The following is a 144179-nucleotide window of genomic DNA, read 5'->3' as shown; positions in this document are numbered from 1 at the left end:
CAGGGAATCTGAAAGTCCTTTGAGTCATCACACCTATGGTGAATGCTTCAAACATTAATTTCTCTTTTTCAAATTGCTTTGTGTAGAAGTGACATGGAAGAATCCTCTGGAGTAGCCAAAAAAAATAGAGCTGAGAAAAATAAGTTTGAAAAGAACTTTCTTACAAAATAAGACATAAAACAAGATTGTGTTAAGGGACACACCTTTGAGAAGTGTCAAAAAAGGCAGAAGATGCAAGGGAAAGAAATTAGCTTTTATTTAGAAAATAAAGGAAACTACCTGAGAGCACTAAACACACAAGAAAGGGCAAAGGACTACCTTCAGGTAAAAACATGGCAGAGAGAAAAGACAGCAGAAATACTGCATCAACTTCATCATTCCAAACTTAACTGAAACTTTATTATAAATTCTAAAAATAACCGAGCAAGGAATAAAGAATTTGCATTTATGCAGTACCTTCATCACCTCAGGACGTCTCAAAACACTTCCCAGCCAATTAAGTACTTTTGAAGTGTAGTAACTGCCATAATGTAAGCAGATGTGGCAAACAATTTGCGCACAGCAAGGTCCCCAAACAGCAATGAGATTAAAAAAGATAGCGTGTTTTTGATGGTGTTGGTTGAGGGGTACACATTGTCCGGGACACCACCCCTGCTCTTCTTCAGATCACGCCATGGGATCTTTTATGTCCAGCTGAAAGGGCAGATGGGGTATCAGTTCAACATCTCATCTGCTCTGAAAGATGACACCTCTAACAGTGCAGAATTCTATAATTACTGTACCGAAGTCCATAAGTAGGACTTGTACCTACCAACATCCAACTAAGAGGTGAGAGTGCTATCAGTGACACAAGACTGACCCCTGAAGAATTGTTGCTTAATGAAACATGAGTGTAATACTAACAGGAAGCTGCATCTGAATTATTTCACTGATTAGTATGAACGGACATAGTTATCCCATTGCAGAAACCCACACTGAACACATACATGATCTCGAAATGCATGATGTTGGATATGGATAGTGGGAAAAAGTGTTCCTTTCCCAACACTGATGTCCCAATTATAAACCTTCCCCTCACTCCAAAAAAATTCCTTCCTTTTTGAGTAAGTTTTTTTCATTATAAATTGTCTAAGTTAATTTTCATTCATTGAAGCAACTACTGAAACGTTCGTTGGAGCATATTGATCTAAAAATGATGCTGAGGGGGCTGATGGCTCTGATGAGATCTCGGGTAGCAAGAGAAAGAAAAGTGAGCGAGAAACACAGTGATGTTACTCAAAAGTGTTTTTGAATCTGGAAAGTTTGTTGCCTCTGACTGGTTGGTAAATGGAATTCTGAACATCTGGCATAAGCCCACATGAGCTGAAGTTGACTAACCTCAATACTGCACGTTGCTAGACAGAGCAGCTGACAAACAGAATTGGTCTCGGTATTGCATCGAACAACTCTTTCATGGGTTTACAGCAAGGGCATTGAATTTCCCCTCTTTTTAGAACGGATACACCTGCTTCCCCCACCCACCCTCCACTTTGCTGATTCTCTTTAAGTGCTGGGCACGCTGTCATTTGACCTTCAATATCGAAGAAGCCAGCCAGAATATCATTGCATTTTTTGCAGTGAGTTCTTTGATGACTGATGAGACCTATTTTTTATACCATATCATATCATATATAATATATGATATAGTACTACATCAGAGACTGCAACAGCCATCTGGCTGCTCTCAAATTGGATGGCACCTGGTTCTGATGCTATCCCAGCTGAGATACACAAAGCTGGTGGTGACTACTTAATCAAACACCTCAATGAACGACCTCAATCTATGTGGCGCTCTGGAAAGATACCCTCGGAGTTCAAAGATACTTCAGTTGTCCACCCATACAAGGGAAAGGGAAACCATTTTATCTGTGATAATCACCGGGAAATCTCTTTACTTATCATTGCTGGAAAGATCCTTGCAAGAGTGATGCTCGATGGCTTTATTCAGCACATTGCTGAAAAAAATCCTACCAGACAGTCAATATAGGTTCAGAAGGGGAAGAGGCAAGTGCTAGGGTTAAATTAGCAACAAAAGCACTTTAGCAGCAGAAGCTGTGCATCAATGAGTCGCAGGAAAGGTTAACAATTGTGGATTTAAGAGAAGGACATGGGTAAACATCAGAACTGGTGGTGGTTTGAACTGACTCAATCCCAAACGACAGCTGTTCTCTCCATCCAAAGTTGTCACTGTGTTCACACTATGTAGTATTTGCATCCACAACAGTCTCCACGGCACTCAATTCTTGTGTGATAGCGATCTCCAGAGAATGGATCCAACACAAAGCAAAACTTTAATCAATGTTAAATTTAATAATATTCCACCTAATAAATTACTCTTAGCTTTTTTTCAGCTTCATTCCATTTCCGATTAACATCTGAAATCAGTGAATTGACTTTAACATGTCTATCCAAAAAAATATATTTTCTGCCCTGAGTTCGGTCTATTTAGCCAACGTCTGATGTTAATATCCTTGAAATGGAATAAAATCACCATTTGTTTCAGGATTACCTTGTCAGGATTGGTACTATCAAATGTTATATTTATTATAATATTGATTGACTTGTGAAACGACACGGTTTTGATACTAAAATTCTTTGATGTGGCATTAATATCCTAGATTTCATAACCTTTCTCCAGCCAAGTCGTTTCAGCTCAATTTTATATATAAATTGACTTTTCGCATGTAAATATGATTTGTTTGTTCATTGGCTTTATTGACCATGCAGAATTTGCATATGACAGTGTGAATGGATTACTGAGTTACATTTGTGTAGTGAAGTGTAACCATAGGAGTGCTTAACTGACAAAGCAAATTGGAATTATGATGGCATAGTCATCTCAAAACTGTTAGATAGGATTAGCTTCATTTAGAGAGTATAATAGTGTAATGACTCCAACCGCATTGCGCAATCAGACTGCCCTATCACACGTCCTACCACACTGACTGCAGACACTAGCCCATATCACTGGACTTTTCCATTACATATCTCACGGCACTGACCCATCACAGTGCCCTATAGTAATAGACTGATCCATTTTACATCCCACTATACTGACCGATCGCAGTGCCCCATATTAATGGACTGATCCATTATACATCCCACTCTACTGACCCATCACAATGCCCCATCCATCACACATCCTACTGCACGGAGTCGCTACAATGATCCATCACACTAACCCATTTCGCTGTCGCACACTGCCAGACTGACTGACACTACCCCTCAGGTCCGATGCTTCAGGTACACCGAGAATGGTGAAATTCTCTGGCAGCTGAAGGCTGCTTCAAAACCCAAATGATTCATTTCAGATGTAACATTAAAATGCCAAGGTGGATCGGAAATAGGGCCATAACAATCTGGCCCTGATTCTCCAAACCATGCACCCTTGAGTGCAATTTCCCACTCGGTACATTGGATTTACCCTTATGCCTTTAAAAATAGAACACACAATAAATTATTTATTATTATGAATAAAATAAGACAAGATATTTATTTATAGTTATAGTTTGACCATTGCTAAAACCACAAAGGTGATTTGATTTGTAGGCCCTATATAAGTAAGGTCTATCACTGTCCTGATATATACAATGAAATGAAACAAATATCACTTCAAATCAAATGACATTTCTCATCTGTCCTCATTTTGTAAATACATTTCAATATAGTCCTAACATTAGAATTGCAGTCCTGAATTTTAAAATGTCTTCCAAGCCTAAAATTGATCCTAAGACTTCAGTTTGGTGATACTGGAGTTGGGGCATAAAACAAGTCTGAAATGTTTACTTGTGCTTTTCATCGTAACGGGGTTAAACTATGTACCATCAAAATTTAATCCAGCAGATTCAAAAATGGAAAAAAAAACAAATTACACACATACTAGCCCGATCTGTCTTAGGATTTGTGTAAACTACAATTAATTAAACTCATTGGACACAGGTGAATAATAGTACAAAAAATGGTACACAATCCTGATCTTAATTGTGCCATTGGAACAACTGCTGAGTGGAAATCATCTGGGAATATTTCCTCCGTGCACTCTGTGTAATGGAATCATAATCCTGTTTCAAAAGAAGAGCCTTCTAAGTTTATTTACACATTGTGAACAAGGGAAGTCTCCCCTTTCCCACATCTTTCCTCAGCAAGTGGGAATAACATGAGAGGACAAGTGGTTCTGGACCACACGTTTACGTTTCTCAGAAGCCTTACCCTGCCTCCTTATTGTTCCTTGCCCAGTCTTCTCTTCCAACTACAATCTACAATCTACAGACATTTAAAACTCAAGCTGAGTGTTGCTCTTACTCTTGTTCTGCTTTAGATGGTGCTTTTCATTATGGGTTTGGGCTTCACCTAGGTTTCTCAATACCTCGGCTTCTCAAAGGAGCAGCAGAGACAGAGGTCTTGGAGCATGTCACTTCCTTAATCCCTCATTAGAAAAATAGAGTCTGTTCCAGGGAAATCTAACAAATGAAGGATTAAGTAAAATAAATTAAAGCTTTGATAGACTTTGACAATGACAGTCGTAATTTTTGTGACTATGATAAATGCACACTGGTTATACCAAGGGGAACAAAGCTTCAGAAACTGAAAGGTCATGGAAGGAGATTAAGAGGAAATACCACAGCTGGCAAATAGGCACCACGTTGATGCAAAAATGGTTTGTGCAGATGCTGCAGGTTTTAACATTAAAAGCACGTATTTGAATTTGACAGCTTATGGTATTCAAACTTGTACACTGAAAGCCACTGTCCTGTACTGACACAGTTATAATTGAAGAAAGATGTCCCAGAAAGCATCCACACTGCTTCTGATAGTGTATTCCACTGAGACTTGGAATAGCTTGACCCCCATTCAAAATATAATGGCAGGTCTGCAGAGATGAGAATATTACCCTATTCAAGTTGATTCTCCCATGGGGAAAGATCCAACTGCTTCTATCCAATTGACTTCAACATGAACACTCCAGATATTAACAGGTAGTTAACACGCCCCGAACAATCTTGTTCTTTCTCCACTTTCATTATTTACATCACAGCACTTTCTATATGTGAAGAAATCATCTGTAGATGAGAATAGTGCAGTTTGCTGAAAATTTACAAAAAATACAGCATCCCTCACCGGTCTGATACTTCACCTTTTTGTAACAGTTTACACCAGAAGAAAAATATGCCCCATTGTTTGCTTAGGTGGAATAGGTCTTTATGTAAGCACTCACAGTAAAAAGGAAGAGAGAGACTTATTTTTTGCCATTGGTTTGTACTTCGAGATGTGCATAAAAAAAAACCCCTCATATCTCATTAGATAAATCCAGTGTGCTACTCAGAACATGAAGTAACCATGTTCTACCTCTGGTCTATTGAGTTAACTAATCTCAACTGGCATGGTGGTTGGGTGACCTCAAAAAGGAGAAAGAAAAATTAGCCAGCAGTCACACAGTCACAACATCCCAGCTGTAGTGCTGAAGACTTGTGCTCCAGAACTAGCCGCGCCTCCAGCCAAGCTGTTCCAGTACAGCTACAACACTGGCATCTACACGACAATGTGGAAAATTGCCCAGGTATGTCCTGTCCACAAAAAGCAGGACAAATCCAATCCGGCCAATTACCGCCCCATCAGCCTACTCTCAATCATCAGCAAAGTGATGGAAGGTGTCGTCGACAGTGCTATCAAGCGGCACTTACTCACCAATAACCTGCTCACCAATGCTCAGTTTGGGTTCCGTCAGGAACACTCGGCTCCAGACCTCATTACAGCCTTGGTCCAAACATGGACAAAAGAGCTGAATTCCAGAGGTGAGGTGAGAGTGACTGCCCTTGACATCAAGGCAGCATTTGACCAAGTGTGGCACCAGGGAGCCCTAGTAAAATTGAAGTCAATGGGAATCAGGGGGAAAGCTCTCCAGTGGCTGGAGTCATACCTAGCGCAAAGGAAGATGGTAGTGGTTGTTGGAGGCCAATCATCTCAGCCCAGGACATTGCTGCAGTAGTTCCTCAAGGCAGTGTCCTAGGCCCAACCATCTTCAGCTGCTTCATCAATGACCTTCCCACCATCATAAGGACAAAAATGGGGATGTTCGCTGATGATTGCACAGTGTTCAGTCCCATTCGCAACCCCTCAAATGATGAAGCAGTCCGAGCCCGCATGCAGCAAGACCTGGATAACATCCAGGCTTGGGCTCATAAGTGGCAAGTAACATTCGCGCCAGACAAGTGCCAGGCAATGACCATCTCCAACAAGAGAGAGTCTAACCACCTCCCCTTGACATTCAACGGCATTACCATCGCCAAATCCCCCACCATCAACATCCTGGGGGTCACCATTGACCAGAAACTTAACTGGACCAGCCATATAAATACTGTGGCTACGAGAGCAGGTCAGAGGCTGGGTATTCTGCGGCGAGTGACTCACCTCCTGACTCCCCAAAGCCTTTCCACCATCTACAAGGCACAAGGCAGGAGTGTGATGGAATACTCTCCACTTGCTTGGATGAGTGCAGCTCCAACAACACTCAAGAAGCTCGACACCATCCAAGATAAAGCAGCCCACTTGATTGGCACCCCATCCACCACCCTAAACATTCACTCCCTTCACCACCGGCGCACTGTGGCTGCAGTGTGTACCATCCACAGGATGCACTGCAGCAACTCGCCAAGGCTTCTTCGACAGCAGCTCCCAAACCAGCGACCTCTACCACCTAGAAGGACAAGAGCAGCAGGCACATGGGAACAACACCATCTGCACGTTCCCCTCCAAGTCACACACCATCCCGACTTGGAAATATATCGCCATTCCTTCATCGTCGCTGGGTCAAAATCCTGGAACTCCCTTCCTAACAGCACTGTGGGAGAACCGTCACCACACGGACTGCAGCAGTTCAAGAAGGCGGCTCACCACCACCTTCTCAAGGGCAATTAGAGATGGGCAATAAATGCCAGCCTCGCCAGCGACGCCCACATCCCGTGAACGAATAAAAAAAAACACTCTTCATAGCCATCTGATGATCCTTGCCGGAAAGTGTGTCTGACTTTTGAGGGCAAAAGTGGACTCGGCTCTTATACTCCCACAGTTCAATAGCTAGTCGATGCTCTCTGCTGATAGAGTTAAATGTGGTTACATGTGAAGTATGGTCATCTAGGCAATGTACCAAGGGCTGATGCATGTGGGGCTATACTCCAACATAAGTCAGCACTTTCAAGAGATAAAATTGGTATAGGGGAGAAATAAGAATTAACAAAAATCCAACTTAATTCAAATTAACCCATTTGTTACAAGATTACAAGTATAATCCGAATCACAACCATGGAATCAGTGAATTTTGTGCATGTTTTTGTGTAGGTCTTCCTGTCAATCCATGTTTCACACTGAGATTTAGTATTGCATTTTGAAAATGCTTAAACAAAGGAGTGGTCAGCTTGGTTTGAGGTTACACAGAATTTCATAGAATTTATAGCACAGAACCAGGCCATTCAGCCCAAATGGTCCATGCCGGTGTTTCTGCTCCACACGAGCCTCCTCCCACCTCTCTTCATCTAACTCTATCAGCGTATCCTTCTATTCCTTTCTCCCTCATGTGTTTATCTAGCTTCCCCTTAAATGCATCTATACTATTTGTCTCAACTACTCCTTGTGGGGAGTCATAACTACATCTTCTCACCACACTCTGAGAAAAGAAGTTCCTCCTGAATTCCATATTGGATTTATTGGTGACTATCTTGTATTTATGGCCCCTAGTTTTGGACTCCCTCACAGTTTAGTTGAATGTGGGGCGAGAATAACAGTAAACTGAACCACACCAGATGACGCACTCACTGCTGGTTGTATGAGAATGTGCTAACTTCACCTCAGTACATATTCCAGTCACATCTTATTTGGAAACTTGAAGCAGATTGCTTAAACGTGATCCTTGATTTAGGTTAATTGAACCTGATCGAAGACACCTGGATGATGTTTGAGTGTTAGCGTAATGTCACACTGAATCATGTAACAGGCAGTGAGGAGAGGGAGAGGAAACAGAATTTGGAACAGTCCAGAAATAAATCCATTGACATGAAGCACTGCATGGTTGTGACTGAACAGTGATGATGCGTTCTGTATGGACTGTGGCAAAATGGAAGTAATGCAACAGACTTATAGAAACATAGGAACAGGAGTAAACCATTTAGCCCCTCAAGCCTGTTCTGCCATTCAATGAGATGATGGCTGATCTGTGACTTGACTCCATATACCTGCCTTCACCCCATATCTCTTAATACCTTTGGTTAACAAAAATCTATTAATCCCAGAGTAAATTTAACAATTGAGCTAGCATCAACTGCTGTTTGTGGAAGAGAATTCCAAACTTCTACCGCCGTTAGCATGTAGAAGTGTTTCCTAACTTCACTCTTGAAAGTCCTGGCTCTAATTTTTAGGGTATGGCCCCTAGTCCTAGAATCCCCAACCAGCAGAAATAGTTTCTCTCTATCTACCTTATCAGTTCCTCTTAATATCTTGAAAACTTTGATCAAATCACCCCTTAATCTTCTAAATTCCAGGGAATACAACCCTAGTTTGTGTAATCTCGCCTCGTAATTTAACCCTTGGAGTCCAGGTATCATTCTAGTAAACCTATTCTGCATACAAGGCTACGGACCAAATGCTGGAATATGGGATTAGATTAGACTGGGCTTGATGGCCGGCGCGGACACGATGGGCCGAAGGGCCTCTATCCGTGCTGTATAACTCTATGACTAACTCTATGACTCCCCGAAGCCAATATATCCTTCCTAAGGTGTGGTGCCCAGAACTGAACACAGTACTCCTGATGTGACTTAACTTTGGATTCATCTTGTAATCCTTGTTATGTGGCACTATATAATGCATACTAATTTATTGTTATGTAAGTAGTAGATATTCAGTTAAAATCAACCAATTTGATTGGGTAACCAGAAGACATTAATTCCCAGTAGAATTATCTGATCTTCGGGTATAACTTTGATGAATTTCCCAATTAGTGCTCCTTTTAAAAAAATCAGTGACAATGAATTATGATTAAATTCAGTATCATCTGAACACTTTTTTGATCTTTTTGAATATTGGTGTTCAGCAAGTATTGATAGCCACGTTGAGTCACTGGCTTCAACTGTGTGTGGGGCACCAACAAGAAAGGGGGAGCTGAAACCATACTGTGCCATATTAGAAATGTAAACAATTTTACAACACCAAGTTATAGTCCAGCAATTTTATTTTAAATTCACAAGCTTTCGGAGATTTTCTCCTTCCTCAGGCAAACATTTGCCTGAGGAAGGAGAAAATCTCCGAAAGCTTGTGAATTTAAAATAAAATTGCTGGACTATAACTTGGTGTTGTAAAATTGTTTACAATTGTCAACCCCAGTCCATCACCGGCATCTCCACATCATATTAGAAATGAGTTGATGCCTTTGCTAAATACCCAGAGAAGAATTTCATACGAATGAGCTAACCCATTCATTATTAAACTGCAGCAGTTTCACTGGCCCCAAGGTCATTAACTAGGGGCATTGGAGAGATTGTGCAACTCCTCCAAGACCTTTCTTTAATGAAGTCTTCAGCGCTCAAGGTTTCGATCATTTTTTGAACTGATCTCTTTTCTTTCTCTGCTTATTTTACTTATTATTGTTTTTTGGTGCTGCTGGGCATAATGCAATTCTCCAGTCAAGACAATGGGCAGCTAATAAGCTCTGCCTTGGCAACTCTTCAGCATCTCCATTCAATAATAAAGCTGAGATTGGGAACTGTTTAGGTGAGGAACTATAATCATGAATTAGCAATTCACAAATTTGTGTCACAGTACCAATACGTCACCATGTGGCAGTGCCACCATGTCACCTTACTACCTTGGTTGCATATTATAAAGTGGTACTGATGGATCACTCCCTCTTGTAAATATAAAGTGCCACTCTCTATATTCTCGAGGTGGCCTTGTGCCACATCAGAAAAACAGGTACAAGTTCAGTCTGAATTAATCTAAGTGTCAGCCTTGGCTCAATGGCAACACTCCTACTTTAGAGTCAGAAGGTTGTGGATCCCAGCCCCACTCCAGAGACTTGAGCACATAATCTAGGCTCACAATTCAGCATAATATTGAGGGAGTGCTGCACTGTTGCAGGTGTCACCTTTTAGATGAGATGATAAATCAATGCCCTGTCTGCCCATTCAGGTGGGTAGAAAATATCCCATGGCACTATTTGAAGAAGAGCCGTTCCCAGGCCAATATTTATACTTCAACCAACAACACTGAAACAGATTATCTGCTTATATATCTCACTGCTGTATGTGGGACCTATGCATATGCAAATTGGACGCTACTTTTCCCTTTATCGCGAAAGTGACTACACTTCAAAAGTAACTGTGAAACATTTTGGGACATCCTGAGGATGTGAAAGGCGTTACTTAAATACTATTTTTTTCTGTGTTTAGTGTTCAAGTAGGCTGAATGCAGAAGTTTGAGCTGATGAACACTCTCACTACTAGTGCACTCTTTAGTTCTTTTTTATGCTCTAAAATCTCATCTGTTTACACTATGCACCATGTCCATGATATTAATTGAATAACAATGGCTGGAGATGTATTACTAAGTTACAAAACATTTAGGAGTTGAAATCGTGCCCTGAGGTATTAGTAGTGAATGAGTATGCAATTTCTTTGCCCACTATTTTAATCAAGGTGCTTACGAAAGGAATGCAAAAATTTCATACAAACATCGAGTTACATCGAGTCTACAGCAAAGAAACAGGCCATTCGGCCCAACTGGTCTATGCCAACATTTATGCTCCACATGAGCTTTCGCCCACCCCTCTTCATCCAACCCTATCTGCATACCCTTCTATTCCTTTCTCCGTCGTGTACTTATCTAGCTTCCCCTTATATGTATTAATGCTATTTGCCTCAACTACTCCTTGTGGTCACGCGTTCCACATTCTTACTACTCTTTGGGTAAAGAAGTTTCTCCTGAATTCCCTATTGGATTTATTAGTGGCTATTTTATATTTATGACCTCTAGTTTTGGACTCCCCCACAAGTGGAAACATTTTCTCTACGTCTACCCTATCGAACCCTTTCATTATTTTAAAGGTCTCTATCAGGTCACCCCTCAAGCCTTTTCTTTTCTAGAGAAAAGAGCCCTAGCCTGTTCAGTCTCTCCTGATAAGTATATCTTCTCAGTTCTGGTATCATCCTTGTGAATCTTTTCTGCACCTTCTCCATATCCTTTCTTCAATATGGAGACCAAAACTGTGCACAGTACTCCAAGTGTGGTCTAACCAAGATTCTATATAAGTTTAACATAACTTCTCTGCTTTTTAATTCTATCCCTCTAGAAATGAACCCTAGAACTTGGTTTGCCTTTTTAATGGCCTTATTAACCTGCATTGCTACTTTTAGTGATTTGTGTATTTGTACCCCAGATCCCTTTGCTCCTCTATCCCATTTAGACTCTTATAATCCAAGCAGTATGTGGCCTCCTTATTCTTCCTACCAAAATGCATCACCTCACACTTGTCTATATTGAAATTCATTAGCTAATGACAAGCCCATTCTGTAAGTTTATTAATGTCTTCTTGTATTTTGTCATATTCTTCCTTTGTATTAACTACACCCCCCAATTTGGTGTCGTCCAGAAATTTTGAAATTGTACTTCTGATTCCAGAGTCTAAATCACTAATGTAAATTTTGAACAACAGTGGTCCCAGCACCACTACCCACCTTTTGCCAGTCTGAGTAGCTACCCTGAACCCTTATTCTCTGTTTTCTGTTTTGTAGCCAGCTTGTTATTAATTCTGCTACATGCCCCGACTCCACACGCTCTGACCTTAGTCAGGAGTCTACTATGCGGTACCTTATCGAAGGCCTTTCGAAAATCTAAATGTATTACATCTACTATAATACCCTTGTCTACTCTTTCTGTTACCTCTTCAAAGAATTCAATAAGGCAGGTCAAGCATGACTTTCCCTTTAGAAATCCATGCCGACTACTCTTTATTATATTTTTGTTTACTAGATGTTTTGTTACGAATATCACCCAGCAGAATTTCGACACTGCACTGAAGCATCGGCCTAGATTATGGTCTTTGAGTGGGGCTAAAAATCCATGATCTTCTGACTTAGAGGCAAGAATACTACCAACAGAACCATTAATATCGGATATAAGCCCACATAGACATCCTGAAATTTTGTGTGATTTACACATAGTGATTACCTTTGCAGAAGCTTCCTTCAGGAGATTAAATGGGTTGAGTGAAGTACATGATAGTTTAGATTACATCTGATGTGTGGAAGGAAAAGGCTTGATTTGTTAAATGGCTTTTTTTCAGAATCGCTCTTTCCTTATAATATAAAGAATAAGATAGGTTGGAGGGAATTACAAATTATGGAGAGGTCCAGATGAGTCTGCTAAATTGAATGAACTTTGTTCTTATGATTTATGGTGTAATTTAAATGTTACTACTTGTAACATATTTCATATTTGTTATGTATATATTTCATACAGATTGTCATATCTTTGCATGCCGTACATTGTGTTTGAGCAAAAGCACCTCTTACTGTTAACTGATGTTATTGTATGTTCTAATCATGTATAGATGGATTTAAAAACGTTCCTGTCACGTAACTAAAGTCAGTTGGCACAATAGGTGGCAGTTCACGGAAGAAAGGAAAAATGAACAATGTTAATGGGAGATGTGAACTTCCAAGAGCTAAATGTAAAAGGAAAAGTTTAAAAACTAAAGAAAGACTTGCATCGCCTTTCATGAACTCAGGATGTCCCAAAGCGCTTTACAGCTAATTATTTACTTTTGAAATGTAGGCACTGTTGTAATGTAGGAAAAGTGGAAAGAATCAGAGAGCTACACCAATCTATTTTAAAAGATCAAAGTTGATTGGGAGTTTGTCAAATCTAATATATCCTTGGGATTTGTGTACAATTTTTTCAATTTGCTACAGTCTTGCCCTTCACTTCCAGCTACCTGCAGTTACTTCTGGTTTCAGATGTGCATCAATGCAAAAGTGCAACTAAAACTTAGCTGTCAGCTCTGGAGTTGATGCCAAGTGCACTAAAGCTGCAATGTGAGACCCTCTCAGGAAGTTTGAGTTAGGAGCAGCTGCAGAATAATTCTATTGTAGTACAGAGCTGTATGCAGTCCTTGCAGGCCTCGTGAGAAGCTTTTAAACTTTGTAGGAAATGTCTTTAATATAACAGGAGAACAGAATCTCTGGGCCTAATGTTAAAACGTAACGATGTAGGAAGCAGAGTACTGTATCTCTTTCTGACTGACTTTACTGTGACTTGGAGGGATGTGTAATTAGCTGTATAACTCCTGTCTCGTGGCTGTGCATTGCACTCCACAGTCTGAGATTGATAACAGTAGTGTGACCTCGGCCACAAGTTACTTTGAACTAGCAGTGATACGTTATTCACAACAAGTGACTCCAAAGCTCATCTAAACAGGATTTCAGCCATCGTTACCACATAGCAAACAAAATTCATTACATACTCAGTCTCCGCACCTTAAAAAAAAGATGGTTTATTACCAAAGCACAGCAATTAATCAGCCCCTGTGCAGCTCCAACTGTAGTCAATGAAATGATTCATCATTCAGCACAAACCTCTTTTAAAAACATATCAATTATAAAATAAACTCCATAATACTTTGTCTACATTGTCAGCGCACCACAGGATTCTATCATTTACATTATCAAATGATCATATTGTGAAGAGGAAACAGCCCATTATTGTGCGACTTATTTCTTAATGAATGCTTTGGTGTGTAAATTAAATAAATCACATTTGAACTTGCCAGCTCTGGTTCTTGTACACTGTCTCATCAATTCAAATATCAAGACTAGACAAAATTATTTTGCAATTTACCCCAGGAGACCGACATGTGTAATGAGATAAAGGAACACATGGCACAAGAGAGAGTACACATAATCCAGTTGAAAATAATGCACAAACTTTTTGTTCTTCAACCCTATGAAGACCACAGTAATATTTTACTGTATGGAAAAGTAACTTGCATGGGGGTGGAAAACTGGCAGCAGCAGACTGACTGTCCATCATAAACCCTGCTCAATATTACTTTCCACTGAAGTCAATGCTCCAGTGCTGATTTTCTTTTTTAAATTTAATTTAATTTTGATTTTTACACTGGTTTTACACTTGAAAAAAAGACTTGCATTTATATTGTACCTTTCATGACCTAAGGACGTCCCTATGAATTTACAGTCAATTAATTACTTTTGTAGTCAGTTTATAATGTGGGAAATGCGGCAGTCAATTTGCGCACAGCAAGCTCCCACAAACAGCAATGAAATAAATGACCAGATCATCCGTTTTTAGTGATGTTGGTTGAGGGATAAATATTGGCCAGGACACCGGGGATGACTCCCCTGCTCTTCTTCGAAATAGTGCCATGGAATCTTTTACATCCACCTGAGAGGATAGACGGGGCCTTGGTTTAATGTCTCATCTGAAAGACGGCACCTCCAACACTGCAGCACTCCCTCAGTACTGCACTGGAGGGTTAGCTTAGATTATGTGCTTAATTCTCTGGAGTGGGACTTGAACCACAACCTTCTGACTCAGAGGCGAGAGTGCTACCATTGAGCCACAGTATTGATTCAGGTGTAGTACAATTTGCACAGAAAATTTGCATTAAAGATCCGGGTAATTTTCACCTTCACCGACCGGAACAGATTTTCATCCCATTGCAGTCAAAGAAATGAAAATGTGTGGGTTCCGCAATGGGCTGGCGATCCGCTCTGCCAGATTACTGCCCAGGTGGCGAAGATGAAAATTTATCCTTTTCCATGGGACTATTGAATGAGGAGCAAAGAGTTCGGCTGGTGTCCTGGCCAACATTCCTCCCTCAACCAACACCACCAAATGCAGATGAACTAGTCATTAATCTCAGTGCTGTTTGTGGTATCTTGCCATGTTTCTCAGGGATCTGATCAGTCACTATGTAAAAGCAAGTCTTTCTTTTTCAAAACACAATGGGGTCGATTTTGACTTTTGGGTAAAGAGGCCCCCCCACGATTTTGAGGCCCTAACCTCACTTAAATTTGGCAGGTGAGCTGCGGGGCGTCAAACAGGCGTCCCGGTGCAACATGCCGGATTGAGGCTCCACAATCAGGCCGGTGTGGCCGCCAGCATGGTAAGTTGTGGGGGGGGTGGGAGTTGTAGAGGTGGGTTGGGGGCTGGTCACGATCATGGAGGGTGGAGGTCCCCGGGCGGCAGTGACCCAGATTATTTTCATGGGCCCTGGAGCAGCAATCCTGCTCCGCCATAGCTCACAAAAATAATACTTAACTTTTGCGGGGCCTCTTCAGCACCATCGCCCGTGAACTGGTCGGAGTGTGCACGTCCCAGGCTCCGACAAGTTGCAACCTAACTTGGCAATCGGGGTCCTATTTAGGTTATTCTGTCCATTAATTTCTGTATTAAAAGGGGCCTTATGGTATTGAGATAGAGGATCAGTCAAGATCATATTGAATGGCGGACCAGGCTCCAAGGGCCGAATGGCCTACTCCTGCTCCTATTTTCTATGTTTCTATGTATGTTTCTATGCCTAGTGCATGAACCAGGCAGTGGTAGGTCCCTTTCAAAATGGAGCCGGGCACATCGCTGGTGTTAACGGGGGGGATAAGGCTACCAATCCTATTTTCTGGCTGTTACTGCCCCGTTAACGCCAGGCGAAGGCAGTGAAAATCGATCCCAATGACTCTGTTGGCATAGTGAAACATCACATTACACATGTTGGGATCAAGCTGCTTTGCTGACATGGGGGCAGCAGTCAGTGATCAGGGGAACACAGGGGCTGCTCTGCCTTGGCTATATGTACCATTGGGTCAGATCACCATTCTTTTGATTAGTCTACAGCCACAGTGAATCAGAAGCCCGTTTTACATCCTGTCCGAATTTCTTTTCCATTGCCCATTTTCGACGGAAGATCATGTCATCCCCATTGTGTCACGTGGTCCTGATGAACATCCCATCAAGTCAGAGAAAGGGGCAGTGATGCAGAAAAATATTTACCAACAGCTTCCTTAAATATGATACACGAGATATATAAGGAGTAATTTTGTGCTCCCAATGCAGAACAGTACACACCAGAAATATATTTTGGAATATGAGCCACGGAGGATAGCATGCCCTTTATGTAACCTGCCTCAATTTCTGCCCATTAATTTTATCCTCCACACTTGATATGTTGTCCCAACGTGTGCTATGCAGTGCCGGGAGCACAAAAGCAGAAAATTACCCCATATATTATTTAAAAAACCTGCATCTTTGTGACAAAAATGAGGAATTCTGTCCAGTTTTGGTATGGTAGCTGATCCTTTCATTCCAGTCACAGGACATAAACAGTTTAATTAAACCAAATACAGTTCAGATTCTTTCACAAAGCATTATTTTGATTTGTTTCATTGGTTACAGACTAGAGGGATAGTTCAAATTTAGACAATGAGGTGCGATTGATTCAGTTTGTATATGACCGACAGTTGCTTTAGAAATTTGACTAGTCAGATATTCAAAATCCAGTAAGTCCTGATAACTCTTTCCTAAGATATAAAAACACCAATTCTATTCGAATCTGACAGTCAGATGGAAAATCTCATTAAAGGAGTAACCAATCAGTTTGAAAGGATCAAGAGAGAAAAGAAATGATATGAATCTCCAGAAGAAACAGTTTAAATTGATTACGCTAACACAGCAGTAAGAAAATTAAACTAATATTTAAACATTATTTACAAAATGTTAGCTAAGTTGTTAGAGTCTGTGCTTTTTTTTATTATTTTGTCCAATTGATGAGTTAGCTGGAAGGATATCTTCCGTAAATATATACCTACATCATATGTTCCTTATGTACTTGTTCATCTTTTGAAAATGATTTTATTTGATATTTTAGATTTAAAACAAGGTCCGATGTGATGTTCTACCATTTTCAAAGTCTAGAATGGGAACTTCTGGAGGTACAAGATAAGTCCTGTAGCTAAAAGCAATCACCAGACAGGGTTTGCTGTTTTTTTTTTCCAGCCATATTACCAAAAGCTTACCTCAATCTCCTGATAAGGATAGTTACTGTTGAAGATATGGGGTATCGAGACTTACCCTATCTAAAATACAAAAGCCAAACTAATCCAGGGAAAGAAGGTTAGAAAAGCCCCAGAAATCTAGCACCTTTCATTTATTCTACTGTTAAATATTCAATGTTACAAATAGAGATTTAGGTTAGCAAATACTGTCATTGATAAAAGAGTTGGGTATTTTGAAGTCTGAGATGAAAATTTAATAATAATAAAACGAACTTGCATTTATATAGCGTCTTTCACAACCTCAAGATGTCCCAAAGCAATTTACAGCCAATGAAGTACTTTCGAAGTATAGTTAGTCACTGTTGCAATGTAGAAAATGCGGCAGCCAATTTGCCACAAACAGCAATATGATAATGATTAGATAATCTGTTTTAGTAATGTTGATTTGAGGGATAAAAATTGGCCAGGACACCGGGGAAAACTCCCCTACTCTTCTTCAAAATAATGCCATGGGATCTTTTACATCCACCTGAAAAGGCGGATAGGGCCTCGGTTAAATGCATCCTCCAAATGACAGGACCTTCAATAGTGCAGCACTAAGGGAGTGTTGAACTGAAGTGTCAGTCTAGATTTTGTGTAGAGTGACTTGAACTCTCAACCAGCTGACTCAGAGGCAAAAGTTATGCCAACTGAGCCACAGATGACACCTTATTTTATTCAAACAGCAAGTGATGATGACAGTCTGAAGGAATTACTCAGCCAAATAATTGTGAAGAAGCTGAATTAGCGGCAACAGAGATACAGCTTAGAATTAAGTAGCTTTCTGATTGTGTGATTTCTAGCATGTATGTTAATTATTGTTAATTATGCTGCTGCGGCCAGAGACTTCTCCGAGTCCTCTCTCCAGGTAAAGTCATCAGCACCCCTTGCGTTAGTTTGTTACAGGTTTTAGAGCTGACAGTCAAATCACATAGATATGAAAAGCTCTAACCAGACAGGAGCCTGTGATCGCGTAGCAAGATCAAGCAGTTGCACTCCTAGAGTGAGACACTGGTTGGCACAAAACATGAGACCAGCAGTAAACTGTCACTTTGTGTGTGGTCTCATTTTCTGTTAGCACGAACAAGCCTTTAGTTTAGTTAATACTGGATTTTGTTAAAAATTTGGTACCATTTCAGGATTTAAACAGCGACAGAGTGGTACTGAATACATCAACATTAAAGACTGAGAACTTTAAACCAAGGCCATGCAACAATCATTTATTAGTCTCTAACCCTCAGTTATTAAAGAGAACTCATCAGATGTTGATAGTTTCCAAGCCAAGGTCTCAAAAGGGTTTCAAAATAAAAATAAAAATAAAAATTGTTTAATATATAATTTAAAGTTTGAGTCTCTCCAGCACTAAACCCTACTCTGATAAATGAGCCTTCACTCCCAATCTCTCGGACAGTATTTACACTGGCTCTGATATCTGGGCAAAATTTGTAGTGTGGCTGGGAAACAAACAGTGATTTTTTATTCGGATTATCTTAGCTGCTGGTTTTATCCATACTTTCATAGGATCTTTCTTGTTTTAGACATTAATTGACCACAAATTTACTAAACAGTAAAAGAACAAATGAACAATAGCATTGATATAACATATACTTTTCCAGTAATTTACAAATTCCTCGTTGTGATAGAAAGTAATAAATAGTTTGCTATTTGTACACTAAACTATATTATAATTAATTTTTATATCCAGTTTTTTGTTTCTTTTATCACTGACTATGAAGGTTATCTGCCTTAACTAAGTCTCTTCAGAGGTTCCAGACAGACTCATTGATTTGACAAAGACAAGCTGATAAATACCTTCAAAATAGTTATAGGGATTGCATCAATTTAAATAACTGTCTGTTGAATTCAAGAAGAGCTCACAATCAAATTTGAAAAAAAATATCACAGAGGGCTAGATTCCTCGCCATTTTTGACACACTGTTGCTGGGTTTTCACCAGATGGGAGGCCTCAAAATCACATGCAAGATGTTTGTATCTGACTTGAATGGCTTGGCTCCTTCCGCAGGCCTGTTTTTCAGACAAAGTAGAGCAGAGCAAGGAGAGGCAGGTCTGAATGCGAGCGACATTTCCCTGGCACCACTTACAACAGTGTGGAAGTGCCTTTATCTTGTACAAGAAGAGGAGAATCATCCTTGAAGGAAATGACAGAGGAGCTTCATGGTCGGTTAGCGACCTACCCATACCACTGCAGTATGAATGAAGAAGAACAATAGTTGTGTGCTCGTTTTCTTTTTAATAAACAAATCTCATTTCAGCCTGCAGCAGATTTCATATAATGATGTTTGTGTAGATGAAATTACATTGGGTCTAATAGATTTTAAAAAAAATTATATGTTGTAATTTAAGCTTCATTGATTTTTCTTAAAACCAGGCGTACACCATGACACGGTTGATAATTATTGTACATTTCAGCAAAAATGATGCTGAAGGGAATTGATTTCCATATAAAGTGTACACAGCAACAAAGTTTCATGTAAAGCAATACCCTGGATGTTACAGTTCTGGTTAGAGATTGTAGGTTTAATTACATTTTCTGGGATCCACACATTTTTGAGCAGTAGCCAATGCTCTTGATCTATATAAAGTGCATACCTTATGCAGATATCTTTTAAACTTCTTAACCTATAAATCAGACAGTTGCTATATGTCTGTACAACTGAGTATGCTCCTTCCGCACTGCCTCTGGGAATGGCAGAAATGACAGGTATGATACTGAGCCTCCTCAATGGGCTTCGCAAAATGGAGATCACATGTATGACTTGAACTCTGCTGCCCACCCAGCACACGCATATTTATGGGATAGTCAGAGTGCTGCTCTCATTGAACTGAATTCAAATGTACACGGGTGCTTGATATGTTGATTACTGTAAGAGACATTGGCAGCTCTCATATAAACCATCAGAGGATGGGTCTGCTGTCGTCCTGCAATGTCGTGGGCTTGTAATCTCAGTTCAAAGGTCACTGTGCTGATAGAAGCTTTTTACAAAAAAAAATTAGCACTTTTGTTCTGCATTGAAGATAATGCTGGAGAGTGGAGTGTTTTACGCTCATAAGAAATATTGAACAGAAGAAAATACATCCCTGGATTTCTAGTTAATCCGTATCTTTCTACAGCAGGGCAGATTCATGTTAGGCCTTTGCATGGACTCATCTTCTACATTATCTGAAAAGAGGAATTAAAACCTTCCAGCAGATTGTGACAAGAGTTAAAAGAACTGGGACAATTGGAACTAGCAGAGAAGCATTGTCCAAATGGAGAGAAATGCTCTGAGCAAATCTCACCAGGAAATTCCTCCCTTCTTAGTCAGACACATACTGACTGATTTACTGACTTATCCTAGCTGGGGCATGCAGTAGGGATGCTACATTGGGTCTGAGTGCCTCTTGGTTAGTTATTCCTGCTGTAACATATGGATGTGTAGGTATGATGCCCCATGTGGTGGAATAACACATCAGCCTTTACTGTCGAGACTCACACGTGAAGAATGGCTACTTAGAACTGTATCCCAGCATGAGTCAGCTCCAGAAGCAGAGATGGGAAGAAAAGCGGGGCAACAAAAAGAAAAGAAAGCTTCCACAAATAAAAATGGAAAACTTTGGAAAGGCACCCCGCATCAGTCGGCATCTGTAAGGAGAAAAGGGAAGATCATGTTTTGAGTGTAACCCGTCATTAAAAGGGAAAAAGTTGAAGTACCCCCCGTGATGAAGGATGATGTGGAATTGAGGACCAGGACAGCTACGAAAAGAAAGACTTGCATTTATATAGCGCCTTTCATGACCTCAGGATGTCCCAATGCACTTTACAGCCAATGAAGTACTTTTAAAATGTAGTCACTCTTCTAATGTAGGAAATGCGGCAGCCAAGTTTGCGCACAGCAAGATCCCACAAATTGCAATGTGATAATAACCAGATAATCTGTTTTTAGTGATGTTGGTTGAGGGATAAATATTGGTCAGGACACCGGGGAGCACTCCACTGTTCTTCTTTGAAATAGTGCTGTGGGATCTTTTACGTTCACCTGAGAGGGCAGACGGGGCCTCAATTTAACGTCTCATCCGAAAGACACAATAGAGCTTTAGCTGATGCTGTTGAAGGGAAAGGTTGAGAGAGTGCATATAGTAGTACATGGTAGAGAGTGTGGATTACATAAACACCAAGAGCAGTAGTCAGAGGATTGTTGAATATCATAAAGGCAACAATGATCATGAGTAAACCCTAAAGAGGAAGCTGGAATCCACCTGGAATGAATTCGAGATGGAGGCAGGTGCTTAGAAAGGAGATAAGGGTGTAAAATCAGGTCGTCACAAACACACAATCATAAACAAGAAGGGAAAGGCACACAACGAAGGTGAAAAGGATAAGAGAGATAAATGAAAATCACGATGAAGGCTGTAACAGAACTATATCTAGGCTGGCAGTCCTGGCAGAGAAGTGTCATTGAATCAAACAGCACAAATAAAAAAAACAATTGCGAATGCTGGAAAACCAGGCAGTACTGGAAATATACAACAGATCAGACAGCCTTTCTAAAGAGAAAAGACAAGCTAATGTTTCGAGTGTAACGCTTCATTCGAACGCTTCAAATGTTACTTAAGGTTCACAGTCATCTCCTTTAGAGTTGAAGGAACTGCAGTGTGAGATGCAAGAAGGATATTTTTGTGTGGGGACCATATAAAGCAACCTAATAATACCAGCTGCAATTTATCAAGGCGAATTTTTGGAATTTGCCTACCACAAAACAGCGACATTGGTTAAGATATGTGAAGAAGAGCATTAATTAATAACTGCATTCCGTAAATTTTCATGTCCTAAGATGATATTGTTGGAAGATGCCAAAAACCCAACAAGATTCACTAGTTCAAAGACTACTCCAGGCTGTGTTTTCAAACATCAGTAAGTTGGAACTCACTAGCTTTGCCGTGTAGTTTGCTGAGATTCCCCTTTCAATATTTGTTAGCAAGTCAAACAGTGAACAAATTACTTCAGAACTGTTTATACTTATGTAAGAAACACTTAGCAGGGAGGCACATATTTATTGCAAATTTAAAATTGCTCTATTCGGTCGACGCTCACCGTTTTGTGTCCAAGTCCATTATTTGCGGTAAGAGTATTTTCATGGGTTGGGTAACCTCTTAAAAAGTCAATGCAAACTAATCTTTCAGTACTTTGTGGGGTGCATCACATGTCGCTTGTGTCTAACTTGGGGGCCTTTACTGATTACCTGAATTATCTCCCTTCAATTGACCATTGTAATTGAAGAGGATGGGAAGCAGTTGTAAAGTGCTGATGGAATTAGGCTTCTCTTAGTTGCAGCTTCTTTCTGCAGAACAGACCTTAAATCCCTTGTTTTGTTCCAATTGATGTGATGGGTGCAGTTGTGTAAAAGCAACGCATTCCATTGTCCACAGGTTGCCTAGGCTAATGGTTATGGTAGTGGGCTCACATTCCAATAGTCTAGGGGTCAGATCCAACCATAGCAAATTGAGACAGTCAATTCAATAATTTCCAAGCTAGCTTTTGAATTGTTATGAAAACATAACTGGTTCAATGGCATCTGCCAGCACGGCCTGGTCTGGCTCCAATCCTATGATTTATGGTCGAGCCATAATGCCCTCAGGGCAACTAAGGATGGATGTTTTGCCAGTGTTACCCACATTCCAAGAACAAATAAAATTAAGTTGTTACTTAATACAGCCCAGAAGGAATATATGTAATTAGGCTTGTTTCAGCGGGCTTCATCCTCTACACAACTGAACAAGACAGTTTGAATCAAATAATTACAGAATCCATGCTAGGGTCCAAAATTATAGTTACCCTTTTTTTTTATAGCCCACAGCCAGGAGGGTAGGCCAAAATTCAAAGCTGGAGCAGAAAATACATGAGCAAGAAAGAAGAGTGTCGGTTAGATATTACGCATCCATAATTAAGCCTGTTTTTCCTCATGAGGGTATTCTGTAGGTTGTCAATCAAAGTTTCCTGACAACCCCTGTTTTAAAATGGCTGCCTCCCTCCAAAGGTCATTTTTCTAAAGTCTATAACTGTGGTAACAAGAGAGTGGCAACACAGAAGGAAACAACCTGCAGTTTTCAGACGTTTCCTTGCCAAGAAATTAGAGGAGTTAAATTGGATAATCTCCGAAAACGGGTGTGGGGATCATGGTACGTGATTAACCTGCACCTGTTCTTTACTCCGGAGGCAATACATTACATTCATGCTGCCTGCTGATTTACATGATTGCTGCGTGCAGCCAGCATGCTATCTGCACTGTTCATTGGCTGCACATATCAGCAGGGGGCCCGATATCGCGAGTGGCGAGCGCTACCTAAAGGCAGCCTGCACCTCTTAAAGGGGAGGTGCATTGTGGCTGCAAGAAATGGTGGGAGTCCTTTGTGAGCTGAATCTGTGCTGTAATATATTAAGGAATGGCTGAACATGCAAGAGAGAGTGCACCAAGGTTTTCTGATGCACTCGAGGCCTTGGTGCAAAAGGTGGAGAGAAGGAGGGACATCCTGCATCTGCAAGGGGGCAGGAAGCCCTCCAGATATATGCTCAGGAGGCAGTGGGAGGTCAATGCCAGGAACATAGCAACAAGAACATGGGTGCAGTGCAGGAAGAAGTTCAATGATCTGACATGAGTTGTCAAGGTGAGTGAATTCAAACTTCAAATGGCATATCCTACCAGCTGCACCACTAGTCTCATCTACTGCTCAATTGTATGAATCAGTACTCAAACCTTCAATTCATATATTTTACCTCACTCTCACACATCTAGCACTGTTGAAAGCTCACACCCACAACTCACAGCTCACACACACTGGCAACCATGACAGCCACATCACCCAAACATCTTGCAGGACACTTACTGACACTTCTCTCTTTCTTGCAGGAGAAGATGGTGCATAACAGGAGGCACAACTGGAGGAGGACAAGCATGCCTACATATTTTATTTCCCACGGAGGAGACAATGCTGGCCATCATGGGAAGGGGCATTGCTGAGGTGCTGGACGGATCAATGATGAGGGTCTCTGCGTAACTAATCCTCTTTCTCTATTCCTACTGCTCCCTCATCCTACAATCTCTTCTGACCCACAAGCTCAGATGGTGTAAGCATGCACATCTTATTTTCTCCTCTCCCCTCACCACAATTCAAACCGTGTCCCTTTGTCATTGCAGGTCCCAAGAACTGCAACCTTTCCCAGTCAGAGGAGGAAGAGGAAGAAGACAGCGATGATGCAGACACACCGTTACTCGATCTTACATTCGCAGCCATCAGCTCAGAGACTTACACTGTGCGTACATTAGAGGCTAAGATAGAGGAGGAATCTGCACGTGGTGAGACACTGGGCAGAAGTGCGCAGGAGACAGGGCAGGGGGAATGGATAGCGCAGGTGCCAGCTCACTGGCGGGTGAGGTCACACATGAGTTCTGCTGCAGAGGAGTCAGATGATGACTTCAATAGGCCAGACTACATAAGAAGGCTGATGGGGCGTACACCACCAAGTATTTAGTGCACTGGAATGCCTGCCAGAAAGCCTGTGCACAATGTCAAGGAGCACAGAGGCATCCAGCTCCAACTTGGCACAGAGCTTTGCGCAGAGCTTGGAGCCCATCCTTTCCAACATGGAATGGGTGGTCACCTCCATCAGCACACCTGCAGAACCCACCATGATACAACGTCTGATGACCAATGTCACAGCTTCCATTGCAGCACAGTTTCCATCAAAGATCTGACTGCTGCCTTGGAAGCTCAGACTGCTGCCATCATGGTTCTGGATATCACCGTTGAAAGGGGCTTCCAGGGCATCACAGCAGTCCAGCAATCTGTTCTCCTACAGGTCACCAGGATTGCTGAGGCGCCACCTCAGAAGTGTGGCAGTGGCTCCATGGAAGAGGAACCTGCTGTCCTTTCTCAGGATGACAGCATTCTTGCTCCCACCCCTGCCACTCTGCCAGTGCCCTTGCTGTTGCTTGTCAGCCAGCCAGCCCAGACTGCTGCAGCCCAAACCAAGATGGCGCAATCTGAAGCCGGGCCCTCCCGGCTCAGAGCTGCTTGAGGTCGTCCTCCAAGGCCATCAGCACACTCCTCAATTGAAGGTCGACAGCCTTCCACCTCCCATGCTCCAGCCACTGGGGAAGCACCTCGTAGGAACACTAGAAAAGATAAAGGTACACGAACGACAGGCACTAAGGAATGTACAAGGGTGATTAGTTTAATTTTGTATGCATTATTTAATGAGTGAATAGATAAATTTGAATTTGAATTTGGTTTTGGTGGTGGTTTTTATTTCTGTGGTGAACTGTGGGAGGAATCAATGTGTAATCATAAAGAGGACGATGTGATGGTCAGTGAGAGAGGAAAGGTAAGGAGTGTGGAACTGTTGATGATGGGGAGTTGTAATTGAAGTTACTGGTATCACTCATGAATAATCTGATCACATGTAGCCATGGTAGAAAGGACCTCGCTATGTTGTAGCCTCCCTTCCTCTTCCTTCACTTCCTCTTGCCTTTCCTCCTCCTTCTCCTTCTCCCTCTTCTAGCAGCTTGTCCTGCACTGTTTGGCCTCTCTTCTTTCTCCCAGGCATGTTCAATTCCCAGAGGCCACCCATGTCTGGAAGCAACATTTTTCCGATATATTTTAAACGATATAAAAAAGTACTGCAAGACCAGCCAGACCACTCCCAGTAGAGTACTTACTTAAACTTTAGCCAAGTATAGGAAACATCCAAAAACCCCTACAGTTGCACCAGCAGCCAGAAGAAATAATCCAGCTACTAACCTGTAAGTACTTCATGATCCCTTTAATTAGAGCTGGTGGGGGGGTCTTTCATGCTGTTTAATGTTGTGTTCTGTTGTGCAAGAGTGTGTTGGCTGGAGTGTGCAATTGCAAAATGGCAGTGGTGGGTTTAATTCAGTGTTGCCCACTGATTCGCGTCATAATCTCCGTACATTACATGCTGCCGGCGGTCATTAGGTGCGTGCCCACAAACCCCTTCAACAAGATGGCGTCCTGTGCACTTCCCGTCGGAAATGTGCGTGGGCATCTCAGACCCCATTTTCGAGTCTTAGTTGGCTGCTAACAGGCGCTAAACGGCCCAATTTAACCCCCTCGGACTCACTGGCTTCCCACGTTGCCCTTTAATTGACTGACTCTTGTAGTGTTTGCTACCTGATCTGATAGTACCTCTGAGGTCAGGTGCAGATGTTCACATTTGATGTTTCTTGAAGTATCATGTTTAAATCATAGCTTCCAGATCCAAAGAACCTGAACTGTTCAGTTGTGTAGAGGATGTTGCCTGCTGAAACAGGCCTAATTACATGTATGCACACTATCCAGCAGTCATTTTGACAACGGGAATTTGGCTGGGTAGCATTATAGATCTAATCGACAAGTAATGTACTTTAAAACTAAAGCACATATATAAGAGGGGACCTAGTAGCCTCCTTGAATTACTAATGAGCACTGTATATTGGAACTTGAACATATAGCCAAATGTATTCCTTCAAGATTTCTCTGTGTTAAACACTTGGAGGGTTATAAATTGTCTCCATTGGTTTTCTCCAAGGTAGCTGTAATTTCTTCACCAGTTCTATCTCTGTTAAGTATCATCACTCTCTGCACTGTTTGAGATGTCTTGGCAGGAGAGCCCAGAGGATTAGACAGTGGTGAGTGCTTGTCACAAGCTGCAATCTTCGTAGATTGAACTTAGAACGATTTGAGGATTCGATTTTTTGAAATATTGCTCCTGAATAAAATATAAAGCTGAAACCGTAGAAATCACAAAAATACTTTGAGGTAAACAATAAATTTTAAGAATGATTTTCAAAACCAGAGAGTGATTCAATGATCCAGCGTCTGGTGGTGGGGAGTTGAGGTGGGGGGCTCTTTGGTGAAGAGTAGCACTCACAGGGAGCATGGATCGGAGATAGGGCTACAGCATTGTATTCCCAACTCTCCACTTGTGCACTCTGTGAGCTCGGCTCATGCGTTGGGTTGTGGAATCCCGGAATTATCCCATAGATTTGGCCATGACCAAAAATCTCACAAATTCCCGCCCTTATTTTGAATTTTCTTTCCTTTGCCAATTGTTTCTCCTCCTTTTCTGACACCACTAACTTATGCTGAAGTATCGTTTCACTGACACTGAAAGGTCTCTGTTACCTTACCCTGGTGGGCCAATCTTAATGAGGGTTTTTTGCCAATTTTCTCCCTTTGTCCTGTCTTGAAGGCATTGGTTCCTGTTGGGGGACAGTTCCACAAGTGTCAGATGACCTCCAGTACTCATCCAAGTGTCCATTCTTCATGAACTTAACTAGTGAGTATTGACAGTCTATTTGACTATAATGGGCATCACAGCTGAGCCCAATCTTGATGTCACCCACTGTTCATATATGTACATCTTCCAGCAGGGGTCACTGATTCCAAGTAAGTGCGTTCCCTGGCCTGTAATCACACTAACTGCTGCATCGGCTGAGATCAGCTAACTCCACATGAACCAGCACTAGAATTTGTGACCTTCTAGTCCATTAAGCACTGACTTCACCAACTGAGCTAGTGAGGAATAAATAGTGAGTCTTGGCAGACTATTCAGTCATGGCAGATACCACAACTGAGCCTGAAACGTGTCCTCACCCCACACCCACACACGCACTTCCCAGCAGAGGTCACCGGATAGTGATCTGAAGTGGGAATGTTGGCTGATTTTGCTTCTCCCTGCCTCAGAGGCACTGAGGCCAACTGCAACACCCCTACTGTCACCTCCGTTGAGATCAAGTAGATTTGATTCAGTTGTGTTCCTCCTCTCTCATATGTCAAATGCTATTTCTAGGCAAGAGGGCAGACCTGTGACCTCCTGTCCAGCCTTTCCTAAAGCATCCTCTCAATTTCCCTCCCTTCATGTAGAGAAGCACTAGATTCAATTTGATGTGTCTTCTACCTCAGTGAGCCAGCTGAGATCGGAACTCACCTTGTGGGTGAGCTATCTAACAAGGCATTTTATATTGCAGCACCAGGCATAAGGATTTGTAGACTTTAATATCACTGTATGTTGGTCAAATATGCAGATTTATATATCGGGCCAGAATTTGCTGTAACAGGGCATCTAACGGTGTCTGCAGTGAGTTAGACTTGCTCCTTCACCCTTCAGCTCAAAACATTTTTGCCCACTGAGTTGCTGAAAGTGCGAGCTGATAATGTCGCAGTGAGGGAAACAGGGCATCTGGGACTTGAGTGAAGAGGGCAACCTCCTTCACCAAAGAGATTTAAGGATTGGGAAATAAACACAGGAAGGACTGAGAAGGAGGGTGAATTAAAGGAGGTGAATTCAATGTCAAATCAGGTACAAAAGAAAAATAAAGAAAGCTTGGATTAAGAGAGAGGAAAAAGTGTCAAAAAGGAAAAGCAAGAGAAAAAATTAAATTTAAAAGTTGACATTTTTAAAATCTCCCTGAAAAATTCAAAACCTGAAGGAATGAGACTCCATGCTTGTAATAGTTAATTTTCAGTGCCAGAGATTGGCAGTCAATTATCAAGTTGTTAAAAGGGTACTTATGACTAGACATAACTTTCTGCGGCGAGTTTAATGGGCAATTAATGGGCAAATACAGCAAGTTCCTTAAAAAAACAGGGAGGCTGAGCGTGAGATGTCGTTTTCGGGAAGCTAATGGAGAAGCAACGCAACTTGGACAACAACTTTTGGATATTCGCATCTAACCGTGCATCTGGTCCTCGCCTGAAGTTGCTGCACCATCCACCCATAAATAACGGCGAGCGCCATTAGCCTCACCGTTATTTTGACAGCAAAATCTGGCCCATTATTTCTTTCTTACCTCTATGCATTTATCATGTTTTGCTCATTGAGATAGTGTGTGCTGACAGCAGCAGAATTCTTTTATTCTGATGGAAGGAGCCTCATGGAGTGATTCCATAAATAACCTGCTGTACACAAGTAATGTTAGGCATGCTGGCCTTTCTGTGACAGTAAAGCCCTAAACAAACCTACCCTCAAAAAAAAAACAGCATTATCAGCTATCCAGTGTGACAGCTCCATTCAACTTCTATTTAACCCAAAGCCGTTCCAAAGCTGAACCTGCCAGATCTGTAGAAGCTTCATGTTTTGAGCATATGGCCATCGGTGGCTGAAATGAAATGATTGCATGACCTTCGCGGATGAATCTTCCTCAAGAATGACACATCAAGGGCATGGGAAACGCCAAGGTCCAGGGTTCCCTTTCATTCTTGTGTTGCTGATTTGTTCCCATGTCTCATAAGCGAACAGGCATCTCAAGGGACATCCGTCAAAAGGACAGGGGCTCATGATGTCACGGCCCCTTCCCCTCCGCACCCCACCCCCACCCCCGACTGTGAGCTCAACTAGACAGAACTCACTGAAGAGCTGCAGATAGCATGTTAGAAAACCCATCAGCATGGCAGTATGTGTAAAGTGTCTTTCAAAGGAATAACACACAAACAATAGGGACTAGAACGCTGACAGCCTCTTATTGTGGAGATTGCTTAGACATGCTGTTATTTTTATTTATTTTTTTACAAATTTTTCTTTGGTCTCTTGCCGCTGGCTAAGCACTGTTTATATTTTGAGCAGACGCAGCAGCCAAACAATTAACGGGATGCAACTGCAAATCAAATTGAGTTGCAAGGACTGTTGCTCCTCCAGGGGAAAGATAGATGTCAGCCAGTAATGTGGTAAAACTGAATTATTCTTCCTCTTTCAGAGGCATGCTTTGTCAGTGGACTGAATGTAATATTTCCAAAGCCAGCGCAGATAGGAATCTAAGTAGAAGTTAACCATTTGGGATCCCCTTTTGTGTGTTGCACCGTCTGTGCATGATTCACTGATCAGATAATAAGAGAAAAACCATCCAGGCAACGCTGTTTCAAATGTCTTAATGTTATGTAAGCAGGTGATTTGTACAGTGCAAGAGAGCATCCATCAGCTTCCAAATGCTAGGTTCTCCTCTATGCATTGCATTATTGCTGACAGTATATTTCTTATCACCAGATCAGAAGTCACTCTGTACGGTAAATAGTTTGGTAAATTTTACATTAGCACTGATGTTCTGCATACAATATTATATTATGGACTGAAGTTTGAACCTAGGAATAAAAAGAGCTTATCTGTAAATAGATAAGTTGCCAAAAGGATTCAGGCACATGGAGAGGAGATGGTTCCTTATATCAAGCTGAAACACAGAACAGAATTTCAGGAGTGAAAATCTTGCTCAACACTTTTGTTTTCCTAGTTTGATCATGGTTATTTCAACTTTGCAAGTTTCATTTAATGTTTAGATTCCCATTATATAGTCAGTTCTCTGAACTGAACTGTCTATAATTCAACTAAATGAGGAAGGAAGTGACAATTAGCTTTGTTTTCTACAGTTGATTATTCACGGACTGAAGACATCAACCTACCAAGTAACCACAGAAAAGCTACTTTCAAACTTTGGCAAGGTGAAAAAGTAAGGCAACTTACTCAACGGCTTACATGTGACAGGAGTAAGGCAGATCTGCCTCCATTTCCAACCTCAATCATTTTCTCTCTCTCTACCTCCTTGCTTTTCTCTTCTCCACTACATAGCTTCCTGTGTGTAACACGGGGACATTTTGTTCCAATTTAGGATCTAGTTCCTCTGGATGATATTTCAGAAACAGTTTGGGTGATTTGAAAAGCACGCTACATATTTTTGATCCTTACACATGTAAGGTTCTTCAGAAAACTATATAGACCATTGTGTTTAACTATGTGTCTACTGACCTATTCTTCAATGCTTCATTTCAACTCCATTTAGATACTTACCATTGTTTCCTTCATGCTTTGGCCCAAGCCTTGTTAAACAGGCCTTGGATAACTCAATAGCCAGTGTCAGTTCTGCTCTGCGACAACATCCTGAAGGATGCTGTGTTGGGTGTGATGGCTTCACCTTTCTGTCTTTTCTGCAATTGGAACACAGATGGCATGCATCTTCATCCCATGAATGAATAAATTATGGGAGATTGCTGGATTTGACCCAACCAAGTTGGGAATATGACCAGTCCCCTGTAATAATTCTGTCCCCTTCTGCATCCTCCAGTCCTTTCACCCCAACATCAGCGGCTGTGCCTTCAGCTATCTTGGCCTTAAGATCTGGAAATGCTTCTGTAAACCTCTCTGCCTCCCTCTCCTCATTTAAGACCCGCCTTAAAGCCCACCTCTTTGACCAAGCTTTTAATCAACCCTCCTAATATCTCTTTCTTTGGCCCGGCATCAATTTTTGCCTGATTGTGCTTCTGTGAACTGCCTTGGGACGTTTTTCTATGTTAAAGGCACTATATAAATACAAGTTTTTGTTGTTGTGGTGCTCATCCATTGGAGCTGTTGTGCCCTTTTATATTTTTTGAGTTAAATCATCATTGATTCAATCAGACCCTGAATTTAGTAAATTACTCTTTGTGGTATCCCAAGTAATTTGTGTGTCAGAAGAACATAGGTCACATTTCAGGAGATTTATCAATATTTGAGAAAGTACCTCAGCAAGAGCTTCCTGAACAAGCCAGAAATACAGATTTATTTTAGGAAACAAAATCATAACATTTTGCAATGCATTTTATTACGGAACATTTTCCTCCAATTTTTTTCTCAAAGTTTCCCCCCTCTTGAAAGCTTTGACTCTCTCAGTAGAGTTCAGTTCCACAGACACAAGGTCACCCTTTGGTGCCTTGGGTTCAAATGGTGATTATTTGCGATGAGCCTAGACAAGGAGCGATGGCAAACTTTTTGACTGTGGAGGACATCATAGCCCAGCATAATCTAACCTTACCCATTGTTTGACAGGCATTTCTGGTAAGGACTACATATAATGATCAGGAGGGGGAACCCTGGCTAATTTTCCCTTTCCTAACCCAGGGACATTGTGGCCAATCGTGACACCCTTACAACTAAATAAAGAGTTTCCTGGTCTGTATGGCTGAGAAATGAAGACTTTACCCTTAAGCCCTACAATACATTCTATTGACATTTGGGTTACATTTCAATTGATGAGAAATTGGTCTCCTGAGTAAGTTTAATTACCAAAATGTGTGAGTAATATTGATCCAAGAATACAATAAAAAAAACTCTTGACATAAATATGTCATTGTTTCTGTCTCATTGAAATCAGAGGGTGACACCAACAGGCAAAGGGCGATGTCTCTCTGGGAAACTTTCTTTCTCCCTTCAATTCTCTCCACTCTTCTCCTGAAATCTCGGGCTGATCCTGAGGTACAATCCCATGGATGGCAGATGCCTGACATCCTCCAATACCTTGTCCAGAAGGCCATTCTTCATGTGTCATCTGAGGCAGTTAGTGACTGTGGGCTATTCAAATGAGCCTGATACTATCCCCATCCAATGGCCACTCACATGCACCTTCCAGCACGAGGCATTGGAAAGCAATCAAGAGACAGAGCCCTAACTGATTTATCCCCTCCTTAGCATGAAGGTAATGAAGCCCTACTTAGCTTTCCTGTTGCCTTCTGCATTGAAATGTCAACAGCAGTTGTCAGAGGTACGGTAGTGTAGTGGTTATGTTACTGGACTATCAATCCAGTGGTCTGGACTCATAATCTAGAGTTCAAATCCCAAGGTATCAGTAGCTTGCTCATTCAGTTTAGGGAAGGAAACCTACCATCCTTACCCATATGTGTCTCACACCAATGTGGTTTTACCAAAACCACTAGCGGTTCAAGAAGAAGGCACCTTCTCATGGCAATTAGGGATGGGGCAATAAATGCCAGCCTTGCCAGTGATGCCCACATCCCGAGAATGAATATAACATAAAAAGCACAGACCAGGGAAAGAAATTGGAACCACCCAGGTAGGTATGTTACAATACTACCTCAGGAAGTGCATCAGAGCAGTTTGGGCAGTTTCGTGCACTCAGGAATATACACCACAGTCAAAGTACAAAAAATTCTCAATTTTGAAGGTGGTACCAAGTTGCCTCAAAGGAACAGCAGAAAAACCGTGAGAGGGGTTCAGACTTATAAATGAGATAGTAAAATTAATTTCAAATTTGCGCAAGGGGTAAGTCATTACTTTGAGGAACTTGTTTCACTGTCTTTCCAAGTGGCACAGTTGTGTCTGCCACATTAATATTCCAATTAAGTTTTAATGACACAATTCCTATGAGCACCATTTGTATCAGTTTAACTGGGGTGGTTTAAGTTACAACGCAAGTTTAAAAGAAGTACCATACACCACAAGTAGATAGCTTTCTACTACAAGGAGAAGAGAGTTAAGAACCATTGTTAGTGTTTTCTTTTCATTATTAATAACAACATAGGAGCAAATTTTCATCTTCAGTGCTCCTTCTGGCATGTATCTGAACTCCCGACTTGTGAAGTTCTGAGCTGGGGACATGAAAGCCAAAAATGCATCCATTGTTTTAAAGATGAGATCTAGTTTGGGTGTTTTATAAATATTTCTTAGGCTCTTATAATTACCAAGCTTCAAGTGAAAACAAAGGTTAGAAAGTACTTTATTTCCCCCTAGAGCACTGCACACATTGGCATAGAGTCCCAGATAAAGTAATTGAGCTGAAAATGCTGAACTCCATTAAAAATGTGATGGACCTTTTAGTTTAAATATTGAAAAATGGGGCTTTGGGAGATTACACTGACCTTTTACCTCTGACAACTGGATTCGAGTCCAAGCCAGACTGAGGGATGAACGTCTCCTCTGTCTGTTGACTGTAAGAACTCTACTTCAAAAAAATGTTGGTCGTCTCAATCCAGTTCCTAGTGGGCATGGGCACAGAACAATAAATTGCCCCTATTTGGCAATAGCTGGCACTAACACTATCCCTCAGAAAAGTCACTGGATGGCTGCTGTGGGAAAGGGAAAATATCTCGATGCTGCAGTTGGGGACAGGCTATTCTGAGTTTGGGACTAGTAGAGGGAGATTTATTCTGCATCTAATTGTGCTATACATGACCTGGGAATGTTTGATGCTGATGTTGGTGCCTGTAATGGGAAAATGTTCCATTTCCCGTGTTACCATCTGTCACCTTGATAACTACAAGAACCCACACACAAACATTCCATAATAGCTCGTACCATCCTATCACTGTGAGTTACCTACTGCTGAGACACTGTCAATAATTTACTATCACATCATTGTAAATTACTTATATTGTATCACTGTGAATCTTGATAAGTGAGTACAATTCTGTGGTGTACTGGGTTATTCACTGAACAGGGATTGACTGCATTAATTATTATGGCTATTTTATACCATTTTTGTGCATTTTATACAGAATAATGGCGATCTGAAGCAGCAACCTAGCATTTAGGATTCAATGACATCATTAATTGCAAGAACAGGTGAAACCACAGGCTCATAACTGTTATAAGAACCTTGAGATTACCCTGCCGACAGCTTCAGAATCTTTCCCTTAGTTTCTGCTTCATTCGGTTTTGTGTCTGTTGCTGTGCTGACATTGGCTGTCAGTGAATCCTCTATCCCTGATACATTGTCATCTTCACACAGCCAAATCAACCATAACAATACAATCACTGCAGGGTTATTCAGAAATAATCTCTCATCAATTACACTGAGAGCTACAAGTTCTCTATAATTAGAGCATTTATGTGGCTCCCTTGCACTTCTGTTCCTTACCTTTCACAGCCTCCTCTGCGTATATCTTTGTACTTATTTATGCTATTCTCCTAACTCTTTACTTTCCTTTGTTTGCTCGTCAGTATATCCACCTGCACTTCTGCTTCCAATTTTAATTACTCCTAATCTGTATCTATGCCATAGCTCGATCCCCACTGTGTAGTGTGTTGCTTCATACTTCCTCACATTTAATGGTCTTTGGTACTGTGATTGTGCTGATGAAATATTTCCTGGCATGTAAGCTCAAATTCCCATGTTTCATTTCAGGTTGCATCATTAATCATTGTTCCTACTTTCCTTTTCTTTCGTTAACCCTTTCCTTAGACAACTCTTATCCATCTGTCATCAATCCGTTTTAGTAACTGTGCATCCTACTCTATTATGATTTTGGCAGCAATTCAATATAATTCCTAATGCATACTTAATGATACAGCATCTTCCAGCCCTCCACACACACACACATACAGACACACCCCAGTATATTTACCCACATATTTACTCTTCTCAGCTTAAAACAAAATTAATAAGGAATCAAGATGAAAAACTTAGGCCACGGTTCACAGTGCAGGACACTATCAAGGTTGAAAAGAATTTTAAAAGAGTTAGACTGAAGAAGTAATGATTAGGTGATGCCTAGCTTAGGGTTTAGAAGCTTGATGATTCTATGAGGAAGGAAGAAGTGAGAGAGGTAAGGAGGGCCATATTCTTGATAAATGAATAAAGAGTATGAGACGGTGCAATGAGTCTATTTCAACATAGTGAGGATTCAGAGAGGAAAGAAACAAGAAAGAAAGAATGAACAAACAAACTTGCATTTATATGACACCTTTCATGTACTCAGAACATCCCATTGTGCTTCAAAAACATTACTTTAGAAGTGTAATCACTGATGTTATGTCAGCAAACTATAAGGAAAGCATTATACCAGCATTCTAGATTATTGTAATCCTCTTTAAGGAAAAAAACTTTATGTTACTTTTGCTGTGAACAAAGGGCTTGCTGTATATCAAATACAAGCTTTTTATGACCTTGTGAAAGAGAAGTCCTATTTGAGTCATGAGCACCTGGTGCCATCCTCATGGCCTTGTTTATCAGTTGGAGAAGGGGAGTCACCTCTGGCTGTATGAGGGAGGTGGTAAAGCCAAATGTGTATAAGGGAGTAGGACTGATAGCAGCCCCAGCTACAGAGAGAATAGAGAGCTAATAATCTCTAAAACATAGAAAGACGGGAGCTTTTTAGTATTGATTAGAACATTGTCGGAGCGAGGCTGGACCGTTCAACTAATCAAGATCTTCGAAGTCTTGGACAGTGATCAACTTTGTGTCAGGTTGTATTCATCTCATTAGCATGTTTGAATGTACTCTTGTATCTTAACATCTTTGTTACTTGTTATAACTTCTTAATAAAGCCAGTATACTTTGGAACAAACCACCCTGCGGCCTTTTTGATTAAAGACTCGAGCAGTAAAATATATTACTTACATATTGGCGCTCCAATGTGAGGAGCGAGGTGTTGTTTTGTACAAAGTATAAATATTTGGGTTGTTGGACTTGGTAAACAGGCAAAGTTGGGACCACGTAGTTTGGGTTGTGGGAGACCTGTATAATAGTCCAGGGGCAGTACCGTGGTGGGTTGGTTAACGTAGTGAGAGATTATATCCTCACATGAACACATGATTTGAGTTGTTTAACATGATGATCACACGGACTCATGGTGAGCTGGTTAACATAGTGAGTGATCCTCGCACGTGCTCACGGTTTTGAGGGGTGGGTTAGTTAACATGATGAGAGATATCCTCGCACAGGCTCACGGTTCATTTTAATATCACAAAAAAAGGCGAGTGTTTAGCCATGGCAGAGGAGAGTGGTAATTGCGCAAAGATGGAAGAACCACCAATAAAAACTCTGGTGGATGAGACAAAGAAATATATTCACGAGATGCTAGGAACTTGTGCTTTCTTAGTTACAAACTGTGGGATGTTGAGAATCGAGTGAAGGAGTTAACTAAGGAAAAAGGATCAAAGGTGATGGCTGGAAAGCAGGGATGCTGCTGTTTCAGCATCAGGAGGTGGAAAGGCTAAAGGTTGAACTGCAGGCGGTTCAGACTGAGAATAAAATGCTGAACGATAAAGTACAGGAAATGAAGGAAGAGCGTAGCAAGACTGACAATGAAAGTAGAAAATTTACAGAGATGCTGCAGGGATTGGTGGCATATATGCAAACACAGGTAGCAAGCAAAACACAAGAGGCTACTCAAAGACAGGCAGAGTCAGAAGAACTTAAATATAAGTTAGAAAAGCAAAAGCTAAAACAAATGAATTGACTGTGGCCACTAAAACTATGGCTGGCATTATGAGGAAAGAAAAAGAGCCGACCCAGAAGGGGCCTGATCACGATGGATGTAATAAAGAGACAGAAAAGCTTAAACAACAGCTGAAATCCCACAGGGGGATGGTACATGTCGTAAGTCAGTGTGGTGTAGCTGAGGGAAATGATAGTGGGAATGAAGATATCGACTGAGATAACCTCGCAGGAAGGGCAGAGCATTACTGGGAAGGGGACGACGACCAAGATCATCATCATGATAGAGGCCCGAGGGCCCCGATACCTAGAATGGCCCCCACAGGTACGGTCAAACGAGAGGTCGGGAGAATTAAGGCCCATGAGGAAGCCCAGCTACCAGATGGTGAAGCTGCAGATGCTGCCAGTGTTGCAGGGAATGTAACACAGACCATAGAGATCCCCTCGACGGGTTTGCAATTACAGGAACTAGTAAAAACTATTCCTAAAATAAAAGTCAGGGAAGATCCAGGAGCTTCAGTAGCAGCAATAGATCAAACTGTGCAATTGAACGATTGTGACGACAGTAAGAAGGTGCGACTGATACTATATGCCTGTAGCCCCGAGGTATTCAAGTGTCTGCCAGCAGGGATACGAGAAGGCAGGCAGGAATGGGTGGATGCTATAGCTGCGGTTTGGAAAGCAGTGGGGCTACGAGGCAGTGGAGGTCAGGCTGCTTTGCAAGCTCTGATAATTGTAAGCAAGAGAAAGATGGAGGAACCTTCACCACATCAGGCTTGGGTGAGGACACAAGCTGTGCGCTTGAGACTTTGAGTCAGTACAGAATGGGGTTAAGTCACAAACATCAGAAATTGAAATATGGTTTAAGTGATAAAGGGTAGTCTATGATGGAATTAAGAAGGAGAAAGGGAGAGTGTTACAAACGACACAACGGGGATTAAATTGGATAACCCCCAAATCTGGGTGTGGGGGGTCGCGGTATGTGATTAACCCACACCCGGTGGTTGAGATGCAAGCAGCACGTGAGATTCATGATGCCGGATCATCTCCATGATTTCTGTGCACAACCAGCACTACTTGCACCATCGGGGACCCGATATGGGGCGTGGCCAGGATTACATAAAGGCAGCCTGCAACTCTTAAAGGGAAGGTGCACTGTCAGCGCAATTGCTGGCGGAAGACAAGTGTAATGGCTGGACCTGCAAGAAAGCGTGCACCGAGGTTCTCCGATGATGCACTGGAGGCCTTAGTGGAGGAGACGGATGCACAGAGGGCCATCCTGTATCCGTAGGGTGGCAAGAGACCCTCCAGACACCAGCTGCTGAGGCAGTGGAAGGAAGAGGCCCTGGAAGTGAATGCCAGGAGCATTGCAATATGCAGGTGGATGCAATGCAGGAAAAAGTTCAATGATTTGACATGAGTGGTCAAGGTGAGTGAATTCAATTGTCATGTAGCACATCCTACCACTGCTCCACGCACGGTACCCCCCCCCTCCCCGGTCATGCATCCACCAAGAATTGCTTCCCATGCTGCACTTAGGATGCTACATGTCACCCTCACATAGTACCACTCTTGCAATCTATACACCCACACCTCAAAGGTCACACACACACTGGCAGCTATTCGACCATGAATGGTACATCACCCAAACATCATGCAGGACACTCACTGACACACTTCCCTCTGTCTTGCAGGAGATGGTGGCAGCTAATAGCCAGCAGCTGGAAAGATCAGATAGAGGACAGGCCCGCCTACACATCCTCACCTCCATGGAGGAGACAGTGCTGGGGATCATTGGGCAGGTCTTTGCTGCAGCTGTGGCCACTGGGGACACTGGAGGTATCGACGATGAGGGTTTCAGCATACTTAATCCTCCTTCGCGTTTCCTACATCTCCCTCATCCCACAATCTTTTCAGACTCACTCTCAGCACGCACATCTTACTTTCTCCCCTCCCCGTTCCACAACTCAACCCGTCTCCCTTTGTCATTGCAGATACCCAAGAACTGGAGCCAGCACCGTCCAAGGAGGAGGAGGAGGAGGACACTAATAATGAAGCCACACCGTCACTTGATCTGACACTCGCAGCCACCAGCACAGATACTGACACTGCGTGTAGTGTAGAGCTAGGATAGAGGAGGGATCAGCACGTGGTGAGATATTGGGCACAAGTGCGAAGGGGCCAGGTTGGCAGGAACGGTTACCACAGGTGCCAGCTTGCCGGTGGGCGAGGTCGCACACTAGTGCTGCTGCCGAGAAGTCAGATGATAACGTCAATGGGCCAGGCTACAGAAGGCGGCTGATGGGCGTACACAACCAGCTGCTTGGTGCACTGGAAAGCCTGCCAGAAAGCTTGCGCACAATGTCAAGGGGCATGGAGGAGTCCAGCTCCAACTTGGCACAGGGCTTTGCGCAGGCCTTGGAGCCCATCCTTTCCCACATGGAACGGGCGGTCACTTCTATCAGTGCACCTGAGGAACTGACCATGAGGCAATGTCTGCTCAGCTTCCATTGCAGCACAAACAGCTTCTATTGCAACACAAACAGATGGCATCAAAGGTCTGCAATGCCTCATTTGGAGCTCATACTGCTGCTTTGGAGGCTCAGACTGCTGCGTTCCAGGCTCAGACTGCTGCTATCGTGGCTCTGGGTACCAATGCAGAACGGGGCTTCCAGAGCATCACAGCAGTCCAGCAATCTGTTCTTCAGCAAGTCACCAGGATAGCTGAGGCGCCGCCTTGTGCGAGTGGCAGTGGCGCCATGGCAGTCGAATCTGCTGTTCTCTCTAGGGATGACAGTATTTTTAATCCCACCCCGGCACTCCGCCAGTGCCCTTGCTGTTGCCTGTCAGCCAGCCAGGCCAGACTTCTGCAGCCCATGCCGAGATGGTGCAGTATGAAGTCGGGCCCTCCTGGCCCAGAGCTGCTTGAGGTCATCCACCTGCATGTTCCTCAATTGAAGGTCAGCAGCCTTCCACCATCCATGCTCCAGCCATTGGGGATGCACCTTCTAGGAGCACTAGGAAAGGAAAAGGCACACGAACGACAGGCACTAAGGGAATGCACAAGGGTGAATCATGTAATGTTGTATACTTGATTTCATGTGCAAGTTTATAAATTTGTATTCGATGTCACAGTTGGTGGTGGTTTCTATTTACACGATGAGCTGCAGGAGGAAGCAATGTGTAATCATAAGGAGGACGATTGGATGGTCATGTGGGAGAGGCAGGTGAGGAGTGTGGGACTGTTGGTGACTTGGGAGGTGTCGTTGAGGTTACTGATATCGCTCATGAATAAGGTGAGCACAGAGAGCCCTGGCAGACAGGGCCTGTGCATCTTGTTACCTCCTTGCCTCTTTCTCCACTTCCTCCTACTCCTCCTCCACCTCTTCCTCCCCTTCCTCTGCCTCAGGGTCTTGCCGGGTAGGTGGTGGGAAGGGCTGTCCTCTCATAATGGCGAGGTTGTGCAGCACACAGCGACAAATCTTGACACCCACTCAGGTGAGTACTGCAGGGCTCCTCCAGAAAGGTCCAGGCAGCGAAAGTGTTGCTTTAGGATGCCTACGGTGTGCTCAGTGATGTTTCTTGTGGCCCCGTGGCTCTCATCGTAGGCCTGCTCTGCACGTGTGCAAGCGTTCCTGACCAGAGTCATGAGCCACCTCATGAGGGGGTTGTCACCCAGTAGTCAGCCTTTGACTTGCCGTGCCGATTGAAAGATAATGAAGGCGTCGTGACTGCTGCCAGGGTAGTGGGCATTGACCTGCATGATGCACTGCGTGTGGTCGCACACCAGCTACACAATGAAGGAGTGGAACCCCTTTCTGTTCATGAAGATGGGCAGGTTTAGATGTGGAGCACGCATAGCAATATCCGTGCAGTCAATGGCACCCTGCACCATGGGGAAGCCTGCAATGTGAGCAAACCCTTGTGCTCACTCATTCTGCTGCTCTCTGTCAAGCGGGAAGGTCATGAATCTGTTGCGCAGCTCGTACAGTGCCTCAGTGACCTCCCTTATGCAGCAGTGCACTACAAACTGCGAAATGTTGCACAGCTCGCCAGTAGCGGCCTGAAAGGATCCAGAGCTATAAAACTTCAGCGCCACAGTTACCTTTACAGCCCCAGGGGACACTGTCCTTGCCCTGCTCTGGGGCTACAGTTGTGGCTGCAGCAGTTGACATAGCTCCATCACAACCTCTTTCATGAAACGCAGCCATCGGACGCACTGACCTTCACTCATGTCGAGGTAAGAGAATTGGTCCCTAAAGGCCCTCCTTTGGATATGGCCTCCTGGTCAGTCCCTGTGCCTCCTCCTCTCCTCGCAGCTTGACCTGCTCTGTGTGGCCTCTCTGCATGCTCCCAGTCATGTTCAGTGCCCAGCGGGAGCCCTAGTAGGCCACCCATGGTTGGCAGAAATCTTGTTCAGCACACTGTTTTAAATGCCACCAACAGTAATGCAGGACCTGCCAGACTACTCTCTATATAATATTGCAACTTTTTCCAAGTACAGGGAACTTCAACAAACACATCCAATTGCACCAGCAGCCAGAAGAAATAATCCAGCAATTAACCTACAACACCTGCATAATCCCTTTAAATAGTGCTGGCGGGGGGCTCCTCGATGCTGTTTCTGACCTGTTCAGCTGTGCGTGGTTAAGACAGTGCGTTGGCTGGAGCGTTGAGTTCCAAAATCGCATCTGGCCCTTTAAATCAGCATTGCACACTGATCTACTGCATATTCTCCCTATTTTACATGGTCCCGGTGTTCGTTATCTGCATGAACGCAAACGCCTTTACCAAAATGGTGTCCGGAGCACCTCACGATAGAAGTGTGCGTGCGCATTCCGGACGCTATTTTGGGTCCTTAGGAGGCCGCACAGTGCGTACAATACAGGCGCTACATGGCCCAATTTATAGCCCAATGTGCTCTTTTGTTTTCAGTGCACTGTCTCTTTAAAAAGCCTGTCCCAATTGTGAGTGCTTCTTTTTCGCTGTTGCAGGCTACGCCATCTTTTTAATGCTTGTTATGTGTTTTTCTCTTTTGTGTTGAGTAACGGTGAGCTTGAATTGATGTCTTAAAATTTTGACATTGGAGGTGATTCTATTGGTTTAATGATATTGGTCATTTTGGAATGTGATAGCTGTTGGCAAACTGACAGCATCCCTTCTGATCCTGTGATTGATGGTGATCAGAAAAAAAAAGTGACCAAGAAAAGGAAAAGAATGAATATGACAACATTCTGGAGATGTCTTGTAGTTGGAGTATCTAAATGCTAAATACTTTAAAATGAGATTTAATTGTATAAAAATGAAAGGCATCTTTAAAGAATTACAAGCAGGACAGTCTCTGGTTATAAATTATTTTGAACTTCTTCGAAGCACTTTGTGCTATTGTGATTGACTCCTCCCCCAGCCCCTGAAGGTTTTGACAAGCAAAATGAACTTCTGTATTACTGAAGTTAAGTATTTGGACTGTATTAGTTTTTAAAAAAAAGTTTGTCTGAAAAGTTCAAAGTGAAACACTCCCTTTCTTCAGGGGTGCATGGTGAGGCCTCTTGGATTAAATCAGGCTAGGCAGCGTCCTCTCTGGACCTCAATACGAGAGTGTGACCATGAACTGGTTCAACCAAGTTCTGCCCTATCAATTGGCCACAATAATAAGTGTCAGCACAAGTTCGGTCCTTATGTTAAGGGTCTTGAAGTGGGGGTCAAGGTGATGGTGAAACTGAACAATGTCACAGGAAAATGGGCAAAGAGATCTGAAGGAGCCTTCTCGATAATAGACAAATTAAGTAGTAATGTATACAAAATCCAAGCTGATAGAAGGATAGGTGGGTACATATTAACTAGATAAAGAAGTGGCAGGTACAGGATACCGAAACAATACATGCCACCGTTCCTATAAACCTTTTATGGCTCATGGATGATGACAATGTGCAAGTTGAGGAAGATGAGGCCGCCTCCACCGACTCCAGAAGGACCTTCCCAGGCTATGAGCCTTTAATAACATGGGATGATGAACGGGAGTTCGAACATTCTGAATTACAAGAGCCACAGTGGATTTTCGGTTTGTCTTTCCTTTTAAAACAGGGCACTACAGTTTTTGGGACCGCATGAGTATTGATGGCGCAGGATTACCAAGAGTAGTTCTTTGACATAAAAGTGGCTTCACAAAGTTACGGAGCGATCCAGTGATGTTAAGAATTTAAGACCTTAAGATGTCAGCAGATATCAAATGTCACAGCATGGTGACGATTTGGACTAAGACTTGGATTTCGAAAATTCAAAATTACATCAAGAAGGAAAAGCAATCATCAGCCTTGATCCAAGTTGCTTTTCCTCTTTTGAAAACATTTTGATTTGTTTTGCTTTGACCCATTTATTTTCCTGGACAGAGTGCTTAAAGAGAGGGAAGGTATATCCAAAAGTAATTACAAGCACTTCTGTCTCTACTGTAAAATCATCAAGCCTGGACATAATTTGTTTCTGAAATTGGAATTGATAAGATAAATTGATATGAGTTGCTGTTCAAGCAGTCGAGAAGGGAAAATTTACCTGCAGTTTGAGGGGATAATCAAATTAGATTTTGAAATAAAAGAAGTCGAGTCCAAGTGGTTCCTGTCCAAAGCTGTGTATTAAGGAAGAAATTATTTTAGGAAGGAAATAAAATTATACATTGACAAGTCCTGTCAGTCCAACAATACTGCTCCCTGGAATTGGCATAATTTTGAAGTGATGGAATGGACTCAGGCACAATGTAGCGGGATATTTTGGGAAATGAAAAGCGGTCCAAGAAGAATTTAAGTAAAATAAACAAGAATCTATTGATATTGGACAAGGCTGTGAATATTGTGTTGGACATTAAAGTTCCTCCAGGTCTCATGCATGAGATGAAATGGTAATATAATGGGATGTGTAAAATTGAATGAGAGGAAGTGGTTGAGGATATAAGATAGAAACAGGGAAATTACACTCCTTACGTACAGCATTGAAGTGTTAACCGGTAAAGTCCATACTAGGACTTTGCCCCCTCAATCTTTGGACTCAGAACTAAGAGTGCTGACAAGCTGTATCACACCAACAATCAGTATGGGGCCAAAAGCCCTATATGGATGCAAATGGTTTTTGGCATTCTAATGCCAGAGGGTGGAAAATGGCAACTTAGGGGTCTGTAGAATGGAAACTGTCAGGTAGAATCTCCAATCAGAAAAGTTGACATACGAATGCTAACATGCTCATACTCCATCTCTGTGCATAAAAATAGCACACAAGGTAATGTAGTGTGAGTGCACTATTTGAAGAAGTCCTCCCAGTATGCTGACCAACATGATTCGCTGAACATTTATCTCATTTGCTGTTTGTGGGACCTTGTGTGTAAACTGGCTGCTGTATTTGCTTACATAACAGTAGCTACACTTCAAAAGTAATTAATTGGTTGTGAAGTGTTTTGGCACAACCTGAGGGCATAAAAGGCACTGAACAAATGCAAACTCATTCATTCGTTCTTTCAGCAGCTTGTGAGCCACTTAATCATTAGTCAAATCTTCCCACTATTGTTAATCCAACTGTTTCTGTGGTAAATGGCTTACTGACAATTGAGAATATTCCGATTTACCTATGGGACACTGTATTTCCAGGCACCTTTTTTTTATATTTGTTCATGGGATGTGGGCGTCGCTGGCGAGGCCGGCATTTATTGCCCATCCCTAATTGCCCTTGAGAAGGTGGTGGTGAGCCGCCTTAGGAACATAGGAACATAGGAACAGGAGTAGGCCATTTAGCCCCTCGTGCCTGCTCCGCCATTTGATAAGATCATGGCTGATCTGTGATCTAACTCCATATACCTGCCTTTGGCCCATATTCCTTAATACCTTTGGTTGCCAAAAAGCTATCTATCTCAGATTTAAATTTAGCAATTGAGCTAGCATCAATTGCTGTTTGCCAAAGAGAGTTCCAAACTTCTACCACCCTTTGTGTGTAGAAATGTTTTCTAATCTCACTCCTGAAAGGTCTGGCTCTAATTTTTAGACTGTGCCCCCTACTCCTAGAATCCCCAACCAGCGGAAATAGTTTCTCTCTATCCACCCTATCTGTTCCCCTTAATATCTTATAAACTTCGATCAGATTACCCCTTAACCTTTTAAACTCTAGAGAATACAACCCCAATTTGTGTAATCTCTCCTCGTAACTTAACCCTTGAAGTCCGGGTATCATTCTAGTAAACCTACGCTGCACTCCCTCCAAGGCCAATATGTCCTTCCGAAGGTGCGGTGCCCAGAACTGCTCACAGTTGCCCTCTTAAACCACTGCAGTCCATGTGGTGAAGGTTCTCCCACAGTGCTGTTAAGAAGGGAGTTCCAGGATTTTGACCCAGCGACGATGAAGGAACGGCGATATATTTCCAAGTCAGGATGGTGTGTGACTTGGAGGGGAATGTGCAGGTGGTGTTGTTCCCATGTGCCTGCTGCTCTTGTTCTTCTAGGTGGTAGAGGTCGCAGGTTTGGGAGGTGCTGTTGAAGGAGCCTTGGTGAGTTGCTACAGTGCATCCTGTGGATGGTACACACTGCAGCCACAGTGAGCGGGTGGTGAAGGAAGTGAATGTTTAGGGTGGTGGATGGGGTGCCAACCAAGCGGGCTGCTTTGTCCTGGATGGTGTCAAGCTTCTTGAGTGTTGTAAAATTGCAATCAGGCCTCAACGATATCATTGGAGCCCGATCTCCATATGTAAATAAGGACCCGCCTGTGCTCCGGCAAGAGTTCCGTTTGCTTGCTCAAATGAGCAGGTTAAAATTGCAACCAGTGGGATCAGAGGGGATAAGTCACTGTGGCCATTTTGACTGCCCACCTGACCAATTCCCCCTGGGTGGGCAAGATTAAAATTGGCACTTACGGTTCCAACAGTTATGGTGAAATATGCTTTGTGTCAAACATGTTCATTAAAAGTTCTCCCTATTGCTGCTGCTCAGTGGCACCTTACACTTATGCTGATTACATTTCTTTTGCTTGCTGTTTGTCTGGTATCTGTACAATTGCTGACAGTGTAATAGGATTACCATTGATGTGACTTTCAGAAAACTGCTTCCCCAAATCAATGAAAATGGAACCAATTCAAGGTTTCAGTTCAGACGTGGCATTATTGTGTTTAATAAAGGGCAGGATTTTGAAGTATTGCACAGAAGTGACAGGAGTACAAGCCTGTATGGTGAAGAGATTCAGGCAGGCTAACAAACCCCTAAATCAGCAACAGTCTGAATTCTAAAATAGATGCCGTTAATTAATTGGATTTGGATACTTCTTACTGTACCTTCGATAGTTCCCAATGACCCCCACCTACCAACTCTCCTGATTAGTAAATGTTATTAAAATTCCATTTAAAATTATACTAATCCTGTTACTACCCTGTGAAATGTTTCTGCTGCTAATTCTGAGCAATCCATACTCCAGAGAATTATATCAAGTACAGTAAGAAGTCTCCAAATCCAATTAACAAACCACTGTTTTCTGAACTTTTGATTGTTACTGATTTAATAATTTGTTGAAACCACCTTAACCTCCCCACCAAACCAGCTCGCTCTCCTGTGGTGACACTTCTAAATCTTACCCTTCATGAAACCCATTAATGCCATGTCAGACCTGGAGTTAAATACTTTTCAGAATACTACCCAATGACAATAATCAAGTGACAATAACAAAGTAAACAAAACCCTCATGTTTCGTGATTATTCGTTCATCCATTTTTGGAGGGATGGTTAATCGAAACGGATATGCTATGCTAAAGGTAGGCAATGGGAAACCTTGTGAGCCGATCTACTTTTCAGGGGTAGGTATTCACTTTTGCTGCTATTTTTTCCTTTGCTACTTCCTACTGGGGTACCGTACTTAAGATATTGGGGGTCCCTCTGGGTCCTTATCAAAGGTTGCCATTATTCATATGAAAGTGAGCATCAGTAGGCTACTCAACTGCAGGATGCATCACACCCAAGTCCAATCCTGTCCTCATACAACAGCCATTTCCAGCGGTAGCCAGATAATGATCAGGAGCAGGAACCTTGGTTAATTTTGCCTTCTGTAATCCTGGGGCACTGAGGCTAATCATAGCCCTTCTACTGACTGCCTGGCTGTAAGCAGTTAGCTCAGGGAATGGACCTGATACCACTTTAGTCTGTCCAGCTCAGCTACTCTCTGGATAAATTTGTTGCGTTATCAGGAGAGCTTTCTTTGCACCAGCTGATACCATCGCCCAACAGAATTACATTTTCTTGCAACTTATTGCCATGAAATGTGTTTTTTCCGGACTGATATGAAAAATATGAATTGTTGATTAGTTTTTGTTTCCTTTCCACCTCCTAGTGTGGTGTTATCAGCACCACTTCCCAATAGACCTGGGAGGCAACAATCTGTCAGGTCAATTGGTAAAGCTGATTGGCTGCATGTTGCTAAGGGCCTTGTAAGAAACCTTTCCTTTCTACTAATGAAGTTCATTGGCCACAGGCTGGTAAAGGTGTCTGGAGACACGGGCGTCTCATGTTCTGTACAACATCTTCACTGAACAATTGGCGCCTGAATCTTCGCAAAATTAATATTTCACCCTTTCTACACCCAGTCATATAATTTTCTTGCTCCAGCTGAAACCCTGCAACTTTTTTCAGGCTTTTACAGAAAGACTGAATTGCCGCACCTGAGGACAACAACTTGAGAAATGAAAGATCCAAAAACGCCATCTCCTCTCACTGCAAAACACGGAGAGGAGATCAATAAACAAAAGACCAAAGACAAGAAAGGACTGAGAGGACTGAGCTAAGAGAAGATGATAAATAAGGTAAATAGCTGAAAGGCCTATGGTAGAGGCTAGAGATTTAGAACATAAAGAACGGTCAGTGGGGAGTGGCAGAATATGAGAATCATCTGTGGAAAACGGAATTTTAAAAAATGCATTTATATAGCGCTTTTCATGACCTCAGGATGTCCCAAAGCACGTTACAGCCACTTAAGTACTTTTTGAAGTGTAGTCGCTGTTGTAATGTAGGAAACACGGCAGCCAATTTTGCACACAGCAAGGTCCCACAAACAACAATGCGATAATGACCGGATAATCTGTTTTTAGTGTTGTTGGTTGAGGGATAAATATTGGCCAAGACACCAGGAGAATTCCCAGCTCTTCTTCGAATAGTGCCTTGGGATCTTTTACATCCATTTGAGAGGGCAGATGGGGCCTCGATTTAACGTCTCATCCAAAAGACGGCACCTTAGGTGCAGGTCCGGGTACTTTTTAAAAAGAGTTTTGGGTCCTTGCCTCTACCAGCAATTCGGGCAGCGAATTCCATACACCCATCACCCTCTGGGCAAAAAACCTTTTCCTCATGTCCCCTCTAAACCTTCCGCCAATCAGCTTAAATCTATGTCCGCTAGTTCTTGAACTCTCCTCTAGGGGAAACAGGTACTTCCTGTCTACTCTATCTGGGCCCTTCATAATTTTGTACACCTCAATCAAGTCACCTGTCAGCCCCCTCTGCTCCAAGGAAAACAACCCCAGCCTATCCAATCTCTCCCCGTAGCTGCAATTTTCAAGCCCTGGCAACATTCTTGTAAATCTTCTCTTCACTCTCTCCAGAGCAATTACGTCCTTCCTTATCACGGGCAGCTGCCTATATCAGGCAAATTGCGCTAACCGGTTTCCATTACCACTTATAACATATTAGACACGCCTGCTATTTTAGGCAATCTTTCACACCTCATTAATCCCCTGTACAGTATTTTCGGATGTTCAGTTTTTATCCCGAACCAATACTGCAGGAAGCGTCGGTGATGTCATGTGTCTTTCCCATGATTCTCTCCTTTTGCTGGCAAACTCACATTTTCTATATATATAGCAGCCAATTTGCACAAACAGCAAATGTATGAATGGTGTTGGTTGAGGGAAGAGTGTTAGTCAGGACACCTCCTTAAAGTGCTTCAGTATTAATACCTAATCCAAAAGGTAGCCTCTCCGACAATGCAGCAGTCCCTCAGTATTGAACTGAAGTCTCAGCCTAGGTTACATGGAACTAAATAAGCCAAGGAAATACTTCTGATTCATTAACGCATAAGTCTAGATATCGTGGAGCAGGGTTTGAACTCACAACCTTCCTGGTCCGAAGCAAGATTTTGATCAACTGAGCCAAGCTGACAGTTAGCTTTAAACACTAAAAATACTCACAATGGTCCTGATCCTACACGACCAATAGTTGAGTTACTTCAAGGTTATCGAGTAACCAACTGCTAATAACTTACCGCATCTCAGACTGTACAGTTTCCTCTCTCTCTCATGGTTTCTAATGAAATTGGAAAGAAATCATTTTTAAAAACTTTTCATGACAAACAATGATCTAAAAAATTAATTTGTTCTAGGGTCATGAGCGATGCTGGCAAGACTACATTTACTGCCTATCGCTAGTTGCCCTGATAGAATTAAGAGTCAAGCATGTAGAGTGGGAGTGGAGTCAAATTTAGGCCAGACCAGGTAGGGGTGGCAGATTCCCTTCCTTGAAGGACATTAATGAAGCAGTTGGGTATTTATAACAATCTGCCAGCTTTCATAGTTATTTCTCTGATGCCAAATCACTAGATTTAATGAATTCAATTTCCCAATGTGAGATTGTGAACTCACAATCGCTGGACGGCTAATCCAGTACCATAACTACTAGGCTGCCATACAATTGCTGAGGAGGAATATACAAAACTGATGAACAGGAAAGGACCAGCTGGTCCATCAAGCCTGTCATGTATAGTAATGGACCCCCAGTACTCCCCAGCCAGCAGCAGCCATGTCATCTCCTGGTGTTTACACCCCTCAGTGTATCCTTGAGGCCCTGTTGAAGTCTGTGTTCAAGTCTGTGTTCAAAACCTTTCCTATTACAATGAGTAAATCTCCAAAGGTAACACCAGAGTACCCGTACTGGTATTGTCTAATTATTACTTTCACAGCAGTAATTCTTCCCAATGCTAGCAGGATTAAATCCAACTTTTAGATCAGAATTCTTATCCGAACAGATGTGTTTTTGTCAGTATGTGATGGGCCCCAACTGGAAAATCCAAATAAATGCTGAACTCAAATCCATTCCATGGGATCAAATCCGAGTTTTGAATTTATCTCTTATTAACCGATTATGTTTGTTTTACCTCATATTTTATTCGTAACGCTTCATAAAATTTGTGCTGGTTCATTTTGGCTTTAAATAGTGTCCCTGTGCATTAATTTCAGCATTCTGTAATCGAGATTACACAGGTCCCACCATTCATTTGACAATACATAGCTGACAGGGATGAAGCGAAAGAGAAACTTATGCCTGTGGAAAACTGGCCTACTTCAACTTGTAGGATTACTTCTGCGATTGATTGTTACTCTCAGTAATACCTGCACATCGATTGGACTATGTCCTATATCCCTAGTTCTTGGATTCCAGCCACTGTAGTCTGTACTCAGCCTGGACTTAATGTGCTGAAAAGGGTGCTGTGTGATATTAGCAATGAACACGTTAACACAGTCGATTGAAATTCCTTACCTGCTATTTAAATGAAAGTATTAATGCATTTAAAATAAGCAGGTTGATGCCTTGCTTAAAATAGTAGACAAAAGAATTTCGAACAAATCCTTGACACATTTGTTACTAAAATTATACAGCACGATTCGAAATTTTACTCAGGATGGTGAGTGTTTAAAAGTGATTGAAGCACATTTTAACATTGATATTCATTGCACTCTCTGTAATACTTAAACTGAACAGCCAGCTACAGAATGTGAATATCCCTAACCCCCAAATGTAAGCACTAATGTTTGATTGACAGGTTTACATATTTCAAAGTACATCTGTATAAGCCGCTTAGCTTCTTGTGAGCTATTGTAACATTAGTAGATCCAACCATTAACCCAGGGCGTCTCAATGAACTTCTCTTTCACACTGTAGGGGTTATATTGGATAACCCCAAAACCGGGCGCAGGGGTCACGGTGCTCGATTAACCCGCGCCCGGTCGTTGAGATGCAGGCTGCATGTAACATTCATGCTGCGTGGTGATTTACCTGATTGCTGCGAGCGACCAGGCCGAGCTGCGTTGTAGAGTTGCTGCTCACCAGCAGGGGGGCCCCATTATCGCAAGTGACTAGCAGCACTTAAAGGCAGCCTGCACCTTTAATTTGCAAAAAAAGATACGGGTCCACATGGAGTCTGAACGGAGATCAGACATCGCACACCTAAATCACAGGTGCAGGTCCCGTCCTTATGTTTACAAACTGTTGAGTTATATTAAAACATTGAATAAAGGTTGCGCACTACTAAATCCCACATCCTCCAGTCTGCACACCAGACATCACCAATCTGCCGTTCTGAGTTTGTAACAGGTCTGCGAGAGAGTGTGCACCAAGGTTCTCTGATGATGTACTAGAGGCCTTGGTGCAAGAGGTGGACAGAAGGATGGGCATCCTATATCCGCAGGGGGGCAAAATGCCCTCCAGACATATACTCCAGAGGCAGTGGGAGGCAGCAGGGGACAAAATCAATGCCAGGTGAATAGCACCACGAACATGGATGCAGTGCAGGAAGAAGTCAAGCAGCATCTCCCACCAACAACACCACTAGCCCCATCGACAGCTCCACACACTACACCCCCATCACCTGCATATCAACAATCTCCTTCAATCAGTACTCAACTCTTCCAATCAGATGCTTCCTCTCACCCTCACACATTACCACTGTTGCAAGCGGCAAACCCGCAACTCACAGGTCACACACACTGGCAGCTATTCAACCATGACAGGCACATCACCCAAATGTCTTGCAGGACACTCACCGACACACATCCCGCTTTCTTGCAGGAGAAGATAGCACATAACGGGCGGCAGCAAATGGCAGTGGCTCCATGGAACATGAACCTTCTGTCCTCTCTCAGGGCGATGGCAATCCTGTCCGACCCCTGCCACTCTGCCAGTGTCCTTGCTGTTGCCCGTCAGCTAGCCAGCCCACTCCCTGTAGAGTATTGAAACTTTATTATAGGAACATAGGAAGATAGGAACAGGAGTAGGTCAGTTAGCCCCTCGGGCCCGTTCCGCTATTCAATGAAATCATGGTTGACCTGTAACCTAACTCCATATACCCGCCTTAGCCCCATATCCCTTAATACCTTTGGTTAACAAAAATCTATTAATCTCAAATTTAAAATTAACAATTGAGCTCGTATCAACTGCCGTTTGCAGTAGAGCATTCCAAACTTCTACCACCCTTTCCATGTAGAAGCATTTCCTAACTTTACTCCTGCAAGTCCTGCCTCTAAGTTTTAGGCTATGTCCCCTAGTCCTAGTATTGAAGTATAGGAGACCTCCAAAAACAGGTTCAGCAGCCAGAAGCAATAGTCCAGCAACTAACCTGCAACACCTGCATGATCCCTTTAAATAGCGCTGGTGGGGGGGTCCTCCAGGCTGTCTAAGACATGTTCAGTGGCTAAGACAGTGCATTGGCTGGAGCATTGAGTTCCAAAATCCCATCTGTCCCTTTAGATCAGCATTGCACACTGAACTACCGCATAATCTCCCTACTTTACGTGCTGCCGGCGCTCGTTATCTGCGTGTGCGCAAACGCCTTTACCAAGGATGGCGTCCGGCGCACGTCATGCTAGAAGTGTACGCGTGCATTCCGGACACCATTTTGGGTCCTTAGGAGGTTGCGTAGCGCCTACAAAACAGAGAGCTACGCCGCCCAATTTATAGCCCTGTGTCTTTTAACGAAGCACTTTCACAGTTACTTTGCCCAGATAAATTTCCTGATTATGTCAGCTTTCACTATTTAAAAAATACTACAGAAACAGAAGAAAATGTAAGTTAAGATCAACCAATTTTTTGACCTCCCTCATCTCCTTTTTGTTTTCTTGTTTGGGCTTTGCCTATGCTTTTTATTATCTTAGCTATATACATTCTTTTGTTCTTTTCCGGTCTTTTCATTATCTCACTTTTTCACCGGGTTCTCCGAGTGTCTTGGCCAACATTCATCCTTCAACCAATAGCACCAAAAAACAGATTAACCAATCATTCATTCTATTGCTGTTTGTGGGTCCTCACTATGTGCAATCTGGCTGCTGTGTTTACACAGGAACATAGGAATTGCTACAGTTGTGAATCTTTGGACTTCTCTAGCCCAGAGGGCTGTGGATGCTCGGTCGTTGAGTATATTCAAGACTGAGATTGATGGATATTTGGACACCAAGGGAATCAAGGGAAATGGGGATTGAGCGGGAAAGTGGAGTTGAGGTCAAAGATCAGCCATGACCTTATTGAATGGTGGAGCAGGCTCGAGGGGCCATATGGCCTACTCCTGCTCCTATTTCTTATGTTCTTATGCTAGATGAAGAAAGATCAAGGTCCATCTAGTTTACCTTCTACCATCTTCGTAGTCACATGAAACAATGATAATGAAGTTATTGACTTAATCATAGCAATCAATCTTTATCAATTAGTCCACTACAGACCCAGACATGATGTGAGAAAAACCTCAGTGGCAGAGCGCTTTGGGAACCATAGGCCTGTAGTCATCTGTCCCTCCCAAGCCTGCTACATGTCATGTCTCAAATCACTCTTATAGAGTATACCAAAAATGTTATTTTCTGAAAGAAATCTATCTCATTTGCATTTGAATGAATCAAATTAGGTTCATTTGCCCACAACGCTGACTATTTTCCAAAAGTAATTGTGATTTTGAAGTGCTTTAGGTGTCATGAGATGTGAAAGGAACTATATAACTGCAAGTCATTCAAGAGTTTCTTATCTCACTAAAGTGATCTTTTATTCCATCAAACAGATCTCCCGCTTTTCTATAAAGCAATTTTCAGGTAATTCTACCCATTGGGCTCGATTTTCAAATGAAAGCCCGGATGTATTGAGGTGGTGGGAGAGAAAATCGGTAAAACCTGGAGCGGGTAAGGAATCCGACTCCAACCCGTCGACTTCCGCGTCTCACACAGAAGCATCTGTGCGCGGGTGGGAGTTCTGGAATCTGGAAGTCCCGTCAGCAATTAAAGCCGTTAAAAAGCAATTAAAGAGAAACCAGGTGTGAAGGGCCAGATCAGACAAAAATAAACTAAAATAAATAAAACAACATTTCACAAAGTTAAAAAAATAAATAAACCTACTTTTCAAACGACGTCACCTGCACCCCCCTGCTCCGATGTCCAATGTCACCCCACCCCCCCGATGACTCTTTTCAGATAGCTCTTCTCTGATGTCTCACCCCCGATGTATCCTGACGTCCCCCCTCGACGATATCCAATGTCCAATTTCCCCCCCAATCTTTGTCCCCCCATCTTTGTTCCCCCCTCTCCACTCCCAGTTCCAGTGCCAGATGACGTCTCTCTCTCTCTCTTGCTTTCTCCCCCCCACTCCCCCTTGGCATTGCGCCACCTGTTGGCAGCCAGCCTGTCAATCAGACCGGCCGTCGGGCACGAAACCCGGAAACCTCACGATCGTGTGGAGAAAGGCAAGTTTTTTTTGTTCGGGTTTGCCGTGCACCCATTGACCCCCGCCATCCCGCCACCCTTTTAAAATTGAGCTCACTAACTCTCTCTCTGTTTGGATGATGTGCTGTCCCCCCCTTCGATATTTTTCTCCATCCTACACTTCACCTTGATTATCCATCATTTTTCAGCTGTGAAGAAGTGTCTTATACCTGAAATGTTAACCCTGCCTTTTTTTTTCTGATGCTGATTGACTTGCTGTGTAATTGCAGCATTTTCTATTTTTATTTCAAATTTCCAGCATTTCCAGGATTTTTTTATTAATCACAACTTTTTTTGCCACAGGGGCTCATTTTAAAAAAAATGGGTATTAAGAGCAAGGCTTCCTCTTTGACATTACAGACAGAAGATTGTTCCTGTCACCAGGATTACCGATGCTGCATGTGGGTTCATGAAGATTTTCTCCACTGGGAGTTTGTAGCCAAATAGTGGCATGATCTTGTCTTTATTTTTCCCCTATTGATGGCTGATTTGTTAACTGACCCTTGTGGTCTCACACAGAGCCATTAGACTATGAAAAGCCCAGGTTCATTGTCTGATCTGTACAGAGTTAGCTGATTTTAGCCAGATCGTGTGTGTGATTGGGTGTGCACATGTGTATAGGTCTGTGTGTGTGTGTGTAAGGGTGTGTGTGCATGTGCGTGTAAGGGTGTGTATGTAAGGGTGTGTGTGTATGTAAGGGTGTGTGTGTAAGGGTGTGTACATGCATGTGTATGGCTGTATGTATATGGGTATGTATGTATGTGTGTGTAGTGTGCAAAAGTAAGTGTGTACATGTATGAGTACATGTGGGCCTGTGTGTGTATGGGTGTATATGTGTGTGCATGTAGGCCTGTACATGTATGCACATGTATGTGAGGACAGATGCAATTGCCCACTGAGGGGAAGTGGGAGAGCTATAAAAAAAAGTTTACAATCAAAACATTTTTCAGATTACTCTGTAAGATGAAAAATCAGGCTCCTGTGTAGCGTTACCAATCTCATCTACTGAGACTGTTTTGCTCGATAACTCTGCAGAAAGATCTTTCTCATCTCACAGTCCTTGATGTTTGTGTCAGGGAATTTATCACAATACTTCAAAATACTAAAATATGATTTATATACACAAAATTACCCAGGAAAATTGGACCAATTTGTGAAGCAGCCTGTAACAGCACGGATAGATTTGGTGTGATTGTTTCTACTGGTGGGATTTGGACATGTGGGGACTGAAGTTGAGCAAAGAATGATCTTGCTCTGTGTGAGCACTTCAATTTGTAAACAAACGAGAGGCTTTTGGTGTCGCCCAGTATTTCCTGACATTCAGGCAGAAGTGCTGCTCACTGTTACTCCTAGCCAATCATACCAGACAGTAAAGATGAGCTGTATGGTTTTTTTATTCGTTCATGGGATATGGGCTTCGCTGGTGAGGCCGGCATTTTTTGCCCATCCCTAATTGCCCTTGAGAAGGCAGTGGTGAGCTGCCTTCTTGAACCGCTGCAGTCCATGTGGAGGGAAGAAGTTAAAGGGACACAGACTTTTTTAGTTAGCTTTTTATGGCAGATTTTCTCTTGCTTGTTGGTAGCTTTTATGCTGGATTTTTATTTCCATTTTGGATCAGAACATGAAGGAAATGTTCATGTCACTAAGCAAGTAACCGAATCAATAGAGTTCAGCTCTACAGGGAGAACCGTAAATAAGAGGAGATCTGCAGAATGGCTTCCAAGATACAAAATTTCACCCACCTCAGGGAGGGCAAAGACATCTAAGTACAATCTATGGTGCCCAGTACTATTGGGCAAGTCAATGTAAAATTAATGAGAGGGACTGATGTGGAAGCTCCCCAATCATGGTATTTCATGCTTGAAGTGGTCCAACATGAAAGGAAAAATGCCATTGGCCTGGACCCATGTTGCCTTCTGGCCTTAGACACAATGCCATGCCATTAATAAATTGCAAGAGCTCCTAGCTCACCACTGTCCAGCTAGTCAGCGAACAGCAGCACAGGATCATGCAGCTTAATGGCTGCTTTCGTAACGGCAGTTAGAATATTTTTTTCTTTGTGGGCAATGCTCTATGCCTGGATCCTTTGATGGAAAAGGCACCCTTAAAGGCTGGATCCTCAGAATCCAAGGCTACTTTCTGCTACTTTGGCTCCTCTTGTAGGAGAATCCAGAACAAGGGGGCATAATCTTAAAATTAGAGCCAGGCCAAACCGGAGTGAAATCAGGAAGTACTTCTTCACACAAAGTGTAGTAGAAATCTGGAACTCACTCACCCAAAAGGCTGTGGATGCTGGGTCCACTGAAACTTTCAAAACTTAGATAGATTTTTGCTTGGTAAGGGTATCGAGTGATATGGAGCCAAGGCAGGTAAATGGAGTTGAGGTGCAGATCAGACATGATCTAATTGACTGGCGAAACAGGCACGAGGGGCTGAATTGCTTACTTTTGTTTCTATGGTATCATTGGAAGACCTGCAGTGAGAAAATGAATGCCGATACAATGATGTTCATCTAACAACAGGGGGATCATACATCAGATTATTGGCATCTTGAAGCTGCTACTAGTCAAGCAGCCTGCGAACATTTAATGGCAAGGGTGGAAAATGAATAATGGTCACTTGGGTGAGGTACTGGAGAGTGCCTGATGCCACAGACCTGTACTCCAGCAAGGAGAGCAGGGGGAAAGGAGAAAATTGGTCCAAAGAACATAAAAATCTGTTTAACATAGAAACATAGAAAATAGGAGCAAGAGTAGGCCATTCGGCCCTTCGGGCCTGCTCCACCATTCAAAATGATCATGGGTGATCGTCTAACTCAGTACCCTGTTCCCGCTTTTTCTCCATATCCCTTGATCCCTTTAGCATTAAGAAATATATCTATCTCCTTCTTTAATACATCTAATGACTTGGCCTCCACTGCCTTCTGTGGTAGAGAATTCCACAGGTTCACCACCCTCTGAGTGAAGAAATTTTTCCTCATCTCGGTTCTAAATGGCATACCCCATATCCTGAGACTGTGACCCCTGGTTCTGGACTCCCCAGCCATCGGGAACATCCTCCCTGCATCCAATCTGTCTAGTCCTGTTAGAATTTTATATGTTTCGATGAGATCACCTCTCATTCTTCTAAACTCTAGTGAATATAGGCCTAGTCGACCTAACCTCTCCTCATACGTCAGTCCTGCCATCCCAGGAATCAGAATGGTTTAAGAAAAACACACAGATTATTTTAGTGCTGACTTTATTGTGCACACCCTTTAATAATTTTAGTTTACACACAGATTTCCTGTTATACCTCAGGCACTTCAATCACTGTTAATGCTAACAATTTCTTTTTTTCTAATGTACAAAATCTTTAACATTGTTAACTGTCACAAATGTGTAGGTTTACGTTTCATTTTAAATGAAGATTTGACAGTGGCTTTTGATCAAGAGTTTCAATGTTCCCAATGCTCCATCTCTGTAGCAAAACATTCCAGGGACCTTAGACACAGGTTATCAAGAGCTGAGGTATAGGGACCAGCCCCCACCCCCACCCCACCACAAGTGCATTTTGATACTGCTGAAGTCTAACAACTAAAACTGGGCAGCTTACCATCACAGAGCCATAGTCAGCTTCTCAGTCCTTGCCCAGACAGGGCTTTCTGAAGTTGAATGGGAAGAATCCCAACTTCCATAAAAAATTGGTCATTATTATGTTACTTCAGGAATTGGTAGTTCCACCAGTTGGAGATGCGAGCTTTGGCAACAGCTTGTTGCCTCTCTGAAACCTAATCATGGTGGGTACCAAACTGAATGGGCATGTGTTATCTGCCTCCAGATAATGACATTCTAAGTTTCAGATTTTCCACATCAGCTATATGATACATGGGGTGGAAGGACCTATGAAGGACAGCCTGTGATGTGGTAGCCACCTCGATGTTCTAGATGTTCTGCTTCATCTAGGTCCTCATGTGAGGGGGCTTTGACAAAGTGATGTGCTTGCCATCAGCCTGACTCCCCTGCCAGGATGCTAGTGACAGGTTGTTGTAGGCCAGAACCCCTGTCCCTGCAATTATTTCTCCTTCTTGTCAGAACTCTACCTCACAGCTTGGTTCTGGATCTCACACAGAGGCTGAAGGAAGCTCTTTTGTTGCGTGTCTAGGAATTGTGAGCTATCTGACTTCCCTGAGTACAGTTAGCCATTTCGTGAATAAACCGTCATGTCTCATTCTGTACTTGAAATGAGGACAGACATGAATCCCTTCTACAAGTGATTCACAGTGATGTTTCATCAACTGTAGACACCCGAAACATCATAACCTGTCCTTTCTCTTTACAGATGCTGACTAAACAGCTGTGTATGTCAGCCTTTGTCGTTTTTCTGTTTCCTTTTATTTCATTGGCTTTCTGACTGGTTACATAAATTGCAATGTCAGGGATTAAGTGAAATTCTGATAGATCAACAAATCTTATGACAACACAAAAGTAGTTAACCAAAAACAATGACTACTGGAAGATCAATAGTTCTTAGTTAACAACTCTTAACTAGGCTGATTAGCAAAGTGAATTAGAGTGAAGCTGGTGTAGTAGAACTATTGTGTATAATAAACACCACTGTTAAAAAAGGACAAGTTTGATCACTCATTTTCCCACATACACAGGCCCCTGTGAATCCTCTGTACAATATTGCTTAACCAACGTTAATTAAAGGCACATTTGGAAATAGTCTTATGTCTGCACTCCAGTATTGGATTGAACAGGTTATTTTATCAAACGGATATCAATCTATTTTTTGGTTGACTTAGCTCACACGTACAGTCACATCCCTAATTCTGGTATCCTCCCAAAGGATCAGGTGGCAGTCTGATTTATCAGTATTATCTTTTCCCAGCCCATTGCTAGGAAAAGATAATACCACATGCCAGAAAGCTTTTGGTCACCAAGGTCTGGAGTTCTCATCAAAACTTTATGCTTTTCAATAAGTGTTTAGACTTTCACATCATCCAATTCCTGTTTCCTCTGTCCCTTTAGTGTTTTGTTTTCTTAAGGAAAGTACATGATGCCTCAGTTTATCAGGAGTCTGAATTCAAGAATCAAGTACTAAGTCGTACAGACCAGAAGGTCTCAGCTTCGAACTCCAGTCCAGGCTGCAGTAGGTTGATTTCAGCTGAGTTATAACTCGGCTACCACGATGGGGCTCGGCTACAATATTCCAAAATATCACCTGTTCTGATTCACTGGGTAAGTTCACACATGAAGAACGGCAACTTGGGTGAGATACCGCAGGCTGACTGTGCTCATGGAACTGTACCCCAGCAAAAGTTAGCGCCAACAGGTCGTTACTACCTGTCACAGAGAGTGACTGGTGCATTTTATTTTCCAGTAAACCCACCTGTACTAATCTTGACTTTTAAAAATTTCTTTTAGACCCTTGGAACCAGATTGAAACACTGGAAGGGCCTCAAAAGGGAAAGAAAAACTGCAATTGTCAGCAGAAAAAAACCCTTCAGAGTTCCATTCTCTGATATCAATTATCTTATGCAGCAAATATGAAGAGCATTATGTTAATTGTATTATGTGATTTATATCAATTAGTATTAATTTTATTTAGATGGTGTGTATCAATTGGGGTCTCTCTTGTATCCTTTTTTATATGAGAGCTTATCTAGGGTATGGAGTGGGTGTAATGTGGAGCTCTGTGAATAAAGGCTTGGAAGCAACTGAAGATCAGGCTCTAATATTCTAAAAGTCACCAGCTGGCTATCCAATTTATTACACATTAGCGGGCAATGAATTGTAACTCTTGCCCATTCACATTAGAGGGCACAGTGGATTAGGACACTGCCTTTTCACATTAGAGGGCACGGTGCATCAGGACTCTGTCCTTTCACATTATAGGATACAGTGGATTAGGATGATGCCCTTTCACATTAGATAGTACAGAAGTTTGGGATTTTGTCCTTCCACTTTAGATGATACTGTGGATTAGGACTCAAGTACAGTCTCCTCTCTACAGCCTGAGAGATCAGTTTGGGAAATACACAGCACAAAACTGCCGATTATTCATCACAAACAAGCAGACAGACTTTGAGAGCCTACAAACATGAGCCTAGAATTCAAATTGTGCCCGAAAATGGGCGTGCGTTGCTCGCGCCACTCATGGTCAATGCAGGCATCATTGTAAAATTTGTGCTGCCTGCTAATTATAATCATTCAGGCATGCAACCACAGCTCACCACACCATTCATTGGCCGCATGCCTATCGTGGCGGGGGGTGATATTGGACGTCCATGATGATACTTAAAGGCAGCCAGCACCTCTTAAAGGGGAGGTGCATTCTGGCCGCAGAGACCCAGGAACAACTTAATAAATAAATGGCTGAAGGAGGGAACTAGCGGGCACGAAGGTTCTCCGAAACCTCTCTCTGTGTAGACAAAGTGAACTTTCCAGAGTGATACAACACACCAAAAAAGCCCAGAGCTCAAGCAGCAGCTAGAAATGATAAACCAGCAACTAACCTGTAAGTACAGCATGATCCCTTTAAATAGTGCTGGTGAGAGTGCCTTCCTTCCGGTTAGTGCCACCTTGTGCTGTGTGAGCTCAGCAAGCGGTGAGTGAAGCACTGGGGCGATTGAAAATTGAATACAGGTCCTGCAAGAAACACGGGGTCTTAATTTACACGCATTATTCTGGACTTTGAATGTTGCTGCCAGCACGTCGTCCTCTAACAATATGGCGGGTGGCGCACTTCCAGCTGGAAATGTGCACGTGCTTCCTGCCCGCCATACTGGGGGCTTAGTTGGCCAGTTACTGCCTGAGAAAAGGGCACTGCTCCATCAAATATATAGACCTTGGTAGGCGAAATGGAAATGTCGCATTGGTGAAGCAGTTGGTACTATTCTGACTCACTCACTCTGGTAAAGAAGAATTTTAGGAATGGAAGATATAAGAAAGAACGAACGAACTTGCATTCATATAATGCCTTTCACGACATCAGGACGTCCCAAAGCATTTTACAGCGAATGAAGTGCTTGAAGTGAAGGAAATAGGTATAAGTACCATGCATTGCAATAAATGCTCATTTGCAGTGTTCCCATTGTTTTTATTCATTTTCTATGGATCTTAGTGCTGGTATCAGTAGAAGCCTGGCGGCAGTTACTTCATTTTTCTTTCAGCTATGAAATGGACTACAAGGGCCCCGATTTTAACTCTGGGTGAGTTTTTTTGTGGGGGGTGTTGGGAGAATGGGTGGTGAGGTGAGTTGAAGATTCACCTGCTGCTGCAGAAATCAGGCCCGAGCTATTTTAACTCCCAGCCCTTATTGACATGCTACCACTGGGCAGGTGGGTTAAAATTGCCCCCAAAAGGTCCAAAAAAAACCCAGCCCAAAAGAGAAACTAACTACACAACTGGGAATTGAAATGGAATGAATGACCCCAGCGCCAGTGCAGAGTTTGTGATGTCCAGTATAGTAAGTACATGAGCAGATGGGCAGCTTATCAATTGCTGATTGTAAACAATTTTACAACACCAAGTTATAGTCCAGCAATTTTATTTTAAATTCACAAGCTTTCGGAGATTCTCTCCTTCCTCAGGCAAATGTTTCAAGAGCTCCTTGAAGCCTACGCATTTATACATATTGAACAATACATGGTGTTTACAGACTGCCCCTGCAACTGCCCGTTGCCAAGGCAATCACCGTGTTCAGACAGAGAGGTGTCACCTGCAGAACCCCCGAATACACATTCAACAAAAAAACAAACAGGGAAAAAAAACAGAGAAAAAAAACACAGAGAGAGGCAGAAACATCCGGAAGGCAGAGAGAGCCAGCAAATGACCCATTATATTAAAAACAGATAACATTTGTTCGCTGGTGGGGTAACGTGTAGCGTGACATGAACCCAAGATCCCGGTTGAGGCCGTCCTCATGGGTGCGGAACTTGGCTATCAATTTCTGCTCGACGATTTTGCGTTGTCGTGTGTCTCGAAGGCCGCCTTGGAGTACGCTTACCCGAAGGTCGGTGGATGAATGTCCATGACTGCTGAAGTGTTCCCCGACTGGGAGGGAACCCTCCTGTTTGGCGATTGTTGCGCGGTGTCCGTTCATCCGTTGTCGCAGCGTCTGCATGGTCTCGCCAATGTACCATGCTCTGGGGCATCCTTTCCTGCAACGTATGAGGTAGACAACGTTGGCCGAGTCACAGGAGTATGAACCATGCACCTGGTGGGTGGTGTCATCTCGTGTGATGGTGGTATCTGTGTCGATGATCTGGCATGTCTTGCAGAGGTTACCGTGGCAGGGTTGTGTGGCGTCGTGGACGCTGTTCTCTTGAAAGCTAGGTAGTTTGCTGCGAACGATGGTCTGTTTGAGGTTGGGTGGCTGTTTAAAGGCGAGTAGTGGAGGTGTGGGGATGGCCATAGCGAGGTGTTTGTCCTCATTGATGACATGTTGAAGGCTGCGGAGAACATGGCGTAGTTTCTCCGCTCCGGGGAAGTACTGGACGACAAAGGGTACTCTGTTGGTTGCGTCCCGTGTTAGTCTCCTGAGGAGGTCTATGCGATTTTTTGCTGTGGCCCGTCGGAACTGTCGATCGATGAGTCGAGCGTCATATCCCGTTCTTACTAGGGCGTCTTTCAGCGTCTGTAGGTGTCCATCGCGTTCCTCCTCGTCTGAGCAGACCCTGTGTATTCGCAGGGCCTGTCCATAGGGGATGGCCTCTTTGACGTGGTTAGGGTGGAAGCTGGAAAAGTGGAGCATCGTGAGGTTGTCCGTGGGCTTGCGGTAGAGTGAGGTGCTGAGGTGCCCGTCTTTGATGGAGATTCGTGTGTCCAAGAAAGAAACTGATTCTGAGGAGTAGTCCATGGTGAGCTTGATGGTGGGATGGAACTTGTTGATGTTATCGTGTAGTCTCTTTAGTGATTCCTTGCCGTGGGTCCATAGAAAGAAAATGTCGTCGATGTATCTGGTGTATAGTGTTGGTTGGAGGTCTTGTGCAGTGAAGAAGTCCTGCTCGAACTTGTGCATGAAAATGTTGGCGTATTGGGGTGCGAATTTGGTCCCCATGGCTGTTCCGTGTGTTTGGGTAAAGAACTGGTTATCGAAGGTGAAGACATTGTGATCCAGGATGAAGCGGATGAGTTGTAGGATGGCTTCCGGAGATTGGCTGTTGTTGGTGTTGAGTATTGATGCTGTCGCAGCGATGCCGTCATCGTGGGGGATACTGGTGTATAGTGCCGAGACGTCCATCGTGGTGAGAAGTGTTCCTGGTTCAACTGGTCCGTGGGTACTGAGTTTTTGTAGGAAGTCTGTAGTGTCACGACAGAAGCTGGGGGTTCCCTGTACGATGGGTTTCAGGATGCCCTCGATGTATCCAGAGAGGTTCTCACACAGGGTTCCGTTGCCTGATACGATGGGACGTCCGGGTGTGTTGGCTTTGTGTATCTTTGGGAGGCAGTAGAAGTCTCCCACGCGGGGATTACGTGGGATGAGAATGCGTAGGATGCTTTGAAGGTCTGGATCGAAGGTCTTGATCAGTTTGTTGAGCTGGTGGGTGTGTTCTTTGGTCGGATCTGCGGGTAACCGTCTGTAGTGTTCCTGGTTGTCCAGTTGTCGGTATGCTTCTTTGCAATAGTCTGTTCTGTTCTGTATGACTATGGCTCCTCCTTTGTCCGCTGGTTTGATGACGATGTTGCGGTTGGTCTTGAGAGCGTTGATGGCGTTGCGTTGTGCTCGGGTGACATTCTGGACTGCCTTCGATCCAGACCTTCAAAGCATCCTACGCATTCTCATCCCACGTAATCCCCGCGTGGGAGACTTCTACTGCCTCCCAAAGATACACAAAGCCAACACACCCGGACGTCCCATCGTATCAGGCAACGGAACCCTGTGTGAGAACCTCTCTGGATACATCGAGGGCATCCTGAAACCCATCGTACAGGGAACCCCCAGCTTCTGTCGTGACACTACAGACTTCCTACAAAAACTCAGTACCCACGGACCAGTTGAACCAGGAACACTTCTCACCACGATGGACGTCTCGGCACTATACACCAGTATCCCCCACGATGACGGCATCGCTGCGACAGCATCAATACTCAACACCAACAACAGCCAATCTCCGGAAGCCATCCTACAACTCATCCGCTTCATCCTGGATCACAATGTCTTCACCTTCGATAACCAGTTCTTTACCCAAACACACGGAACAGCCATGGGGACCAAATTCGCACCCCAATACGCCAACATTTTCATGCACAAGTTCGAGCAGGACTTCTTCACTGCACAAGACCTCCAACCAACACTATACACCAGATACATCGACGACATTTTCTTTCTATGGACCCACGGCAAGGAATCACTAAAGAGACTACACGATAACATCAACAAGTTCCATCCCACCATCAAGCTCACCATGGACTACTCCTCAGAATCAGTTTCTTTCTTGGACACACGAATCTCCATCAAAGACGGGCACCTCAGCACCTCACTCTACCGCAAGCCCACGGACAACCTCACGATGCTCCACTTTTCCAGCTTCCACCCTAACCACGTCAAAGAGGCCATCCCCTATGGACAGGCCCTGCGAATACACAGGGTCTGCTCAGACGAGGAGGAACGCGATGGACACCTACAGACGCTGAAAGACGCCCTAGTAAGAACGGGATATGACGCTCGACTCATCGATCGACAGTTCCGACGGGCCACAGCAAAAAATCGCATAGACCTCCTCAGGAGACTAACACGGGACGCAACCAACAGAGTACCCTTTGTCGTCCAGTACTTCCCCGGAGCGGAGAAACTACGCCATGTTCTCCGCAGCCTTCAACATGTCATCAATGAGGACAAACACCTCGCTATGGCCATACCCACACCTCCACTACTCGCCTTTAAACAGCCACCCAACCTCAAACAGACCATCGTTCGCAGCAAATTACCTAGCTTTCAAGAGAACAGCGTCCACGACGCCACACAACCCTGCCACGGTAACCTCTGCAAGACATGCCAGATCATCGACACAGATACCACCATCACACGAGATGACACCACCCACCAGGTGCATGGTTCATACTCCTGTGACTCGGCCAACGTTGTCTACCTCATACGTTGCAGGAAAGGATGCCCCAGAGCATGGTACATTGGCGAGACCATGCAGACGCTGCGACAACGGATGAACGGACACCGCGCAACAATCGCCAAACAGGAGGGTTCCCTCCCAGTCGGGGAACACTTCAGCAGTCATGGACATTCATCCACCGACCTTCGGGTAAGCGTACTCCAAGGCGGCCTTCGAGACACACGACAACGCAAAATCGTCGAGCAGAAATTGATAGCCAAGTTCCGCACCCATGAGGACGGCCTCAACTGGGATCTTGGGTTCATGTCACGCTACACGTTACCCCACCAGCGAACAAATGTTATCTGTTTTTAATATAATGGGTCATTTGCTGGCTCTCTCTGCCTTCCGGATGTTTCTGCCTCTCTCTGTGTTTTTTTTCTCTGTTTTTTTCCCTGTTTGTTTTTTTGTTGAATGTGTATTCGGGGGTTCTGCAGGTGACACCTCTCTGTCTGAACACGGTGATTGCCTTGGCAACGGGCAGTTGCAGGGGCAGTCTGTAAACACCATGTATTGTTCAATATGTATAAATGCGTAGGCTTCAAGGAGCTCTTGAAACATTTGCCTGAGGAAGGAGAGAATCTCCGAAAGCTTGTGAATTTAAAATAAAATTGCTGGACTATAACTTGGTGTTGTAAAATTGTTTACAATTGTCAACCCCAGTCCATCACCGGCATCTCCACATCATATCAATTGCTGCAAAGGGAGCAAACTTTTCAATTCCTGCCCTGCTGTATCTCAACTTGATGACTACATTAGATATAAAGAGCAGTTTGCAAACAAAATGCAATGGTGTAAATCGTAAGACAGTGAGTGTGCCTTTAAATATAGGATCATAAATTTTCCATCCTTATGGGTAATCCCTCTGCAGATGAGCTGGAAGCAGTATTTTTTGAGTAATTAGTTTGTGGAGCTGCTTCACAATATAAATGGGTGGTGTTACCAACAGTGAGGAGAAACTCCAGATGCACGTGAGCCTTTCCATCTGCCTCTGAAGCACATATGTTAATTTAGATTAAAGAACATCTGCCTCTATCGTCTGAACACTAAGGACACATTGATCACCAATTCACACGTTCAGCCAGCTTGTGATTGCAGATAGCACATTACGGAGATGCATTTGTTCAACATTGATAGGGAGCCAAGGATGCAATGGCTGAACTCTTCCCACCAGAGAATCAAATTCAATGGTTGGACCAGAAAAGGATAACAATTCTCCTTTCCTCACGATAAGTAATATCATCCTAGCACGTCAAGAAGTTAAAGCCATGGATTCTTGGAGGGGAAAGTTCAGTGCTCCCATTCATACCCTACAAATGCATGACAGTAGAGGTAAAGGTTTGGAAAGCTATGGCCATAGAGAATGTGAAACTTATTTACCCCATAGTCCCAAATGAAAAAGGGGTAATGGATGTAGAAGAGCTTAAAATCCATAGTTGAATAGCAGCATCACATTGGCATGTAATTTATTTAGGGCCCAATTACTGTCTGCAAATAGTTGGCAAGAGTCCAACTGGTGAGATCCACAATGACCCTGGCTGACATATGCATGTGTATGTAGAGAATACGATCATTGTCTTACAAACCTCTATTGTTTTCATGTTGTTGTTTCCCACTCTGTCTTCTGCTTCTGTCTTTTTCATTGGGTCTCTTCTGTTTCTCTCTCTGTCTTTTTCTTCTTTCTTCTCAGGTAGAACAAGTGGGTGACATGGTGAGGATGGGAGGCATCAATGGTGGAAGCCGACATTTTGGGTGGTGGAGGTGTGGAAAATGTAGCTCTCAGCAGCTCATTCCCATCATTTCCACAATCACTTATGATCCTGACCACCCAGTTACATCCCCTAACCCTTCACTTTTCCACTACTCCTTCCTCTTTCTACTATCCCTTTACTATCCGCACAATCCCTGTATCTCCCCCTTTCCCCATTCCATCCATCCCAATTCCTATTTGCACTCCCCAGTGGTAGGAGGCAAGAGGTCACCCTCAAATTGTTTCTTTCCTCCACTCCCTCTTCTATCCTCCTTTCTTATCTGTTTCCATCAAAGAGGCTTTGTTTTATTTCAAAATTGAACTTTAAAAATAAAAATCAAATTAGAATGAGGAAAGAGGCTTTTACTCTCTTTCTGAATCAGAAGCCTGGATAATAACTGGGAGGTGGGATGAAAGCAGGGTTGAGATTTAGCAGCCGGGAAACCCGGAAATATGGGTTTCCCAGAAGACCTGCCACATTTAACGGCAGGAGGCATCGGTGTCCCACTTGCAGCCAGCCAGTTTGAAAGGCTTTTTGCTGTTGGGCGGGTAGGCCTGTGACACTAGATCACAGCCGGGGAGTGGAGAGGAGGAAGAGAGGGAAGGAGAGAGCGTGGGTTGTGGAGGACATCGGGGGGGGGGGGGGGGGGGACCGTGGAGCAAATTGCAGGCCGGGAGGAGGAGATCGGAGGTGGGGGGGGGGGGGTGGAGTTGGACATCAGAGGTGAGACCACACCTGGGGTACTGTGTGCAATTTTGGTCTCTTTACCTAAGGAAGGATATACTTGCCTTAGAGGGGGTGCAATGAAGGTTCACTAGATTGATTCCTGAGATGAGAGGGTTGCCCTATGAGGAGAGATTGAGTGGAATGGGCCTATATTCTCTGGAGTTTAGAAGAACGAGAGGTGGTCTCATTGGAACATATAAGATTCTGAGAGGGCTTGACAGGGTAGATGCTGAGAGGATGTTTCCCCTTGCTGGGGAGTCTAGAACTAGGTGACATAGTCTCAGGCTGAGGGGTCGGACATTTAGGACTGAGGTGGGGAGGAAATTCTTCACTCAGAGGGTCGTGAACATTTAGAATTCTCTACCCCAGAGAGCTGTGGCTGTTCAGTCGTTGAGTATATTCAAGACTGAGGTCAATAGATTTTTGGACTCTAAGGGAATCAAGGGATATGGGGATCGGGCGGGAAAATGGAGTTGAGGTCGAAGATCAGCCATGATCTTATTGAATGGCGGAGCAGGCTCGAGGGGCCTTATGGCCTACTCTTGCTCCTATTTCTTAGGTTCTTATGTCGGGAGGTAAGTCAGACATTGGGCATGGAAAGGGGATCAGACATCACGAGTCCAATCGCATGGAGGGAGGGGGGAGACCGATCGAGGGGGTCTGACCACAGGGATGGAAGCAGATAAGCTTGGTGGGCCTGGGGGAAGTACTCCTACTCCTACTGGGCCCACACTCAGTGCTGCAAAGCCACCTCTACCTGTTCCATTCAACCGTTCTCGCCTCACTTCAACTGTCGGGTTTTCAGAGGCCCAGAAAACCCAGATCCCTGGAGTTAAGTGTGAAACACAGGTTAAATTAGAGGCAAACAGCCACTTTAAAATATTTTAAGGATGGACTCGCCTCCGGGGAGCAGGTTAGTCATCCACCCTCCCAACCCGCCTCTGGAAGTGGGCATGTTGGAGGCGAGTTGGGGCCGGGTTTCCGATTTTTTATATTTTTAAACCCCCCTTGCCCATCCTGGGTAGTCAAAATTACCCCCCGAGTATCGGTCTGTCTTTGTCTCTTAGGAGTTGACAATTTGAATCATTGGCCCTGAATTTCTGCAGGAGTTTTCTGGATCTCCTGCTGTAACATTTGCAGAAAACTGACAAAAACCCTGAGAAAACAGCATTCATGACTGAAAACAATGATTTATGCCATCTCTCTGGGAATCCATCCACAAGATCCTCTATTTTACAGATGTAAACAATTAGACCGCTTACCATTTCTAAGCATGCACAAAACATTCGTAAGATAATTAGTCAGCTTCAAAATTCAAGTGGTGTGTTTTTTTTTTGAAAATTGAACTAAAATCAGCACCATGAAAGTTACTCTCTCTCACTCTCTCAGCTTAATATGCCTTCTGAAGTTTATAGAATACAAAACCAAAGCTGCAACGGTGTCTAATTTGTACAATGTCATTTTATTCTCTCTCTCGCTCTCTCATATACACAAACATACACACAGCCTCTCTGTCTTTTTATAAAACACACACAATATAAACTTTACCTAAATACATTTTTGAAAAGTGTCATCTAGCTTTTCTTCAAGTAGTTTTGAGAAACAACTGAGCAGCACCTGCTGGTAACCGAAGTAAAATATTCTAACTATACAGCTGACTGAATTCTACTAGGACATCTGAGGAAATCAGATACACCACACAATCCAAATTCAGCTTATGGGTTCACAACTCTGGGCAAAAATAGCGAGTCAATGCTGTGGCTTTTGGGAGAGGCTGAGGCCCTCAAGTAAAAACTTTAATGAAAGCATTAAAAGATACAAAAGACAATTCAATGGATACATTTCATCATATTATTGTAAAATGTATTTTTTTGATTTGTTTGGGACATTAGATTTTTCAGTTACTGACAAAAAAATAATGTTCAGAATGCATTTTTAATGATTTGTGTACAACAGGTAATACACCATACCTGGTGTGCAGATTGTGCAATTATAGGGTGAAGTGTTTACTTAGGTGGTCCCATTATAAATGTGGACATAAAATTTTATATTGGGGATAGTGTTGATACAATGTTCTAAAAGTGATAACAGGAGGCAAGGTTTTGTAGACATGAACATACAAACTTATGAAATTGACGGGCATGAAAAGACCAGGTGGTCTATCAAGCCTGCTCCACAGATGGCTGGAGCATCATGACTAAACACTTCTTCCCCCCGCCCACCTCCTCCACACCTCCTGCAGCCATGTAATCTCCTGGGATAGGCAAAAAAAGAGCGAAAAAGATCCAGGTCCAATAGGGGAAAAAATACACTGGAAAATTCCTCTCCCACCCGCCGCCCCCCCCCCCCCACTCGATGCCATTGAAACCAATCCAGGAGATCACATGGACCAAGTGTTATCTATAAAGATACGTACCTTCCATTTGATGCGATCTCGGACCCAGTCAGGAATTGGTTCAGCTCCCTTTTGAAGGCAGAGTCAGCACCAACCACACCAACCAACAATGTTTTCCAAAAGCTCATTACTCTCTGGGAAAAGAAGAACTACCTAATCCAGTCCACTCGTGTCACCTAGTCCTCCTCAAAACATACATGCAGACATTAGATTGTAATAAGATATATAGCTACATATGTGTATATCTGTAATACATTTCAAAAATGTCTTTTTCCTATGTCAACCTGTCATATTGCAAATACATCCTTCCTCCAATGCTGGCACTAGCTTTATGCCCTCCAGCAAACTCAGCCTGTACTGCAGAGAAACCCCTCTGCTCCAAGCAACTCTACTTTACTACCTCCCAAATTAAACATAAGTTTTGCTATTTAATCATAAATAATAAAATAAGATTGAAGTATTATATAAAAAAAGGACAGAATGGATGACTTTACAATGGGGAGTGAAATATGTCTGTAAGCCCTTGTCCAATTATCCCACACCCTCTAACTTGAAGGTGACATCTGGTCTTGACTCCCCATGTGTAGACTCCGAGACTGCCCCCCTCCCCCTCCCCCTCCCAGGTTGAACACAGTGCTACCTTAGCACCAGTATAATACATATGCATTACAGAATATAATGTTCCGATCATTATAAAACAGCATATCAGCTGATTTATCATAATATCACAGCGGATCCACCATGCACTGTTAATCATAAATAAAGCAAGAGAGATCTGGAAATGCACAGCAGGTCAGTCAGCATGAGAAAGATAAGTTAAGATCAGATGAAGGGTCCCACCAGAAATATTAAGCTGACTTCCTCTTGCTAACTGACCTGCTGTGCATTTCTACTATTTTCTGTTTCTGTTATAAGCAGAGAACACAATGGGAGACACTGGGAGTCATTCTGATTACTCGCGTGAGAAAGACAGACCACTTTTGTGATTTGAGAGTATTGTGCACTTCAAAAATTAACTCAATATCCCATTGTTTTTTCATTTGTTAATCTTTTGTGTATCGTTGAAAACCAAAGCACAGTGTTAAGCAGCAGGCTGCAATCACAGTAAGGAATTTAACACAGCATCATGAACAGTAATTCCTATTAAGAAGGACTGTTAACAGTGTCTGCTTATTATTTAACAACTATCAATACTTTATCAGCAATTTCGTGCTGGGCCCTGCTTTGTGCAAACGAGAGCACAAACAAAGATTTGAAAATCACGGTGGAAAACTGGAGTAACTGTCTCTGGTGAAGTAATTTAAGTCATCATCTGCACATATTAAATATTAAACAAAGGAAATTATCCTTCTGCCATTCATGCCAAGGACATCAGTAGATGAATACTTTCGGGGGTTATATGTCTGCATGAAATCCAGTGATTTATCGGCTCATGTAATAATAAATAAGTTTCAGCATCAGATTTATGTCAGAATGCTAAAAAATTCATAGGGAAGGAAATGTCTCAGCGCTAGCAATGGTACCTGCAACATGCTGTGATATTTGAAATTAGAATATATTCCAATCAGTGGGGGAGACTCAGAGCCAAATACATTTTGCCTAGATTTTTAAAATGATTAAGGTTGGGTACAATTTGCATGTAAATCACAGTGATCTACCTCATTCACGTCCTCTTTGAAATGTTGCAACACAGTACAGTTAAAGCTCTGATTACACACTCATGAGAGTCAGGAAAATAGTTATATAGAATTACATAGAATCTACAGCACAAAAACAGGCCATTTAGCTTAACTGATCTATGCCGGTATTTATACTCCACACGAGCTTCCTCCCACTCTAATTACCTCTTCCCACCTTGCCCCTGTATCCCTTTTATTCCCTTTTCCCTCACGTATGCATCAAGCCTCCCATTTAATTCATCAATGTTATCTGCTTCAACCACTCCATGTGGCAGCGAGTTCCACATTCTCACTACTCTCTGTATAAAGAAATTCTTCCCGAGTTCTTTATTAGTCTGTTAGTGGCTATCTTATCTTTATGGCCACTTGTTCTGGACTCACCCACAAGTGGAACAGTTTTTCCACATCCACTCTATCAAACCCCTTCAGAATTTTAAAGACTTCTATCATGTCTTCTTTCCGGAGAAAAGACCCTCAGCCTCCTCAATCTTTCATGATTAGTTGCGTCTTCTCAATTCTGGTAACATTCTTGTAAATCTTTTTTGCACTTTCTCTAGTGTTTCAATATTCTTCTTGTATTATGAAGCCCAGAACTGCACAAAGTACTCTAGGTGTGGTCTAACCAAGGTTCTCCAGAAAATTAACATGACCCCCCCGCTATATTTACATAGAATTACATAGAATGTACAGCACTAAAACAAGCCAACCAGTCCAACTGATCCATGCCGGTGTTTATCATAGAATCATAGAAATTTACTGCACAGAGGGAGGCCATTTGGCCCAATCTGTCTGTGCGGCCAAAAAAGCTATCCAGCCTAATCCCACTTTACAGCACTTGGTCCGTAGCCTTGTAGGTTACGGCACTTCACGTGCATATCCAAGTACTTTTTAAATGTGATGAGGGTTTCTGCCTCTGCCACCCTTTCAGGCAGTGAGTTCCAGACCCACACAAGCCTCCTCCCACCCTATTTCATCTAACCCCATCAGCATAACCTTCTATTCCTTTCTCTCTCATGTGCTTATCTAGCTTTCTCTTAAATGCTTCTATGCTATTCACCTCAATTACTCCTTGTGGTAGCGGGTTCCACATACTAACCACTCATTGGGTAAAAAAGTTTCTCCTGAATTCCCTATTGGATGTATTAGTGACTATCTTATATTTATGGCCTCTAGTTTTGGTCTCCCCCACAAGTGGAAACATCTCTATATTTCCAATATTTTAAATACCTCTAACAATGTTTTCCATTGCAGGACTGTGCTTGTTTGAGAAGCCAGAGTCTCGAATTCACACAGGTTCCAGAGGTATCACTGTCAACAAGGTAGGAGATACAGATTCCAGCATAAACCTGAACCTACAACTTCTAGAAGTTCTTACGACAGAACAGCTAACCATTCAAAGAGTTGTATTCTATTCCTCTAGAAATGACCCCAATACTTTGTTTGCACTCCCTATGGTCTCATGGACTTATGTTTCTACTTTTAGTGATTTGTGTATCTGTATTCCCAGATCTCTTCGCTCCTCTACTCCATGTAGTTTTCTTTACCATCCAAGGAATAAGTGGCCTCCTTATTCCTCCTACCAAAATGTACCACATCACACTTTGCTATATTGAATTTCATTTCTCATTGATCTGATTTCTCATTGATCCACCAACTCTGCCAGCCTATTTATGTCTTCCTGTATTTTGGTGCAGTCCTCCCCATTATTCGCTAAACCTCCCAATTTGGTATCATCTGCAAACTTCCACACCATAGCTCCAATTTTTGAGTACAAATCATTTATGTATATAGTGAACAATAATGATCCAAGCATGGATCCCTGCAGGATGCCACTTCCTGCTTTCTTCCAATCCAAGAACCTGCCCTTAACTCATACCCTCTGATTCTTACTTTGTAGCCATCTTTCAATCCATTCTATTACCTGTCTCCTGACACCACACACCCTGACCTTCACCATGAGTCTCTTTTGTGGCACCGTATTGAACGCCTTCTGAAAGTCCATTTATACCACATCTAGTGAATTGCCCTTGTCTACTCTTTCTGTTACTTCTTCAAAGAATTCAACATGGTTGGTTAAACATGACAGTTCTTTTTGAAATCCATGCTGACTGTCCTTGATTACATTCTCTGACTCTAAATGTTTTGTGATCTGATCTTTCAGCAAATATCTAATATCTTTCCTAATACTGGCATTAAGCAAACTGGTCTATAGTTCCCTGGATTAGTTCCATTTCTCTTTTTGAAAATAAGAATTTAATTTGCTGTTCACCAGTCCTCTGGCACGATTCCTTTTTCTATTGAATTTTTGGGTACTGCCAAGGTAGCTTCTTTGAGCAATCCATCTGAACACGAGGTTTTGTCTTCCTTAAGTTTGGCTAATTTGTCTAGTTTCTCCTTTCTATCTTAACTGTTATATCCCTCTTGACTTCCTATATTGTTGCCATTTCCTCTTTGTTGGCCTTTTCAGTGAAAACTGAGGAAAAGTATCTGTGCAGTATCCCTGCCATTTCAGTTAGAAACTCTTGTGAGTTTATCTTGTTCATCCCTTGGTGGCCTCATACTTCTCCTCCCTAGTATCTCTCAGTATTCTGGGACAAATGCCATTTATCCCTGGGGATTTATTTGTTTTGAGCTTGTCTAGAACTTCCATCCCATTTATATTGTTTGGGGAGGGCATGTCGATCATGCCTTTTGCTGTGAATACTTGGAAAAAATGATCATACAGAATATTACTACTTTGTATTTAGCATAGATTAGATGATCAATTTTTTGGAGTGGGGCTTGAACCCATGATCTTCTTGCTCAAGGGGTGAGCTACCACAGAGCCAAGGTTGACAAAGGTTGGTGGTTGGGGGGAGATTTGGGAAGGAAAGGAAAGAGGATGAGAAACAAAAGAGAGAGAAAGCTGGTTAGAAATAGAATGGGAGTAGACTGCAAAAAAAAAGGAAGAGATTAAAGGTGACAGACTGTAAGAGAAAGTTGAGAAGAACAAAGACTGTGAAAGTGAGAGACACAAAACAATCAGGAATGAATAAAAGAAACAGAAATGAGACAGAGCAGGAGAAGTTAATAAATAAGCTAAAGGCTTTAAATGTGTGTTAAATATTTTCAGAACTAATTTTAAAAATATTTATAAATTTATTATAATTGAATTTGGTCCTTAGTGTTATAATTGACTTTGATTGCAAATGATTGCATTAATGATGAATGCCTGATAATAGAATTTATAATGAGAATGGAATTTTAATTAATCTTATGAGTTCTCTTTCTGAATGCGAATTTTAATTCGTTATTACTAATAAAATCTTATTTTGTATTAGTTTGTTTTTTTGAGATGGTTGTAAGTAATTGAACTTCATTTCAATATTTAATTAAATTATCTACCAGGAAAACTGCAATGATTGCAAAATATGCAAACTTAAATTGAGTATTAGCACTCACAATAATTCCAAGAAGATTGATCTACTTGATTAGCTATTGAGAGTTCGGTATGACAAGGACCTTAGTACAGCCTCATCAATGGAGTCTCTTTTTGTAATGTTGTCAGGTAAATTTTGTACGTTCAGTTCTGGGGATGAAATATGTTTCATATTTCGTTCAGTGTTTTGCATCAATCCAGGATCTGGGTGTGCTTGATGCTGACACTGGGGCCTTAATATTAACCTCCTCATGATGGGTGGAAGAGGGTCAGGCGGGGTGGGGGTTAAAGAGTTAAAGACAGGGGAGCATCCCCAACACGCCAATTTCAGGATGTCTGAGTGTCCCGCTGTGGAGAGGAGGACACTGTATTAAAATATTTAAATCGAGCTCCCATGATGCAATTGACTGTTGCTACGAGGGCTTCCCAGGGGTCGGGAAGGTCAGCAGTGAAAAGGAGGTGGGTACTGCCGGCTCCATAAGGTAAGAGTCTTTTTTCAGCATTCCTTGTGGGCCAGGAGGAGCCGGAGTTCTCCCCCCAGGCTCCTCAAGGAAGCCATCAGCCTCCCCCCCTCCACCCAATCGCCAGCCTCCCCTCGCCACCTGGCTCTCTTCCCCCTCCCAACTGCTGACCTGTCTCCTCCCCACCACGATCGCCGGCCCCTCTCCCCCTCTCCTGATCGCGGCCCCTCTGCCCCCCTCCCAATCGTGGACTCTCTCCCCCATCCCGTTCGCGAAGTCTCTCCTCCTCTCAATCACGGGCTCTCGCCCCCCTCCCGATCGTGGCCTCTCTCCCCTCTCCCAAATGCCAGGGCCTGTCCCCAAGGGTCTTCGGCTGCGGCCTCCTGCTACTGATGTTCCTTCTCAGCCACCGGCCAGACTGCCCATTTGGCCATTAAGATCATTAGGACCTCAGTGCCCACGGTTTTGCTGGATTCTTTGGCCATTTTCGGCCTTCCCTGCACCCTCCCCACTTTCCCGTAAATATCGGGGCCAGTGTTCCTGAAATTGAGTGTTCCATTCTGCAGCATGAATATCCCAATTCACAAAAACACGGTTAAATCAAATAACTTAACGTTAAAACCACATGCATAGATTATTTTCTTGCCATTTACCCCCTGCTCTTCTGCACTGGCTGTTCAGAAGATTTAACCTGTTCTAATTATGTATTTAAGTAAAGCATGTGGATTACCTATCGGTCAGCTAGATAGGACGTAATTAAACCATAACATTCTTACAGCAACATAAACTGTACATTAAAACTTCTCTCTCCAGAAATGCATTTAATTTCCCATTTATACTATCCATTTCAGTGACATTCCCTGGTAACTTATTTGAAAATTCTATTATCCTTTGAGTGAAATAGTTCCGCCCAATTTCATTTCATACCCCCTAGTTTTTCATTTTTTAAAAACTTACTTCACCTGCCATTTGAATCCTTCACTACAGCAAACAATTTTCCTGGATCATCTTTATCAATCTCCTTTGTAACCTTGAAAACTTGAAGAATTTCAAAAGAAAATTGCAAAGGCTAAAATGACATAATGGCCCGGAAATTACTGGAGCTGGGCATCTCGCAGAGTGCCTGCTTAGTTAGGCTTTCTCCTGCACTCTTCAGCTCAAAAATGTTCTGCCCACAAAGTTACTGGATGAGCGAGCTGATAACGGTGCAGCTAGAGAAGTGGGACATCTGGGACCTTGGTGAACAACCGGACAAAAAGTGTATCTCCTTAAACAATGAGATTCAAGGATTGAGAAAGGACTGAGAAGGAAGGTGAATTAGAGTGGGCGAATTCAGGTACAAAAGGAAAAATAAAGAGAGGGAAAGAAAGATTGGATTAAGAGAGAGAGAAAAGGGACAGAAAGGAAAAGTAAGAAAAATAATTTAAATTTAAAATTTGACATTTTTAAAATCTCTAACAATAATTCACTACCTGAAGAAATGAGACGCCACACTTTTAATTGTTTACTTTCTGGGCCAGAGAGGTTATTTGGCAGTCATTAACAATATCACATTGTTAAAAGGGTACTTACGCTATTAATTACTAGACTTATCTTTCTGTGGCACGTTTAATGACAATTAATGTTCAAACGCAGCAACTTCATGAAACTCACGTGGAGGTTAAGGGCGCGATGCCTTTTTCGCGAAGCTAATGGCGGAGCGGTGCAAATCGTCCAGAAACCTGTGGCAATTCGCAATTCACGAGTATCTCTTCCTTGCCGCAAGTTGCTGGCCGATTTGCACATTAATAACAGCATGCAGTGTTCATACTCCATTATTTTTTCAGCAAATTCCGGCCCAATCTGTTTTGGATGCACGGTTCTTTTGAAGTTCTCTACTTGTATCAAATTTTCGCAATTATATATAAACCGAAAATGTCTCACTGATCAATGGGTCAAAAGTCATTCTTTGCCTCACAATCCCCAGGGTTAAACATTTTGCAAGTAGTTCATTTTGCTAAAATAAAGGTCACATTCTACGGATTACATTAATACATGTCTGGACTTCGTAATTTAGTATTTCAATCAGAGAAATTAGATTTCGGACATTAATTGAAGTGCTGTCTCTACTTGTCTCATCACATTTAATTTGCACTGCAGCAATTTCACTAACTAGAGCAGTTAGCCTTCAGCTGCTAACAACACTCATTTACAGTGTCCTCGGCCCTTCTGTGAATTTTTCTCCTTCTGTGAATTTTTCTCCTTCCGTCTATCCAAGTTACCGACTGTTACTGGACTTTTACTGTTCCATGGGTGTCAGAAGCCCTCTTGTATTTCGTCCAAGCAGCCAATCTTCACATCATGCCTAATTAGCCAGCCACTGTGACATTTAAGAGGGAATTAGATAAAGATTTGCAAAGGTGGGCAATCTGACAGGTGTGGAAACAGGGCCAAGAGTCCATCGAAATGATGGTTAAGACCCTGACCTTGAGAAGTTGGCCCGGTTAGGTTTGTCCGGATGGGAGTGCCCACTCGGCCAAATTTGTAGCGTGGTAGAGGCTCAGGGTAAAATATTTCTCCTTTCTTTAACTTGCCTTTAATATAATATCCTCAGATACAACTTGATCCTATAATAGAGACACAGAACACACAATGGGGTGCAGTCATTACTGAGTGGGGCCTCCACATAACTCGTCAGTGCTGAGGGTGTGAGTTAGGAACAGGAAACGGCCGTAAGGCCCAACAAGCTATATGGAGAACCTTCCCAAGGCCGGACCCAGTGTCCCGTGCAGAACTAGCATCATGGTTTTTATGCTGAAGTCTGAAGTCTCGAAGTTCCTCAAAGCCAGAGATGTACCTGGGGCTGAAGTCTGGTGGAAGGTGATTGGTAGGGCGGGACCCACTGTTCCAACCTCCTGAACACCCAATATGCTGCACACTGGCAAAATACAGATGTACACTACTTCTGAACAATGAATGTGGGGCTCACAGAGGTTTCCTGAGGTTTAACCTGGAAGACCACAGATGATTGAATACAGTGGCAGTCAAATCAGCACTCTGGCAAGGCACTTCAAAGGCACTTTTGAATCACAGTCACGTTACGTTGGCAATCACAGCAGCCAATTTCCGCACAGAAAGGTCCCACTAACAGCAAAATAGATAAATGACCAGTTCATCTGTTCTAGTAGTGTTGAGGGATAAATGTTGGCCAGGACACCGGGAGAACTCTTTGATTAGTGCCGTGGAATCTTTGACATCCATCTGAACAGGTTGATGGGGCCTCGGTTTAACATCTTATCCAAAAAAACAGAACTGCACTGAAGTATCAGGTGGGAGTGAGGCTTGAATCTATGATTGTCTACATCAGAGGCAAGAATGCTACCACTGAGCCAAGCTGGCACTTGCTGTTGAAGCAAAACAGGCATTCTCCTGTTTTTCATTGTCCTTTGGCACCAAACATCCCCATTCCTTAACCTTGAGAACAAAAAAAACTCATGAAAAATATATATAATTTTTAAAATATTTATAAATCAAGTGTTCCTTCCGGCAATTCACTAACTGACCCGTATAGGTTCTGAAAACCCCAGGCAAAAGACAGAAAGTTACCCTCAAAGAATTCAGCACTAATATCTGTCTCTTCTTGTCTATTACAGTCCAAAAATTCTATCAGCATGGAACAATAATTAACTATATTGCACCACAGCATAGATCAACTCTGACATGCACACAGCAGCCTCTGAATTGTTAGCTCCCACTGTTACTGAATTCAGATGGTTATGGAATGTTTGATTACTTTCTGTGCGAAATACACTCTGCCGCTGAACTGGGAAGTCTTCAATGAAAGCTGCTCACCTGCTGTTACAGCTGGGAAATAATTGAGAAAAAAGCAGAATTTCAAACCAAGTTAAAAAGAAAGAAGCAGGTGGTTTTTAATGGAATACAAGCATCGACACATTTGGATTAGTTTTGGTGCGTGCACCTTTGTATTATGAACAACTGCTTTCAATTCCTGTATAATTTTCCCTCGCTGGTGGAGCAGATAATTACAGCCTCATATATTCTTCTTTATTGATTGAGATACCATGTTATCAGACAGAATTCAGCAGAGGGTTACAGGATTAATACCAGAACTGAGAGGATGAAAGAAAGGGCTTGCATTTATATAGCGCCTTTCACAATCTCAGGATGTCCCAAAGTGCTTTACAGCCAATGAAATACTTTTAGAAGAGTAGTCGCCGTTGTAAATGTGGGGAAATATGAAAGGCACTCTGAGACTATTCTCCCTTGAGAAAGTGAAGGAAATTTTTGACAGAGGTTTTTAATATTATGAAGGGGCTTGATAAAGAAAGATTAAAAAATCTTGAATTTATATAGCACCTTTCACATCCTCCGTACGTCCCAAATCGCTTCACAGCCAATTAATTTGAAGTGTGGTCACTGTTGTAATGTAGGCAAATGTAACAGCCAATTTGCACACAGCAAGAGTGGTAATGACCAGTTAAACAGTCTTGCTGATGTTGGTAAATGTTGGCCAGGACACTTACCCTGCTCTTCCTGATGTAGTGCCATGGGATTTTTTATCTCTACCTAAACAGGCAGGCAGGGTCTCGGTTTAACATCTCATTTAAAATATGGCATCTAACCAATGCAGCACTCCCTCAATACTACACGGAACTGTCAGCCCATATTGTGTACTTAAGTCCCCAGAGAGGGGCTTGAACGCACATCCTTCATACTTCTGGAAGCAAGTGTGGTACCGTTGAACCAGGGCTGACATTGAGAATGTGGAAATAGTTATGTTTTTCTGCCATATATGGAACTCCAGAACTGCAGAGGCAGGTTCAAGATAAGGAAAAATTAAACAGACAATTCAGACAGAATGGGCAGATTTTCCTCCTGCATCCAGGCATAAAGAATCACTTAGACAGAACACAGTGGAAAATCAGGCAGGGAGGATTGTATGCTGTAATACAGCCCACCCAATTCTCTATCCATTTAACTCAAATGGATGAAATTGGTCAGGCACTGTTACTGGTGTGTGCTCCTTCCTGCCTTATTTTCCCCCTATGAGCTGTGGTCGGGAAATTGTTTACTCCCAAGTGCAAAAAACAAGGAAAATCCACCCTGATTTCTGTGGCAAGAGAGTGCGCGACGTCACTCGAGTTACTGACCATTCGTAGCTCTCGGAAAAAAACGGAAACTTTAAGGAGTTTCAAAAAGGAAATTGACAAGCCTATGAAATCTGAAAGGATTCATGATAGTTAAATTTGAAAATGACAGAGGTAGATTTCAGGAGCAAAAAGGGGATAATTGGATGGATTAGACAGTTGAACTGACAGTCCTCGACCTCAAATAGATCTCTATGGCCTTGAGGTAATGCTGTAAGATAACCACATACAAAGGCTTAACATGCTCCTCTGTAGTTCTTTTATCCGCTAAGTTGGGAGTTAACCTGTTTAAAATAAATGGGTTAACATCTCTACTGAAATAGTGGACCAAGGAATTTCAGGTAAGTGAATTAAGGGTTTTCCTGATTATTCCACAGCATCATTTCAAGACCAATGTTATTATATCACTGAAGAACGCAAGTTTCCGATATTTTTTATTCTCAGTCTCTTCTCCTCCTAGTATGTTTTTTTTCATTCAGGTGGTGTAAAAATCAAACTGATTTGAGACCGGGGCTCAAAGAAAGAGTCCCCATTGGTTTTGTGCCCTCCTGGTACAGCATGGCACATGGGTTAGGCAATAATATACCATGTAACACAATGCTTTAGGGAGTTTTTTTTCCCGCACACTGAGGGAGGTTCAATTCAGTTCCGATCACTACATCTGAATTGCACCTACTGACAAAGGCTACAGGTCCTAGGTGAGTCAAAGGGCCCGATTTTACCAGGGGTGCGGGTTGGCAGCGGGTGGTCAGGCGGGCTCGAGGAAAACGCGCCGTCCGATTTGAGTGCGTTGCGCACGCAATCGCGGGATGATTGATGTAATTAGCCGGCAGTTACGGGTTCCGCGCTTCTCAGCTGCGTGCCGGCGGCCTGCGCATGCGCATTGATGTCTGAGCGATGGTTGCGCTCTATTTAAAGGGGCAGTCCACCAAAGCCCCTCCAGCCACAAACTACACTCCATCAAGGATGGAGGAGCACAGGGGTAAGGCTGCTCACCGTTTCACGGACCACGCCCTCCAGGTGCTGCTGGACGGGGTCCGCATGAGGAGGGAGACGCTGTTCCCCACGGATGGAAGGAGGTGCCCTGCCAGCGCCACCAAGAGGGCATGGGAGGAGGTGGCCGCGGAGGTCACAAGCAGGGGAAACACCACCCGCACTTGGATTCAGTGCCGCAAGAGATTCAATGACCTCACCAGGTCCGGAAAAGTGAGTACACTAACGCACTCTGCGTCACTCTGTCTTCCACATCACCTCAAACACCTCACAACCCCATCTCCACTGACAGCACTGCGCTCCCGCACCAATCCTCACAGCCACCCAACTATCAGCCTCACCGTGCCTGCACGTACCCACCGTCCCTGTCCCCACTCGACCACTACCACACACCCCAATGCCCATACAATGGGATGGCCATGTGGCACACGCATCCTCCCATCCATCTGGCACACGCTCAACCCACTCACACCAATGCTTGAAGCGTCTCACATTGTAATCATCACTCAATAACGTTTTTGTGTTTTGCCCTCACAGGAGAAGAGGGCCAGGAACGCACGCGATAGGGCACGCACCGGAGGGGGCCCGCCACACGAGGTGGCCCTGACAGACGCCGAGGTCGAGGCACTGGAGATCAGCCGCACGCTGCATTGCCTGTCGATGGCGGATGGCGAGTCTGCTTCTGGCGAAACGGCCGGTAAGGGAAAGCTGGGACTCATCACTCATGATCGTGAATGATCTTAGCATCACATGGCATATGCCGCACTGCCACATTTGGTCACATGCCTGATATTTCCCTCTGTTCTCTTGCAGGACCGTCTGCGATCGACGTCTCGGTTGAGGGCGATTCCTCAGAGGACATGCCCATCTCTGAGGGGGCATCGTCACACATGAGCCTTGCATCCACCAGCGCAGATACACACACCTCGGTGGGTCCCCCCCCTCAGCTAGTTGGGATTGCACATGGTGAGTCACCGCGCACACGTGAGCATGAGCAGACCCTGGTGGCAGGGTCAGCCGCGGAGGGTCCGCGTCGGTGGGAGCACTCTTCTCCAGGCTTTGCTCAGCCGGACCCAGATGCTGAACCCAGGGGGCCACCTGTCAAAAGGAGAGTCGTCAAGGGGCACCAGAACATTGCTGAGGTACTGGGAGAGGTGCCACGCGCACTCTCCACAATCGCACGGAGGATGGAGGAGTCCAACTCCTGCATGAGGGGAATGGTGGCACAGGTGCAGGAGGGTATCGCCGAGATAGTGTCGCAGGGACGTGAAGGCATCTCTGAGATAGTGTCGCGGGTAGGTGTGGGAACGTCTGCGGTGGAGGACAGGCTATCCTCCCTCGAGCGTCACGCACAGCTCACCAATGAGTCCATCCAGGCCCTCACAACGGCTGTTCGGATTCAGGGTGAACAACATTCTGCCGCCATCAACAGGTTGACAGATACATTGGAGGTGGCCTTGCAAGGTCTCACCCACGTCATCCAAACTGCCGTCCAGCAGGGTGGAAGGGGTGATGTGGGCCTTGGCCATGAGAGGGAAGATGGTGAACGGGGAAATGGAAGTGTGGACGCTACTCATGGCACCCCCAAGTCTCACCCGTTGACCCCTCTCAACCAGTGCCCGCAATAGTCCATCCTCTCCAGGTGGCCGAGTCTGCCCCTGCACAGGTGCAGGAGGAGCAGTCTGTGGAGGTGCCCTCACGGGCACCGAAACCCAGGGGGCGTCGGCCCAAAGCATCTACCTGGTCAGGGCACGAACAGGAGCAACCTGCCACCACCTCTGCTGGAGCCACAGGGGTAGCACCACGTAGGGGGTCCCGAAAACGAACGCCTAAAGTTCCGTGAGCACACAGGGATTGCACCAGGGTGTTTGTCTATTTTTTAAAAAAAATTTCCACTCTTTGAATGTCACCACAAAATAAACTCACTTTTTCTCACCAATGCTGCCACCTCTTGTCCATAATTCTGCGGCTTGTGCAATATGTCCCTTCCGTGCGCCTCATCATGACGACGACCACCCCGTCCCACCCATTGGGCATAATCCAGTGGGTGCAGGTGTACAGGCACCACTCTTCTGTGGAGGGAGCCTGTATGGACCCTCGTCTGTGCACGTTATGACATGTGAACGCCTCACACAGTGTGATGTTAGGAGAACCGTTGGCATATGAGTGCCTCCCTGGCCCGACGAGCACGCAGGTGAGCCGGTGTTTGGCGCATGGGTCGTTCCTCCTCCTCTCCCTCTTCCTCCTCCTCCTCTTCCTCCTCCACCTCCTCCTCATTGTCGTCCTCAATGTGGGTGGCGGGTGTGCATGGGGCCTCCTCCAGCGGCACCCCTCTCTGTAGTGCCATGTTATGCAGGGCACAGCAGACAACTATAATTCGTCCCACTCGGAGTGGCGTATATTGGAGTGCTCCCCCGGAACGATCAAGGCACCTGAAGCGCATCTTGAGCAGCCCTATAGCCAGCTCAATTGTAGACCTGGTAGCAATGTGGCTGTCATTATACCGACGCTGTGGCTCGGTAATGGGGTTCCTCAGAGGTGTCATAAGCCACATGTGCAGGGGATATCCCTTGTCGCCGAGGAGCCAGCCGTTGCTGGCGTTGGGTGCGTGGAAGAGGGGCGGGACGGTGGACTCCCTGAGGACGAAGGCATCGTGGCAGCTGCCAGGGTATCTGGCGCACACGTGTAGGAATCTCTGGCGGTGGTCACAAATGAGCTGGGCGTTCATGGAGTGATACCCTTTCCTGTTGATAAACAGCCCTGGCTCATGTGGAGGTGCTCGTATTGCTATGTGGGTGCAATCGATTACACCCTGCACCCGTGGGAAGCCAGCCACAGCATGGAATCCAACCGCCCTCTCCGTCTGGCTGCGCTCATCCATGGCGAAGTTGATGTAGGTCGAGGCCCTGCGGAACAACCCATCGGTGACCTGCCTTATGCACTTGTGTGCAGACGACTGACAGACCCCGGTGATGTCCCCCGTGGCACCCTGGAAGGATCCGGAGGTGAAGAAGTTGAGGGCAGTGGTGACTTTGACGGCGACGGGTAAGAAGATGCTGCTTGGTCCATCCGGGAGCAGCTCGTCATTAAGGAGGCTGCAGATGTCGGCGACTACCTGGCGAGTGACTCTGAGCCTACGTATGCACTGCTCCTCGGAGAGGTCCATGAAGCTGAGCCTCGGTCTGTAGACCCTGTGCGGAGGGTAGTGCCTCCTGCGACGCATCTCTCTCTGCGGATGCCCTCCATCCTGCTGTGCAGGTGGATGTGCCGCAGCACCGTGTTGTGGGGATGCACGTCTCTGAGGCGGACGGCGTGGACTGCGAGGCTGCTGAGGCTGGTCATGCTGTTCGTCCTCCGAGGATGTCAACGCAGCACCCATCTGGCAGGTTTAGGTTTGCGGGGTTGTGCACGCTAGAAAAGTGTGTCCTCGCACAGGGGTTGGACTTCCACGCCGGTGAATCTTCTTGCTTGGAGGAGGGTGGTGGAGGGCAGGCGTTGCCCAATGTTACGGAGTGTCCTCCTGCGTTGGTGAAGGCTCTCCCCCCCCAGCTGTGGAATGCACCTTGGCAGCTGCCACAGGCTGCTGGCTGCAACACGTCCGTTGAGAGTGTGAGTGTTTCCCCCAGTATGGGAAACAGTCTCATTTCACTGTAAAATCCCACACCTGTTAAATAAACAGCTCAATCAGGTCATTTAATGACCTGAAATACCAAGATAAAAACACTCAAGTGGAACCCCGCTGGCTTTAATTGCCTGCGGGATTCCAACAAGGGGCCAACGCACGCACCCCCGCACGTCAGCGCGCAACCCGGAAGTGGGCGGGATCGAGGCGCGATCTGGTCCCGCTCCTCGAAACCGGGATTTTAGAGGCCCCCCCGCCGAGAACGCACCCGGGACCGGGTGCTAACATCGGGCCCAAAGAGTCTATTGAGAGATCTACCCTATGGTATATAACATGCATGTTCTAAGCATTTTTGGAGCCAGAACTTACCTTAGGTTCATAGATATAAGAAAATATGGGATGAGAACAAGTCGTTTTGTTCTTTGAACTTATTTTTCCCAACACACCAGTTAAAATGAGCACAGTTAAAGATTCTAGCACATCTGATTGAATGAATGAGGCAGGTGATTAATCTTCGAAGAATTTAAAACTCTGCAGTTTCTCTGAAGTAACAATTTAACCTTAGTAAAACTGATTGTGGGAGTTAATTTTTTGCCCTTTTTTAGCATATTTTCAGGGACATTCATAATGTATTCTTGGAGTTTGAATGTATTGAACCTAATGCACAACTAAGTAGCCAATGAGAAGAAAAAACTACCATAATGGTGTTGAATTAGAAATTAGCCCTTTTATTAGATACATTAAGTGCTATAATACTTAGTCCATCAATCCAGCAGAGGAATCCACAAACTGGAGTGTTGATATTGGGGGGGTGGGGGGTGGGGGGGGGGGCCTTCAGATTATTGTGGATGGCACTGGGGAATGGAGAAATACCTTCCATGGGTCAGAAGGCCAATCCCTGACTAAACAGAGGGTCAGTCGGTGTGGCAGGTAACACACGGAAGGTCAATGTAGTCCCAAAAATCTGGCCTACTTCGAGTGATTATAGGGAAGAAGAAAATTTGAAGGAAAAAAGCAAGGATAGCAATGAGAATCACTACTAATTATATCACACTGTGACTTATTACTATGACTGCCAAGTACTTTACATATATGTTCTATATGAGCATATTTGTTTTATCTTTAATTAGTAGAAATGTCTATTCAAGAGTTTGAGATGTGCACCATGTTTGTCTGAATCGTTTCACTCGAGTATTGATAATCAGAATTCAACTACTATCATGCTGGAAGTTTGGCCCAAAAGAAAGGTAATGAGAATATTTCAGAATTATTACAGCAGTTTAGAAAAGGTAGATATGCCGACTAGCAGCTGAAGATTGCTCACTAACCCTCTATATGTGCAGATAGAACTGACTGCATGAAAGTGCTCACTCTGCTATTCCAAATCCAGCCAGCGAGGTGCTTACATTTCATTCTATTAGACCTGGAAATACATGAACTGTTGCATAGCCTTTGCTTTTTTTCTGTAGAATTACATCTCAAGTAATATATACTGTTTTTTTTCTTTGCAGAAGTAGTTAGCCTTCCACAGATGGTATCTGGACAAGATGTCACCATGGTATTTATCTAACTGTACAATATATCTACCTGATTGATACAGAAGGCTACTTTTCTTCAATACTATGGGGTGAATCCTATTCCACTCTTTGACTTTATCGCTGGCAAGTGACAGCTGACAGGACATCTCCATGTTGTGCGATTACATTGGGCGCTTGGTCAAAGAACTTTAGATGGAAAATAATCTAGATGTTAAATTATATTTAAAAAATGAAACATTATAAGGCTATGAGATTTCAAAATATCTCTTTATGCTCCCTCCATTTCATGCAATGTTGTCCAGTTGAGAGCGCAATTAAGTGACCTGGATTTCACTTCTGGTTACGCTTCTGTGACCAGCCACTAGGAGGCAGCAAGGGGAGTCTGGGGAACCTACCTATCAATTTGTTCTCCCTTCCCCCTATGGTCTGATGGACTTGCTATCAAGGACTCATGGATGTGTGACAACATTCCACAAATCTACAGTGGAGTATGTCAAAGATCCAATGGACTTTGCTACTTTTTCGTCCACAGCCATCCAAGCATTGTATGTACTCCTTAGCAGTTTGCTTCTGCTGAGTGCAGGAAAGAATCTGACATTAAACTGAATCGGGGTCTGAACTCACACAAGATAAAATTTGCACTTGACATAGAAGAGCTTGTCTGGATTTTGTACGTTGTTTACGGATGATTTTCAGCAGTTTCAGAGTGGGTGGGTACGCAAAATGAGAGTGGAGGCGTAAAGCCAGATCTCCGCCCCAGAAAATCAGGTATGCCATTTTCCACTGGATGTTACGTTGACATAAGGATAGCCAGCTAAAATACTGGCAGCAGGTTTCAATGAAATGTAAATGTGGTTGTGAATTCAGAAGCCCCATTTGCTGCTCGACACCGAGTCCACCCCGATAAAACAGGCATTCAGCCTGGTTGCTAGATGGCCACATCTGTTTAACGCACCATTTTAGATTCTGAGAAAAGTATTGCAGAAAGCGCGTTTGTAAAACTATTATACTTGCTTTATCTACTCACTGTAGCTTCCTCAAAGGGGTTAGAGTCTTCTGTGGGCCTTCACTTTTTCACCCATATGATGTCCATCATGGGGAAGTATGGCATCTCCTTTGGACAAATCCCCCCATTCATGGTATTAGGAGGAGGATGAGAAGGAGCAATGAAGGGCAGTGCATTGCAATCAAGCTGGAGAAATGTCAAAGAGAAGGCAAGAGGATAAGTAGGGACAGTGAATAGATTTTAAGAAGGGATAATGGGAGAGTGGGTGTGAAGATAGGTGCTGATGACACATTTGAGGTTTTTGAGAGAGAAGAGGCAGGTTGGACTTAGAGTAATAGCTGAAGAGGAATCAAGGAATGGTTTCTTGATGAGATGAGTAATGACAGCAGCTTTGAAAGGTGGGGGGGCAGAGATTAAAGAGGGAGGCATAGATGATATCAGACAGCATCGAACAGAGTAAGGATTGTTTTGTAATGAGGATTTGCGATGTGAGGGGGTTGAGTGTGAGGGAGGTGGGTGTCATTGAGCAACTGATCTGGGTGAAGACATGAGGCAGAATCTGTAGAGTGATATGGGGTTGGGGCAAGCATATGGAAGGGCCTGGTGGAGGTCAGAGTGGGAGTCTACTGGGTGAGGTGGTGAAGGAGATGGCTGAGGTAGCCAAGGCGATGGTCTCTATCTTTGAGACATCCATGAGCTCCTTACATTTAGTGTTTGAGGCAAAAAGGGGGTGGGGGGGGGGAAGCAGAGAATGTGGGCCAGAGGAGGTATTTTGTTGTTGGCAAGAGAAGCCTAGGATTGTCCTTTTCCTGCGGGATAATCCTAGAGCAATGGGAGGATTTGTATCCTCTGTTTTATGCCCGGGCGGCAAGTTGAAAAGCTACGCCAACACACTAAGGATGTGGCCATGGGTGTAGGTGGGGGAATGTTTGTGGATGGTAAGGTTGGATGAGGACAGGAGTGAAAAGAAACCAGAGGGAAGGGGACAATGTGAATTTTGGTGACGGTTGAACGCACAGAGGATGAGCAGTCACCTCTGGTTTAGAGGCGAGGATGGAGATTTCTTTGGTCATTAAAGAAAACCCAATGAAGCTTATGGATACAATAAAACGGGGCAGACTTTTCTCTTGAATTCTTGGATATAAAACATCACATGTGTGGAGTGCATGTAGGAAAATTGAAGGAGGGGGTGAGAAAAACAGCACATCCAGAATGAAGCTTGCCTGATTTTTGTATTACAGGCGTGCGATCCTCCCTGTCTGATTTTCCTATATGCACCTCACCTGTGCGATGCTTTATGTCCAAGTGCTAAAAAGTAAAACAATTTCTGCCTGCCAATTTATTATTAGGAATGCTGCTGCTTTAAATTGGACGGGACTCAATTACTGAGCTGTGTGTTAGGGAGTCTCCAATTCATGTATTGCTGTTAATTACAAGCCGTGTGTTTGATGGTACTGATGGAACGCATCTATTTTAAAAGCAAATCTTGACCTAAAAACAAACTTTTTGCCTTCAAAAAAGTATCAGTGGGTTGAATTATTTAAGCAGCTCGTCTTATGTTCCTAATCTCTTCTGACTCCAGCTGTAGATTTGCTTTTATATAGATCCAGTCAAAACCACCATTGAACCTGCTAGAGAGACGAACAGCATAGACACAAGGGCTGAGATAGAACCACATGTTGGCACACGAACAGAGAAAGAGAATCACACAGATACAGCAAACACAGGGACACAGAGGGAAAAATATATAGAGGTGGAGTACAAGGGTACACACAGGGATAAGGAGAGAGAAAAAAAAACACATACACATAGAAATAGGGACAGTGAGAGGGAAAACAGATACACACAAGACAGACAAAGAAAACCACAGACACACCGAGGGATAGAGATTAATGACACAGATACAAGGACACAAGAGAGGGAACCACAAAGAGAGATAGAGATAGAGTTAAAGAATGAGTTAAAGAGAGAGAGAGAGAAAGAGAGATATTGACGGGCTGCCCTTGGGAAACAGACAGCCCACCCATTTGAGTAGTGGAATTTCTGGTGTGCTGCCTGGGGCTTATTTAAAGTGGCAATGTATCTCCGAAAGTGAGATTGCATTCATTGCTTTCACATTTTGTGGCAACATCGTTTTGTAGGCAATACTGTTTTGGGGGTCTGCCTCAAGGTTTTCAGATACCTCCTTGGAGATTTTGGTGGAGGTGGTCAGGGCAAGGAGGGAGGTACTGTATCCCTGCACCCGCAGGGGCATAGCTAGGGAGTCTATCCTGCAGACCTGGACAGAGGTGGCTGACAGGGTCAATGCCAGCAGCATCACACCCCGCCCCCCCCCACCAGGCCCTGGGTTCAATGTAGGAAATGCTTCAATGACCTCACAAGAGCAGCAAGGGTGGGTAGCTTTTCATCTCTCCATCTCTGAATAACATTCGTTTCAATGTTTTTTAATGCAGAATCAAGGAAGTGGTGAAAGATGTAACCAGGACCGTTAAAACAAAAGGGCTGTGTGTGAGCTTTGAGGGTAGGGGAGTGAGCAGGTCAGTAGAATCATTGTGCAACTAACGTAACCTTTTCATCTCTTGCTACAAGGTGTTGAGGTGGCCCTCCTTCTGTGTTTCCTCATCTTCACACTAGTCTTCTTCATCCGATGAGGGCTGCTGCAGCTGTACTTCCTCCAAATGAAGACCTCTCTGCATGGCGAGGTCATGCCGGGTGCAGCACAGCATGACGATGCAGGAGACTGTGTGGGGTATTTTGTAGGGAGTGCTCCAGACCTGTCAAGACACTGAACCTCTGCATCAGCATCCCTACAGTGCGGTCAATAATGATCCTGGTGGTTCCCATGGTTTTGATTATAGCTGTGTTGATCTGGCGTTGTGGGTTTAGGGAGGGGCCATGTCTGTTGGGGGCATCCCTTATCCCCCAGCAGTCATCCTGTCATGTTCCTGGAAGGGTCAAATATATCGGGGATGGTTGAGTGTCGCAAGACATAAGATTCATGGCAACTGCCTGGGTACCTAATCATCCTGGTCAGAGACTACATGGACATTAAACGAGTGGTAGCCTTTCCTAGTCACAAAGGCAGCTGGATGGCATTCTAGTGTCCTGATAGCAACATGTGTGCATTCAATGGTGTCCCGGTAGTGGGGGAAGCCAGCCACTTCTGCAAAACCCGAGCTTTCGAATGTTGAGGTCAATGGGGAAGGTAATGTTTTGCTCAGTCCTGGCGAACAGGGCATCAGTGACCTGCTTAATGTACTGCAGACTGGGAGGTGCGGCTGATATCCCCTATAGCAAATTGGAAGGAGCCAGTGGCAAAGATGTTAAGGGCTGTGGTGAATTTGAGAGCCATTAGTGAAGTATGACCCCCCTGGTTCAGCAGCTTCTGTTGCAGGACGCTGCAGAGGTCAGCAACAGCCTTCCTGGAGAAGCACAGCCTCCTCCTCCATTGCTCTTCAGGTAAATCCAAGAAAGTGACTCTTGACCTCTACGCCCTGTGCGCTGAGTATGGCCTTCTACGAGCAGACCCCCTCACCTGCTGTTTTCTAATGGACCCAGCTGCTGCTGCTCGTCTTAGAAACATAGAATTGTTACAGCACAGAAGGAGGCCATTCAGCCCATCGAGCCCAGGCTGGCTCTTTGTAAGACCAATCCAGTTCGTCCCATTCCCCCGCAGCCCTGCAATTTTTTTCCCTTCAAGTATTTATCCAATTCCTTTTTGAAAGCCAAGATTGAATCTGCTTCTATCACCCTTTCAGACAGCACATTCCAGATCATAACTACTCGCTACGTAAAAAAGTTTTTCCTCATGTTGCCTTTGGTTCTTTTGCCAATCACCTTAAATCTGCGTCCTTTGGTTCTCGACCCTTCCGCCAATGGGCACAGTTTCTCTTTATTTACTTTATCTAAACCCTTCATGATCTTGAACATTTCTATCCAATCTCCTCTTAACCTTCTCTGCTCTAAGGAGAGCAACCCCAGCTTCTCCAGTCTATCCTCGTAACTGAAGTCCCTCATCCCTGGAACCATTCTAGTAAATCTTTTCTGCACCCTCTTCCTCCATCGAAATGAAACTAGCAATAACAACACTCATGACAAGAGGATAAAGCTTACTGAGGGTAAGTAAGACAAAAAATAACAGAAAGTAGTGATCAGAAAGCTGGAAACTCTCCTGGCAATCCAACCAACACAATAGTACACAGATCGTTTGATTCAATTACCTGCAGTGAGTGCCCCTTTAAATACTGCTTCAGTGGCCCTGACAGATCAATCCAACTGGGTTTTACTGGCAGGTTCCGTGATTTTGCGCTAAAAAGGTGTTGGGGTCCTATTTGCCTCATAGGACCCCGATTTACATGTACTCATGAGGCCTCGGCCTATCTCTGGCAGGCGCCTTGGACATCTCTGAAAACTGCGTGATTAATATGACGGCAGACAGGAGTAAAAAGAGAATTGTTAAATTTAAGATTGGGCCCCTGAGAGGAGAGGATAGTGAGTTTGTTGACGATAAGTGGAAAATGGTGGGAATCACTTAAATACTTTTCTATCATGTTTACAAAAGAGAAGGATATCGGAGAAGAGGTAAATGCTGAATTGGTTAAGAGTGAGATGAGAGATATTATAGGAAAGAAAATTATTAGAGAAGTTAGTTAAGCTAAAGGAGGACACAGTGCCAGGGCCTGATAGGTTACATCCAAGGATCCCAAGGGAAGAAATAGCAGAGGCCCTAGAAATGATATTTTAAGGCTCTATTCAGAGTGGATGTGTACCAGATGACTGCAGAGTGGCCAATGTAATGCACATTTTCAAAAAGGGAGACAGAGTGAACCTGAGTAATTAGGGCCCGTTAGTTTATCATCTGTGGTAGGGAAAATTCTGGAATCTTTAATTAAAGATGAAATCACTAAATATTGAGATGAAGAGAAAGTAATTAGAAGCAGCCAACACAGATTTCAGTAATGAAGATCATGCTTAACAAACCTAATAAGGTTCTTTGAGAAGATGGCAGGTAGATGGGGAAATACAGTGAATGTGGGGTACATGGACTTTGACAATGTACCACATAGGAGACTATTGGTGAAGATTAAGGGTTATGAAATTAGGGGGAGGTTAGCAAATTGAATTAAAACTGATTAGAAGGGTGGAAAGAGAGTAGGATTTAAGGGCAGTTTTCTCAGAGTGGTTGGAAGTGTTTAGTCACCCCCACCCCACCCAGATAGGGGGTGAGGCTGTCCCCAGCAGCACCCTGTGTTAGCAGGCACTTGTTAAAAAAAAAATTCCATCCCCTGTCTTTGGGCATCAAGGCCCTGGCTTGGATCCCCAGGTGGACCCTATATCTGCCAATGTCGGTGAGGTACACCTGGTGAGACCTACGCTGATCCTACACAGGGTCCTGACTGAGGGATAGGGCACAGAAACGGCTCCCATTTACATTGAAATCCTTGTAAGGGAGGGCAGAGGCTCCACCTCACAAGATCATCCCGAAGCTTCACCCTATTGCCAGGCACTGGTGTATTTGGGTCCCAGCTGAGTTAGTGACTGTTCCGGTAGATCCCCAGCGATGTTTTCCAGGAGCCTGGTAGAATGGCCGTCGGGTTTTGGCCAAGTCAGAGGAAGTCATGCTCAAACTGTATAATGCTCTGTTCAGACCGCACCTTGACTACTGTGTCCAGTTCTGGTTACTGAGAAACACAGAGATATCCAGGCCCTGGAGGCATTGCAGAGAACAGCCACAAGGCTGATCCCCAGCGTTAGCGGCCTGAGTTATGAGGAAAGGCTGGAGGGACTTGGAGTTTTCAGACTATAAAGCAGACGTCTGAGTAGTGATCATATGGAAGTATAAAAGATCGCAAACAAAGAAAAGGTATATCCAGAAAGTTAGTTTGAATTTAACTGTGAGAGTAGAACAAGGAGACAAACATTCAAACTACCTTCATTTACTGACTGTTTTAAGCAGCATTGCTGTTGCTGGGAGCACAGTGCATGAGTTACAGGTATAGTTTCACAAATTCCCCTGACACTTCAGCAATTGCAACATGAAGAGAAGCTGCTTAAACTCATAACCAAATGTCCTTGAAATGTCACTCAAGATTTCATTTAGTTGAAAACCGAGGAAGGCTTAGAAATCTGCAGATATATTCAGTGGAAATTTTGTGCCTGTGGGTTTTCAGTGCTCAGTTATCATATAATACAAAATGAAAGAAACAGCACAATACCATACACTAGGAGGGAGGGAGGGAGGGAGGAAGCCTTGCATTGATGTGGCGCCTTTCATGACTTCAGGATGTCACAGTGCTTCACAGCCAATGAAGTGTTTAGACACAACCCACCCAGTTAATGCCAACCTCAGTATTTTCAAACAAATTTAGTTTTAAATTGATCAGATTGAGATTGGGAATGCTTAAAATTACAATACGCCAAATTTCCTGACGACATTTGCCAAAGAAATCTGCTGGTACTGCATGTCCTGCCTTGTGATTTAACATGCCAGGATGTTTTCATAGAATGATACTGTACAGAAGGAGGCCGTTCCTCCCATCGTGCCAGTGCCAGCTCTTTGAAAGAGTCCCACTCATCTGCTCTTTCCCCATAATCCTGCAAATTTTCCCCCTTCAAGTATTTATCCAATTCCCTTTTGAAATGTATTATTGAATCTGCTTCCACCACCCTTTCATTCCAGATCATTACAACTCGCTGCATAAATTTTTTTCCTCATGTCGCCTCATGTTCTTTTGCGAATTACCTTAAATCTGTCTCCTCTGGTTACCGATCCTTCTGCCACTGGACACTGTTTCTCCTTATTTACTCTATCAAAACCCTTCATGATTTTGAATGGCTGTGTCAAATCTCCCCTTAACCTTCTCTGCTCTAAAGGAGAACAACCCCAGTTTCCCTAGTCTCTCCATGTAACTGAAGTCTTTCATGATGTGGGGATGCCGGTGATGGACTGGGGTTGACAATTGTAAACAATTTTATAACACCAAGTTATAGTCCAACAATTTTTATTTGAAATCTACAAGCTTTCGGAGGCTTCCTCCTTCGTCAGGTAAATGTCTTTCATCCCATTCTAGTAAATCTCTTCTGCACCCTCTCTAAGACCTTGACATCCTTCCTAAAGTGTGGTGCCCAGAATTGGCCACAACACACCAGCTGAGGCTTAACTGGTGTTTTCTAAAGATTTGGTATACCTTCCTTGCTTTTGTACTCCATGCCTGTATTTATAAAGCCAAGGATCCCATATGCCTTTTTAACAGCTTTCTCAACTTGTCCTGCCACCTTCAAAGACTTATGCACATATAATCCCAGGTCTCTGTTCCTGGACCCCCTTTAAAATTGTACCATTTAGTTTACATTGCCTCTCCTCATTCTTGCTACCAAAATGAATCACTTCATACTTCTCTGCGTTAAATTTAATTTGCCATGTGTCTGCCCATTTCACTAGTCTGCCTATGTCTTCCTGCAATCTGTAACTATCCTCCTCACTGTTTACTACACTTCCAAGTTTTGTGTCATCTGCAAACTTTGAAATTATGCCCAAGTCCAGGTCATTAATATATATAAAAAAGAGCAGTGGTCCCAACACCAACCCCTGGGGAGCACCACTGCACACTTCCTTCCAGTCTGAAAAACAACCACTCACCATTACTCTCTGCTTTCTGCTCCTTCGTATCCACGCAGCCACTGCACTTTTAATCCCATGGGCTTCAACTTTGCTAACATGTCTATTATGTGGTACTTTATCAAATGCTTTTTGAAAGTCCATATATAGAACATCAACTACACTACCCTCATCAACCTTCTCCGAACTCAATCAAGTTAGTCAAAGATGATTTGCCTTTAACAAATCCGTGCTGGCTTTCATTTATTAGCCCATATTTTTCCAAGTGCCAATTAATTTTGTCCCGGATTATTGTCTCTAAAAGTTTCCCCACCATCGACATTAGGCTGACTGGACTGTAATTGCTGGGTTTATCCCTCTCCCTTTTTTTGAACAGGGATGTAACATTTGCAATCCTCCAGTCCTCTGGCACCACTCCCATACCTAAGGAGGAGCGGAGTATTGTGGCTAGAACCTCCGTAATTTCCACCTTATTTCCTTCAGCAATTTAGGATGCATCCCATCTGGACGAAGTGACTTTTCTACTTTGAGTACTGCCAATCTTTTAAGTACCTCTTTTTAAAAATCTATTATTACCCTATCCAATTTCTCTACTACCTCCTCCTTTACTGTGACAGCAGCAGCATCCTCTTCTTTAGTGAAGACAGTTGCAAAGTATTCATTTAGTACCTCAGCTATGCCCTCTGCCTACCCAAGATAATCTCCTTTTTGGTCCCTAATCGCCCTGCCCCCCCCCCCCCCCCGCCTTTGACTATCCTTTTACTAATTATAGGTTTATAAAAGACTTTTGGGTTCCCTTTTATGTTACCCGCTAATCTATTTTCATGCACCCTCTTTGCCCCTCAAATTTCCTTTTTCAGTTTTTCTCTGTACTTTTTGTATTCAGCTTGGTTCTCTACTGAATAGTGAACCTAACATTTATCATAAGCCTTCTTTTTCAGTTTCATTTTAATCTCTATGGGGGCTAAATTGGGCTGTGTAGCACCCATTTTGTAGGCGCTACGCAGACACCTAGCGATGTCACCGAGATATGCTTGCACACTTCCGGTGTGACGTGTGCAGGATGCCATCTTGGCAAAGGTGGTTGTGCACCTGTTAGAATTTGCTTTGCGTCCCATCAAAGTTAATCACATCTTGATGTGATTATCAGATAAGGATATGTGTTAATATCAGAGGTTAGCTGAAACAATGGAGATATATATCACATATGTGATATCCAATATCTATCACATTAGATATGTGATATCTAATGTGATAGATATCACATATCTATCTGGGATGCCCAGGGTATCTCCTGTTCCTTTATATTGCCAGGCAGGAGACAACAGGTTAAACCGATTAGCATTTAAACTATCAACATGGCCATTATGTCGAGGTCTGGAGGAACCTCATTTCAATATGCATTCTGGGCATCATGTGAGATGACTCACATTAAAAGGGACAGTTTTTGGACATGTAAGGGGAAGATATAAGAACAAGTAACCAAGTAATGGGCTATTTGGAGTTAAGCGGACAGGACAGTCGGAAGTCCAACCTACAGAAGCCATGCCTGACCACCTTGGGTCTGCAGGAAACCAGGTTGTATGAATTTATTATATAACCATAATAGTTATTATACTATTGGTGTCTAAGTAATAAACTTGCATTTGGACAATACGCTTGAGCCTGAACCAAGAGGAATCATTTACTTGAGTTTAAGAGGTTTCCTTACAGCACCTAACGAACGTTGGAAGCATGTAGAGTCGGGAGATTATGACGGAAATCCATGTGTGGCGCTGATTTAAAGCAGCTGACAGCATTTTTGAACTCCCTGCCACAGTCAACGCACGGTCTTAACCTCGCACAGCTGAACAGGATTTAAGGGCTTGAAGGACCCCACCACCAGCACTATTTAAAGGGACCATCCAGAGTTACAGGATAGTTGCTGGGCGAGTTATTCTGGCTGCTGGTACAATTGTGGGTGTTTTGTGGAAGTTTCCTATGCTTGGTGAAAGTTGCAATATTATATGGAGAGTGTTCTGGGTGGTCTTGCAGCACTGTTAGTGGCATTTAATACAGTGTGCTGAATAAGGTTACTTCAAAGACATGGGTAGCCTGCTAGGGCTTCCTCTGGGAATTGAACATGACTGGGAGCATGCAGAGAGGCCACACAAAGCAGGACAAGCTGCGAGGAGAGGGAGGAGGAGGAGGTGCAGGTGCAGGGCACCCAGCAGGAGGCTGTATCCAACGAGGCTCCTTTAGGGACCAATTCTCTTACCTAAACTTCAGCGACGACCAGTGCATCTGACGGCTGTGGTTCACTAAAGAGGTCGTGACTGAGATTTGTCAACTGCTGCAGCCTCAGAGCAGGGCAAGAACAGCATTGCCCGTGGTTGTCAAGGTAGTCGTGGCGCTTAATTTTTACGGCTCTGGCTCCTTTCAGGTTGCTGCTGGAGATAGAAGCAACATCTCGCAGTTTGCAGTGCACTGCTGTATAAGGGAGGTCACGAAGGCTCTGTACGCACTCAGAAACAGATTCATCATGTTCCCTCTGGACAGAGAGACAAGCAGCATGAGGGTTTTCTCGCATTGCAAGCTTCCCCATGGTACAGGATGCCACTGATTGCTCCACATCTGAACTTGGCCATATTCATGAACAGAAAGGAATTCCACTCCCTCAGTGTGCAGCTGGTGTGTGACCACACGCAGGTCAATGCCCGCGATCCTGGCATCAGTCATGATTCCTTCATTCTGTGGCAGTGCAACGTGCCACCTATATTTCAACCAACACGGTACGTCAACGGCTGGCTGCTGCGTGACTAGGTTATCCCCTCAGGAAGTGGCTCATGACTATGGTCCGGAACCCATGTTTACATGCACAGCAGGTGTACAATGAGAGCCATGTTGCCCAGGGAACATCATAGAGCACACCATAGGCATCCTAAAGCAATGCTTCCACTGCCTGGACCGCTCTGGTGAAGCCCTGCAGTACTCAGCTGAGTGGGTGTCAAGATTTGTTGTTGTATGCTGCATGCAGGACAACCTCACCATTATGAGGGGACAGCCCTTGCCACCATCTATCTGGCGAGAACCTGAGCAAGAGGCAGAGGAAGAGAAGGAGGAGGCGGAAGCAGAGGAGGAAGAGACGGAGGAGGAAGTGGAGGAAGAGGCAGGGAGGCAACAAGGTAGACAGGCCCTATCTGCCAGTGCTCTGCCCAATCAGATGATAAATGAGCGATACCAGTAACCTCAACACCACCTCCCCATTCACCAACAGTCCTACACTCCTTAAATTTCCTCTCCCACATGACCATCAAATCCTCCTCCTTATGATTACACATTGGTGCCTCCCTCAGCTCATCGCAGAAATGAAAACCACCACCAAATACAAATTCAAATCCACATTTATCGATTTATACTTCATGATTCAAACAAACTGATACTATTCACCCTTGTGCATGCCCTTAGTGCCTGTTGTTCGTGTACCTTTTCCTTTCCTAGTGCTCCTACGAGGTGCATCCCCAGTGGCTGGAGCATGGGTGGTGGAAGGCTGCTGACCTTCAACTGGGGAGAGTGCCGATGGCCACGGAGGACGACCTCGAGCAGATCTGGGCCGGGAAGGCCCGGCTTCAGACTGCACCATCTTGGCTTGGGCTGCAGCAGTCTGGCCTGGCTGGCTGACAGGCAACAGCAAGGGCATTGGCAGAGTGGCAGGGGTGGGAGCAGGAATTCTGTCATCTTGAGAGAGGACAGCAGTTTCGTGTTCCATGACGTCACTGCCACTGTCCCCGCCACCTCAGCAATCCTGGTGATCTGTTAGAAATCAGATTGCTGGAGTGCTGCGACGCCCTGGAAGCCCCGTTCCACAGGGGTACCCAGAGCCACAATAGCAGCAGTCTGAGCCTGGAACGCAGCAATCTGAGATTCCAAATGCAGCAGTTGGACCATGTAAGGCAGCAATTTGGGCTGCAATAGAAGCTGTGACATCGGTCATCAGACGCTGCGTCATGGAGGGTTCTAGAGGTGTGCTGATGGAGATGACCACCCTTTCCATGTGGGAAAGGATGGGCTCCAACCTCTTCGCAAAGCCCTGTGCCAAGTTGGAGCTGGACTCCTCCATGCCGCTTGACATTGTGTACAGGATTTTTGGTAGGCTTTCCAGTGCACCAAGCATTTGGTTGTGTATGCCCATCAACTTCTTCTGTAATCTGGCCCATCAAAGTCCTCATCTGACTCCTCGGCAGCAGAACTAGTGTGTGACCTCGCCCTCCGGTGAGCTGGCACCTGCGCTATCCATTCCCTCAGCCCAGGCTCCTGCGCACTTGTGCCCGGTGTGTCTGTGAGTGTAAGATTGAGTGACGGTATGTCTGCATCATCACTGTCTTCTTCCTCTGCCTCCTCTGACTGGGCCAGTTCCAGTTCTTGGGTATCTGAAATAACAAAGGGACATGGGTTGAGTTGTGGTGAAAGGAGAAAGTAAGACACCAACTACAGCACGTGAGTCATAAAAGATTGTGGGATGAGGAGGAAGTGGGAAGTGAGAAGAAGGATTTGGTATGCAGAGACCCTCATCATCAATAGCTCCAGCACCACCAATGGCTACGGCCGCAGCGATAGCCCATCCAATGATAGACAGCACTGTCTCCCCCATGGGGGTGAGGACGTGTAGGCGTGCTGTCCTCCCCCAGTTCTTTCCAGTTATGCACCACCACCTCCTACAAGAGGGAAGTGTGTCAGTGATTGTCCTGCAAGATGTTTGGGTGATGTGGCTATCATGGCTGAATAGCTGCCAGTGTGTGTGACCTGTGAGTTGTGGGTGTGCAGCTTACAAGAGTGGTAACGTGTGAAGGTGAGATGAAGCATCTGATTTGAAGAGTTGCATACTGATTGATAGAGTTTGTTGGTAGGTGGATGATGGGGGGGTATAGTGCATGAAGCAGTGGATGAGGCCAGTGGTGCAGTTGTTAGGATATGCCACGTGACAGTTGAACTCACTCACGTTGACCACTCGTGTCAAATCATTGAACTTCTTCCTGCACTGCATCCATGTGTAGTGCGATGCTCCTGGCATTTACCTCGTGCGTAATTTCCTCCCACTGCCTCTTCAACAGATGTCTGGAGGGCCTCCTGCCTCCTGCCTCCCCTGTACATAAAGGATGTCCTTCCGTGCCTGGACCTCTTCCACCAAGGCCTCTAATGCACCGGCAGAGAACCTTGATGCACACTCTCTCACTGGTGCAGCCATTCCTCACTATCCTGCTGCACAGAGTTAGTTGCCAAACGAATTCCAGCTCTTCCTGCAGCCACGGTGCACCTCCCCTTTAAGAGGTGCAGGCTGTCTATAAGTAGGGCTAGCCACTCCCAATATCGGGCCCCCTGCTAGTGCGTGCAGCCAATCAACAGCGCAGTTAGCACTGGCTGCACGCAGCAATCGTTTAAATCATCAGGCAGCATGAATGTTACGTGCTGCCTGCATTGCAACCAACGGGCGCAGGTTAATCGCACACCACGATCCCAGTGCCCGTTTTTGGGAGTTAATCGATTTAACCCCCTATATTTTTAGTCATCCAGGGACCTCTAGCTTTGGATTCCCTTTCTTTCCCCTCATGGGAATATGTATAGTCTGTCACTGAACTATCTCCTCTTTGAAGGCCTCCCATTACTCATTTATTTTTTTATCTGCCAACCTTTGATTCCAATCCATCTGGGCCATATCCCTTTTCAACTCACTGAAATTAGCTCTCCTCCAGTTGAGTATTTCACATTTGATTTTTCCTTGTCCTTTTCCATAACTACTCAAAATCTTTTTGTGTCAGACAATTGCTAATACCCTTTGTTGCACTTCACACGGCAGCATTTTCAAATTGCAATGACATTTGGAAAACTTCACATTAAAGAAAAAGATCTCAGTAATGGCAAAAAGTTTATGACGATTAAAATGTCATGACCTGCAAATGTATTGAGTGTTAATCCATTCTTTAGTTTGTAATGTCAGGTGAACTTCTCCATTAGAATACAATATTAGATTATTCAATGACTATTATTATCTCTTGTTCAACTTACCAGTGACGACATTATGATTGTTAATCCTTCACTACGGATGCTATCATGCACCTACTGCTTGGAGCAAATCGGTCATCAGCATCTGATTCTAGCCAAAAATAGCTTATTATAGAAGAATGGCACTCCATAAAGCTTGCACTACACATTATGAAGAATAATGGGTACATGAAAGTGACTTGAAGGTTGTAATCTCATTTTGGAGCTAGAGTCAGGTGATGGTTAAGAACTGCTGAATATTAGCTCTTATCACTTAGGGTGTCATTTGGAGTCTTCAATGAGATTACAGACTTGCTGTCACTCCCAGGCATCATTTATTTTGTATGTAACTCAGTAACAGGTATCTATTATCCTCTGTAATATATTGAACATATGTCCATTGGCAACACACACTGGCAAACTCAAACTTTAAACGTTGTTTGTTGTGGTGATGCTTTATCATGCAGCTCAAGAGAAAATGGAAGTGAATTAAAGACAGCACTGAACCTCATAGGACTCCTTGCATATCCTTTCATCTTCTGTTCTGTACATAGGAATCTTAACTACCCCAGTTTAGAATTATTGAGCTTGGTGATTGTTTTTCATTAAAATTAATGAACCATTGCCTTTGTAAATAGTTTGGATTTGCAATTTTCAACAGCCTTCTCTCAAACTATGATATTGCTTTTCTGGATACACGCTGATACCTTCCAGTTAATCTGGTAATTAAAAGAAACCAAAGGACCTTTTGTCTTCTTTTGATTTGATATATATAACTATGTACTTCATTCCAAAGCAGATTCTCCTGTTAAACCCCATTACCCAAGCTAACTGAATCCACAATGACTTCAGTTGGAATAGGTTAAGTTTCACACCGGCTTGGACAGGAGAGATAGCTGAATGCAAATGAGCCTAAAATAAATTAAACTTTCACAGTCTTTATTCCTCTTGGGGAATGGGATTTCTGATTGATGAGAAAAATAAAAATAATTGTTGGGCGGTATGTTTGTACCACAAGATGTCACCAAATGACTGTGCACAGAGGCAATTACATATTGCGCCAGCGCTATCTGCTGTTAGTAGGACTTACATTTCTGAGAAACCAAGTTGAAAAAACAAGGCCAATGGTACAGGATGCCAACATTAAAAAAGTAGGCAAGAAGTTCAAATAAGTCAAGACGTAGGGTTAGGTGACTTAAAAATCTGAAAGTCGCACATGGATGAGAAGACTGAGGGAGGTAAGGAGTTCTAGAGTTTTGAGATTCTAGAAATATTAAGCTAAAATAACAGGTGTTGCAATGAATCTTGATTACAATGCAGTGAGCATGCAGGAAGGAGGAAGAGTATGTTGGAGGACATATTTGGAGTTTAGGAGGAACAAGAAAGGAAAGTTGAGAGAAGCAATGACTAGTTGGATAAATAAATGTTGAAAGACAAGAAACATTGCAATGGAGAGAGTCAGGTTGGAGGTTAGAGGTCAGAGATGAATCACCTATCAGATGACACGAGGGATATTAGAAGAATTTCTTCATAAATCAGGACTCAAATCTTGGTTGCTTTTAGATTTTGTAGACAGCTAAAAGCTGTTTAGGGAAAAAGTGCATGTCGGGCATTGAATGAACATTTTTCTAATAGGAACTGATGGAAGCACCTGAATAATTTAACAATTGAGCTCGTACATTAGCAAGACAGCAGACACTAAGTTTACAGGCTGTAATTTGCTAAGGGCATACTGGATAGTTGATTGAATGGTAAATCCACGGTGATGCAACTATTACTGCCTAAGCGTTAAGACATGCTTTTCTGGTTTTGTGAGTGAAGTAATAAAGCTGGCAGTAAATTAAATAATCCAATTGAATGCAAACCGAAGTCACAAAAATGAATAGGGTTAGCAACTGGAAACAAACCACTTGGCTTTTGATAACACATCTGTTGTTGTTTCTGCTGGAAGTAATGAAGGGAAATGGCTGCTAAACACTTTAAACCATATTTTAGGGAGGAAGAGTCTCACTTGTCTGTCAGGGGAGTTCTTTCAAAATGAATGGTGATCTTTAGCTCCGACAGGCTTCCATGTCTGCCAAGCAATGTGCTATGTGGACCAAAGATACCCCTAATGTAAGTATTTACACCACAAGGCAGGATGCAAAAGGATTGCAGAAAGCATCTCAATGACATGCAGTAGGCTGCATGGGTGCCAATCACCAACCATTGTGGCCTAAAACGTGAAGGGCAGGCATGCGGATTGCAGTAAAAAAGTGCTGCAACCTGCTTCAGTAAGTCTAACGTCAATTATGGGTAAACTTTTAGAAGCCATAATTTGTGATAAAATTAGTGAGCAATTAGAAATGCTTGGATCAATGAATGACAGTCAACATGGATTTGTTAAAGGCAAGTCATGTTTGACAAATTTAAGAGATTTTTGAATGTGAAAGGAACTCATTAGATGCAGTGTATATGGATCTTCAGAAGGCATTTGATAAGGTGTCTCACAAAAGGCTTGTTAGAAAAATTCAAGCATATGGTATAAGAGGAAATGTAGCAGAATGGATAGAAAGTTGGTTTATGAATAGGAAACAAAGCATTAGAGTAAGTGGGTGTTGTTTGAACTGGAGAGCCCTGGAAGTGCTGTATCCCATGGGTCAGTGCCGAGTCCACTTTGTTCCCAGTATATATAGATGATTTGGACTTGGGTATAAGGAACACAGTTGTGAATTTTTTTGAGAATGCAGAAGGTGAAGATTAGCCAAACATTGAGGAGGGCTGTAAAAGGCTGCAGGAAGATATAGACATGTTAAGTGAATGGGCAGACAAGTGGCAGCTGCAATTTAATGTGAATAAATATAAGTTGATATATTTTGTGGGGAAAAACAGGGCATGCAAATATACATTTCATTGATGGACATTAAAGGGTGCGGATGAAGAGAGAGACCCCGGGGTTTAAGTAAATAATTCTCTGAAAGTCCGAATGCAGGTAGATAAAGCCATACAAAAATGGCTGACAGTATTTTGTGTTTTGTGTAGGGGCACGGAGTACAACAGTAAAGATAACCTTGCACTAAACATTGATCAGCCTACAGTTAGTGTCAACCATGATTCTAACTGTGGAGGCCTCCTGTGTAGAGAAAAGTGGAGTTGAGGTCAAAGATCAACCATGATCTAATTGAATGGCGGAGCAGGCTCAAGGGGCCCTACGGCCTACTCCTGCTCCTATTTCTTATGTTCTAATGAAAGACTGCCTATTTTCACCTCCATAGTATAGCCTGCCTCCACCCCTACCTAAGCCCATCTGCTGCTGAAGCAATCATCCATGCTTTTGTTACCTCCAGACTCGACTATTCCAATGCTCTCCTGGCCATCCTCCCATCTTTTACCCTCCGTAAACTCGAGCTCATCCAAAACTCTGCTGCCTGTTACACAATTCGCACCAAGTCCTGGTCACCCATCACCCCTGTGCTCGCTGACCTACATTGGCACCTGGTCCAGTAATGTCTTAAATTTGAAATTCTTATCCTTGTGTTCAAATCCTTCCATGACCTCACCACTCCCTATCTCTCTAACTTCTTGTAGCCCTACAAGCCTCCGAGAACTCTGTGTTCCTCCAATTCTGGCCTCTTTTGCACCCCCAATTTCATATGCCCCACCATTGGCTGCTGTGCCTTCAGCTGTCTAGGCCGTAGGCTCTGGAATTCCCCCCTAAACCTCTCTCTCCTCCTTTAAGATGCTCCTTAAAACCTACCTCTTTGACCAAGCCCTGACCTACTATCTCCTTATGTAGCATAGTGTCAATTTTTTTCTGATAACGTTCATGTGAAGTGCCTTGGGACGTTTTACAATGCTAAAGGCGCTATATAAATGCAAGTTGTTGTTGTAAGGGTGCGATCAGATTCGGGTGTGATGCCCTCATATTTGAAAAGCCTATTAACACTCTAGCTTTACATGTGAACGGTGAAACTTGGGCACCAAGGGACAGTATTCCATCATAAGTCATCACTTTCAGGACATTTGATGAGGAAGAAGGAAAAATTTAAGCATGCAGAGTTTCTGCTGCAATGGATCCTTTCCTCACACAGCCAACATGGCAGAGGTTTGACATAAGCTGAGCTGTCCCATGCACTGATCCAATGTCCAAAACTGGCCAACCTCACGGCAATGCCCTTTTAAATATCTTATTGCAGTCAATATTACAGGGTTTTTAACCTACAATTATTAAATGTGAAAGGATACTTTAACAAAAAGTGAAGATACAGGAGATCCACATACATGAAATTATATTGGCAGCCTGTTTTTGTTATTTATTTTCTCAACGCAGCTAACATATATCAATTCCACAGCACCATGTACCTTTAAGAAAGAAGGAACTTGCATTAATATAGCCCCTTTCACGTCCTCAGGAGTTCTCAAAGTACCGCACAACCAATGAAAGACAGTACCTCAAACAATGCAGCACTCCCTCAATATTGTGCTCAAGTGTCAGCCTAGGTGAGGTGCTGAAGTGTTTGGAATGAGACTTGAGCCCAAGACCTTCTGAATCAAAAGGTCAGAGTGCCAACACTGAGCCAAGCTGACACTTCAATTTCTCCTTCAGGAGAAATCAATTCAATTATAAATTTGATTAAAGCTTTACAAAATCTGAATTCAAAGCATAGGTCTTGTAATCAATTATTATACAACCACTCCCGACAAGACTGGAACTAATATAAAAACACTCACTAACCTTTTCTTCCTATTACCAGTGACCTTCAGCATTTCGAATACCTTTACTCCACTGATTATTTGATACGTTACTTTCATTATTCTCTTTCACTGCCCATTCTTCACCTCATAAGAAATAGTTCTGGGTCAATGGATATATTTGTTTCCTGTTGCACAAAAAGAAAATCAATTTCACATTCACTCAGTCCTCTTTCAAACCCTGTGGATGCTGTTTCATTGCAGTTGGTTTGTTTCTCTTTAACCCTTGCATCATGGTTTCTGATTGAGACTTTTGGTTTCAGTACATCACCTTTACTTATGTCCCTTTTCATGTCTTAGGGACCAAGGTGTCACATACAAAGGGGTCAGGATTTGGAAAAGAACACAGATTCCCTGGGTTTCCAACCTGTTTGAAATCTCGCCCAAATTCCGGTCAAGTGGGGGTGGAAGAGAGTGGCCTAGAAATTGGACTGCGCCAGAATTAGGGCATGATCCCGTTGCGGATGGTAGGACCAAGTCAAATTGGACCGACGTCCTCATTTGCTTATCACGGGCAAGCTGCGGACACCAGTCATGGCCCCAGAGGCAGTTTGCTAGTCATGAAAAGGCAGCAAGCTCATCCGGCTTGGAGGCCAGCTGAGGTTTTTAGGAGAGCCTGGGAGGGACGGGAAGCAGTCGGGAGGTGGGGGTGCGAGCGGTGGCTGGCAGCGGCCCCCGTGGTTTTAACATGGAGCTGGAGAGAGCACTCCTGCCCCTCCTGATTCCACAATAAGCTAATTAAAAGTGTTAAAACTTACCTTTCTAGTAAGCATGTGCTGTGCACGCTGCGGTCATACGCAAAGGGAGCCTCAAACAAGCGTTAGGACACGTATTTGCTTATGCAATGGGCCTTTAGTCTCTCCTATCTACTTGACTGCAAGCAAGCAGAGTACATGACTTGAAAGCTGCAGCCAGACAGTAACTATTGCCTTCCTGTCAAATTGACAACTGAACTGGCAAAAAAGCAGAAAGCAGGACAACCCATTAAAGCTATTAAAAAAACAGCTTGTTCTATTTGATTTTGCACACTTTGTGAAGCAGTTTTCACAATAGGAGCAAAATAGAACAGATGCTAAGACACCACTTTAAAAACATACTTCCACTTGTAAATGGAAGAAAACAAATCATCTCATTCTCAAAACAACTGCAAGATTGATTGAAGGCCTCATTACAACCTTCCACTCCTTGGATTTTGACTTTAGCTCAGCTGGAGCTTCTGTGCAAGATGAAAAAGTCAAATAACTTTCTATTGCAAAGGTGGGCAAAGATTTTAATTGGGACTCTTGCACATGGCAAAAGAAAAAGTCACCTCCATTCTTTGGGCGAGTACAATTGTTTTACAAGGAGTTGGAGAATTTGCACCCTTCTTGTGCTTCGAACTGTCCAAAACACATTGCAAAGTCTCCACTGCGTGCAGAAATTTCAAGGGATTGCACTTAAGTCTCATCTAATGCTAGTTGTGTGTTATCGCATTTAACAAGTTTGGAGGATATCAGCATACATCTTAATTGGGAGATAACTGTGTTCAACTGTAAATATTGCTGTGAATTATTACGCTTCCCCACTGAAACATTACAAATCTGATAACATGAGCGCTTAAACTGCATTTTCTCTTTCCCTTTTATGTTTAACAATCTGTCATCTCTACTTGTCACCTTAGGTATGGAATTTCTTTTTATGGTATTCTGACTTTTAGTTCAAGTCTTTTATCTTTCAAGGACTCTCTCATCTCTATCAATCTCTGATTTAAATCTGTTAAAAGGCTCGTGCGCCAGGCAATAATTTTCTTCGTCATATAGTCCATTCTCTCTTCGCCAGTATCTTTACATTCTCCTAAAGGCTGTTTGTGCATATTTGACGTGCTGAGATTAGAGACTGCCCGTTGAGCGAAGACATCGGCTCAGCTGTCAGTCAGTTGTTGCCATGACGACCACTGACCGCAAAAACAAGACAGCCCGTTTCACTACTGACTGCCGCGGAATAATTAATATTCTCTCGATGATAGTTAGCAGTCAGACAGAATGTATGGAGGAGAGAAATCGCGATGTAAAGATGTGAAACCTTTACTTCGCAGACACTTTATTTTCACTTTCACCTCTTGAGCGGTAAACTGATTTAGTGTATCGCCCGCCTGTCACAGAACTCGCCAGATTTCATTTTCTTTGAAATGAAAAGCAGGTTCCACAACAGGCGGGGAATCTACTCCATCAGTTTATCGAAGGTGAAGATTACCCTTTTATTCCGGAGGAAGGAGTTGATTCTGATCCACAACATAATTCAAAAAATGGGCCTCTCATGAGCTCCATCTACGTCATCAGCCGCCAAGGGTAAACGTTGGGATGAATTCAGACTTGAGAGTCCAGATTTGAGGCTCCAGATTCTGATTCACAATCAGATCCAAATTCAGACAACCTAAAATCTGAATGTTCCAGATGTGAATGTGGAGAGAAACAAATAAAAAGGGACATGAGTTTTTTCAATTCATTCTCAGGAGGTGGGCATTGCTGGTAAGAATGGCATTCATTGCCCATCCCTAGTTGTCTTTGAGAAGGTGGTGGTGGGCTTTCTTCTTGAACCGCTGCAGTCCGTCTGAAGAAGTTGCTCCCACAATAGCATTAGCAATCATCAGCAGAGTGATGGTAGGTGTTGTCGATAGTGCTATCAAGCGGCACTTACTCACCAATAACCTGCTCACCGATGCTCAGTTTGGGTTCCGCCAGGACCACTCGGCTCCAGACCTCATTGCAGCCTTGGTCTAAACATGGACAAAAGAGCTGAATTCCAGAGATGAGGTGAAAGTGATTGCCCTTGATATCAAGGCAGCATTTGACCGAGTGTGGCACCAAGGAGACCCAGTAAAATTGAAGTCAGTCAATGGGAATCAGGGGGAAAACTCTTCAGTGGCTGGAGTCATACCTAGCACAAAGGAAAATGGTAGTGGTTGTTGAAGACCAATCATCTCAGCCCCAGGACGTTGCTGCAGGAGTTCCTCAGGGCAGTGTCCTAGGCCCAACCATCTTCAGCTGCTTCATCAATGTCCTTCCCTCCATCATAAGGTCAGAAATGGGGATGTTCGCTGATGATTGCACAGTGTTCAGTTCCATTCACAACCTCAGATGATGAAGCAGTCCGTGCCCACATGCAGCAAGACCTGGACAACATCCAGGCTTGGGCTGATAAGTGGCAAGTAACATTCGAGCCAGACAAGTGCCAGGCAATGACCATCTCCAAAAAGAGCAAGTCTAACCATCTCCCCTTGACATTCAACAGCATTACCATCGCCAAATTCACCACCATCAACATCCTGGGGGGTCACCACTGACCAGAAACATAACTGGACCAGCCATATAAATACTGTGGCTACAAGAGCAGGTCAGAGGCTGGGTATTCTGTGGCGAGTGACTCACCTTTTGACTCCCCAAAGCTTTTCCACCATCTACAAGGCACAAGTCAGGAGTGTGATGGAATACTCTCCACTTGCCTGGATGAGTGCAGCTCCAACAACACTCAAGAAGCTTGACAACATCCAGGACAAAGCAGCCCGCTTGATTGGCACCCCATCCACCACCCTAAACATTCACACCCTTCACCATTGGCGCACTGTGGCTGCAGTGTGTACCATCCACAGGATGCACTGCAGTAACTTGCCAAGGCTTCTTCGACAGCACCTCCCAAACCCGCGACCTCTACCACCTAGAAGGACAAGGGCAGCAGGCACATGGAAACAACACCACCTGCACGTTCCCGTCCATGTTACACACCATCCCGACTTGGAAATATATCGCCGTTCCTTCATCGTCGCTGGGTCAAAATCCTGGAACTCCCTTCCTAACAGCACTGTGGGCGAACCTTCACCCCATAGACTGCAGCAGTTCGAGTAGGCGGCTCACCACCACCTTCTCAAGGGCAATTAGGGATGGGCGATAAATACTGGCCTTGCCAGCGAAGCCCACATCCCATGAACGAATAAAGAAGGGTCAGTGGCTCCAGGATTTTGACCTTGAATGTCCAGTTCCCCAGGCTGCCAACTTTTTCTGATGAACTTATTCCCACTGAATAACTGGGAAATCAGATGCTTCCTTTCCCTACCCACCCTCTATGGAATCAGGCACAAACCACCTTCTCCTCACTGTGTCACAGTATTTTGATGTAGATTGAACTTGAGCACCACGGAATTTGAGAGTAGATCCTTGCCAAAAAAAGTCTTTTGTCTAAATGTTATCCCTTTATTAAAGTGACCTCACCTTATTATTTTACCAGCTTTACTCCGAGTGAAACATATGAATTCCTCTCCAGAACAAAGCTTGTGAAATAACTGCTGAAGCTGACATTAAGATTCACCGCAAAGTTCATTCTCTCCCAGAAATTCTGTGCTTACCAAGTGGAGTGATCGTACTGTGAGGAAGAGAACATTTTTGCATTGACTCACAGGTCAGGTCTATCATGGGTTGTAGTAACTTTCATGAAGAAAACAATCAACTTCTTACAGAGTAAATATGAAGCAATCATCTCATCAAACATTTGTTCAAAACTTTTCAAAATAACATAAAAAGTGAATATACAGATAACATTGCATTGCACGGGTGTTTTGAAGCACACTGGGACCTCATTAATAATGAGGGGTAGTGTAAATGAGGACACATTGCATTCAAGTTTGAGTTAGTTGTGGAATCACGTCACCAGCACTGCCTGCGGAATCAGATTAAAATAAGTCTATGCTTTCATTTCCCACAATTTCCTCATACCATGAGCACTGATACATCTTTCGGATGAGGCACTAAACCAAGGCCCCGTCTGCCCTCTCAGGTGGATGATAAAGATCCCATGGCTCTATTTCGAAGAAAAGCAGGGGACTTATCCCTGGTGTCCTGGCCAACATTTATCTCTCAACTAGCACCTAAAAAATTAGATGATCTGGTCATTATTACATTGCTGACGTGGGACCTTGTTGTGCACAAATTGGCTGCCGTGTTTTCGATATTATAACAGTGACTGCACTTCAAAAAAAAGTGCTTAATTGGCTGTAAAGCACGTTGAGACGTCCTGAGGTCATGAAAGGCGCTATATAAATGCAAGTCTTTCTTTCCTTACAGCTCAGATTTACTGTCATTTAGTCTGAGTTGGTTATCTTATCAGATGAACTGCACAATACTCCCATGCCCCAGCAATGCTCTTCTGAAGTGGGCACTACAAAATGTGCAAGAAGCAGCCCAGAAGAGTCTCAATAACAAGAACAATTTGCACAGTGCCATGTATTAGTGATTCTGCCAACACCCTGCCTTGCTGATCTATCAGTAAATCAACCCACTGTCACATCTGAACCCTTACTTTAAATATTAGGAAGCACAAAATAGGAAAAGGCCCTTTGGATCTTAAGCCCACTTCTTCCATAAACCATAAAGAACCTGTTTCACTGTGGCCTTTACCATTCAAACTCCTGAGGGAAGACTCCACAAAGTTTCTCCAAAACATCCCTCACCCCAAAGATAAATTAAATTAAAGTACTCTCTAGCTTTATGTCTCATTGTTATCTTGCATGGCATTTTCATTGTCCCAGCAGCTCATACAAACACTTATCTTTCTAATCTTTCATAAGAGTCTAGCAGTCTCATGACATGGACTTTAACAATATGGTAAATAGTGTTAACTGGGACACAAATGTTATATTCTGCCTCTTTCTGACCAGATATGGTTCAGTAGCCATTAAGGTAAACCTAGTATCCGTATAATACAACTGTAAAATCAAGATGACCAAATAATCAAACTCTTTTGACCAAGGCTGGAGTGGATCTGTGATCATAGTGCTGCTGTTACAGCTTTAACATTAACACAAGCAGAAGCTGTAATGGTCTATTATTCATATCTGTCATTTTTTATAAATGATTAATGCTTTTCAGTTTGTTTAAGGAATACTGCTCTACAGGAGGACTGGTTGTTTAAGTACATTGCTAGACGTCTGTACTGAGAGCTTGGCTTTGAAGCTTAGTACTGACTGACTACTGAACTCAGCTACCATGGGCTTTGCCAGTTCATGTCCAGACACCAATCTTTTTTATTTGTTGTTGGGATGTGGGCAACACTGGCAAGGCAGTATTTATTGCCCATCCCTAGGTGCCACGAGGACATTAAGAGTCAACCACGTAGTGTGGAACTGGAGTCACATGTAGGCCAGATTGGGCAGGGGTGGCAGGTCCCTTACCCTGAAGGATTCTTGTAAACCAGTTGGGAAACCAAATGGAATTCTACTTCTGACAGGAGGAAAATTCAGTAGAACAACGTTATCCAGTAAAGTATATTATTTACCTACCACTGGTAGTGGATGAGGAGGAGTTAATACTCCAGATTGTCCTCTCACTCAAGTTAAAGATGATCAAATATTCTGTACATATTCACTTCACCTTTGTTCTGAATCTCATCTATAGAATGCAACAGATTGGGGTTGATGTCCTGCAGTTACTATTAAATTAATTATAAGAGCAGGAAGCTACTTAACAGAGCTTTTCTGTGCTTACAGATGTTATTGATGGCTATTCCTATCCCACAGGCGATTAAATTAATTAAGGAGACGATACAAATTGTATATGTTCCATTGGGCAGAGCATTTGCCATGGGATGAAAGCTTTTCCCAGTCCCATACTTTTTATATTCTTAGACAAAGACCATATGGATGCGAGAGATTATAAGGATCAACATAAAATTACACACACATGCACAATAGTTTTCAGAGGCAATAATGCACACTCATATGTACATATGGAGTGAATGGAGTTGAGATACAGATCAGCCATGATCTAATTGAATGGCGGAACAGGCTTGAGGGACTAAACGGCCTACTCCTTTTCCTATATTCCAATATGCACACAGACACATACATAAATATATACATATATTCAGTAGTAGCATTGTAGGATTAGGCCTTAGCAGGAACTAAGTGTCACAAAACATATTTGAAAGTTCTTTATCTGAATGCAGGTAGCATTCGTAACAAAATGGACGAGTTAACGGCAAAAATAACTATGTATGGGTATGATCTTGTGGCCATTACAGAAACATGGCTGCAGGGTGACAACAACTGGGAATTAAATATGCCAGGGTATTTAACAATCAGGAAGGACAGGCAGGAAGGAAGGAAGGAAGGGGAGGTGGGGTGGCTATGTTAATAAAGGAAGGAATCACTGTAATACAGAGAAATGATATTGGGACAAAGGATCAGGATAATGAAACAGTTTGGGTAGAGATAAGGAATAATAAGGAGAAAAAAACACTCATGGGCGTAGTACACAGGCCTCCTAATAGTTGCAACTCTGCTGGAAGAAGTATGAATCAGGAAATAGTCGGGCATGTAATAAGGGAAAAGCTATAATTATGGGGGATTTTAACTATCATATTAACTGGACAAATCAAATTGGGCAGGACAGCCTTGAGGAAGAGTTTATTGAGTGTATTAGGGATGGATTTCTTGAGCAGTATGTAACTGATCCTACAAGGGGGCAAGCAACCTTGGACCTGGTCCTGTGTAATGAGCCAGGATTAATTAATAATGTCCTAGTTAAGGATCCCCTTGGAATGAGTGACCATAACATGGTTACATTCCATATCCAAGTAAAGGGTAAGAAGGTTGGTTCTCAAACAAGCGTACTGAGCTTGAATAAAGGAGACTATGATGGTATGAGAGCAGAATTGATTAAAGTGGACTGGGAAAATAGATTAAAGGGTAAGACGGTACATGACCAGTGGTGTTCATTTCAGGAGTTATTTTACAACTTTCAAAAAAATATATTCCACTGAGGAAAAAAGGGTGTAAAAGAAATGACAGCCATCCGTGGCTAAGTAAAGAAATTAAGGATAGTATCCGACTAAAAACAAGGACATATAAGGTAGCCAAACTTAGTGGGAGGATAGAAGATTGGGAAGTCTTCAAAAGACAGCAAAAAGTAACTAAAGGATTGATTAAGAAAGGGAAGATAGATTATGAAAATAAATTAGCAAAAAATATAAAAACAGATAGCAAGAGTTTCTACAGTTATATAAAAAGAAAAAGGGTGGCTAAGGCAAATGTAGGTCCCTTAGAGGATGAGACCGGGAAACTAATGGCGAGAAACATGGAGATGGCAAAAATGCTGAACAAATATTTTGTTTCAGTCTTTACGGTAGAGGACACTAAGAATATCCCAACACTGGACAAACAGGGGGTTCTGGGGGGTGGGGGGAGGAGCTAAATACGATTAAAATCACTAAGGAATTGGTATTCAGTAAAGTAATGGGACTCAAGGCGGATAAATCCCCTGGACCTGATGGCTTACATCCCAGGGTCTTGAGGGAAGTGGCAGTAGGGATTGTGGATGCTTTGGTAATAATTTCCCCAAATTCTCTGGACTCAGCAAAGGTCCCGGCAGATTGGAAAACTGCTAACACCCTTATTTAAAAAGGGTAGTAGGCAGAAGGCTGGAAATTATAGACCAGTTAGCCTAACATCTGTGGTGGGTAAAATTTTGGAGTCTATTGTTAAGGAGACAGTAGCAGAACATTTGGATAAACATAATTTAATAGGACAAAGTCAGCATGGCTTTATGAAGGGGAAGTCATGTCTGACAAATTTGCTTGAGTTCTTTGAGGACATAACGTACAGGATGGATAAAGGGGAACCAGTGGACGTAGTGTATTTAGACTTCCAGAAGGCATTCGACAAGGTGCCACATAAAAGATTATTGCTCAAGATAAAGAATCACTGGATTGGGGGTGATATTCTGGCATGGGTGGAGGATTGGTTATCTAACAGGAAGCAGAGAGTTGGGATAAATGTTGGCTTTTATTGCTAGGGGGATAGAATATAAAAACAGGGAGGTATTGCTGCAGTTATATAAGGTATTGGTGAGACCGCACCTGGAATACTGCATACAGTTTTGGTGTCCATACTTAAGAAAAGACATACTTGCTCTCGAGGCAGTACAAAGAAGGTTCACTCGGCTAATCCCGGGGATGAGGGGGTGGACATATGAGGAGAGGTTGAGTAGATTGGGACTCTACTCATTGGAGTTCAGAAGAATGAGAGGCGATCTTATTGAAACATATAAGATTGTGAAGGGGCTTTTTCGGGTGGATGCGGTAAGGATGTTCCCAAGGATGGGTGAAACTAGAACTAGGGGGCATAATCTTAGAATAAGGGGCTGCTCTTTCAAAACTGAGATGAGGAGAAACTTCTTCACTCAGAGGGTAGTAGGTCTGTGGAATTTGCTGCCCCAGGAAGCTGTGGAAGCTACATCATTAAATAAATTTAAAACAGAAATAGACAGTTTCCTAGAAGTAAAGGGAATTAGGAGTTACGGGGAGCGGGCAGGAAATTGGACATGAAGCTGAGTTCGGATCGGTCAAGGCCCTGTGGGTGGCGGAGCGGGCCCAGGGGCTGAGTGGCCGGGTCCTGCTCCTACTTCTTGTGTTCTTTAGATTTGAGGTTAGGATCAGTTCAGCCATGATCTTGTTGAATGGCGGAGCAGGCTCGAGGGGCCGATTGGCCTACTCCTGCTTCTATTTCTTATGTTCTTATGTTCTTAGGCCTGGAGCTGGGCTCAAAGACATATTCCAGCACCTGATATTGGTTGAGATCCGGAATTCCAGCCCAAGATACTGAGATAGCCCTGGGGCTGATACATAGCCCTGGTCAAGTAAGGGAATCTTCTATTGTATGCTTTAGTCAGGCAAGTCAACACACACAAACACAGTACTGTATATGCAAGCATACACCATACATAAACACTACATACAGCACATGTACATGTACACCACACACACACTGTACATACATATATATACATACATACAATATAAACACATATATAAATATACATACACACTATATACACATGCGACACACAACAACTTGCACTTATATAGTGTCTTTAACATAGAAAAACATCCCAAGATGTTTCACAGAGGTATAATCAGACAAAAACGGATGTGGAGATATAGGAGATGTTAGGAGGCGTGGCCTAAAGCTTGGTTAAAAAAAATGTTGGGTTTAAAGGAGGGTCTTAAAAGGAGGAGTGGGAGGGGGAGAGGTCGAGGCCTTTAGGGAGGGAATTCCAGAATGTGGGGACTGGTTGGTTTAAGGCATGGTCACCAATGGTGGGGCAAAGGCTGGGGGTGGATGCACAAAAGGCTAGAGTCAAAGGAACAAACACACACCATACGTACAAATCATACATACACACACACACAAAATAAACATACCTACACACACATATATACACACACACACACCCACCCCACGGGGTGAATTTGCATGTGGTCAGATGCATTGCTTTGTATTAACAACCTATCCCTTTCATTGTGCTATTTTAAAACTTTCTCCCCCCTTTAATGTCGATTGTCTAGTTCAGTGCCCTCTTTCATCTCATTGATATGTGCCTCAAAGCCTTCTGCTACAATTGCATGTAGTTATCAACAGCTGAAGTTAGTGCAAGGCCCTGATAAAACAGTAACGGAACAGAAAAAAATACATTGAAAGAATGGAGATGTACCCTGTCCAAAAGAACTGCCCATGTGACTTTCTAATGTGTCAACAAAATTAAGGACTGTACATACTGACGCTTCCAACCATGGTATAATTCTTCAAACATTAATGGGGCCAGTAGGTTTACAGTAGACATTGTGTAAAATTGGCTCAATATCACAGATGAACTATTTATCACTTGTATGGTGAAGCACACCATTTGTGTGAAAAATGCAGACCACTTATAGAACTGCTGCGCCCATCTGAGATGCTGGGTAAATGAATACGAGCTCTTTCATCACTATCAGAGAGATGAACTCTAACTCCTCCATCACTAGCACAGCTTCTTACGTTCTCCAATATTTGTCTACTTCAGTGCGGTACTGACAAAATATGCCACTAGTCCACTGCTCTGAGGTGGTGTGTCTGTATTACAGGGAGTGAGGGGCAGTGACTCCAGTGCACCCCCTGAATTGCACTTCCAATTTGCCCATAGTACCTTAGGCGCCGGACTAATCTAGCTTAATCACATTGTACTGGAAGAAATGTTACAGATGGAAATATGCGATCCTGTCAGGGAATCTGATCTAACCGAGGCTCTCATTTAAACCACACACCAACAAAGCAACCACGGGCAGCTGAGAATATTAAAATTAAAAATAGTAGAATCAAAAAATGTTTACAGTGACAGCATTTTCATTGTATAAATAAAGTCTGTATGATGTGGGGTGACACACTTTTTAAAACAGAACAAACCTAATACCATGACACACTAAGCTCATTACTTGTGTATTCAGTTAGCCTGCAGCATCTAGTCTACAAAAGTCACAATTCCACACCCAAGGCTTATTTTCTTCATGTGTTTGAAGATAAGCCAGCAATTAATTTGTTTACTGACCATCTGCCTTTCCCTAATTTTTAATCTTTGTAACTTTACTTGCAAAATCTGTATTCTCTTTAAAGGACTGCAATACTCACTCGAAGTAGCTGACTGAAAAGAAAATCTCTCCTATAAGCCCCTTGGAAAACTTGTGTTATTCCTGATGATAAGATCATTCCATCTGCCCTATGCTCAGTACGCCCCAGCTGTAATGAGTTCATTATAGAAAAAGCATGCTCTTGACTGGAATGAGTAATGAAATGGTAATGAGGTGACTGCTGGTTGCAATAAGATCGAATAATGTGACAAGTGGAATTAACCTTTTTTAATTAGTTCTTTCAGTAGCCTGATAGAATGTATTAAAGTAGGCTCTGATTTGTGATTGAAGTAGGTAATGGAAGTTCCTAAAACAGTTCAGTAATGCATGTACATGATAGGAGGTTTAGTTCAGTCTCTCCTCAGAAAGATTGTGACACTGAGATATTAGGGTAAATTTTAACATTCCGATGGGAACTCAGCGGAGTGGGGGGGTCAATACGCGCGTGGGAAACCCAGAAAAAAAATTGTACGTTTTCTCAAGCGATTGCGACACAATTGAGGGCCCTTAATGTGACTTCCGGGTTTCGCGTCTCCAAGCTGCACAGCAGGTGTACTGCGCACTCGAATGATGGGCTGGGAGCTGGAGTATTTAAACCATGGATTTTGAGAGAGAAAGGAGAAATCTGAAGATATGGAGCACCAAAGGACAAGGCCAGCATCCCGGTCGATTGGCTCCTTGCTGGAGTTTCTATTAGCTGGTGTGAGGAGCAGGAGGGAAATATTGTACCCGGCTGACAGGAGAAAGCACCCTGCCTCTGCCACCAAGAAGGCTTGGCTTGAGGTGACAGAGGAGGTGACCAGCAGGAGCACCATCGCAAGGACTTGGCTGCAATGCAAGAAGCACTTTAATAACCTAACCAGGTCAGGAAAAGTGCGCACAATTACTGAGTCACCTACATTCTGTGTTGCATATTACCCTCTTCCCTGCCCGCCCCACTCTGCCCTGCCAAGCCTACTCCATCACATCACTCCTCCTGAACCCACCACTCCCACTCACCCCAATCCTGATGCAAAATGTCATGAATCCGTCTGATACTCACTCTCTGATGCCTCCCTTTCATTGCCTCGCCCAAAGTAATGCATCCTTCGGGTGATCCCGTCACCCTCACTCACTCACATGTCTGTACTTTCTCCCCTTGTAGGAGAAGAGAGGCACAAAATGCATGGGAGAGGGGTGGGACTGGAGGGTGGCCACCACAAATAGTGGCCCTGACAGAGGTGGAGGAGGAGGCCTTGGACCTCAGTCGAATGGTCGAATGCCTGGCTGTCAGAGATGCCAAGACTGGCACCCCGCGAACATCTGGTGACAGAACTTCAACATTCCTCACACACAACATGAATTGATGTTATCAATAACTGACCTGTTGCACATCTCATTGCAACAATACTTCTGCGATGATTCTTAATAGTACTGTATGTTCTCTTTCAGGGCCTTCAAGGATTGCTGAACGACCACACGACCTGGATGAGGGCGGTTCCTCAGAGGAGCTCCATGCCTCTGAGGGTGCACCGTCACATCAAAGCAATCTGTGCACCAGCGCAGATACTCACACCTCAGTGGGTCCTATTACACAGTTAGTTGGGTTGTCACCTGGTGATCCACCACTCACAAGTGAGCACGAGCAGACATTGGTGGCAAGGGCAGCTGTGGAGAATCTGTGTCGGTGGGTGCACTCCTCTCCAATCTCTGCTCAGCTGGACGCAGATGCTGAACCCTGGGGGCCATCCATGAGAAGGAGAACGATCAAGGTACAGATGCACCTTTGTGACGTACTGGAAGATGTGCCATGCACATTCTCCGCAATAGCGGAGAGGACGGAGGAGTCCGCCTCCAACATTAGTGGAATGGTGGCGCAGGTAAGTGTGGGAATGTCACCAGTGGCACCCCGGAAGGATCTGGAGGCAAAGAAATTGAGGGCAGTGGTGACTTTAACTGCGATGGGCAATGCCCAGCCAGGAGCAACTCTGCATGAAGAAGCCTGCGGATATCTGCGACCACCTGTCGACTCAATCTGAGCCTTCGAAGGCACCACTCCTCAGAGAGGTCCAGGAAGCTCAGCCTCTGCCTGTGGACTCTCTCACGTGGATAGTGCCTCCTTTCACATTGGCCCCTTCTCTTGATCCCCTCTCTGCTCGTCTCCAGGTCCTTGTGGCGCACCTCTGACTTGTGCACCTGCAACTCCCAGAACTGCACACAGTGCCTGCCGTGGATGGTGATGTGCCTCCTCCTCAGATGTAGTGCTGAATACATCCATTTCACCCCCCCATCCTGATGTTGTCAGTTTGAGGGGGTTCAAAATGTAGGTAAATATGTGTGAACACAAGAATTCTGAATGTGAACAAAGAAATCTCAGTCTAAGCACAAAGAACTCCTCACCAAAGGTTTGTCTGAGAGAACTGATTGCCTTTTCTTCATATGTCAATCACTGGTTTAACGGTCCAAATGAGGGCCGGCTGCAACTCGTCTCCCTTTCCATGGCGTCTTTCAGAGACCGAGGGAGACACATTCAGAAGCAGTTAAATTGACTTGCGTAGGTCAAACCACAACAATTTAACACCTTTAATTACTTTAAGTACCTCAACTGGCCCTTGAAATATCGTCCCGCCGGCTTTAAGTGCCGACGGGACTTCCGGGTTTTAGAAGCGCACGTGCACCCGGACGTGTCTGGGTCAAACCCGGAAGTCAGCAGGTTGGAGGTGGGATGCGGTCCCGTACCGAAATCGGAGAATTTTCACTGCCCACCCACTCCCAACCCACCCATTCTTCGGTGTTAAAATTTACCCCGAACCTGTGGAGCTTAGATATGAAACCATTTTATTCTGACTGAACAGAAGAAAGTCAGACTGGGGGTTCATGAGAGCGATTGGGAAGATAGATAACCGAATGCTGAATGAAGCATTGCAGTTAGATTGGGGTACCTACCAGAAACTGAAGCAAAGGGGGGAAGAAAGTTATTAGTGGTAGCACTACATCTGAGGAGGAGGCACATCAACGTCCGCGGCAGGCACTGTGTGCAGTTCTGGGAGTTGCAGGTGCACAAGACAGAGGGGCGCCACAAGGACCTGGAAAAGAGCAGAGACGGGACCAACGGAGGAGCCAATGAGAAAGGAGGCACGACCCACGTGAGAGAGTATACAGGCACACAGCTTCCTGGACCTCTCTGAGGAGCAGTGCCTTTGAAGGCTCAGATTGGGTCGGCAGGTGGGTCGCAGACATCTGCAGGCTTCTTCATGCAGGCATTTTCCTTAGAGAGGATGGCCTAAATGCTAAATGACATCTGACCCAGGCAACTGGACCAGGAACATGGTGGGGTTAGGGTATCCTGGCCCAATCTTGTAAGGACGGGAAGAGGGTCGTCTAGCCCTCAGTCTCTGATTGGCTCTGGGTGCCATTTTTCCAGGTAATCAAGGTTGAGAATTATAAAGATTAGTGTGGTCATATCACTGAATGAACCAGGTCACTCTTTACATGTCTTTTTGAATGACATAACAGATGCTATGGTGACGCAATAAAAATGTTGAATATCAGCCTATGAAACTGGGTACTGTCAAAATGAATTCTTATATCGAGTGTTTTAGAGGATTAAAAAATCCTATTTACAAAGTTAACTAAAAGAAGAGACCTGCTGCTTGTGCATGTTTAAAGTAGACATTGTCTTATTATGTATCAAGTAATTATTGAGATTGAAGGGATTCGCAAAATTTCACATGTTCCCCCCCCCACCCCGAAGATTTATTGGAGTTATTAAAGAAACCCTGGTGTGACTGTTTTAAAAAATCCAAGGTCTCTCAAAATGGCTGCAGTCAGACACATGGCCGAGGACCGGCAGATTTGAAATTGCATTCTCAACAACTTGGCAGGCTTCGTGTCTCAGACAGGTTTCTTTAAACAATGCAGTTGCATCCTAGCCCTGAGGCAAGCTATCAACATGGCCGGCCAACACATCAAAATTCGAGCAGGAAGTGATCGCAGGACAAAAGGTGAACCATCAAGGTACATTCGGAACAATGGTAAAGCAGTTAGCGAACAGATCGATACAGGAAATGGCCATTAATGTAAATGGGCCAGAGATGGGGTCCTTTGTCTTACGTTTCGTGCTTAAATCAAACAATGAAGCAAGCTGATAAGGTATGAAAAAACCTGTTACCAAGAGGGTATAACTGGGGCTGCCCAGTATCTCTCTCTCTGGCTAGCTGTTCTCTTCGCCTCTTGGCCCTGTCCTGCTGTCTGCTAGCAACTAAGAAGGAAGGCCATTCAGTAAACCTCGCAACCACATGTCGACGGCAACAGCAGGCACAGGGGCCAGGCCTTTTCATCTGTTTTCACCGGTGAGCATTAATTTTCTGGCTGCCACAAGACAGCTTAGCATAGGTGTAAGGTTGGGGGTTAAAGGGGATATTGCTAAACTTGTGATTTTAGAATTTTCCCTCGATGTGTCCGTTTCTTTCAACCCGATAAGTGTAAGACTGTATTACATCCATAGCGATTTCTTTTTATCTTCTGTATTATACTGTTTACCTTGTAGTTTTAGTTTTCTTATTAATAAACATTGGTTTTCCTTGTACCAATCCACTGGTCTGTTTGTCTGTCTTTGTTACCACTCGATAAGTCCTCAGCTCAGAATCAGGAAGGGGTAAGCGATTCGCAACCGCACTGCGGGCAGGGCAGCTCAGGAAAAACATAACTGGCTGACCTATTATAAGCCCGAGAAACAGTAAAAAAAGAAACCCCTTACAATGTATCAAGTAATTATTGAGATAACACCTTCACAGTGAGAAAATGTTCTGCTATTAATTAATACTGTTAAACACAGAAGCGCAGAAGAGAGACTGGAAGCTTATCTCTTCCCATCAGCAGCGGTATAAGGCTACGTCCCATGGGTCTGCTTCTACATACCTATGATCCACAATCTACATCTTACTGTAAAAAGGAACTAAACTTGTGCTACAATCTTTTATTTTAATTTACAAAGCTATGTGATGGGCCAATGCCCCATAGTGCAGGACATTACCAAGTGAGTAGGAGGGAAGGCGAGGTAAATCATGAAATAGTGCTTTATTGATTTACGGTCTGGCTTTTAAATCTTACAGATGGTAGGAAAGAGGGAAGTCTGGGGATGTTATAATACTTCACAGAGTTCAAGGCTTCAGAAAAAAATGAGCTAGAGCAAGAATTGGTACAATGACTTTTCAGGGTTTATTCAGTGATCCTGCACTTAAAGCATTGATCCTTGTTCACCAAAAGTGTGGGTGGAGAGGAGGGGAGGGGGTGGGTTAGAGAATCTTCGACCCACGCAGCTGTCAAGTGAGGCTCCCGACTGAGAGCACGGAATCGCTGAATTTAATTTCAGCAGAGGGGTGGATGATATACAACTGAACAAACAAATGTTGCTGGTCTCGCATAATCCACCCCATCATTGTCAACCTAGGATAGTTGCACCTGAAACATGTCCCATCGGCAATGAGAATATTGCTTCCTATGATTCAGTCGTGTTGCTGTGATACTCAGTTGACTGCAAACAAACTCGTTCCATAACCTCTCCTTCCCTGTTAGTCACAATAAGAAGAAGCATAAACATCTACAGGCCGTGTGACTGAGGCCCCAGCAATGGTCTACCTGAACACAAACCTCAATTTGTCCACATTCACAGGTGTCCGGTCTAGGATGACGTCCATTGTATAGATAGACTTAATTAGTCATTGAAACGATTCATTGACGCACACTGAATATTACCAGTGGAACACCTTAATAACTTATTAAAATATTCAATATAACATGAAAGGGGCTTATTATTTCTGCTCCATATACTATGCTGTGCAAAAGAATCGAATGCAATTTTTGTTCAAAAGAATCTTTTGTGTGTACGATATTGCTTGGTTTATTGAAAGTCACAGGTAAAAAAGACACATCAATATGAAGATTATGGTTGATTTCCCATTATCCTTTTAGGAAGGTGTCTCGCTCAACTGTAATTCTTTCTCTGAGGCAAACGGCTTTGATCTGTTGACAGCTTGTAGCATGGCAACGGTGTAAGTGCTGAGACAGCCCCGTCAGTTGTTGGCACACTGACTCCCGGTATAAAAATACAAAGAACGCTCATAATTATCCCTGAGACTGTCATGTTGTGTGATATACAACTCCTGGTAATGGCTGCGTAAGATGATTCTGAAATGGAAACAAAGTGACTAGTGACTGAAATCTGTATTCATTAAAATATGAATATGAGATTTGAAGGACGTTTGCTAGGCACAAAACATGCAGAGAGAATGAAGTGAATGCAAGCATATTAGGGGTGAGGCCTGAATTCAAACTGTCGAATGAAACATTTGTACTTGATCGGAAGGAGAAGATAATTCTGAAGGATGGGAGTAGAATTACATGACAGTCTTTGTGTAGTTTACGTTGATTTTTCATGAGTTTTTGCTGTCTAAATGAAATTTTGATATCATCCTCAAGCTTGGTTTCTAGAGCACATAGATGCGCGCTGAACTGTAAAATTGCTTTGGTTAGTCCTTGGGAAAGGTTAGCAGCTCCACAAACTTCAATAGAAACTTCCTCTCAAGTGATCTTTCTCCAAAAAAAGAGGAAGGGAAATTTGGGAAACAAGCACCATATCACATAAATATGCCCTTAATGTGATCTGGTGAGAAGAGCAATTTGGGGCTAACATCAATAAGCAAGGGTGGGCTTATTTGGCTAAATCGCCTTTCATAGTTCCTAAAATTGCTTGTGTTCCTATGACAACAATAACATGTTCCTCATAAGTATTTTCTGCTCTAAACTCCATGAGGGAAAATAAAATTAGATTGGGCTTATTATTGGGCGCGGGTAGCGTGATCCTCTATTAACCCGCGCCCAATGGACCCTGCCCAGGCAGGAGGAGACTTTCATTAGGCCTGAGGACTTACCTTCAAGCAGCGTTGGAAGTCAGCGTTGGCATGAGGATTCGATGCAATTCGCACTTTCCACCAGCAGGGGGAGACCCAATCTCTTAAAGGGAGGATGTCTCTTGAAATTTCTTAAAGGTAGCCAGTACATGTTATTTGCTGAAAATAAGAGTCTGCTGTCTGCACGGAGTCTGAATGGAGATCAGACATCACACACGTAAAACACAGATGCAGGTCCCATCCCTATGTTTACAAACTGATGAGTTATGTTAAAACATTGAACAAAGGTTACGAACTACTAAATCCCATATCCTCCAATCTGCACGCCAGACCTCACCAATCTACCGATCTGAGTTTGTACCAGGCCTGCGAGAGTACGTGCACCAAGGTTCTCTGATGAGACATCCTATATACGTTGGGGGGGGTGGGGGGGGAGCGGGGGCAATAGAGGCCCTCCAGACATATCCTCCTGAGGCAGTGAGAGGCAGTAGGGGACGCAATCAATGCCAGGGGCATAGCACCACGAACATGGATGCAGTGCAGGAGAAGATCAATGCTTTGACACGAGTGGTCAAGGTGAGTGAGGTCAACTGTCAAGTGGCATCTCCTGCCAACTGCACCACTAGCCGTATCCACTGCTCCACACACTACACCTCCCATCACCCACATACCAACAAACTCTTTCCGTCAACACTCAACTCTTCCAATCAGATGCTTCCTCTCATCCTTACACATTACCACTGTTGCAAGCTGCACACACACAACTCACAGGTCACACACACTGGCAGCTATTCCACCATGACAGGCACATTACCCAAACACATGTGCCGCTTTCTTGCAGGAGAAGGTGGTACATATCAGGAGGCAGCAAGTGGCAGTGGCATTTAGCCCCTCAAGCCTGTTTCGCCATTCAATGAGATCATGGTGGACCTGTGACCTAACTCCATATACCTGCCTTAGCCCAATATCCCTTAATATCCTTGGTTCACAGAAATCTATCAATCTCAGATTTAGAATTCACAATTGAGTTAACATCAGCTGCCATTTGCAGTAGAGTGTTCCAAACTTTTCCCACCCTTTGCATGTAGTAACGTTTCCTAACTTCACTTCTGCACGTCCTGGCTCTAAATTAGGCTATATCCCCGCTTCCTAGTATTTAAGTATAGGAGATCTCCAAAAACAGTTACAAATGTCTCGGCAACCAAAAGCAATAATCCAGCCACCAACCTGTAAATCCTGCATGGTCCCTTTAAATAGCGCTAATGGGGGTTCTCCAGGCACTCTAAGACACTTTCAGATGGTCATGGTTAAGACTGTGCATTGAGTTGAGCATTAAGTTCCAAAATGGTGTCGATCACTTTAAACCAGCGTTGCACACTGCTTGTATCCATTTTCTCCTTACTTTACATGCAGCCGGCGTTCAGTATTTGCGCATGTGCTAATACCTATATCAATATGGCGTCCAGCGCACATCTCGCTGGAAACATGCGTGTGCATCCAAGACACCATCTTGGCTCTTCGTGAGGCCGCGGAGTGCTGAAACAACGGGTGCTGTGCGGCTCAATTTCTCGCCCACTGCGTACTGACTTATAAATACTCACTTTACCATAATCTGCTATTTCTTTAATTTGTCTTCTGTTATTTTTTTGCAATTTCAATTTAAAGATAAGGTTTTTCCCTAGTGGTAATCCAGTTGATCGAAAAGCAAAAATAAAATTCTTGTTCTTTTTAGAAATGGAAAAGGTTACTTTGCCTCTTTATTGGGGATGATAACCATGGTATTATGGGTAAAGCAATAACTGTGGTGTTATGGGTAAAGTGATAACCATGGTGTTATGAGTAAAGAAGTTTCTCCCCTCCTTTGATGAAGGTACCAACTCATGCTGGGGTACAAGTTCCATGGGTGTTAACCTCCCTCGTATTTTACCCAAGTGGCTATTCTTCTGTGTGAGGCTGGACATCGATGTCTGGATTTTCCACTTCTGCTAAAATAAATGGATGGAAAATGACATGCTGTTGAGCGCAGAAGTGAAAGATTCTGGCCTGACAGTTAGCACGTTATGTAACAGTGCATGACCTCACAGCCAAGACCAACCCAGTCCCCACCCGACGCTCACACATGTGCACTTTCCGGCAGGGATCACTGCATGTAGATGAAGAGCAGGAACTTTTTTCCATCCACAGTCCAGTCATCCTGAGGTCAACTGTACTTGCTCCTCCCACACTCCCACTGAGATAAGCTAACTCAGCACAGGAATGGAATCTGATCCCAAAGGTTTTAGTTGCAAAAATCTTTATCAGCTAATCCTTCAGGTTAGTGGACAAACCTGAATCTAAAGGATAGGAAATGTTTTGCTCCATACATGAAAACAGAAGTACAAGTGTTAGTGAATTAACGTTTTAATGTTTTAATATTCTCCAGTTTAATAGGATCACCTTTTAATCCTTCATTGAAAATCGAGTGGAACATTAAACATAGAGATCAGCTGTTTGCAATTGATGATAGCAGGGTGCTTTACAAAAACTATGTAAATGCAGTCTGCTGTTCTATTGCTGAGAGCTGTGCCTCTTTAGATTTGCTTTCTCCCTTGATATTAGATTGTGTCTTCTGCCACAGCAGTGAAAGTGTAGAAAATATAAATAATGGCATGAATATGAATGACTGTTTAATATTATGATTCCTTGCCATACAGAACAAATGTTGTTACCATTTGAACTACAGCCTGTGTAAGCTGGCAAAAAAGGGATAATATCTCACACGTAAACTGTGTCAATTTGAATAATGCCCACACCTTTTATGAGACGGAAATTGGAACACAGACTTACAGCAGTGCTATCGCTGTGAGACCTCCGACGAACATGACCTGAGAAAATATACTGCCATTTCTACACTGATCATTGCTTTCAAAATGCAAAAAGCAGATTGATATAATATTTCATATGCATTTATGCTGAACCATTATAGAAGAGGAAATAAAATTGTACCTCTTCAGAATTCTGATTTAAACAATTTTAGGAATGGATATGCACTGTATGCAATTTCCACTTAGTTGAGTTTGGGATACAAAGTTCAGAGCAGGTAGTTAATTCTCTCCTTACTTACCTTCCCTCAGACTCCAGCCAAAGACATTATGCTACACAGATAGGGACTGTATTATTGCTGTTAACATATGGCACTTTGTTAACCCTTTTGGATGAAATGGTAAACGGATGTCCCATCTGTCAGTTCCAGTGGATCAGGTGGACTCTAAAGACTTCATAAAGAAAGAATTTGCATTTATATAGCATCCTCCATGCCCTCAGGATGTTCCAAAGTAATTCACAGCTAATGCATTACTTCTGCAGTGTAATCACTGTTGTTTTGTGGCAGCCAATTTGCACACAGCAAAATTCCACAAACAGCAATGAGATGAATGACTATTTAACCTGTTTTTGATGGTGTTGATTAAGGAATAAATATAGGCCATTACACTGGGGGAGCTCCTCTTCTTTGAAAAGGTTCTATGGAATCTTTAATATCCATTTGAACAGGCGGACAGGGCCTTGGTTTAACATCTTATCCAAGGACGGCACCTCTGACAATGCAGCATTCCTTCAGTACTGCGTCAAGCTTAGATCATCACCAGTAATTTCCTCTAGGGTTCCCTCAATCGGCCACTGTAACTTTGGCAGCAGATCATGGGAAACCCCGTTTAGGCAGTTTATCCAGGGTTTCTGCTGGTCTTCTGCCAGAGTTACTCCAGCCGACTGGGAGAACCCCGACAAACTGCCCAGACGTACGTGCTTAAGTTCTGAAGTGGGTCTGGAACTCACAAACTTTTGACTCAGCTGTCAGAGTGTTAGCACTAACCTTTCACCCTCGTGGCATTACTTGAAGATGAGCAGGGAGCTTGCCTGTTTCCTGACAAACATTCCTTTCTCAGCATAAAGCACCAAATAAACCAGATTCATCTCATTAGATGTTGGACGGCTGCCATATCTGCTCACGCAATAATAGTGCATTTCATTGCACCTGTCACACCTTGAGATATTTGAAGTATTATATTATTACCATAATGAACTATCAAGAACTGCTTATGAAATCACAATCGCCGAGAATCTGAATAAGTACAGGAAATACTGAAAATACACGATAATTCAGGCTGCTTTTGAAAAAGGACAGATGGTTATTGGTACAAGAGGGTCCTTTCTTCAGAACTTCCAGCATTTTCTGTTTTTGTTTCAGATTTGTGCTTTTTCTTTTAATATGGATAGCCCTTGAGGGAGTTCTGCATCGTTCTTTATTAAGGGCCCCCACCTGAAATGTAAGAGAACACTTGAATAATTGTGACCATAACCTAACCTAATCTCACATTGAAAAGAAAGAAAGAGGAGTCTTAGATAATGATGTTGGACTGGAAATTAGCCATTCTCAGTGAGATGAAAGAGGACCTAGTCCAGATTAACTGGCTGGAAGAAAAAGTATTGATGAGAAAAGCAGATCAGCAGCAGGAGATATTTAAATATAAAATGGCTCAAGTGCAGATTAAATGGCAAAGAGAGAGATTAGGAAGATTGTGAGTAAGTATGAAAGGGGAGCGGGCAGGAAATTGGACATGAAGCTGAGTTCGGATCGGTCAATGCCCTGTGGGTGGCGGAGAGGGCCCAGGGGCTATGTGGCCGGGTCCTGCTCCGACTTCTTGTGTTCTTTAGATTTGTGGTTGGGATCAGATCAGCCATGATCTTATTGAATGGCGGAGCAGGCTCGAGGGGCCGATTGGCCTACTCCTGCTCCAATTTCTTATGTTCTTATGTTCTTATGTTCTTATGTTAAGACAGACAATCAACATAAAAAGAAATAGCAAGAACTTCTATGAACACATAAGCAGTAAGCAGATAGTCAAAGGTGTGTAGGTACTTAGAGATGAAGAGTGCCTCTAGTATTTTACATCTGTTTAGGGAGGAAGATGAAAGAAGGACCATAAGAAAGTAAATGAACAGTTGCCAGAGGGCTGTGCATTCTCCCTCTGTGATGTCCCACCAAGCTTACAATGAATTGCTGTCAAGAACATTGTAAGGTGATAATGCAAAATTAGGCAAACTGTGAGCACACTTACTTTGGCAACCTTTCAGAGACCAGCAGGTTTCTTCCTCACCTGCTCACATATGAGGCAGCATTGATTCTTTCAGCTACTTATGGTGTCATCAATGTCAGTTTAGCTCAGTTGGTAGCATTCATGTCTCTGAGTCAGAAGGTCATGGACTTTAACTGCTCTCCAGGACTTGAGGAATTCAATCTATGCTACACTTTATCGCAGTACTGACATAGTGCTGCATTGTTGGAGATGCTGTCTTTTGGAAAAGATGCTAAACTGAGGTTCTTTCTGCCTGTATAGGTGGGCATAAAAGAGCCCAGGGCAGTATTTGTAGAAAAGCAATGGAGGTGTTCTAACCAATTCTTATCCTTCAACCAAAAAAATGAATGGCCATTTACCTCACTTGCTATCTCTGTCATTTTAATGTGTGCAAATTGGTTATATAATAACAGCAGCTACACTTCAAAAGTGATGCATTGGCTACGAAGCACTTTTCGACATGCTGAGAGTGTGAAAGATACTATGCAAATGCTAGATCTTACCTTGCCTCCATAGAGCCTCCATGGTGCTGCTCTTTAATGGAGGGTGTCCTTCAACTCCATCAAAAGATCACCCTTCTGTGCAAGACCTCCTGCAATAAGAAATCCAAAGCCCCATTATGGAATAGAGTAATCTACTTCATTGATTTGTACCAGTCTTTTTCTCCTTCTTAGTAGCAGAACAGCTTTGAGCATGACCAGTCACCCTTTATGAGCTGGTGGTGCCAGATGATTTACCTTTGACCCTGTGTAATCCCAGCATACCATTTGTTGCCTGACTTCACATTACAGCATGAAGTCAGCCTTCAAAACTGCAAATACAGTTCTGCACCAGGATCACACTATCAATCCCAATAATAAGGGCAACAGCGAAGTAACACGTGTGGGAGCCATAGAGATACTATATAAATGCAAGTTCTCTCTCTTTCTTTCTTGAACCAGGAGCACTTATTCAGTTTGCAGTGTCTTGTACAGCAGAATGGAGGCTGCTGAAACAGACCTGGTTTGTGTTTATTGCCAAGATGGATTCTAGCACCTGGTGTTCTGTCCTGAATGATAAATTGTTTCTGCTTCTCAATAAATTGCTCATTTTGAGCACTGTGCACAGTGCTTTATCTGAACATAATAACAGAAGGGGACCAGGATCTGTCCTGAGTTAGTTATGCTGTGCAGCCTCAAGGGCCCCTCATACACAATTATTATCTACAATTACTTATTTTGACAGCTCAGACCCCATTAGTAGATAAAGATTTTTTTTCCCATTTCAACTTCCCCCATGTTCTTCTATCAAAACAATCAACCTCACTCAAGCCTTAATCCCAGTTTTTTCGGAACTGAAGATACAAAATTGTTGCTAAAATTGAGATCATTTTGCGCTAAACCTGTCAGAGCTCTATCAAAATGAGGTCTTTGAAGGCTGACAATAGGTTAAGAGCTTTATCTCAGCGCTCCAGGCTGAATTTGACCAGAGTCTCCAAAGGTAAATCAAAGATAATGTCAAACAATTTACTTTGCTCCTTACAAACTCAAGCAGTTGACAAGATTCTGTGAATTTGTTTTTGGCTCCAACAGCACTTATACTCATGACTTCTGTAGGTGAAACATAAGTTAACTGAAGAATGCCATTTTCTTGGTTTATTAGTTATCTCTACCATATTGTTTATGAGATCTCCCAACATGTATTGGAGTTACAGTGCGAAAAGTCAATAAAACATTGCAAGGACTTTACGATACGGATAAGATTAGGCCGAAACCTGTCCTCCCCTCAGTCTTTTGGCTCTTTGACTGAAGCATGGTGTTTTCCCAGTCCAGATTTAGGGCTGTGTTCCGCCCATCAGAAAAAGTTAGTTGCATTAGTTGCAGGTTTAGCATCAGTGAAAAACTGTTTAAGCTGAACTGGAGCAAACCAAATCCTGAGTTAAGGATCAAGCTGACAGTAGAGTAAAGTGGAGCAAGACTCCTTCCTCCAGGGACTGTCACTCTGCTTCAATATAGACACAGGTTAGGCCCAGATTATGACAACACAATTGTAGTATAAATACATTCTGAGGCTCTCCTCTTATTTCTTGCCATTAGCAAGGCAGAGGCACAATAAAGCTCTTGTTATTCATATTTATGGCCAGTGTGTAGTATGCATTAGGGATTGGCTGAGTGTTATTTTTGTCTATCAGCCGCACATTAAGGGTGGATTTATAGCGTATGCTTTGGGAACTCAAGCCACAGTAAGACTGCCTCCTGTATGGGTCTCACACCTCAGCCTTTAATATGCATAATGGGCTTCTGAGTTACATTGCAATCTTTGTGTTGATGTCCAGCTAAAAGCACTTTGCAAAAATGTACAAGTGTCAGTGTAAATACAATCTAAGATTCTATCCATGAACAATGCAGAATAGCACATAGACTTGATGTTGTTGTTATTTCTATCTATTAGTAGAGGAAAGAAGCATTCAAGCTTAGCTGTTATTCATTTCTACTATCAGTGCCGAGTGATATGAGGGTTCTGTAATGTCATACTTTCAAAAAAAGAAGAGCTTTTAGTAAGAAGCAAATATCATGTGACCCCAATCCCTTTTTAATTGATCTCAGCTCCATCCACTCCACTCTGACTATATCCATTAATTGTTCTTCTGTCAATAAACATATCGAAATGCTTCTGAATTGTTTTAAATCATTCATTTTTAAATCTTCGCCTGGTAACTCATTCAACAAGTGAGAAAGCAGAGAAGCAAATAACTAAGATGATTCCAGGCATCAGGAAGTTATGAGGAAAGGTTACGGAAACTGGACTTGTTTTCTGTGGTAAGAAGAGATTTTGAGGTGAACTGATTAAAGTTTGAAAGATTATGAGGCCAATTGACAAAATTGATCTGGGCAAATTGTTGGTTGTGGTGAAGGTTTCAAAAACCAGGGGTCAGAAATTAAAATCAGGAAGTTAGGAGTAAGAAGGGATTTCAAGTGGAACTTGTTTACACAAAAGGTTGTGAGGCTGTGGAATGCATTACCAGAGTTAGCGACTGAAGCAGAGACCATGTCAACATTTAAGAACAGGTTAGATAGGTGGTTGAAGAATGGGGAAACAGGACTAGTACATAATTGACTCTTAACTGCCCTCTGAAGAGGCCTAGCAAGCCACTCAGTTCTATCAAATCGCTACTTCATGGCAACAAGAGATGGGTAATAAATGCCAGCCTTGCCAATGCCAACCACATTCTGAAAATTAATTAAAATAATCATGGCATTAGGACTATTGCTCATATGGAGGATGAACACCAGAATGGACTGGTTGGGGCAAAAGGCTTGTTTCCATGTTGCAACTCTATGTAATTTTTTGCCTGAAGGATAATAGATCTGTGGAATAAGTTACCAGGGGAGGTAATTAAAGCAGACAATATAAAAGGAATTAAGCAACAATTTCTGGAGTAAGAAAGGATTGAAAGACATGGTGAGATAACAGGTCTCAAAAAAAGTGACAGACTTGTTTGGCCTAATGGACTTTAATCCTTACATAAGTTGATTCCCCTTTGGTTTTCTTGCCCTTCTGCTTCATATAGGCTAGTATTTGCCTCTTGCACAAAAACGTAGCAGTAGTTTTTGGAGTGCTTCACTCAGAGTGGTGCAGACCATGCGTTAATGATCATGTTTTACTACTAGACTGGAAACTATGCCATTGCAGTCCTATTGATATTATATCACTAGCTGTCCTGCTATATAAAATCTGATCTTTCTCCTCCACAGAAAGCAAAGTGTCCTCATCCAGCTCATTCCTTTGCATGGAGGTGTAACATCACTTCCAAGAAAGAGACAGCGAGAGAGAGAAAAAGAGAAAGAGAAAAAGAAAGAAATTTTATTTACATAGCGCCTTTCACGAAATTCCAAAGTGCTTTACAGCCAATGAAGTACTTTTTGAAGTGTAGTCACTGTTGGAATGTCAGAAGCGCCGCAGCCCCAATTTGTGCACAGCAAGATCCCACGAACAGCAATGAGATAATAACCAGATAATTTGTTTTTTAGTGACATTGGTTGAGGTATAAATATTGGCCAGGACACCGGGAAGAACTCCCCTGCTCTTCTTTATAAAGTTCCATGGGATCTTTTACATCCATCTGAGAGGGCAGACGGAAGATGAAGTTAAGGTCTCATCTGAAAGGAGGCACCTCTGCCATTGAAGCACTCCCTCAGTACTGCACTGAAGTTTCAGGCTAGATTATGTGATCAAGTCTCTGGAGTGGGACTTCAACCCATGACCTTTTGACTTAGAGACGAGAGTGCTGCAAACTGAGCCAAGGCTAACACTTTGGGAAGCGGACAGAGCTTCCAAATGCACCACTACACAGCATGCAGTTGCTATAGCAACCTTATATTTTAACAAAAAAATATAAAAAGGTGCTTTAAAAAAATGAAAATAAAGCAGTGATGAAATGAATAATTTAAATCTCAAGTGAAACAATACATCACACATAATAATGATTTAGAAACAAGGAACGGAGAAGGCATATGTGTGCACCAGGGAGTGCTCCTCAGAGGCTGGGTTATGGCAGACAGCTGTAGCAAGGTAGATGGAGCTTTACTCTACATTTGGCTTGTGCTGCACCTCCCCTGGGGGTGCTGGTGGTTGCCCTGGGAGCCAAAAGCAGAAAGAACATCACACTTTTTGACACTCACATCATTCACATCACGACCAAAATGAAATTATTTCAAAACAGACAAACTTATTGATCCAAAAACCAGTCTCCTATATTTATAGAGAGAGATGATCATTTCACATCAGTTCTGATGAGCTCCTGTCACATTTATGAGCTGCATTGCAAAATCTAAAGATGCAAACACTTCACTGATTGTCAGTAATGAATTACACAGAATTAAGAGCAATTACAAAGTGATTTGATAACACACAAAGCAGAGTTTAAGAAGCTGACCGGACTCTTATGCGATGGCACCAGTTCCACAGTTTTCACTGGGAAAAGTGGAAGACCTGTTAAAAAAGCAGGAATGAAGGGAGTGCTCTTCCATTTTGGGAATGGAGAAAGGATTGTGCTCTGCTATCTTGGTAAAGCATTAATTCCATTGCATTAGTGCGCTCACAATGGTTCTACAGTTCCCAGATGCCTCCTGACCAGTATGACCACCCATCCAATCTTGAACTGGACAGAAATAGTCTGGTCTTCCAGCACATTATTTTAATAAATCACTTTGTAATTGCTCTTAATTCTGTGTAATTCATTACTGACATTCAGTGAAGTGTTTGCTTCTTTAGATTTTGCAATGCAGCTCATAAATGTGACAGGAACTCATCAGAACTGATGTGAAATGATCATCTCTCTCTATAAATATAGGAGACTGGTTTTTGGATCGATAAGTTTGTCTGTTATGAAATAATTTTGTTTTGGTCGTGATGTGAATGATGTGAGTGTCAAAAAGTGTGATGTTCTTTCTGCTTTTGGCTCCCAGGGCAACCACCAGCACCCCCAGGGGAAATGCAGCCACAAGCCAAATGTAGAGTAAAGCTCCATCTACCTTGCTACAGCTGTCTGCCATAACCCAGCCTCTGAGGAGCACTCCCTGGTGCACACAGAAGCCTTCTCCGTTCCTTGTTTCTGGCTCATTATTATGTGTGATGTATTGTTTCACTTGAATTTTAAATTATTCATTTTATCACTGCTTTATTTTCATTTTGTAAACTACTCTTTTATATTTTTTTTGTTAAAATATAAGGTTGCTACGCAGGTGTGGAAAAGTCCAATTGTTCATGTGGGAAGCTGAGCTGATAGCACATGCGCAAACACAGCAAGGCTACATCTTGCATGTGTGAGTGGATTATTAGGCACCTCAGTGATCAGTTCCTGTTTCTGCACCTGTATGACCGGACTGGAGTGTAAGTTTTATTCTTTCCTGGCTGTCCTTGTCTGTATTTATCTTGTGGTCAAGTAGTGAATTATTTAATTTTGAAAACTTGATTTATTTTTTACATTTTCATTTTGAATTGAACAGGATCTGTTAATGAGAGTAATGAGCAAATTCTCAGTCCATTATCTGCCGGTAAAGATTTCCAAGTGACTTAACTGCACTCATTTAATTTACAAATCAAAGAGTGCACCATCCCTGACTCATTTAAATGGTCCTTGATTGTCATCTCCCGAGGAAAATGGATCATCAGGATATGTGCCCAGATGTATTGTAAGTTTACATCACTCCAAACTACTTTAACCTTGGATAGGTTGGAGGGTAAGGAGATAACACAACTGACAATACCAGCTCATCAGATTGTGCCAGTTACACAGAAAATGGAATGGAGAACCTGAATGTTTCAGTAATTATATTGCAAGCCAGACTTTTATTTTCACATTTTAATTAACCTCTAGACACCTAATTATTTATTCATAATTGAGTATTAAGGGTGCTTGGTGAGATCTGGTGTATTTTTTACAATTTCCTAGAAGTTACAGAAATAATATGGTCATATTAGCATTGGCTCACTGAGTGCCTTTGGGTTTTTGATCTGATTGTATTGAAACCACCCTCATATCATCAGCTCTCTCACATTCTGCAATTTCCTTGCAGGATAGAAAAAAAATTGTAGATACATTTCCTCTCAGCCCATTTCTGGCTAAGTCTTCCAGTCAGTTAAGATCGGTCAATGACTGCTCTCAAATGTAATGGTAGTCATAATAGGTACAGCAGCCTCTTCACCTGTGACCCTGGGCAGACTTCATGTTGTATGTCTCTCTGAGCCTTCATTTATCACTCACCCAGCCGTGGGCTGTCAAGACAGCTGATAGAAATGCTCCTTGAAGACCGCCCGTGGATATGGCCTCCTGCTGAATGCCTTGCTCCTGTTCCTCCTCCTCCCTCTTCTAGCAGCTTGTCCTTCTCTGCGTGGCCTCACTTCATTCTCTCAGTCATGTTCAATTCCCAGATGAAGCCCTACCAGGTCACCCGTGGCTGGAAGCAACTTCTTTCAGCATCGTATTTTAAATGGCACAAAAAGGACTGCAGGACCATCCAGGCCACTCCCTGCGGAATACTGAAACTTTAGCCAAGTATAGAAAACCTCCAAAACCCCTACAATTGCATCAGCAGCCAGAAGAAATAATCCAGCGACTAACCTGCAGGTACTTCATGATCCCTTTAAATAGCGCTGATGGGGGGACCTTCATGCCGTTTAATGTCGTGTTTAGCTGTGCGAGATTAAGACTGGTTGGCTGGAGTGTGGAGATCCAAAATGGCAGCGGTGGCTTCAAATCAGCGTCATGATCTGCCTGCTCTGCACACTGCTGGCGGTCGTTAGGCGCGCGCAAATCCATTTACCAAGACAACGTCCTGTGCACTTCCCGTCGGAAATGTGCGCACGGATCTTGGACACCGTTTTGAAACCTTAGGTGACCAAGCAGCGCCTAAAAAACGGACGCCTTGCAGCCCAATTTAACCCCTATTGTCTTTCCCTCTCTTTCTCTTGTCCCTTCATATTAATTAAAGCAATGCTACTAAAGTAAACTGTCGCAGCACCAGTAAAGCAAATGAAGCGACCCTGTTAAACTATTTGTCCTATAGTTTGATTAGAATTATCTTCTGGCTGTGGGGGAAATTGCTGGCCACCTCTCAACTACCAACCTCAGCTTCATTGAAATCAGGAACCCAGCATGTTCTGAACTGACCATCATCCTGTGGGGCAGATTGCTGGACAATTCCTGAGACTAACCCTTGATTAAGACAGTGTTTGCAGTTGACAAGATTTATTTAAGAGCATTAGTGCAATGAAATGTAATGTACCTTATGACCTAAAGCAGTGTTCATAGGGATATATATGCTATATAAATATTCATGTGGTTATAAAACAATATATGTGCCAACTAAATAAGAAAGTTGAGCATACAAGAATAAAGATTAAAATGCCACAAATCTGCCTTGGGTAGATACTGCAGACTAGAATCTGATGCATTCATATATTTTCCTTATTACATTTTTCTCTGTCACAAATGTGGACAATGTGTTTATTACAAGTCTGAAATCTCCACATGCAGCAGTGGAGCACAGAAATAATTGATGAAATTATGATACTGACATATTGTCAAAAGATAATGGAAAACAGACCAAGCAAAGGTTGCAGTTGAACCAAAGATAAAAGTGTACACAATTTTGCAAAAACTATATACAAATGCTTTAAAGTAATATGAATAATCAACGGAAACACTTTGGTTTGAAAGCAATGAAAATTGCAGTTATGAAACCATCAACCCCACATAATTCCTCCTTAAGTGCAATTTTAATTCTGCAATGCATGATGGGTTGTGATCCCATCATGTCATTATGTATTGACATCATCGCATTATTGCATATCTGTGCAAAAGACTGTGGAGCACACACCAATGCGGAGGAAACTGCTGGAAAATCAAACATAATTGCTTGCTCCACAATCCTTTAATGGGCCACCTACCAAGACAGATCTGAAAGCATCCATTCCCGTTCACTACCACCAACATGGTAGGGTTTTTACGATCAGCTGGAAACCTGACTGTGTGGGAGATTTAAAGCAATGTAGTTTCCAGTTGCCAGTGTAAATGAGGCGGTAGATTTCTACACTGCTTGCGATTGCAGAAAGATTTGGACATTATTACCACATCTTACTAATGTTCCTGTGGAACAGCAATATTTGCAGAGCTGTGAACTTCAGTACCCTTGGTGCATAATGTATACATTTGTGTTTCATGGTCCAGCAATTACAACCCAACCTGGTTTACAAAGATAACGATCGATGATGAATGCCATTTGGGCTGTCTAGCTCATCCTTCTATAGAAACCTGCATTCACCCATCACACCAGCTAACTACCTCTTCAATGATTTTTGCCTCCACGACTTTAATTGGAAATTCATTCCAGTTAAATACCACTGTCCGCTTGCCTTGCCGTTTCTCCTCATATACCCCAATAAAGTCTCCTCTCATCATCTGCTTTCAACACCAAGGGGGAAAGTTTAATCTAATCGGGAAGCTGATGGGATCGGGTGCAACACTAGTTTTACACCCCGCCCGATTTTATTCCCCATTGAAGTCACCGGAGAGTAATATTGGGTGAGGTGTAAAACCGACATCCCACCCGATCCCGTGGGTTCCCCATCTGGCAAGTTAGGTTAAAATTGCGCCCCGAGTTTTTCCAGCCTTTCTTCAGCACTCAGTCCCTCTGACACTAGGGATCAGCTGCGTGACCCCTCACTGCAGGGCCTCAGGACTTGAATATCTCCCTTATACTTCAGGTAAAAAAGTTACACAGAAGAAGGAGATTTGTAGCATTGTTAAACTGTATGCTCTTCGTGTCATAGACATTCCATGTTAAGGACACTCAGCCGACATTACAGAGGCTCCAGTATAATGACAGAAGGAGTAATATTCTCCTTATTCTGTTGGAAAACTGCTTTAAATATGCATGAAGACTGCTCTGTAATTATATTTTTTTGACAGAAAATCATTTCATTTTTCAAGATCGCTGTCACGTGTAAATGAAAATATTTTAATAATGAATTAACATATGAAAGTGTCTTCATTACAGTTTCTTCAGACCCATTTCTTTAATATGAATAAGATATGCCATAAGTACTTTAAAGGGGTGATTCAGCACTCTCAGGGTGAAGTCATGGGTTGGAGATAGGACTGCAATATTGTAACAGGCTCTCTGACCTGCACTCTCTGCTGGAAGCTCAGGATTGCAAAACCTCCCCTTAAATAGTTCCAATTTTCTATTCCTGACACAAGAATGGGCTCCTCCACTTTCAGAATGTATTCACATTGAGGCAAAAGCTGTTGTTTTTTCACAAAGCATTATTCATGGGTTGGAATCACGCTGTGCAATACTCGTCATCATGACTGTACATTGTTCTTTTCTGCTGTGTTGTAACAAAGGCATTAACCCTAAAGCCTTCATTAAAATAGCAGACAATTTTTATAACTTTTTTTCTACTAAAATTAATATTTTACAGTCTTCTCTTCTGAAGTGTACCTGATCTGTTAAAACTGCCCCACTCTCTGCTGTAAAACTTCCCCAACCAACACCACACAATGCCTCCCGACTCCAACCCCTCCTCACCCCATTCTGCCTCGCTCATCTATTTCCAAGCTCCCCCCTTCCTCCATCTTCACTTTTTCATCATCTGCTGCCTCCCACCTGCCGACCTCCCAAAACCATCACTTCCCCCACTTTTATTTTGCCTGCCTCTGGGGCCTTCAAATACTCTCACTGTTCCCTGTCTGCTAAACATCCACTAAAATCACCACCTCCCAAACGTCCAACCATTTAACCCCCACCAAAACACCACTCCCGGCTCCCAACACTGCCTAACCTCACCAAATGACCTTTGACCCGTTCCAATCAGATTCCACTTCATCCTGACCTCTTCGTTCACCTGCCGACTCCTCATAAAATTACCATGAGCAAACACCATGGGTGATTTAATCTGTATTTTTTTAAACAGTGCATGCTGGTCGCATCATCATGGTCCCCGCTTGAAGCCTGACTGCAAGTGAACTGAATTAACATCAGTTAGGCACACAGTCATAAACCCAGGAATGATCCAACATCACCTGGATGTATTTATTTAGCTCCTTCACACTGTTAGGCTCCTGCAACCCTTTCAAGCGAATACACACACACCATCAAGTAATCATCAAATTTCTCAGCTTAAGTAAACAGGCCCAGAAATTGACCTGCGTCTGAATTGGGACGGGATCCCGGTGCATTGCACGGGCTTAATGAGGCCGGTGGCAGGACAGCAGCAAATTAGTCTGCCGGCCTCGTTACTGGTGAGCTGCAGCTGCCAATGTTGGCCCCAGTAGCAGCTCGCTGGCCACAAGGGGAGAGAGAATTTGACCGTCTGGACCACCGACTGAGGTCCTCAGGTGTGGGGTGATGGGACTTTAAACGTTCCTTCTTGGTTGACAGCAAAGGCTGCTGGTTTGGCTGCTGTGCGCCGGAGCAAAGTGCCATGCACGGCACATGCAATCGCAAGCAAATTTTACTAAGGGGTCTGAAACAGGCGTTAGGCCCCCAATTTGCATAAGCCGTGGGCCTAACACCAGTTTCAGGCAGGTGCCCTGGACGACTACTCAGCGCCCTTACCAATATGGCGTATGGCGCACGTCTGGTGCGGACTAAGAGCACGCACGCCATGCGCCATATTGCAGCGCCCGTTTAATCCACCCGAGAAATGGGCTTTGCAGCAATCGAATTTCTAGGCCACAGTTTTTTAAAAGTCTGAAATCAATTGAGGGATTGAGTGATCATGATGCGTTGCTACTGTTTGATATGCAAAAGGCGTTCTTGTTGTATCACTCCACTTTAAAAATATTTGTGTTACCTGACTAATTACCATTACTACTAAATTCCCGTCCGTCAGCTCAGCAGAGACGATGGGGCCGAACCTGGGTATTTATTGAATGAAATATATTCATTTTTACTACATAGAATAAAGTTATCATCTTCACAATCTGGGGAAATGGAATGCCCACCTGATATTCGTTCCAATTAAATCAATGGAGGGTTTTACAACTGGTGGGCGACCTGCTCTGCCAGTTTATCACGCAGGTGGTGAAGATGAAAATCTACCCCAATGTGTTACCGTGAGTGGAAACGCTTTGGCTTCGATATTAACTCCCCCACGACAGGTGGGAGAGTGTCTGGGAGTCGGGGGAGGGGGTGGTCACACCGTTAAATGCGTGAAACGCGACCCAACCCGCCTCACACGGGCCCGTTGCCGTTTTTACTACCCCGGATATCGGGGTCTCCGAGTGTCCCATTGCGGAGAGGCGGGACACTTCATTAACATACTTAAATCGGGCTCCCACAGTGCAGTTGGAAGCCCGATTTAAAATGAATTGTTGCTGCGAGGGTTTCCCAGGGGTCGGGAAGCTCAGCAGTGAAAGGGAGGCGGGAGCTACAGCTCCACAAGGCAAATGCCTTTTCCAGCACTCCTTGTGGGCCAGGAGGAGCAGGAGTGCTACCTCCAGGCCTCTTAGGAAAGCTTTCGGCATCTCTCCTGCAGATCGTGGCCCCTAACGATTGCCGGGGACCGTCCCCAAGGGTTACTGGCTACAGCTTCCTGCCACTGGTTTTTCTGCCCGGTCACTGGCCAGGCTGTCAATTTGGCCGGCTGCCAGGCGGGAAATGGATCCAAAGAATGATAATGAGGTCCTGCCTAACATTCCCGACCTTGCCAGGTTCTTCGACCGTTTTTGGCCCCCTCACATCCTCCCCGGAAATATCAGAGCCTTTACTTTTGTTCTCTCCAGGCTGTGCTCACTTTTGTTGGGGTGCAGTCCCACTGCTTCCTCCAATACCTCATACAAGTGTCCAATCTTTAAGTTTGAGCTTCGATGGTGAGTGCCACAGGTTATTTGACTATGGGGGAAGGGGCCAGAAGGATCACAGACCAACCAACTCCTGTCCTCACCTGATGCTTCACACATGCACATTTTCCAGCAGGGGTCACTTCAGGTCAACACAGTGCGGGGAGCCTGACTGATATTTTCCCCTTCGACCGTGGGCACTGAGGCCAATTATTGTGACTCACCGGCTGAGACCACTTAAGGCAGCATAGACCAAAGAGCAAACCAAATCTTCCCAGTCTCTGTGGCTCAGATCCAAACTGGGACAGTGCATGTGTCGACTGAGTCCTTGTAGGACCCCTAAATGCTTTGTTTAAAGTCCTTCTTTAGCATCTCCTCTCAATTGGGGCTGTAGGCCTTTACATTAAAATTAAAGGAAAGTGAGCGTACATATAATATAATACATATAAGTGAGCATTATAAGAACATATGGTTCGTTAAATGGGAATTGTGACATCTCACACCTTGAAGTTAAAAATACTGCAAACTAACTATTCACCCGAAAATGCATGCGCACAATTATGCAAAGTACAGTGTAATTAAGCACCAATACCGCAGAGAGGGTTCCAATAATAACCTAATGAGTTTAGTGACAATGCCAGTTAAAATGGACTTTCTGTGACTTGTTTACAGGAATACTGAACAAACAAACTTCATTTACATATATATTCAAAGGAGATATATTGCGCTTTCAATTGCATTTAAATTTACACTGATTCCTATTTGGTTGTTCGCCAGCGAGTTTGAATAAATCAGCTGCAGTGCAACATTATTAAATTTTAATCCCTCATTTAACTCATTCTTGACTGTAAACAGATCTACAGAGGAATGAACAGAGCAGTTCTCACTTCAACACACGCTCTGCCGGTCTGATAGAGCCTAAGTGGGTTGCAAGTACATTTGTTTCTTTCTCAGGATATGTAGAACACTCCTACCCAGTCCAACTCCAATCCTACTCAGGCCCACTCACTAATCTCTTCCTCCATTCCCTTCAGGATGTCTCATAGAATCGTACAGCACAGAAGGACGCCATTCGGCCCATCGTGCCTGTGCCGGCTCTTTGAAAGAGCTATCCAATTAGTCCCACTCCCCTGCTATTTCCCCATAGCCCTGTATATTTTTTCCTTTTCAAGTGTACATCCAATTCCCTTTCAAAAGTTACTATTGAATCTGCCAGGCAGTGCATTCCAGATCATAACAACTTGCTGCATAAAAAAATTCTCTGGTTCTTTTGCCAATTACCTTAAATCTGTGTCTGGTTACCAACCCTCCTGCCAGTGGAAACAATTTCTCCCAGATCCAAACCCCTCATAATTTTCAACATCTCTTTTAAAGCTCCTCTTAACATTCTCTGGTCTAAAGAGAACAACCCCAGCTTCTCCAGTCTCTCCGCATAACTGAAGTCCCTCATCCCTGGTACTACTCTAGTAAACCTCTTCTGCACCCTCTCCAAGGCCTTGACATCCTTCCTAAAGTGTGGTTTCCAGAATTGTAAACAGTACTCCAGCTGAGGCCTAACAAATGATTTATAAAGGT

This window comes from Heptranchias perlo, chromosome 33 (assembly GCF_035084215.1).
Source record: "Heptranchias perlo isolate sHepPer1 chromosome 33, sHepPer1.hap1, whole genome shotgun sequence".
Lineage (NCBI taxonomy): Eukaryota > Metazoa > Chordata > Chondrichthyes > Hexanchiformes > Hexanchidae > Heptranchias > Heptranchias perlo.
The sequence above is the reverse complement of the archived record's forward strand: the minus strand, read 5'-3'. Positions refer to the sequence as shown.